Source organism: Aythya fuligula, chromosome 2 (genome assembly GCF_009819795.1).
Source record: "Aythya fuligula isolate bAytFul2 chromosome 2, bAytFul2.pri, whole genome shotgun sequence".
Classification (NCBI taxonomy): domain Eukaryota; kingdom Metazoa; phylum Chordata; class Aves; order Anseriformes; family Anatidae; genus Aythya; species Aythya fuligula.
In genome coordinates, this window is record NC_045560.1 from 47,596,192 (window position 1) to 47,739,462 (window position 143,271).

At 38.7% G+C, this 143,271-nt stretch overlaps 8 protein-coding genes across 11 annotated transcripts in view; 2 read left to right on the forward strand and 6 right to left on the reverse strand.

Moving 5' to 3' along the window:
* The first annotated feature begins 336 nt into the window (after positions 1-336).
* On the forward strand, positions 337-56,407 carry RECK (reversion inducing cysteine rich protein with kazal motifs). 2 transcript variants are annotated; one of them, XM_032181595.1, is made up of 22 exons: positions 337-429; positions 3,202-3,260; positions 9,151-9,225; positions 12,118-12,154; positions 18,371-18,456; positions 23,037-23,084; positions 24,101-24,142; positions 31,375-31,408; positions 32,292-32,489; positions 34,753-35,020; positions 35,568-35,747; positions 36,738-36,950; positions 37,784-37,920; positions 39,540-39,680; positions 40,560-40,748; positions 42,291-42,413; positions 42,923-43,094; positions 45,934-46,126; positions 48,244-48,454; positions 49,827-49,900; positions 52,777-52,932; positions 55,183-56,407. In XM_032181595.1, the coding sequence occupies exons 1-22, from the start codon at positions 342-344 to the stop codon at positions 55,396-55,398; spliced, it is 2,940 nt and encodes a 979-aa protein (XP_032037486.1). In that variant the 5' UTR covers positions 337-341; the 3' UTR covers positions 55,399-56,407. The 2 variants fall into 2 exon arrangements, with proteins under 2 accessions (XP_032037486.1, XP_032037485.1); XM_032181594.1 differs by lacking the exon at positions 24,101-24,142.
* Positions 56,408-62,866: 6,459 nt separating this feature from the next.
* ADNP2 (ADNP homeobox 2) lies at positions 62,867-79,011 on the reverse strand. Its single transcript, XM_032182307.1, has 5 exons — positions 78,958-79,011; positions 72,807-72,958; positions 71,658-71,777; positions 67,745-67,834; positions 62,867-66,285 (listed from the first exon to the last, which is right to left on the reverse strand). Exons 3-5 carry the CDS (start codon positions 71,763-71,765, stop codon positions 63,283-63,285), a joined length of 3,201 nt encoding a protein of 1,066 aa, XP_032038198.1. The 5' UTR covers positions 71,766-71,777; positions 72,807-72,958; positions 78,958-79,011; the 3' UTR covers positions 62,867-63,282.
* Positions 79,012-96,009: 16,998 nt separating this feature from the next.
* RBFA (ribosome binding factor A) lies at positions 96,010-107,131 on the reverse strand. Its single transcript, XM_032183214.1, has 7 exons — positions 107,007-107,131; positions 106,683-106,725; positions 105,295-105,471; positions 103,022-103,134; positions 101,738-101,822; positions 98,510-98,580; positions 96,010-96,744 (listed from the first exon to the last, which is right to left on the reverse strand). Exons 1-7 carry the CDS (start codon positions 107,126-107,128, stop codon positions 96,354-96,356), a joined length of 1,002 nt encoding a protein of 333 aa, XP_032039105.1. The 5' UTR covers positions 107,129-107,131; the 3' UTR covers positions 96,010-96,353.
* A 1,223-nt stretch (positions 107,132-108,354) lies between these two features.
* On the reverse strand, positions 108,355-113,253 carry LOC116486310 (probable 2-ketogluconate reductase). Of its 2 annotated transcripts, none has more exons than XM_032182435.1 (6): positions 113,232-113,253; positions 111,964-112,348; positions 110,840-111,011; positions 109,593-109,771; positions 108,924-109,020; positions 108,355-108,592 (listed from the first exon to the last, which is right to left on the reverse strand). In XM_032182435.1, exons 2-6 carry the CDS (start codon positions 112,343-112,345, stop codon positions 108,439-108,441), a joined length of 984 nt encoding a protein of 327 aa, XP_032038326.1. In that variant the 5' UTR covers positions 112,346-112,348; positions 113,232-113,253; the 3' UTR covers positions 108,355-108,438. The 2 variants fall into 2 exon arrangements, with proteins under 2 accessions (XP_032038326.1, XP_032038325.1); XM_032182434.1 differs by lacking the exon at positions 113,232-113,253 and adding an exon at positions 112,436-112,492.
* Positions 113,254-115,534: 2,281 nt separating this feature from the next.
* Positions 115,535-120,690, reverse strand: LOC116486567 (putative 2-hydroxyacid dehydrogenase SH0752). The gene is given in 5 exon segments (XM_032182899.1): positions 115,535-115,712; positions 117,733-117,755; positions 117,757-117,885; positions 118,949-118,962; positions 119,529-120,690. Coding segments are annotated over 5 exon segments (774 nt in total). The 5' UTR covers positions 119,959-120,690.
* Positions 120,691-122,015: 1,325 nt separating this feature from the next.
* On the reverse strand, positions 122,016-128,714 carry LOC116486566 (probable 2-ketogluconate reductase). Of its 2 annotated transcripts, none has more exons than XM_032182897.1 (6): positions 128,575-128,714; positions 125,889-126,273; positions 124,644-124,815; positions 123,654-123,832; positions 122,768-122,864; positions 122,016-122,370 (listed from the first exon to the last, which is right to left on the reverse strand). In XM_032182897.1, the coding sequence occupies exons 2-6, from the start codon at positions 126,268-126,270 to the stop codon at positions 122,214-122,216; spliced, it is 987 nt and encodes a 328-aa protein (XP_032038788.1). In that variant the 5' UTR covers positions 126,271-126,273; positions 128,575-128,714; the 3' UTR covers positions 122,016-122,213. The 2 variants fall into 2 exon arrangements, with proteins under 2 accessions (XP_032038788.1, XP_032038789.1); XM_032182898.1 differs by lacking the exon at positions 128,575-128,714 and adding an exon at positions 127,853-127,864.
* A 3,397-nt stretch (positions 128,715-132,111) lies between these two features.
* TXNL4A (thioredoxin like 4A) lies at positions 132,112-140,999 on the forward strand. The gene is made up of 4 exons (XM_032182718.1): positions 132,112-132,179; positions 132,331-132,504; positions 139,104-139,207; positions 140,164-140,999. Exons 2-4 carry the CDS (start codon positions 132,352-132,354, stop codon positions 140,333-140,335), a joined length of 429 nt encoding a protein of 142 aa, XP_032038609.1. The 5' UTR covers positions 132,112-132,179; positions 132,331-132,351; the 3' UTR covers positions 140,336-140,999.
* Positions 141,000-141,966: 967 nt separating this feature from the next.
* HSBP1L1 (heat shock factor binding protein 1 like 1) overlaps positions 141,967-143,271 on the reverse strand; it is a 2,899-nt gene continuing 1,594 nt past the window's right edge. The window contains exons 3-4 of the mRNA XM_032182719.1: positions 143,207-143,271; positions 141,967-142,278 (exon numbers count right to left, since the gene is read on the reverse strand). The exon at positions 143,207-143,271 is cut by the window's right edge and continues 30 nt beyond it. Coding sequence (XP_032038610.1) covers positions 142,273-142,278; positions 143,207-143,271 — 71 coding nt within the window. The 3' untranslated portion in view covers positions 141,967-142,272. The remainder of the gene's footprint in view (positions 142,279-143,206) is intronic.

Here is a 143,271-nt window from a genome sequence, read left to right on the forward strand (position 1 = left end):
TGGCGCTACACGGCAGGCTTACAACCACCGATTTTAAAATAACGGCTAGAAACGCAATCAATAACTCGAATATTAATAAACGCATTGATAACTCGGATATTAATAAACGCATTGATGACTCCACGGGGCACCAGGGAGCCGTGGCGTGAGGCGCCCTCAGCCGCCGCCCGCCGGAATGTCCGCGGCGGCCGGGCGGAGCGGGGCGGGGTGGGCCGGGCTGGGGGAGCCGCAGCCAATGGAGGCCGGCAGCGGCTGCGGGGGGAAGGGGGAGCCGGCGGCGTCAGAGCCGGGCGGGGGCTCGGTGGGGCTGCGGCGCTGCGGGGCGCGTTGGCGGCCGGGCCATGGAGGCGGCGGCCGCTGCTGCTGCCCCGTGGCCCTGGGCCCTGCTGTGCCTGGCGGCGGCACCGCTGCTCGCCCCCGGGGCGGCCGGTGAGTGGCGAGGCGCGGGGGGCGGGCGGGGAGGCGGCGCCGCGGGGACCCCGCTCGACAACATGGCGCAGGGGCGAGGCTGGCGGCGGGGCGGGCGCCGCGGGGTCGCCCCCGGGGTTGGGAGCACACGCATGTATAGTGGTGTATAAATCTATTTTAGTACATAGGTCGCGCTGGCCGTGCTGTCACGCGAGTGGAAAGTGTGAAAAATGTAATAGCGGAATGCTGAAAACCGCAATTGTCGAGGTGTTTGTGGGTGTATCCTATCGCTGCGCCATGGGTTTGATCGCCGCTTGTAGGGGAAAGGAAAGCTCTTCCTTGGTGGACCTGCTCGCATGGCTGAGGTAGCAGAGTTTATCAGAGAAGGAAGGGTATTCATGTGCACGGTAGTTGTACATTAATAAAATTTTGAATTTAAACCTGGAGATTTTTTAGTAAAAGTGGGGAAACTTGGAATGAGACAGAAAACGGCTGACTGAGAGAGAGAAGTTTTAAGATACTTCAGAAGAGATTAACTAGAGGCAGAAGGGCAGAGCTCAGGAATTGTGTTTGGAATGAATATGGCTCGTACCTTGAATTTCTGGCTTAAGGACGTTGCTTTTAGCCAGTTAAATTTGCTACTTATTTAAGATATCGTTGCTTGATTAGACAGCCAGCATGGCTTCACCGAGGGCGAATCATGCCGGGCCACTCTGGTGGCCTTCTGTGATGGAGTGACTGCATCAGTTGACAAGGGAACACCAACCAATGTCACCTGTCTGGACTTCTGTACGGCCTTTGACACAGTCCAACACGACATCCTGGTCTCCAGATTGGAGGGATATGGATTTGATGGGTAGACCGTTCAGTGGATAAGAAATGGGCTTGAAAGTTGCAGAGAGTGGTGCTCAATGGCTCTACGTCCAGATGGAGGCTGTCCTGGGACCTGTACAGCTTAGTATCTTTATCAACAACATAGACAGTGAGATGGAGGGCACTCCCTTCAGATTTGCAGATGACACCAAGCTGAGTGGTGCGGTTGATACAACAGAAGGAAGAGATGGCATCCAAAGGAACCTGGACAAGCTAGAAAAGTGGGCCCTTGTGAACCTAATGAGGTTGATCAGGTCTAAGCGCAAGGTGCTGCATCTGGGTTGGGGCAATGCCGAACAGGAGTACAGACTGGGTGAAGAGCTCATTGAGAGCAGCCCTGCAGAGAAGGACTTGGGGGTTCTGGAGGATCAAAAGCTCGACACGAGCCAGCAGTGCGTGCTTGCAGCCCTGAAGGCCAACTGCATCCTGGGCTGCATCAACGCAGGGGTGGCCAGCAGGGGAGGGAGGTGATTGTCCCCCTCTGCTCTGCCCTTGTGAGGCCCCACCTGGAGCACTGCGTCCAGGTCTGGGGGCCCCAGCACAAGAAGGATGTGGATCTGTTAGAGAGGGTCCAGGGGAGGGCCACAAAGATGACCAGAGGGCTGATGTACCTCCTCCATGAAGAAAGGCTGAGAAAGCTGGGGATGTTCAGCCTGAGGAAGACAAGACTGTGGACATTGCAGCTTTTCAATACTTAAAGGGGGATTATAAAAGAGGTGGAGAACATCTTTTTGCTCAGTCAGATAATGACAGGAAAAGGGGGAATGGCTTTAAACTAAGGGGGGAGATTTAGGTTAGAGGTTAGGAGGAAGTTCTTCACTCAGAGGGTAGTGAGGCACTGGCACAGGTTGCCTAGAGAAATTGTGGGTGCCCCATCCCTGGAAGTGTTCAAGACTGGGTTGGATGAGGCCCCAGGCAGCTTGGTCTGGTGGGAGGTGTCCCTGCCCATGGCAGGGGGGTTGGAACTGGATGATCTTTAAGGTCCCTTCCAACCCGTTCTATGTATACATGATTAGGGTTTGTATAAAAGGAATTAAATGATCATAAGGTTTAGTATACTAATATTTCATTGTGATGCTCTGTGGTGTAATTGATAAGACTTGAAACTCAGCAGTGGAAATGATCCAGAAGGACTAGCCTTAATGTCTGTTAATTCATAATGGGAGGGTTACCAGCCACTACAAGCTAATGGACAAAAGGTCAGAAAATACTAAATAATTGAATGTTGTCCAGGATACTCATGAACTCAAATTATAATGGCACGTACAGTTGAATATATTCATTGGCACCTAAGCCAATGTGAATTCTCTTCATAGATTTGAAACTGAATTCTTAGTTCTTTAATGTAGCATTTACTCTCAAGATGAATTTACGTGATGAAAATTTTTTGAGATGTATAGTGAAACAAGTCAACACGAACTGGATTGAGCAACCATTATTTCAGTTTTTAAGTACAGCTTTCATTAAAGTACATCTGGTTAGGTGTTCTGTGTTTTTTTTTTTAAATCAATTTGCTGGATATTTTTTTAATTATGAGCCTAACATATTTTCTCCATCACTTTCTTAATGTGCTTGCAATCCAGTTGTTGTATGTTTCTAACACCGAGACTTTGTAACAGGAACATGAAAGTGTAAATCAAAGCTTTTCACTTCAGTGAAACAGTAAGTGAAGTTTAAACATGGTAGAACCTGCTCATAAATGTCAACTTGGTAACAAAAATTTCTCATGGTTGTTTTTTTGTTTGTTTGCTTGGTTTGTTTTTGTTGGTTTGTTTGTTTTTTGAAAGAGAATTCCTCATATTATCTGTGGATCAGATACAGTGACCCGATAGGCCATCAGCTGGGTAATTCTGTTCAGAAGTGATTGTTAAGTGTTTCAAATCTTTTAAACGTCTTATTCCCTTCCCTACTTTTCCATAGGCTTGTCTTGCTGTTACCATGCAAAGGATAACCTAATGTGCCGTGATGTTTGTGAACAGGTAAGCTCATTTTAAAATTTATCTGAGTTAAAATCATGCTTTTAGACAATTACGTAGCAAGATTAGTATTTTAAGTAAATGATCATCTATGTGTGAATCATGAAATGTAACATTATTGTTATTTAAATGAGAACATTAATGTTTAATACTGTAGTCCTCTTCCTTTTTGTCATGTGTTCTTCAGCAGGTTCTGTTGAAGTTGAGGAGACAGATACAAATTTGAGGTCAGGTTTTTGTCAAGAATGGATAAGCATGTTATGAAATGAGGGGGGTGTAGGTACGAAATTTCTGGATCATGTGGGTTTCCAAGTTTTGGAGAACTGAAAATGAAGAACAAAATGTTGATACTGTTCTTTCTTTTTCCTTGTTTTTCAGCTAACTATCTAAGATATTCATTATGATATATGGCTTTGTGAATCCACAAAAATCTATTCGTACTCAGTTCGTATGGTAATAACAAAGCCATTTATGTTAAATCCAAGCTTGGGAAATATTTTTCCTCAACTTAATATCCAAAAGTATAAATATATGTTGTACAGCTTTGTGTGCATATGTGTATATATTTACATACACAGACATTTTATATAAATAAAGCATACATATACATAGGTTTTATATTAAAATTGTGCCCTTGCATTATAGCTGCCCCTCTTTCTCGATTGCATGTTTTGAGGCTATTCAAGCCCTGAACCTAATTATGGTTAAGATGCTATTTATTTGTGATTATGTTAACAAAACTTCTAGGTTACATTGCTCTTCTTCCTTCCTGATATATTTATAGAGTAAAACCATCTAGGCCAAACAAGGGGGTCTTGTGTCTCTTTGCATAAAATATACTCTCAAGTCCTGTAATTATTCTTGCAGCCCTTCCGGAATAAATTTATTTCCTTGAATACTGGTAAACAAAACTGTAGATTGTATCATAAGCAAAAGCCTATCACATGTTTAACACTCTTCTTACAGCTGTTTCCATTTGGCAGATTTAGCAGCTGCACTGAGAAAGCATTTGGAATAATCTGTCCAATTCTTTCTTTTGTTCCACTGACTTGAAGTTCCCAGTTTATCACATGAATTCCTGTTAGCTCTTCAAAGAAAGGCCTTGAGCTTTTCACTGTCAAATTTCATCCTAATTATGCTATAACACTTCTAATTAGTATGTAGGGTTTTCTTTGTGGTTGTTTGTTTGTTTGTTTTATTGTTTTCTGAGTTATTCTGATCTTGGCTTATCCGGATGATATCTGTCTATGCAGATGATCACCATGTTCAGAGTCTTTGTAGTGAGACGCTTATAACAAGTCTAAGGCAGGATCATCCCCTCGTTCCATAAAGAGGTGTCTTAGATCAGGTTGGTGGTATACTTACTGTGAACGACCTTTTGATATAGGCTAACAAACTAGCTGAAGGGGCGGTCTGCTATTTTCCTAATGTTTTTTGTGTTCTTTTAACTATTTTGTCTTTGTTGAATCCATCTTGGAATGTGTTATTTGGAACAGGTTGCCCAGAGAAGTTGCGGATGCCCCATCCCTGGAAGTGTTTAGGGACAGGTTGGATGGGACTTTGAGCAACCTGTTCTAGTGGGACGTGTCCCTGCCCACGTCTGGGACGTTGGAACTAGATGATCTTTAAGGTCCCTTCCAACCCAAACCATTCTGTGGTTTGATACTTACTTCCTTGTCTTAAACATAAAATTTGTGGGATGAAGGTTTATGTACATGGGGTGGTAACTCTGAAGGTAAAGAGTCGGCTGAGTGATTTGCCTTACTTCCATCCATCCAAAGCCCTTTTCTAAAATATTTTTATGGAGTTGTTGCATTTTGTGTGCCACTGCATGTACCGCCATGACATGATAATGTATTTAAAAAAAAAAAAAAAGCTTTCCTCTTGGACATGCTAGTTTGAGCCATAAAATACTGAAGTTGCTTGCCAGACAGGGTAGGGCAGGCCTGTATTCAGTATTTTTATTTTTAACTAATGCTTAGGAAATGCCAACAACTATAGGTGCAGTGACAGGAGTCTGGGAGTTAATACATTTCTTGCAGAGAGGTCCAGCTGGAGGTTCGGTTATAATGCTTGAGACTGCGTATTGGTTACGTCCAGCAGTGCAATCTCTGGTACTGCGTGGACCAAATACTCAGGACATGTTGGAGGCCTTGACACAGGTGGAACTCTTGAGGAGGAATGTGGCCATGCAAGCCTTGGACTACAGGGAAAGTCCGGTGGCTTGCTTTGAGTCTACAGCACATAAAACTGTCGAAGTCATGCTCTGGTCCGCTTCCTGAACTGTCAGGTGAAGGAGCTGAGGATAAAAGCATTGCCTCGAAGTGGACAAATGTGAGTGCAACAAGCTCTTCATAGAGACCCTGCAAGAGCAATAGCCTGAATCATGCATTGCATGGAAAGAAAGATGGCCAGAAAGTATGCTTATTGGATACTGAAAGTTCATGACTACTGATAGGAAGAAGTCGCAGGAGGTTTGTTTTAAGGGAAAAAACTTCCACACTTGTTTGGTCACTGGATGTTTGTTTGCATGGACACCAGTGATATTATTGAGAGAGGCCTCACATGGATAAAGGGCAACTACAGACACTTTCCTGCCTGCTAAGAAAAAAAGACTTGGGTAGGACTAAGGAATCCTGCTAAGTACTACTAGTTCAACTGCTCTGAGTGTCACAGCCTAAAAGGTTACCTTGCCTGTGGGCATGTAAGAGGTAATAGTGAGGTCACAGGATTCCATAATACACAAGGACATGGAGACTGCTTTATTTCCTAAATTTCATTACTTCGTTAGAGATTACTACAAATCACCAATAGCAAGTATCCTTATGATTAATAAAGCAAGTATATATCAAGTTATTACAAACTTGTTGCCAGAAAGCATGTGTTTTATATTCAGTAGTAGCAGTAATTGTTAGTAGTAGCAAATACATCTTAATATTAAAAGCTACTACAAACTTATCACTAGTAAAGTAGCAAATACACATATAAGTATGTATATATATGGTATATGCTGTTATGTATACTATTTTGTATTTTGTTACATGTACCAAGCATTTGTCAGATAAATCCCAAAAGTGGAGTCAATTGAAAATGGACATTCGGAAATGATCTGTGTCACTGAGTTTGGAGTCAGCCAGGTGTCTGCAGCAAATTTTTTTTATTAAAAATTCTTTAAAAATATAATTAAAAACTTAGTTTTAGTATCCCTTTGTTTGGTAATTATTTGATTCAGTCTGTTGGATGCTGTGTCAAGGAATGAGTGGGCCTGTCTTTATTTAATTAACTTTTTTTTTCCTAAGCTTATTTCTGGGAAGTTTCGTGATGATACAGTCCCTGGCAGCATTCATCTATGTACCAGTCCAGAGGTTTTATCTTCTTTCAGGCATGAAAGCAGTCCATCTCAGTCCTCAGGAAAACAAATAAATGTTTCAGGAGGCTGGCTTGGCTAAACAGTGAAGTCAAGACAGAGGTGCAATACAGAAAGGTAGTATACAAAATGTAGAAGTAATGTGGAAGCAGGGAAAGGTTATAAAGGAAGAACTGAGAAACTTTGCCGAGGCACGTAAGGGCTATATTAGGAAAGATAAAGCTCAGTTGGAATTGAGATTTGCAAAAGATACCAAGTGATAGAAAAAGTCCTACCTCCTATGGCAGTAGTTAAAGGCTGAACAAAGTAAAATGTGACTTATTGAATGCAGTTTATTTAGGGCAATTTAGTGTCAGCAAACACAGGTAAGGCAGAAGTACTGAATGTCGTCTTTTCTGAGTTTGTCAATAAGATCTCAGAGGCCCCTATGCATACAGAGGGGATTCAAGGTGGAGAACTGCCAGGATTGAGTAAGGGTTGAATCAGGAATTGCTTGAGGGAAAATTTGGCCCATACAAGTCCGTGGGACAATCTGGATTACATCTGAGAGTGTCATGAGAGTTGGCTGGTGTCACAGCAAGGTTGTATACGCTATATCATATTTGAAAGGTTGCAGAACAGGAGATGACCCTGGTGACTGGAGAAAGGCAAACAATGTGCCCATCTTCTCCACTGCCCTCACTCCAGAAGGAAAAAAAAAAATATGGAAGGAAAAAAAAGGAAAAAGAAAAAGCCAAAGGACTGTTTGCAATTCAGGAAACTAGTAATCATGAGATCATAATCATAAGATCATAGACAGAGTTCTCCTGAAACACATTTTTGGGCATGTGAAGGGTAAGTCATGCCTGTAAAACTTGCTTGCTATTGATAATAGCTGGATTTCTGGATGAGAGGAAAGAAGTGGATGTCATTTACAATGACTCAGGCTTTCAACACTTTCTCCCTCAGTATATTTCCATCCATTTTAGGATATGATGGCTTTGATGATGAAAAGATAGTTGAGTTAAAAAATTGTTTAGATGATTGGGCTTAGATGATAGAAGTTGAAATGGGTCATATTTTACCTGCAGGCCAATAAGAAGGCCAGTAAGACCAAAGGGGGTCTATGCTAGGACTTGTCCTATTTAACATCTTTATTAATGACCTGGAGGAAGCAACAGATTCACTCTTGTTGAGTTTTCAGGTGATACCAAACTGGGAAGAAGAACTAATAATCTCAAAGGCAGTACTACCTAATATCCAGAGTGACCTGGACTGATGGAAGGAATTGACCAGCAGGAACTATATGAAACTCAGCAAGGAAAAATGCTTGTGTTTCTTATCAACCAATCTCAGTAGCAGCTCCACCCTCCAGTGGAGTGGACAGTTCCCAGTTTAGGACTATCTGTGTACTTGCTGAGGATTCTTTCTGACACTGGGAAAGCTATTAAACAGTATTGGTGTAAATCCTGTTTTATTACCACATGAAAGTGGTATAAAGAGTTCACTTAGGTGTTGAACAGCAGACCGCCAATCTTTGAGACCTACTGTGCAAATAGTTTGCCACCCACCTTATAGTTCACCTGTCTCATCCATGTTTCACTCATTTGGCTCCAAAAATACTATGGGAGACCACGCAAAAGTCTTGTTAATGTCAGAATAAACAACATACATTGTTCTCCACTTTTTTTTTTTTTTTCCCCACTGAATCAATCTTTTTGTTATAGGAAGCTCTCAGGCTAAATTTGCACTTGGTGTGCCTGTGCTGACTATTCTCAGACACCTTCTTGTTCTTCAGGTGCTCCGACATGGCTTTCAGGAGAATTTGTTCCATAGTCGTCTTGAGAGGTGGGGATAGGCTGAGCAGTCTGTAATTCCCTGGATTGTCCTTGCTTTTCTAATGGATACACCGTTTGCCTTTTTTCAATAATTGTGAGCCTTGTCCAATCAACACGATTGTTCAAAAATGATAGCAGGCTGCTTTGCAACTATAGTGGCCAGCCTTTCAGTATCTTCAGTTGCACGCCATCCAGTTCCATGAACTTCTAGATGATCTATTTGCTTAAGTGATGCTTAACTTGATCTTGCTTAACTATTCATTCCTTCTGTTAATTTTACTTTTCATATTCTGTAACGATTTATTTTTTTTCCTGGAAGGAGTTTAATTGTCTGAGATCATATAATATTTAGCAGAAGATTAAGTAAATATATCATGTTTTGATACATGGGACATAAATTCTGTTTTTCACACTGCCTATTCAATAGAAACTTCTGGATTGAAGAGTTTGAGGACAAAATTCTCATTCACTTCCAAAAAATAAGTGTCATTCTTAAAATAAAAAATAAAAAAAAAAAAGTTCATTCATAAAAAGTGCAACATATTTGGAAGACTACAAATATATAAAAAAATCTTAACTTCGTTGTTTACATGTTAACTGTTAGCAGAAGTTGTCAACAAGTAGACTGTAGTGAAACTAAAAAGGAAGAAGTCAGTTGAATAAAGTGTTCAATATGTGGTTACATCTTTCTATGTCTTGTTTCTAACAGATATTATCTTCTAAGAGTGATTCCCGTTTGAAGCATTTACTGCAGCGAGCACCTGAGTATTGTCCAGAATCAATGGTAAGGCTTGGTAGTTTTAAATTAAAAACTAACAAAAGATTAATTTTATATTAACAAATTTTTGATTACACAAGCTAAATTTCAAATTAACTTGTAGAGTTATTTTCATTACTTTCCGAGTTTTGAGCTGGTATAGCCTGTATGTGTGTCTTCAGATGTTTTCTTCCTTGTTTTAAGGGCTAGAAATTTTCTTAAACTGCAGTTAGATCCTCAAGGTAGGATTTCTTTATAAAGTTTTCATATATTACACTACTTGGTGTTCATGTAAGCTGTGAAATCCAGTGAAAATCTGATTTATAGTGTGAAAATTTGAGCTGGGTGACTGTCACTTGGAAATTGATAGCAGTGGCTTAAATTGGATCATGTGTTCCAGCTCGTGTAGGAGACAAAGCTGGCAGGTGGACTAACTCATGGAATACCCTTATAGCTGCGCTGAATGGTTTATGGGTGTTTCTGACAAGCTGAAGTAATGCTTTTGTTGAATAAGGAAGATTACAGTTTCCTAGAAGTTCTCTAATATATTCCAAAAAAAGAAATAAAAAAGAAAGTAATTTGTTTCCTATATTGGTGATTTGAGGATTAGACGAATGCTGTCATTTATATTCTTAATACTGGAATTGTTTATTCTTAATTCTTCCCACTTAGTAATTTAAAATATTTCAAAATGTTTGTTTTTGTTTGGAAGTAACAAAAATTACAAGAAAGAAATAAGACCTTTCTAAAAAAGAATAGATGGATAGATTATTGACTCTGAGAAAAATCCATCTAGCATATACCCAACCCAAATGGGCAATGTGTAGTAGTAAATCTGCGCGTAGCATTTTGCAGGCTACTTTGCAAGAACGTTTGCTTATAGATCCTTTCCTCCCGTGTGTCAAAAGTATTTTTTTAAAGGCTTGTTTTCTGTGGATCATCAGCTGTAAGGTCTTGGTAAGTTATAGGCAGACAATGGTATGAGTAAAATCTGTGGCAGGAAGGCATAACGAAGTAGTGTATAGAATTTGTTTTGGTACTGTTTCTCTTTGTAGTTTATCCCCTGATAGGAAGAGTAGGATTTATCTATTCAACCGATTTTTTGGAGACAGCACTGGAGAGTATCTGAAAGGAGGAAAATAATTGATACAATTTTTTTGAACTCACAATAATCATCTCTATAACTGGCGAGTTTGCTGTTAAGTGTGTTATCTTAATATTGCTGCACTGATATTTTTTAACATTTTAAAAAACATCCAGATGTAAAATAGTTAACTATTGCATTAAGTTAACAGTTTGCTGTTTTTAGATTCCACCCCACTCTTTTAAAAGGTGTTGTAGTGACAATCCACAGAAGAGTGGATAGGTTATGAATTTAATCGGCCTATTTTATAGAGCATTGACGTTGTTCTTTCAGTTAATACGATAGAAGGGGTTTTGCCTGGTATGAAGTAGTGCACTGATTGCCAGAACAAGAGAAGACCATCTTCTCATGAAATAAAGGAAATCAATTGAACCAACAGAGTGTAACTAGTAGAAGTGGCAGATCTTTACCTTTTTCTTTTGAGGTGACTTTGACTCTACTCTTAGGTGGGAAGCTCCCACAAATACAGAAGAGGACAGTTCTAGATGATTAGGTACAGATTAATTTTAACTTTAGAAAGTCAGTAATTCCTGTGGTGACAGTCATTGCATGACAACAGAGACAACTTGCTGTTTGTGTGGTTGAGTTGAATTTTTCCTTTTGTCTTGAAAGACATGTTTAATGTTATTTCATTTAAAGCCCCTTAAGACCTGTCACTTGCCTTCTTAGACCAAATAATTTTCCTCTAATTCCATCTAATTAAGGTTCTCCAAGTGCTTGCTCAAATAAGTTGAATTCAGTTAGATTGTACTGAAATACATGTAATCCTTGAAGAGTTGCTTGTACTCATGTCTTTTTTAACTGCGATATTAACAATCATGTTGTAAGACTCCAGTTATAGGACACTTACCATCTAACATAGCTTTTAGTTCTTTCAGCTTTCTAACACAGCACACCCACTGTAACATGTAGTTGTTTCCGACATCGGAACTAAAATTCTTACCTTAGATTGAATCCTTCCTCTGCTGCCTAAACCTCCATCTTCCAGGACATCTGTAAATTTATTGGAGAGATAACAGAACTACCTGTGGCAGACCAGCATCTGACCTGAGAGTTCTTTATACTAACCCCACTGTAAAAAAAAAAAAATAATAATAATAATTCCCCATAGTCATTATTTTGGCTGAGTAGTCTTTTGGTAATACCAGTAATGAGGGAGATGGCACAAGAACTCTTCACCATCTGTTTTTTTCTGCCTTCTCCCCACCCCACCAAAAAAAAAAAAAAAAAATATATATATATATATATATATGTATATTTACATAATTCTTATGCTTGATACCATCAGCCACTTAGGTCATTTAGCAGGACAAGAAATGTTTTGGGATGAGGAGAAACCTAGCAGATCCAACTTTCCCTGAAGCTGCCTATCTCTGGGGAACCTTAGAACTTCTTTGTTTTATTTTGCGTACGGCTTGATTTTGTTTTTTAAAATAAATGGTGGAAAAGAGTGATAGGGTAACAAGCTTCTCAACATGTCTTGGTCCAAGATAAATCTTTCCCTTTGTCTAAACAGTTGCTTCTTGGTTCTATAAATACTGGAATACTGGTGGAAAAAGTTGACTACCTAGCATAGGTGAGGTAAGCACAGTATGGTCTACACCTACAAAGATGCTCCTATTGATTAGATGTTCTGAACATGGCAGTCTTCTTGTCAAAGTAAATGATATATAGGCTGGAAGAACTCTTGAAACTGAAAATACTATTTTTTTTGTCTGTTAGAAACTCTTCTATTTTGTAGACTTACTTTTGCTTATTTGCATTTCACTTTTCAGGGAGAAGTGTGGGGTTGTATAAATTCTTCATTGCCAGGTAAGAAATACAAGTTTACCACTGGATTGTGTTGTTTTTTAACCAAATGTGTGTTTCAGTGTCTACCACCTGCACCCATAGATGTTATGACAATTTAACTTTCATTATGTTTCCATTATAAACTGTATTTTGGTTCTAGTTTCTTTAATCTACGCTGGATTACCTCTGTATCTTTTTCTTCTAACACTTCTTTTCTTTTCCTAGTTAGAAAACATTGAATATGTTTTGTATGATTAAATGTGTGTGTTTCTGTGATGCATCCAAGAAATATCAGAATTCCTTTCCTTTAAAGGCTTTCTATTATTTTTAGTTTCAATATACCTTAACCTGACTTACAATATCATGGATTGTTACAACTTTTTTTCTACATGATACTGCAGCTAGAATGAGTAATAGGGAGAAAAATTGAGAACTAGATAAACATAATTTAAGAAATGTGGAGGCAAAGAACAAGAACCAGAATGCTTGGTGCAGACAGATTTATAAGGTTAAAGCATAAGTTTTGAGACAGGACTGTTATGTTAAAAGGAGAGACCAAAACCAGATGAACTTGGTCTTAACTAGTATTCTTGTATCATGTGTGATCTCTAGAAGACTGAGTGAGATCAGCATGCTATGGGTTGAAGTGGCAGTGAGTAAAGAGGAGAATGTAACAATTTTACATCTACTCAGTTTTCTGCCAGCTGGAAGTTGGGTCCCTTCCAGCTCAGGATATTCTCTGATTCTGTGCTTCTATAAAACCTATTCTTCCCTGAAGCTTAATAGCCACATACAAATGAGTAGTAATGGATTTACTGTAACTGAGCAATGCACATTTTGATTTGAAATTTATGTTTGTGTAAGCAAGCAAAAAAACATTGGGAGTCTTTGTTAATGATCCACTCCCAAATTGACTTTCTGGGCTTTCTGAGTTAGTGTGAGGCCTCTCAGTGTCTTTGTGGTGGGATTTTATTATCTTCTGATTTATGAAAGAAAGCTACTTCAATGGTGATGTAAATCTTTTTATAACATCTTCATAGGCAAACTGTTGAGGCATGTACTAGGTAAGTGGACAGTGGAGGTAGATTGAAAACTGGCTGAACTGCTGGGCTCAAAGATTTGTGATCAGTGGCACAAAGTCCAGTTGGAGGCCAGTACCCTTGGGGTCAGTGTTGGTTCTAGTCCTGTTATTAACGTTACTGCTAATGGTGGGACAGAATGCACCCTCCATGTGTTTACAGATGATACAAAACTGGGAGGAGTGGTTGATGAGCCAGATATTTGTGCTGCCATTCAGGGCGATGTTGACAAACCAGAGAAAGCTGGCAAACAGGAACATCATGGGGAAAAAAAATGTGAAGTCCTGCAGCTGGGGAAGACCCCCATGCTCCACAGCATGCTGGGAGCTGAGCAGCTAGAAAGCAGCTTTGTAGAAAAGTGCCTGGGGATCGTGGTGGACAACAAGTAGAACATGCACCAGTGATCTGTTCTTGTAGCAAAGAAGACCAACAGCACCTGGGTTGCATTAGGAAGAGTGTTGCAAGCAGATCAAAGAAGGTGATTTCTTGTCCCCTTTTCAGTATTGATGAGACCACATTGGGAGCTCTGTGTCCACTTCTGGGCATCTTCATACAAGAAAGACAGGAATATACTGGAATAAGTCAATTAAAAAGCTCCTTCAAGGTGTCTGTATAAGATGATTAAAGGACTGGAACATTACTGGGATTGGAACATGGTATGAGGACAGGCTGAGAGCTGGGATTGTTTATCCTTGTTGAGAAGAGTAAGTTGAGGGCAGATCCTATCAATATGTAAAATTACTTGATCTAGGGTGTAAAGAAGATGGAAATCTACTCATCTCGCTGTTATCAGGATTCTCAGTGACAGGACAAGGGTCAGTGAACATAGATTGAACAATGGTAACTTCCATCTAAACATAAAAAAAAAAACTTTGTAAGGAAGATGGAACAGTGGAAGAGGATGCCCAGAGAGATTGTGGAGTCTCCAGCTGTGGAGGTATTCAAAACCTTATTGGACATGGTCGTGGCCAGTCTGCTCTTACTGAGCTTGATATATTAGCATTGTAGTTGGACTAAGCAATCTTCAGAGATCCCTTCTGTCCTGGTTTCAGTTAGAACAGAATTAATTTTCTTCCTAGTAGCTGGTGGAATGCTGTGTTTTGGCTTAGGATGAGAAGAGTGCTGATAACACCCCGATGTTTTAATTGTTGCAGAGCAGTGCTTATACCAAGCCAAGGACACCTCAGACTTTTGCTCTGTCCTGCCAACAGGCAGGCTGGGGGTACAGTAAGAGCTGGGAGGGGACAGACCCAGGACAGGTGACCCGAACTAGCCAAAGGGGTATTCCATACCATCTGACGTCATGCTAAACAATATATAGGGGTGGCTAGCCGGGGGGAGGGGGCCGGACTGCTCGGGGTTAGGCTGGGCATCGGTCAGCGGGTGGTGAGCAATTGCATTGTGCATCACTTGTTTGTACATATTATTAGTAGTAGTACTATTATCATCATTGTATTATTATTATTATTATTATTATTATTATTATTATTTTCCTGTCTTATTAAACTGTCTTTATCTCAACTCACGAGCTTCACTTTCCATTTCTCTCCCCCGTCCCAGAGAGGGAGGGGGGAGGGTGAGCGAACGGCTGCGTGGTGTTTAGCTGCCAGCCGGGTTAAACCACGACACCTTCCAACCTCAATAATTCTGTGGCTTTCTCTCTCCTTTTTCTCCTGTTTGACTACTCTCAATACAGAAAATATTTCATGATAGAGCTTCTAGCACAGCCACAAACTGAGTTTTGACTGGATCATCATCTCTGATTATTTCATAATACAGAATCCACAATATGTTTTTACATACAGATGCATGCACATGCACGCTGATGATACAGCTATTTCAATGTTGCTGTTATCACACACAGTTGTGAAAAATTGACCAGATAAACAGATGAATTCAATAGTTATTTTCTTTCTGTATGAAGTGCTTCGCTATTTAGCTAACAATGTAGATGAAAGCATGTTTTACATGTGGGTTTAAATGGCATCCTGTCATACCATGCTATATAGAGAGTTTGGGATTTTGCCTTATAATTTGCTGCTTGAGATACCTGTAGTGTATTCTCATAGATTGTCTTTTCTCCTCTTCCCTTTCTTCCCCGCTTGATATTACTGATTTCTGTTAACACTTTGAAGTAGTTTTATTTACCAGAAACTTCATCATGATAGTTACCCTAAAATGTTTATATTCTTACAGCTACCGCTTGAGCTACCATTCCTTTTCACAATTTTTTTTTCTGCATCCTTAAACTGATTGTGATAGTGGTTTATAAACTTTCTTGTATGGCTCATCCTTGCAAAACAGTACTGTTTAATTGTCCTCACCAATACTGTGCAATGAGCTTCAAAATACTTAAGATTAGATGTTAAGGAATTTAAATATTCTGTGAAACAAAAAGAAGGCGAATACTAATCAGTGATTTAATGGAGAGTTTCTTTTTAAAAACCACAAGTCTGTCAATGTTTTCTTATTAAAACTAGTAGGCCTACAGTATGTGAATTATTTTGGGGAACTTGTCTAGGTAATGAAAGGTTCTTTGCCACCATGCACACACTATATTACTGAAGAAGCTACTTACAAAGGGTGATTGAGAGGCTCCAGTTGAGAAGCTGGGGGGAGACCAGCAACCTATAATTCTAGGTGGTAACAATGTTCTGGTTTTAAGTTTTATCACTTTCTTTAAGCAGACTGTAGAAGACTTCATCAGAGAAATCAAAATTCTGACTTGGGCTTTCTTGTACACTTCTTTACACATGCAAATAAGCATACTTGTTCCTCAGTTTCTTCTTTTTCCAGCTCTTCTTTTCTGTTTCTTGGGGACCACTGTGGTCCTGTTTCTCATGTTTTTGGAGTGTAGCTTGATTATTTCATCACAAAATGTGTATCAGAGATTGCATTCCAATTTGTCACTTTTGTGCAGCTTTCTTCCACTGTTTCTGACTTCAATACCCTTGTGGAGGCTACAATAAAACTGTACAGATGGATTTATCGTGTTTCACCTGGATATAGCTGGTTATTGGAACAGGTTTCTGGAAATCTTGTTCTCATTTTGATTGCACATATTTAACGTTTCTTAGTTTTCTTTTACCTTAAAAGAAACTTCAAAAAATAAACTTAAAAAGTCAATATTACTAATAAATATGCTATTGACTATTACAGTTTTCACCAAAAGGAGTTTATGTGTAGCTCCACTTACAAAAGTTGTGCAAAAACAAGTGCAACTTTTAGGCCTAAGATAGAACATAGTTAAGTACCTGTTTTGGCAATTACCTGTAGATGTGTAGTTAAATATATTTGTGTGACTTGGAATTAGTTTAAAACAGTTCATCAACTCAGAATTTTTTAGCTTTGTTTACAAGCTGTTGATGTATCTACAACAACAGTTTTTAAACACTTTCAGAATGATGCTCGATCTCTGAAAAACAAATTCCTTACCCTGCTTGTGGAAGTGGAAGGTGAGCTGAATTTGCGATTGTTGATGGCCTTCGCTGCTGCTTTCAACTAGGTTGAATTGGAAAGGTGAGCCAAGACTCTGAGCAGAGGTAAAGAGGATTTGGACAATCTTCAAAAAGATCATTCTGTCATTGGTCTACAGTGCTTCCAGAAGGTCTGGCCTATTCAGATGATACAGCACTACTTCAGGCTGACTGCAGGCACGCTGCACTTCAAACAGGCTTCATCCAAAAGTTGTTCTTCACCTCTGCCTCTCTGCACCTTCCACCTACTATATCAAGCATTAATGTTTTAATTTGCATTTTTAAAAAGTGATTGATATTTCAATTTGCTGGAAAATATGTTCATTTAGCTAAAGATTTTGCTGCTTCTTTATAAATTTTAATATTAATGTATTTTCTTGATTTATTGGAATGTTATGAGACTGATACTGGTAAGGCAAAAGACAAATCCATTTCTATGCCAGCTGTGTTTGCAGAGCCAGCCAAGTGTTTTTTGTTCAAAGCAATTTTGTTCACAATACTTACGGTGATTGTTTTCCATTGCTTGCAATGATTTCTGATGACTTTTTCCCAATACTTTCTTAGCATTTAAATTTAAGCTCAATGGTTTATTACACCCAGCTCTTTCTTTTCTTTTAAAGCTGGGCATCCCATTTTACTTTTCTAAGAAGGCATTTCTACTGGGCTTAAGAGCTCTTTTTTTTTTTTTTTTTTTTTTTAATTAAGCAACTGATTCTTTTACCTCCTACTTCTTACCTCCTACTTCCTATTTCTATCTAAAGGATACAATGTGTGTCATGTTATGTTTATTAATAAAATGATGAGTGATTTGTTTGAGCTAAATTATTTTTTAGTTGTTAAAGAAGTGTGACATTTGCCACAGGTTCCAGGTTGTTGCATAGCTTAAACCTTCAGTGTGATTATTTTTGTCATAAATGTTATGTGAGGAAATCAGTACAGAAATATGCTCTTTTTTATTATTATTATTATTTTTAATATATTTATTATTATTATTATTTACGATATCTTTAACACATTTGTGAATATAGATTAGGGGGATGAAACAACTTACTGCAGAAGATCACTTTCCCATGTAACTTTGAGATAAGAAATGGGGAAAATGGAAGTAGCAAAATAAAATAGAAAAAGAGAGAAAGGAAGATGAGAAACATTTATTTAAGATAATTCTGGATATGGAAGTGTGTTATTGGGGTAGAGAAACTACAGAGGAAGCTGGAAGAAAAATCAAGAAAGATATTCTATGTTACGGAGCTTGATAGGAAACCATAGTGCTATTGAAGCCAGTAAAAAAATGTGTCTGAGACAATGTTGTTTTTAACATTTTTTTTCCTATTGGTTTCTGTTGGCTTATACTTCATATTACATAAGTAAAATTACCGAACTGTGATATTTTCAGTGAGCATATAAAATGATTTGGACAAAACACCTTTAAATTCAGAGTATAGAAGGTACTTAATTGTCAAGTTCTACATTTATTAAGGCATGGATTTATTTTTCTTTTCTTGCTTGAAGTTGGTTTGTAATGACAATAAATTCGAATAAAATGTAATATGTAACTTGGCTTTTTAAACAAGAACATGAGTATCATATTTGAAAAATAACATACTCGTGGGTAGGGAAGGGAAAATGATGACACAGGATCTTTTACTACTGTAATATGTACTGTAATTTTATTTTTAAAGGAGTTCTGAAGAAGTCTGATGGTTGGGTTGGTTTAGGTTGCTGTGAGCTAGCTATTGCTGTGGAATGTCGGCAAGCATGTAAACAGGTAAGGCTTTCTAATTGTTTTTTCCATTGTTAATGTCAAATAACTCTGAATTCACCCTGATTGTGATCTTCAGGCATTTTTAATATCAAAATTAGATTATCACACAAACTTTTTTTAAAACTGCAAAATACAAGAAACTTCCCAGGAAGTACTACTGATGATAAATGTCAGCCACAGAGTTTCAAGAACAAAAAGAGAATTTACATGGTTAGAGTCAGTTTGCAATAAAAAAGTAAAAACTGAAGTCTACTGTAGCTCCACAAGGCTTTGGCCATCCTGAATATTCTGAAAAACTTGTACTGGATGGGCAAACCAGGGTACAAAGAAAAGCCCGAACAAAGCAATAAAAGTAGGGTGAAAAGCTTAATGTAATTAAATGTGATTCCTGTTCCATAAGAGGACTGAAGTCAAATAGAGTCTGCCTGGTTTTTACAGATACGTGAGAAGCACGTGAGATTCTTGGGTGTCTTTCTACTCCAGTGGGATTTCATCAGGATTAGCAGATCTGACTGGCTCTCTATTAGTATAAAATACTAAACATTAGAACCTTGTAAACGTTACCAACTGTGATGCTGCTGTGTGGTGGTAAAATTAACATCTAAGATTTGGGAGGTATGGCTAGGAAGTTTATCCTAACTAAAGGAACATTCCTTTTGACTAAAAGCACAGTCTGTGTTTGTTTTGAACCACCGCTTCTGAGCTTGAATAATACTGTATGTGCTGTTCCTAGACTCCACCACTAGCCATCTTTCTAGTGCCAAACATGTCACTTAACAAGCTAATGAAGGAGTCAGTCTGTCTCTTGCCAGCATGGGTACTTGACTTTGTTGACATTCAAATGGTTGTCTGGAGTCCAACCATCCAATAGTACTTGACCTTATAAACATAAGATTCAGGCTGGGTATCAGGAAAAAGTTCTTCACTCAGAAGATGGTCAGGCACAGGGGCAGGCACCCCAGGGCAGGGGTCTCAGCACCGAGCTTGCCTGAGTTCAGGATGCATTTGGATGATGCTCTCAGACACCTGATCTGGCAGATTTTTTTTGATTTATTTTTTTTTTGGTGGACCCAGGGCACTTGACGATCCTTGTGGGACCCTTCCAGCTCAGATATTCTATGAAAACATAAATGATTGTTTGGGTAGACACCTGACTTTGTTAACATTAGAGTGTTTATTCCTTACCTCTTAGTCAGTGCTCTGCAATGGCTTGCCAGAGAGCAAGGGAACAGACGGGAAGATGCTGCCCAAACACTCTCTCACTATTAGGATACTTAATGAAGCTTCTGTCTGACCTGTCTTGTGTTAGTATTTTACTGTAACAGTCAGTCAAAGAAACTCTCTAAGACTCAATTTGGAGTTTTAGAAAGCAGGCGTTCTTTAATTGCAGCACCGGACGCACAGGGGAACACTTCACCTAGTGTGTGCACTGAATTATTCAAGCTACAGGGGTTACATACCATCAAAACATACATATTTATTATACATATTTATTAGATACCTGCTAAATGATCAATATATTCATACTATTTCCTGGAACTCATTAAAGTATGTAAAGGTCCCTGATGTGTGTGTGTTTGTTTCTACTGGTCTTTCAGGGGTTTCTGGTGGTTGTTGGTATCCTTCCTTGCTGTTTGCTGGTTGAACTCAGTTCCTGCACATGCTCAAGCCATCTGGTTCTTTCTTATCTTATTATTTCAGCTTAGACATGGATACTAAGAAAAGTCATTTACATGTCCAAGGACATGGGCATACCATGAGTTCCTCACCTGTTCTTTTCAGAAACATCCTCCAAGCCCGGGTTATTTTACCCCTCTTCCCTGTACAGGGATACAATTCTGGTCTTACAGATAAGGCTAACTAATTAGTGAGTAAGGTAGCATCAGAGATACGAAGTTTCTAAACTTCCATCTGTGTAACTAAACATAATAAAGGCTTGGCCTATCTGTTCATAAAACATTTCGCATTTGGTTCTATTATTCTACCAGGGGGAGACCCCTATGTCCTTCTGACTCGGTGCCAATTATGTACTTGAGTCATAGAATCATAGAATATCCCAAGTTGGAAGGGACCCATAAGGATCATCAAGTCCAACTCCTGCCACCACACAGGTCTACCCATAATTTTAGACCATGTGACTAAGTGCACAGTCCAAACACTTCTTAAATTCTGACAGGCTTGGAGCCATGAGTACTTCCCTGGGGAGCCTGTTCCAGTATGCGACAACCCTCTCAGTGAAGAACCTCCGCCTGATGCCTAGCCTAAATCTCCCCTCCTGCAACTTGACTCCATCCCCTCAGGTCCTATCACTGGTCACTAAAGGGAATAGATTGGTGCGTGCCCCTTTACTCCTTCTCGTGAGGAAGTTGTAGGACGCAATGAGGTTCCCCCTCAGCCTCCTCATCTCCAGGCTGAACAGGCCCAGTGCCCTCAGCCACTCCTCGTACGTCTTCCCCTTTAGGCCCTTCACCATCTTCGTAGCCCTTCTCTGGACACTCTCCAACAGTTTCACATCCTCGTTGTACTGTGGTGCCCAGAACTGCACACAGTACTCGAGGTGAGGCCGGACCAGCTCAGAGTAGAGCGGGACAATCATCTCCCTCGACTGACTAGCGATGCTGTGCTTGATGCACCTCAGGGTACGGTTGGCCCTCCTGGCTGCCAGGGCCCTCCATGGAGGCTGCCATTTCTTCAAATGTGTTCTGAACTTTGGGTGTAACACTGTTCTAGCCACGTCCTAACATGTCACTTGGCAAATGGAGCCAATCCACTCTAGTTCTGGTTTGTAAACATCTGGTGTGTGATTGCTGCTGCTATGCTCTATTTTGTTGCTTTGTAGTAGTAATTTATTAACTACATCTACAGAGGTTCCAAAGCTACCTTTGCTTTGGTTATGATAAATGTAATTTCTTGATATATATATACACACATATATTTACAATCTGCATGAAAGTTCTTATTCTAAAATGATGCTAGTGGAAGGCAACATGTAACTTTTTCTAAGTTCTTTTTTTTTTTGCAGTACTATATTTAGTGATGCAACATTGGAGTCACAGCCCCAAATAGATTTTTGTGCTTCTTCAAAGAGGTTTTCATTTATCAGATGGAATAAAGTATGTTTATTCAGTCTTTGGTGTTACCATACCACTGTTTTGGTCGGGTGACACTTCTAAGCATAACACATAAATTCGGAATTACCTTTTAAACAAAAATCTGGGAATCATTTTCTGATTTTATATTTTTCAGCATATGACATGACTATATATGACTATAAATACATTTTCAGAAACAAAAAGTGTGCAGCTATTTGTTGTCATTCTTATAACTCAGTTCTGGAGCACAGATGTACTAAGATGCATTCACTATAGTGTCTTGCACATTACCTGTGTAATCTTAGTCTTGAACCAGCAGCCTACTGCAAGTTGTCATCAAAATACAAAAAAAAAAGGCTACCTCCACCAAAGAGTGTCTAGTTAGTTTAACCTATTTGACAAGAGATGAGCAGCAAGTACACAAACAGTAGTGTGAAAAGGAGGCGAGGAGTAAATAAATGGAAAAATAGGGACAGAAATATAAATGTAGTTCAAAAAATATTTTCTTTCTTCTGGAAAGAATATGCATATATCACTTCAAATGTGTTTGTTAGTAAATTTTTAAATTTATTCTAACATTTTAATCTTTTCCAGATCTGATATAAAAAAAAAAAAAAAAACAAAAAAAACAACTTCCATTTATCATGTCCTATGAAATTCTATTAATTTAATCTTATGATTGGTGTATCATTTCTCCTTATTCTCAAAAACAAATGCTGTATTGTTGATTGTAGACTATGCTGTCTCAGAATCTTGGCTGTATTTTGTACTTGAGTGGACTCTGGTTGATACGTTTCACATGGTTTTGATTAAAACTAAAAAAAAAATACATACTTTGGCAAAACAGTAAAGATAATAGAGAAATGCTTGAATGCTAATTTTGATTCTTGAAACTTGAGGGAGTTTTACAGGCATTTTGAAGAAGGTGCTATTATAGGTCCGAGGTCAGATTTTTACCCTGGTATTTTGGAGGGGGAGATACCTCCAAAAAAAAAAAAAAAAAAGGAGCAGGAGTTACTCTACTGAAGAAACTGATGTGCACTTTGAAAGGAGAATTTCTGGAAATTGGTTTTACAACAAGAACTGTAGGACTGCATGTAGGACTGAGGGAGAAGGGAACAAGACAGATAAATGTTATTGAGCATGGAAAATAGTGAAACTTTGTGCTCAAGCTCTTCCATTTCCTAAATGTTTCCAATATTCCACCTTATCCTGTAAACTTTTGATGAAAACTAACTTGCTTTGTGTGTGCATCCAGTACCAACAAACTTGGTGCAGAAATAAGAAATTTGGGTCTTTAATTATATGTAGTATTTACAAAGTTGTGGTTTCTTAAAACTTTAAATGGATTCTTTAGGTTCTTAGAAAGGAACATTTAAATAGATCATGGATCCATGATTACCATAGTTAACATAAGGGTAGAACAATAATTATTTTGCAACATGTTTTTATTATTTTCTGCCTGAAACGGGGAAATTTTCTGTTTTTCAGGCTTCTTCAAAGAATGATGTTTTGAAAGTCTGCAGAAAGGAATATGAGGTATGTATGTGTGTGTGTGCGCATATATCTTAATAAGTCATCTGTTTTATAAATTTCTGTGACAAGTATCCTGAGAAGAGGGAATTTCTAGTCTTCTCATGTAGTAACATATCTGTATATACTCACTTTCATTCAAATGTAAATTGCATCTCTGCATTTTTTGTAAAAGTACAATCACTTTCTGTGAAAAGGGGCTTGCCTTTTTTTTAGACTTTCATATATCTTAATTTGATTGATAAAGATGCAGCTTTCAAAAGGGAGACCTAGATTCTAAAATAGTTTGTTAAAGAAGAGTTCTGATGAAAGTAGGCATTCATTGTCAGGGACATTTTGAGTTCTATAATGGGAGATTTGGCTTTAAAATGACCTTAAAGAAATAAACTCAGGATCCTTTAAGTAGTCTATCCCAATATATATAATTCAAAATGAATAATTTTTGTTAACATCAGTGAAACTACGAATACTAGCAGTTATTTCTAACAATTAATTTTAAGAGTAAAACAATAGGATATTTTCCGAATTCTGCCTTCATCTGTATTCTTTTTAACACATTTTGTAGAAAAGTTATTTTGCTAGGACGTTTTCACTTCCAATTGTTTCTTAATTAAAAGCCAGATTCCTCCTCCTCCTGCACATTCATCCATCTCCTTTCCTCCTGCCTACTGCCCTGAATTAGTTAGTCCTATGTAAATTCAGCTCTTAATAAACAGTCCAGGTTATCAAACAATTCTCTGTTTTCTTGATTTGGGCAGAAATATAGCAGGTTTCCTGTTTTCCAAGAAACAATAAATTCCCTGTTGTTTTTTTTCCCTCTCATATTTCATCTAAATCTACAGAGTATTTTCCTAGATTCTTCACTGTTGAAGTTAGCATAGTTTGTTCTCTTTAAAATGGATTTAAAGTAGTTCTGTCTTCTCTCATGCTGTGATATGCTATACTGTCAACATCTGTAAACTTCTCCTCTATTATGCTGGTCTGTTTCCTTCTTTTTTTTCTGGATTTCTGCATTGCTGTAGGAGGTTGGCCAATATGTGTTGAAGGAGAACGGGAAAGGAAAGGTAAGAGATTAAAGAACACCTACAAAATGGTGATAGTCATCTTATTTACTTTCCTAAGCCTTTTTCCAGTTTTTTATCTGGAATTTTGGAAAGTGGGATCTTGCTGTTATTGCACAGAAGACCTTAGCTCTTTCTACCTGTGCAACACTAAAAGAAGGAAAGGCAGAAAAAATTATGGAAGTACATATCAGTTTTATGATTGGTGAAGAAGTGAAGAGAACTTTTTAAATGAGCACTAGGAGCAGTAGGTACGAATACTGTGTTAAGGAGAGAAATGAAGTATGTGCAGTGGTAGATCTTCAGTTATTACATATTTTGTACAAAAATAGAACTTCCTATGTATCTAGGCTTATAGGTACACATGAAAAATAGTACTTGCTATGCTCTGAAGATACCTATTGCAAGTATAAAATTCAGGGAAGTTTCACCGAAGGTATGAGATCTGAAAAGCTGCTTCTGGAAGGAACCTGCACTTTTTTTTTTTTTTTTTGCATCCTAGCCATTTTTCATTTTTCCTCCTTTTTTTCTTTTTTTTTTTTTTTTTTAGTTGATGTCTTGGTGAGTGTGGCCTGCTCCTTGTGTAGTCTTACGAGTAGCTTCTATATCTGTGACTAGTACCATACTTTGTATTCGGTTGGGTTGGTTGGGGAAAAAAATTAAGAACTGGGAAGGGATTGCCGAGTTAAAACACTACATGACAAATAAGATCAGAAACAGCTTGTGAATCATATAAATGCAATGTTATACATGTTGTGTTGCCTTTTGCTTAAGAATCCATGTTTGAGTCACTTAACATGAGCATCCAGTTTGAGAATTAGTTTATTAATAATTAATTATTGAGTTATTGAATATAATACAGATATAACTTGTAAGTAAAAGCTAGCTGAATTAAGAAATATAAAGGTGTAAATCTCTTTTTGCAAACACTGTCATAGCTTGCTAACTTATACACTCACTTAAGCATTTCACAGAGAATTTACAAAATCTTCCTGCAGTAATTGACTGAACTGTCCATAGTACTTCTCCGTGGTCTTTAGAGATTAGGGAAGCAACTTTATGAATTACGCTTCAGCTTCCCACTAAGTTAGTGAGAACAAAGAATGTGGTAAGTCTTCAAGGGTAAGGCACAGTGTTCAGAGTAGTGGAGGGAAAAAAAACACAAACCTCCAGATAGTTGTTGTTACAAAGTTAGAAGTTGCTAAACAGTGTCTCAGACTGTGCAATAACAGAATCACTTGAACGCCGATGTGCCAGCTTTTCACAAGATTAATTAAATACACTTTTTCTGCTAATCGTATTTTTCCGGATTAATTTTACTGTAAATGTTAATGTAGCTTGTGATTCTTGTTATTTGGAGATTTTACACATTTTAGAAATGGATCATGGTGTAATAATATGTTCATTTTCATCAGTGCATTGAGAATTTTAAGCAAGCCCTATTAAATGTCTTTTAATTTCAAGTAGCAGTACATACAGAATTTTTTTAAAAATAACACAACGTCCTTGAATATTTTTTGGATGTTATTAGACATTATTTAGCTTCCTTTGAAAGATGTTATCCTGTTATTCTTTTTCCCATCTTCTGCTTCTTGGATACTCATTTTTGTCATGTTCCTTTTCTCTCTAGTTCTGTGCATCTCATCACCTTTATCTTTCACTACTTCTTCCAGCTTTCTACTATCTTGCTCTAAAAAGAAGGTAGGTAATAGTCAAAGAGAGAAGAAAGAAGTGGAGGCTGTATGGATTGTATGTAGGATTTTCTGATTTTTCACTTTTTAAAAATTTTGTGTAAAGTTAAGGTTCATTTTTGAATACAATAAACAGTACACACTTGGAGGAGTAACAAAATAATTCATAATGCTTGAAATAAACTGTGATAAGTTTATTACTGAATTTAAAATCACATTTATTTCTATTGTGCATCGAAACAGGAGAGCTAAAATTTTTATTAGATTACAACTATGGGGTCTTTACACTGCATACTGAGTTCCCCTCTCTGCTTTAAGCACTTCAGTTCTTACTTTTCGTCTTAAATAAGGCATTACTCAAATGTTCTATGTTATTTCACTTATGTTCTTCAAGCCTTTTTTTTTTTTTTTTTTTTTTTTTTTTTTTTTTGGACACAGTGGTGAACACTTTTGATGTCCCTGGACTGTAAAAAGGTATTTTTGCTCTCACAGATTTGAGCAGTGTTTAGTTTAATTTGGCTTGTGGTTGTTCCAACAATTTATAAATAAAGAAACTTCAAGTGCACAGCCTGCAGCTTCAGTTGCTGCAGTAAGTATTCAGAAATGTATTAATTGTGCTACACTACTGGCAGGTTTAATCCTTCAGGATCATATGATCCTGCTTTATGCTGAAGTTTTAGTGAATTTTGGCTACTGATTAGCCCTTTTTAAAATACGCTGCGAGGTTTTTAACCCTTATATAATTGTAGGGATTACTCACAGACAATAGATTATAACTCAAGGTTCTGTTTAGAACATAGTTTGGTGAAAGGTTCCAAAATTGTTTTAATGAACCCCTAAAGCACACAGCTTGTTTGTGGCTTCTGGAAGTACTGCTTAGGAATTCTGGGCAGACTTTGACTCTGTATATCACACATTATATATAATAATATTGTGATCTTCTATTGCATTTTGTTTCTGTTCTGTACAGTTCAAAGGAAGTTGATTTTAAAAAAAATGATCTTGCCAAAAATGAAGTTCCAGTGATTAAGTTCTACCTTACTGTGCTAGTGTTTTCATTTTTTTTACTGTTTAACATAACTGAGAAAAATCTTAGCCTTAATTGTTAATTTTTTCAGGTTTAAAAAAAAAAATCTAAACAGATGTCCAACATCATCTGAAACTTCAGCTGCGTCCACTAAACCTTAGTATGTTAGCTTCTGACTTTAACTTGTATTGATAACTTCTAAGTTTCAATGAAGTTGAGAAAAGACTAACAGAATTTAAAGTGCTTTGCTCTGTGAGAGTAGCAATGAGTTTCCTGCTATATTTGTAACTGAAAGTAATATTTATAAATTAAGATGTCCTTATTTGAATACAATCTGTATTCAGATACTTAATGTGGTTAGTTTGCCCAAAACAACAGTACTAAATGTATATTTCCACTGGAGTTAATAGAATACAGATACCATTATAATTTTCAGGAAGAAAAATGATATTTGTTGGGGGGCGGACTGTTGCGGGAATTCTCTATATTTTCTTGTGCAAAAGAACAGCTTCACTGTTATTTTTCATTCGAGAGGCAGCCATTTGGAAAAAATGTACATGTGATATGAAAGCATGCCTTATGATGCAAAAGACTTCTCTCTTTTTAGCAAAATGTTTTGCTCTATTTGTATTTGTGTGTTTTGGTTTTTGAGCCGTTACCTGCAGCTGATGAGCTCCAAAAAGAGCGAAACCAGTTAGGTCCTGCAGTACTGGCTATGGTGAGGAAGACTGGAAAGAGTTCTCTGCTAGATAAACTAAAATTGCCTTTTTCAATTTCCATAATGTGACTGTTTTCTTAAGGCATACACACTTGTGTTGGCTGAGTCTGCCTGTTAACTTTCCATTCCTTCTGCTTGTAGTCTCATTTGTTTTGATGACCGATTTCAGCAGTTGTGTGGTGTGTTTTTTTTTTGTTTTTTTTAACAACCAACTGAAGTATCTTTAAGACTTCTCAGATGAAATCATTTTAAAAGTAGAATAAATAATTCTGCATTCGTTCTTTAAATTTCAATATTACCATCTTTGTTTGCTTGATATTTTATTCATGAATTGAAAATGGAGTTTTGGGTGTAGGGGGACTATACTGTTGGCTTTTTATCCTCATTTTCACAGATCTTGGTGACGTAGTTTTCCCTTTAAGACAAATATCCTTTTCTGCTCTTTTTGTTTCTTTCTTGTTTGTTTGTTTGACTTTACATATGTATTTGTTTTATCTTTTGTTCTTGATTTTCTGTGTCTGTCTTTTCTCACAGTTCACTGTTTCAAGAGATTTTGGTAGGCAATTCAAAAGGAAGCTTGAATGGGATGCTGATATCTTAAGTATGATTGCTATTCTATAAAAGAGATGGGGACTAACCCTGTATTCTGTAATGAAGTTATGGTTAGTAACTCAAGACAGACTGTGATGGTCTAAAGCTGTTATTAGCTTTATTTACAAACAGAGGACTATACATTAATTTTTCTAAGATTTTCTCATGTCTGTATATCTATGCTTCTTGCACATGTACCTGTATTTTTTGGGAAACTGAACAGTTGTCCAGAGCTACAAGAAGAGCAAATTCAGCATCTTAATTATCACTGTAACCTGTGGTGGCTACAGGTTACAGTTTCGTGATACAGTGAGTTGCTTCAACAAGCTGAAGTTCTTCTAGTCACACAAATACAGTTTTGTGTACCTTATTCTGGATCTGGCATCTTGCAGGTCCTTCTAAAAGATTATTTAAATTGCTAGCACAAGAGAAAAATGCTTTCTACAGGGTTACTGAGAAAAATGAGGCCATGAAACGAAGAGTATAGTCAGAGCTGGTGTGAAGGCTTACACAAATTATACAACCAGAAGCATGGAGAGAGGAGTTGAAAACAAAACGGAAAAGGGAAGTAAGACAACCTCCTTCTAATTGCAGTATTAGTATTATTACAGTGATTCAGCAGTCAGTGGAATGGCAGTTTCCAAGTACAGAAGGAGGATTGATTACCTGGTATGGGGATCGTGTCTGTCTTACAGAAACAGAAAGGTTTTTAAAATAGGTAGAAGAGGATAATTTTGTCTCAACTTGAGCCCTTTTTCATAAGAGAAATGTTGGTACTCCATAATCTCAACATTTTTCTCTATTTTTGTCTGTGGTTATAAGCTGAGCAAAAAAGGGTCAGTGATCCTGTTATTCCAAACAGCTTTTTAATGACTTATTTAATAACATTCTACTTTTAATAATGTGACAAATCCTACCTGAGTTTATAGCAACTTTACATCATCATCCTACAGATTGTTAGTGCTAAATGACAGTATGTTCAGTACTTAGGCTGAAGTCCATCTGTCATGGTTATACCTTTCAGCAGCCTCTACCGTCCCTGTGCATTAATTCATACACAATTAGTGTTGCTTTCTGCCAGGCTGTTTTGTTCACCATGTTCCAGTGCTTGGTACAGGAAGGGTGCAGAATCTAATTTCAGAAGCTTCTGAGGACAGTCAGTCGTGGATCAGACTGATGTGGTGTGTGGCAGCAGTTCCTATCTTGACAGTTTTTTTCTTCTTTAATACACCAAAGGTCCCAAAGAAGAAAGTACGGTGCTATAAAAATGACATGACCCTGCAGGCAGTATTATAAATCAGTTCTTTACAAAAGTAGGGTGATGATTTTGTGTACAAATAACCATAGAATGGTTTGAATTGGAATGCAACCATAAAGATAACCTAGTTCTAACCCCCCTGTGAAAGGAAACATGTTGTGTTTACGTGAGTTCCCAGCTCAGTGTAACCAAATACGAGCAAGCTGCTTCAAAGGAAGAACTCAGCATTCAGATGTTGCAATTACTGGTTATGGTTAACTCATAAAAATGAGTTAGCCATGGGGAGATTTAGTTACTTTGATATTGACTTTGCTTTGCTCTGTAATCCTGCCTAGTAATCCTGCCTAGATTAAACTTCAGGGGAGAAAATAAGGATGCTGCCAAATCAGATTGACCCAAATGATCTGCAAAAACAATGCAAATAAAGAATTTGAACTGGGGGGGGAGGGGAAAAAAAAAAAAAAAAAAAAGTCCTGCACTCTAAACTATCTCCAAGACAAAAAGAAAAATAGAAAATACGATTCTCAGTACATCTTCACTTTAAAAAATTTAATGTTTCCATCTGTTTGGAGCAATACAGATTTTCACAAAAATATCACAAAGATTATTGGGGATAACCCACTTCACAGCAATGTACTAAATATTAGTAACTAACAGAGATGAAAATTCTTGAGAATTTTCATGCCAGTTTCTCATAATAAAAATACTGTTCACTTTTCCTTTCTCATTTTAGACCTAGACTTTTTTCAGTATTAATCTGATGAACTCTTTGAATATTATGTTATACTTAAGTGTCTAACTTGTTTCAAAGTGAAGCAAAATATTTGCTACTTCTATAAGATGAAGTTCTACAAGCTGTTCAGTTTGAGACAACCATTTTGTTTTCAGACTTGAGCAAAGTTGTGTGTTTTTGCTAGCTGATGAGCTACCAAGCTGATGTTAGGTCTGCATTTTAGGTCTTTTCTTTAAAGGTTGTAGCACATCTTGGTTTAGTACAGCAAAACATCAGATTTTAATCCCACACTGTGTGAGGATCAATATTACAGTGTTTGTTTTATTGTCTAGATGATGTGTAAAATGCAAATGTATATAATATTGGTGATAGGGGAAACGAAGGTGATTGGGAACTTTATGAAGATACGGATTGCTTTTTGCCACTGTGTTAATGGGTTTGATCACTTGATAATCTTATTTCATGTTTGTACAAGTGTGGAGAGTGTTTCAAATTTCTTTTTATAATCATGTTATTTTAAAATATTTCATAACTGGTAGTTGAAATTTTAGAATTCCAGCCTCATGGCTTCATCTTTCCACTGAGTTCCAGAAAGTGTATAAGTGCTACCTGTTTTCTCGGGAAGAGTTCTGTTTTCAATGTGGGGAAGATGATGGTTGTTCTGGGCAGGAGTTCGATATGTAGTTTTTCAGTTTATTGTCCTGTGCATTATAGTCCTCTGAAACCAAGCGATTGGGTATATGTCTTCCCCTTTCTGTATTTTAACATTTTGTATAACTCCCAAGTGTACCATTTGGGTGCTGTAGTTTGTGTTTGGGTGTAGTTTGCGTGTTGATAGCATGCATTAGATTTTAATTGCTGTGTAGTTTTTTGAGATTTTCTGTTTGCATGTGTGCATGTGCAGAGCTCTTTTTTTCCACATAGATCCTTTAAAATTATCATACAAAAACATTTTGGTACATCTAGCATGTTTTCTCTAAGGTGATCTAGCAGAATCTTCCTATTGCTTGAATATATTTCAGTAAGAGTGTACACAGAACTTAGGTGACACCTGATCTTTTCATTCATTTAGTGTTTCTGTATAGTGTTATTTGTTTCAATTAAATTCTATTAGATGAACAAAAAATAAATGTTAGTTTTTGATAAGAAATGACTGGGCACCTAAATGTTTATTTGAAGTTTTCAGGCTTGTAATGCTATTTTTGTTTTGATTTCAGAATGCTCTCTTTAGTTGTATTAACAGAAATGAAAGTAAGTATGTAATGAATAGTTTCTTTTTTCTTTAAAATATTTAAAACTTCTGGAGGTGTACATATAACAATCACGTGGATTCAGTTCCATAGAACGGCTAGCCACATACATAATTATTTTTGCTCAAGTGATAAGAGGATTGGATTGTTTATATAATTGCTGTAAATTTTTGATTTATGTATCTGTATTTGTTTTTTCTGTTGTATTTTGAAGATTGCTTAGAAGATCGTTTCTCCTTCTGCTTTATTCACTTGATGACTGTTAAGTAACAAAATCAAGTTAGATATAGGTGAAATCTTGCACCATACAAGTGTCCTGTTGCCTGTCTATAGAAAATGAAATATCAGGGCATAAAGAATTCAGTGTCTCAGAATTAATTTCAGTAGTAGTATTTCTCAAGAACACTGTATTTAATAACACGGCAAAAATGTATGAATCACAGTGATTTAATCTTTTTTTTTTTTTTCTTGAAATGGATTTTGGGATACTGCTTTCATATTTATTTGTTTACCATTGGTATTTGTCTACTAATTCAATTATAAGACAAAACTAGTTACTTTAAATAAGAAGAAAACATCTGAAGATAAAATTCAGCTGGCTTGTTTGTGACTTGAACTTGAATCTGAGATGTATTTAGGGGCTTTTTTCTCTAGCTAAACCAGAAAAAGATGCTTTGGCTAGTTACAGATATTTCCACTCATTCTGTAAACAGATTATTTTAATGGAGTTTAGGAGAAATTGGTCTTTTATGTTTTTGTTTTGTTTTGTTGTTTTCTCCTCCAGTAATATCTTGAGCATCGTTGTGTGGGTTACAGACATGCTCACTAATTTATTCATCTGTGTAGGAAACCATAGATTTTTGTTTGTTTGTTTGTTTCCCCAGTGGGGTCAGTCTGTTGCAGTTATGCAGGTCATCATACAAACTGTCGGGAGTATTGTCAAGCAATTTTTCGGACAGACTCATCTCCTGGTCCTTCACAAATAAAAGCAGTTGAAAATTATTGTGCAACTATTAGCCCTCAGCTAATACACTGTGTGAACAACTATACCCAGTCATATCCAATGAGAAATCCTACAGATAGTAAGTATAAAAATGTTTTATTTTCTGAAAATTTTCTTTAAAAGTTTGAGGATTGTATATTTTTAATATAAATTGTTATATATTATATGTTTATTATATAAACTGTATTGATACATTTCTATGTAATGTAAATATATGAATTTATGCAATAACTTTTGTTTGTAGGTACATTACTAATTTTTCAATTTCTTTTTTTTTTTTTTTTTAATTCTACGTGTCGGTTCCATTCAGAGTTGATTCTGTTTGCATTTCAAAGAAGTGATGTTATTTGAAATAGAATAGAATATAAAATAGTTTCAGTTCAAAGGCACCTACAGAGATCATCAGACTACTGTGGGGCTGACCCAAAATTGAAGACTATCATTATTAGCATTCTCTAAATGCCTCTTCAACACGGACAGGCACAGGTCATCAAACATTTCTGTAGGAATCCTGTTCCAGTGTCAGTGTCTGGCTACTGTAAATAAGTTTTTCCTATTGTGTAGTCTGAACCTCTCAAGCTGCAGATTTGAGCCATTACCACAGATTTTGTCACTTGATACCAGGGAGAAAACATGAACACTTCCCTTTCTATTTCCCCTCCTCAGGAAGGTGTAGAGGGCAATCAGGTCATCCTTCAACCTACTTTTCTCCAAGCTTAAACCCAGTGTCCTCAGACGCTCTTCGTAGGACTTCTTTCAGCTCTTTTACCAGCTTTTTGCCCTTCTCTGGCCACTTTAATGTATCTTGATATCCTTTTATATTGTGGAGCTCAGAACTGCACACAGTATACAGGGTGAAGCTACACCAATGCTAAATACAGATCACCTGTTTTGACCAGCTGGCTGTTGGCAAGTTTTCAACAGCACCTCCCATTTTAGCATCACCAGCAAAAATTCAACTCCTGCATCTATATGACTGATAGAAAGCGCTGAACAAAACTGGACCCAAGACTGAGCCTTGGGGAACACCAGTAGTGACTGGCTGCCAACCAGATATAGCCCCATTCAATCTGAGCTCTACCAGTTCATCACCCCATGTAGCATGAGCCCCTTGATCTTACAGTTGGACAATTCCTCCAGAAGGACACTGTGAGGGACAGTACCAAAAGCCCTACTAAAACTATTATCTACCATCTTACTTTTGTCTACTGTGTGAATGATCTTATCCTGGAAGAATATCAAGTTAGTGAGGCAGAACTTTCTGTTCGTGAACCCATGTTGACTGGGCCTGCTGATTCCATTATCCTTTAAGTACTTTTCAGTGACACGCAGCATAATCTTCTCCATAACTTTTCCAGGTACTGAAGTTAAACAGGTCTATAATTTCCAGGATCTTTTCTCAAGCCCTTCTTGTAAACTGGGGTGATGTTGGCTAGTTTCCAGACAGTGGAGACTTCCTCAGAATCCCAAGATCTTTGGTAAATTGTTGACAGGGATCCAGCCATAACATTGGCTAACTTCCTTAGTACTACAGGATGAAACCCATTAGGCCCAGTGGACCTAAAAATATTCAACTGGTACAACTGGTTCCTTACAGTTTTGGTGTCCACAAATGGAAAGTTTATGCTCCTTCAGTTACAGTCCTCCAACTCAGAGGACTGGGCAACCCAAGGGCCTATCATTGATATTAAAGACTGAAGCAAAGAAGGCATTAAATGCCTTTGCTTTTTCATCATCCATATTTGTCAAGTGAGTATCTTCATCGAGTAATGGTTCAATGTTTTCCATAAACCTCCTCTTGCTATTAGCATACTTAAACAACCTTTTTTGTTATCTGAAATAACACTGGCCAATTTTAACTCTAGTTGAGCTTTGGTTGTTCGTGTTTTCTTCCTGCAAGTGTGAACTGCAGCTTTGTAACCTTCCTGTGTTGCCTGGCCTTGCTTAGAAAGATCATATTCTTTTTCTGCTCAAGTTCTGTGAGTTCCCTGTTCAGCTTGTCTAATGCCCCGCTTGCTTCACTTGCAATGCACTGGAATTGCCTGCTCCTGCCTTTTTAGATGGTGGTTCTTAAAAAGCGACCAGCTCTCATGGACCCCTAAGCCTTCAAAAGCAGGTTCCCAGGGGACCCTGCTAACTGACTCTGTGAGTGGCTTGAAGTTTGCTCTCTTAAAATCCAGGCTAACAACTCTGCTGACCGTTTTTTCTCATTTCACCAAAAACTTTATTATTAAAAAAAAAAAAATTCTCTGTAAATGTAACATTTTTTCTCTGAAGTTTATTATGTAGTGTATCCTGGTGGTTATATGCTTGAGAAATAACAGTTTTTAATTCTTCAACAGGTTTGTATTGCTGTGATAGAGCAGAAGACTATGCTTGTCAGACTGCTTGTAAAAGAATTCTAATGTCAATGAAAACAGAGCTTGAAATTGTTGATGGACTTATAGAAGGCTGCAAAACAATGCCTCTTCCTCAGGATCCACTTTGGCAATGTTTTCTTGAGAGTTCAAGATCTGTTCACCCAGGAGTCACTGTGCACCCTCCACCTTCAACAGGTCTTGATGGAGCTAAGCTCCATTGTTGTTCTAAAGCAAACTCTTCCACATGTAGGTCAGTATCTTTCTACCTTTCTTTCCAATTGTGAAAATGTTTCTGAAGTTGTTTCATGTCAGTCCTTTGCCCAAATCCTACTGTGTGAGTATGTGTGAAATGGGTTCTGTGAGTTCTTAGAAAGGAAACAGATTTAGGTAATTTGGTGGGTGTATCTGTAGTGGGAGTAGGTGTGATCTAAGTTGAAGGGTGAGATTAGTTGTTCATTGTTGTGTCAACATGATTTATTACATGTCATTAGTTCAGGATTTCTTTAAATTCTGGCAGCATATTTATGTTGGATATTACAGTTTTATATTCAGAAGTTTTTCAGTCTTACTAGTTTAAAGATTTGCTAGCATTCTTAAGCAAAACTGGAAAATTTAGAAAACAGTGGAAAGTAGCTGTTTACTTTGAGCACAGCATTTGGAAACTCCTGCAGACTTTGTGGGCACTAATACATTTCCACAGTGAGTGTAGACTGTTGAGATCTGAAAGAGACTCTGCTATAGCTGAGCAACAGCTACTTTTTTCATTTGATTTTTTTTTTCTTACATATTTTTTTCAGAGAGCTCTGCACTAAACTTTATAGCACAAGCTGGGGCAATTCACAGAGTTGGCAAGAATTTGATCGCTTTTGTGAGTATAATGCAGTTGAAGTTTCCATGCTCACCTGTTTAGCAGATGTACGTGAACCTTGCCAGCTGGGATGTAGAAATCTTACCTACTGCACCAATTTTAATAACAGGTAAGAGAGAGACACTGAGTGTTTTATAAAAGGAATTTCTGTGCTTTGATTAAATTTTTTTTTTTCAGTCTTGTTTTGAAATTGTATATAGCTGTCTTTCTGATATTTTTTCAGATAATTTAAAAAAGAAATCATTTTCCTATAGAATAAACTTTTGGAATTATAGTTAACAACCAACATTACAGAACTTATTAAAATAAAAGCTAACTCATGAACGTGTAAAATGTCATCATATGTTGCTAGTATATTCCTCTGTCTTCACATATTAATAAGTCATAATTGCTGCAATGTTATATATTATAAATAAGGTAAAAATACTTGTTGAATTTACATGTTACTTGCTAACATTTTCCTGAGAGGGTTCATATGTCTTCCTTTTTTTTTTTTTTGTTTTAGAGATGTTTCTGTTTTTCTTATACTCTGTGGAGGAAAATGCGTAATTTAGAAGTGTTGTCTGAATTTGTAATTGCAAGGTTACGAGCTAAACAGTGTTTGAGTTTCAAATGTACATTTAATATTTTATCAGCTAGCTTTTAGGGATCTCTGGATTTCTTTGAAATACCTAACAGACATGCCACTGTATTCTCAATAGTAAAGTATATATGTGATAGATGCTGCCTGGGCAAAAATAAATGATAAATCAACTTGCATTCGTGATTCACCAAGAAACATTCATACAGATTTTCAGAATGTTCAAAATATTTGCTTTTAAGTCAACTTTCTTCAGGTATGAAAAGCTTAAATGATATTTGATCTAAGAGAGAGTTGAAAATGGTATTTCAGCCTTGAGCCTTAAAGAACTTACTTTCCTTAAAGATAAAATTGAAACTGATTTTGGTCATGCTTAACTGTGTAAGGGATTCATGTCTTTTTTGACAGAAAAGGGAAGCGATATCAAGGTTGTAGAATTCATATGGTGAAAGCTAAAATATGTGGAGTTTGTTTGTTTTCCTCTTAAATACATGCTATATTTTAACTTCTTCTTTTAAGACCAACAGAACTTTTTAGGAGCTGTAATACACAGTCAGACCAGGGAGCCATGAATGACATGAAGCTTTGGGAAAAAGGGAGTATTAAGATGCCATTTATAAATATTCCTGTTCTTGATATTAAAAAATGCCAACCAGAAATGTGGAAGGCGATTGCCTGCTCACTTCAAATTAAACCTTGCCACAGCAAATCTAGAGGAAGTATTATCTGCAAGTAAGTACCATGGAAAAAAGCAGTCGAGAGGTTCTGCTAAGGATTTTAATGAGAACTGAAAAGCTGCTGTTGGACTGTGTATGACTTATATTAGGCAGACATGGCAAAGCAAGCTGGGAAAGAACGTGAGCTTGCATAGTTGCTGTTGCTTGAATTTCCATCACTGTAAAGGAAAGATGCTTGCCTGCTAATGACATGGATATATGCGCTTCCATTGTGAAGTTGATTTTTTTTTTTTTTGACTCTGTGTTGGCTATAAAACTCTCTTCTTTTTCGGCTTTTGGACCCATTGTTGCTTTTAACTGACAGAAGGCTCTGAAAATCATAAAGTTTGCTTTAAAGAAAAAATAAATTTTGAAATAAATGATCGGGTAGAAAACAGACCAATTAATTAGGTATGGGTAGAGAGATACACGTTTAATCTGTATTAAATGTTAAATCAAGGAAATGCTTGAAAGATACATGCATAAGAAGCCATAGAAACAAAAATCACCAAACCCAAAGTAAGTAAAGTTTAGTGTAAAAAATAGTTCCTGTCTTTGTATTGCAATTTTGTTCCTACCTCTGCTACTCTTTACATGCAGGGATATATATGCATATATATATATATATATGCACGTATATGTATGTATTTAAAAATCACACACATATCCAACCAGATATGTGTGTGATATATATATATATATATATATATAAAATATATATATATAATATCCATCTCTTTTGAGGCAGTAGAGGAAAGGTGTGGATTTGAGAAAGGGAAGAATATTAATATAAGACCTTTTTTTTTTCAAGTGATGTTCATGAAGTTCTGTTTGTTTATTTATCTGAAGATCAGATTGCGTGGAAATACTGAAGAAATGTGGAGATCATAATAAGTTCCCTGAAGGCCACTCAGCTGAAAGTATTTGTGAGCTCTTATCTCCAACAGATGACTTGGAGAACTGTATCCCTTTGGATACATACCTGAGTAAGTATCAACATATGTAGGCGACAAAACTAGACCAAGATACATTGAACACTTACTGTTAGTTTTAATATTTTTGTTACTATTTTCAAATAAAACTGTATTAAATATGAAACATTATTTATTTAGTATATTAGAGAAAATTGTGTTGTTCAAATTGCCGTAGCTTATTGCATTTATTACTTCTTGTACTTCATACTTCATGTGGCAAGGTTTTTAGTAGCAGTGGAGGCTGCAGGGGCTACATGGGAGGAACTTACCGACTGCTCTGTGCCAGCCACAGCTGGCACAAAACAAAGTTTAAACTAAAAGAGGGGAGATTTAGGTTAGATGTTAGGAGGAAATTTTTCACTCAGAGGTTTTCTCTGGGCACAGGTTGGCCAGAGAAGCTGTGGTTGCTCCTTCTGGAGGTGTTCAAGACCAGGTTGGATGGGGCCATGGGCAACCCGGTCTAGTGGGTGGCAACTTTGCCTATGGCGAGGGAGTTGGAACTGGATGATCTTTAAGGTCCTGTCCAACCCAAGCCATTCTATGATCTCACTTGACAAAAAGGTACTGAGCAATAATAAAACCACCAGCACCATTTATTTACAGAAGAAAAGGTGGACAATGCTTGGGAGGACTGATATCAAATAAATATCACTTAAACCATAGCATAATTTTGAACATAAATTGTGGATGTACAATGTTATGCTTTTTTTTCTGATATATAAACTGTGTTAATGTTCTTTAACTGTGCAATTAGAATAAACAAAAAATACATTAGCTAATGGGGTAACAGAACATGAGCTTAGTAGGCATGTTAGTCCTCAACATGGCATACAAATGTATTAGTAAAATTTTATCTTAGTTCTAGATTTTATTAAATGCATCTTTTACATTCTTTTCCAAATCTGCTCTTCCCTTTTACTGATTCATATTACATACTTATATCTGTAGGACTTAAACTTTTTTATTGTTACAGGATCTATAAATTTTAGACCTTCCAGATTGAATTTTGTTATTTCCTGCTTAGAATCCCATGAACTTTGAAAATAATGAAATTTTGTTTAAAGCTTCAACTGAAAGTGTGCCTCAGCGTATGCATATTGTTCCCAGAGAGGCAACATATTAAAGCTTTGGGTGGTTCTTTCCATCTAGCTGCTTCATTTCCATGTTGTCTTTCCTTTCTTTAATCTTGTAACAGGAGAATATTGCTACTGAGTTAAAGGGAAAACAGAACAAAACTCCATCAATGATACCAAAGTTGGTTAAACATCAAGTCTACTCCAGACCTACAGTTTCTTGATTATTGACTGTAACACTTTTCTTGATTAGACTACTGGTCATTGTCATATTGTATTTTTGTCATGTATAAGAAACTCTTGGGAAAACAAGATGGGGAAATAAATTTTGTTTATGAAAAAACACTTTGGTCAGTGTTTCCAGGACTGAGTACTAAACTTTTTAAGGAAGTTTACAAACTAACTTGTCATGTCAAGGTTTTAAAAGTATAATTAAAAATAAAAAATATTTCACTGAGTTTTCAAAAATAGGATTTTACAGAACATAAGAAATGCCTTGCTTTCCTGAGAAATAAACCTCATTTAAATCATTATATATATTGCATGTTCTGTTTTCAGGCCCAAGTTCCTTAGGAAACGTTGTAGAAGATGTTACGCATCCATGTAATCCAAATCCATGTGCAGCTAATCAGTTATGTGAAGTAAATAGAAAAGGATGTCAGTCTGGAGAATTGTGTCTTCCGTATCTGTGTGTACCAGGTAAGGGATTTGAATTTCTGTTTGCCTGAATATTGGTAATAAAAATGTTACTGAAATTTTGATGAAAGCTTTAGAATAAATTGCTGATATTCCCCAAAAACTATTATCAACATTATCTTGTCTTTTCAAAACCTGTAGCCTGCCTTGTAGCTCTTTTCGTTTATTCGTATGTTCTTATTTTTATTGTTGACTGAAACGTGCTGTATTATTAGAAGGTATATTACTTATTTTACTTCAGAAGAAATAAATGTCCAGACGTGGTCTCTAAGAGTCCTGCCTGCTATTTAAAATTACAACCATGAAGTACTGAAAACACAGTGCAGCTTGCTGCGCCTGAGGGCACAATGGCATGTATTGCCCTGTATTTCCACATCTTATTAGCCATATCTGCATAATTTTCCTTATTGGTGAAACAAACGGACACAATGTTCTTGAATTGCCTGCCTTGAAATTAATGAAAATTAGGATGTCAGTCTTGGGAGGACGTTCTGAGAGCTCTGAGAGTGTGATCAAATGCAAGGAGATCAAGGATGCACGTTTGCATTGGCAGCACTTCTGGAATTGTATTAATGTTCAAGATACAGTTTCTTAGGTGTAGTTGTTCCAAATCCCTCTTCATAGGCCAGAACAACTTCTCAAACTCTGTCTGGTAGCTCACAAGTAACCAGTTCAGTAACTAAGTAAATTAACACCCGAACTGTCTATTATGAGCTCTTCACTGTTACTACAACCTCTTACTTCACTGGATTCGGAATGCCGAGGCTCAGGGCTTGAGAAGCAAGTGACATGGCATATAACTTTTATCTGCCTCTCCTTTTTTCAAGTGGCACTTGACGAAGTATTTACTAAATATGAACTTAAAGTTCTCTTTGTACCTAGGCTGCAAACTGGGAGAAGCCTCGGATTTTATTGTCCGTCAAGGTACGCTTATTCAGGTTCCATCGTCAGCTGGTGATGCTGGTTGTTACAAGATTTGTACCTGTGGACACAGTGGATTGCTAGAAAACTGCATGGAAATGCATTGTGTTGACCTCCAAAAATCATGCATTGTTGGAGGACAAAGAAAAAGTAAGTTTCAGAACAATTATTATATCTTTATACAGCTCCTGTTCTTTAAGCAATGAAATCTGGGGTGCATATGATGATCCAGAGAACATGAATGCAGAGTTTGTCAGAAAATACAAGTTAATGTCTGTATCCCTATAATACTTGCTTAATTCTTTTATATGCTGGACGGATGGATTATTTAAATCAATACCTAACAACATCTGTCTAAACTAATGAAAGTCCTATGTAAAGCTTGTTCTTAGTATGCCATTTTTCAGCAAAAAGGTCGCTGACTTGGCTCACATGCTCTGTGTTTTATGGTATTTGATAATACCTAGCTTCTTTTCTGAGAGCAGAAGTTAACTTTGGAGAGCTCTGGGGACTGAGGAAGGCTCGAGGCGAGGCAGTAGGCAGCAGGGATGAAGCAAGAAAAGTGAAACAACAGTATTTGTTCTAAACATGCTGTATTTCTGAGATTTAAGCATAGTGTAAGTCACTCAGTTGCAAAATCAGTGATATTTTATGTGTAAATCAACTGAAAAATATCTTGGAAACTTTTTTTTGCAAACTGCTGACAAATTCCTTCTTTCTTGGCTGTTTCTGTGGTTTAAACAGCTTTTTGTGCTACAGAGGCTTTCCTCTTCCATCCCCATTTGGTCAGCTGCCATTTGTCTAGGAGTACCTCTTCCAGATTGCTCAATGCTGAGGATTTTACTTGTGCCCCTCTAGTATTTTACAAAAATTCTAATAATTCAACTGAACCTTCAGAATAGAGATTATAACAAAATGTCGTATTTTGTAGGGCACAGTTACTTCTATGCTTTCCTGAAGAGCTATGTGTTTGCTAGTAGTCTTTAATAAGTGACCTCGTTATGGATAAACTGGCAGTCATTAATATGAGTGATTTTGTATAAGACATACAAGGCAGTGAAGGGCAGTCATACGAACAGTTCACAAAACCAAACTGGAATTTCTAAATTCAAGAAAAAATCCCTAAGTTTAGTGTTTGTTTCTTAGATTAAGGTGTTAGAAAGTTAGTGATTTAAAAGCTGCAGAAATCAGGCAGAGTGCTCTATCCTTAAAAAGCAGCTCTGGTGGTGTTAGTAGTTGCATTGTTAAAGGCTCCTTTCTGAAAGCCAGTGGGTCAGCACACACCGCTGTATTTGTGTATTCCTGTACTTAATGCTTCTACTGGGTTTCTGTTTGGCTTTGCTAGAACCTTTTTTGTTCCCTGCTTTGGACAAAGCTTAAACTTTAACTGTTTGCTGAGTCTGAAATTAAGGCTGTAATGGATTTTTGCAAAACAACAAAGACATAATGAATGACAAAAACAATGAAGCATTAGCACTTTCAACTTCTTGACAGAAAGTACACACCAAGGATAGAGGTATACACAAAAGATAGAAGTTGCAGTTGTAAAAGAAACTGAATAAGGGAAATTAAGGGAAAAATAATGAAAATAGTAGTATTTGTATAATACATCTGAGTATGTATTATGCAGAAGACCGCATAGTCTTCTGATATATTTGTATTAATTGTACACATTTACTTATTTATTTTAAGGTCATGGAACATCCTTTAATATAGATTGTAATGTCTGTTCATGTTTTGCTGGAAACTTGATATGTTCTACTCGTCAGTGCCTAACTGAACATAGTTCAGAAGACGAACGTAGGAAGTTTACAGGTAACTTTCCAAACTACAGAAACTGTAAGGTTATTATTCTTAGAATGAAGTTTAGCTTCTAAATTCTTTCTACAGTATTCATGGAGATAATTTGTTATGAATATGTTCTTTTCTAATGTTCATCCTGCACTTAAGAAAAAATGCATGCCTTTGAAAAAAAAAATCAGTACTGGAAAATTAAACCTCAGGTAGTCTGTGGAAATAAGTAGAGACAAGGTAATGCCACTGGGAATGAGAGACAAGGAGTTTGGGGGGAAGGGGAGGAAACACAGAAAACTGAGTAGAATCAGCAAGGAGGCAGGGCACAGACTTCCCTTCCTACTACCTATAAATGTGTATGTGCTACAGTATCTACAGTATTGCTTATTTACAGGAGGGAGGTACCAGTTTCAAGATCTGGTATATCTTCACATTTGCTGCGTGACTAAGATGGCTTAGTGACCTCTTGTTTATCTTGTCAGAGAAAATAAGTGTGCACCAAACTCCTCTTTTATGTGTTACTTTTTCAGGTTTACCATGTAACTGTGTAGATCAGTTCGTACCGGTATGCGGTCAAAATGGGCGCACCTATCCAAGTGCATGTATAGCTCGATGCGTTGGTCTCCAAGACAATCAATTTGAATTTGGATCATGTATTTCCAAGGATCCTTGTAACCCTAATCCTTGTAATAAAAATCAAAGGTAAAAGCAGAATGTTTTTAAGCTTTTCTTTGACATCTACTCATAAAGCAAATATACTTTTTTCCTTGGTGAATGAATTGTATAGTTCATTGTACTTTAGAATACTCCAATAAGAAGAACTATTTGAAGTAGCTACTTTTTATTTATCATAGTAATGGACTGTAATAACTGCCAATTTTGGGTTCTGTTTAGTTAGCACTGTATCATTAAAGTTCATTATGCAGATCTCAGTTCTAGCAAGAAAACAGAACTGATGTATAGTTTCAAAAATGGGAGAATCAAATTTTGTTGAAAAAGCAATAAATAATTGGACATTTTACTAATTTGTTTCATGCTTTTCTTCCAGAATTTACCAAAAAACAAAATCACTTGAATTGAATATTTGGATTCAGGCTTACTTATTCCATCAGTAATCTGTGCTTTTTATTTCTGAAATGGGAAAATATTTAGCACTCTGGAAGACTTAAGTTACTCTTACGTAATCATATTGGTATCTTGTTAAAGCCATGTCTGTGCAGTGAAACATTAAAACAAAACTTTGGTCTATACTACTAACACAAGAAAGTCAGACCTTTCTTACGGAAATCAATGTCTGCGGCTTTTAATGTTGGTCTCTGTTTTCAGTTTTCTTAGTGTTGTGTAATACTTCAGTCTCTTTGAATTTGTACATGTTCTGTTTGGAAAGAAAGCCACCATAAGAAGTTGTGTAATACTGTGCTTTCATGAAAACTAATTACAGGTTTTTTTTTCCTGCCCATTTAAATGCCTTGATGCAGAAAACTTCAGAGAAAACAAAATAGTTTTGCAGCTGTAATTGTAGCTGAAGCATTGAAAACTATCAATCTTTAAGCTGCATTGTTGGTATATATTCTTTGACTTCTATATTTTTAATTTTGCAGGTATTGAAAGACTTTCCAGATTTACAGAATAATCGTTATGCTTAGAACCTCAACTTGTTGTTTCATTAAAGACTGTACATGATAGATTATTCTGGGTCAGTTTGACATTGTAGCATAAACTAAATGTGTAAAAGCTCATTTTAAAACTGAAGTGCTTAGAATATGTTTAAAATCTTACATTCCACTTCTATTTTTAAAGCATTTAAATCTCAGAATTTGAGTCTTTCCTCATATACATGTAAAATGAAAATGTGTAATGCATAATACAGCAACACTCAGATTAAGGACATATTTTACGTGATTATTGTAATTTGTAGGAAAAAGGAGATAGTCAGAAAGTCATTTGACCTTTCATCAGTCTATTCTTCAAATTCTGTTGGCTGTCATCTCTTTAGTAGAGGGATGTCTTGCAGGACGTACGGCAAATGCTTTGGAGATAAGACCGTGGGAGGTACACGTTTAATATAAAAAGAAAAGTACTTCTGATGGTTTTTGATCTTCAGTTCTATGAATGCTTGAGAAGGGTGACAGGCCAAAAAGGAAACTATGTTAGTACTGGATTTTTCTGTTTCTTTTAAGTCATTCCCAAGATCAGATGTGATATAATGCACTGAACCTACAAAGCTAAAATACAATTAGATATTTGTAATTGAATCCTAATAATCTTTTAAGTCGTGTTTTCATTACTCTCTCAAGAGAGGGTTGGGCTCTACCTCTATAATGTAATCATTTTCATTTGCAATTCATTGCAAGTTTTGGTGTTTTACCTAGTTTTCCTTAAATACATGTTTTAAAAGTGAAGCTTGAGAGTAGGTAAGAAGTTTATTCAAGACTTTTTCAGAAATCCATACTCAGTATGGATTTAACTGCATGAAGTTCAACAAGGCCAAGTGCCAGGTCCTGCACCTGGGGCGCAATAACCCCAAGCAGAGCTACAGGCTGGAAGATGAGTGGTTGGAGAGCTGCCAGGCAGAGAAGGACCTGGGAGTGATGGTGGATAGTCAGCTGAATATGAGCCAGCAGTGTGCTCAGGTGGCCAAGAAGGCCAACGGCATCCTGGCTTGTATCAGGAACAGTGTGACCAGCAGGGCTAGGGAGGTGATTGTCCCCCTGTACTCAGCTCTGGTGAGGCCGCACCTCGAGTACTGTGTTCAGTTTTGGGCCCCTCGCTACAAGAAGGACATGGAGGTGCTTGAGCGGGTACAGAGAAGGGCGACGAAGCTGGTGAGGGGCCTGGAGAACAAGTCCTACGAGGAGCGGCTGAGGGAGCTGGGCTTGTTCAGCCTGGAGAAGAGGAGGCTCAGGGGTGACCTTATCGCTCTTTTTAGGTACCTCAAGGGAGGCTGTAGCGAGGTGGGGGTTGGCCTGTTCTCCCACCTGCCTGGTGACAGCACGAGGGGGAATGGGCTTAAGTTGAGCCAGGGGAGTTTTAGGTTAGATGTTAGGAAGAACTTCTTCACTGAAAGGGTTGTGAGGCACTGGAACAGGCTGCCCAGGGAAGTGGTGGAGTCACCATCCCTGGAAGTCTTCAAAAGACGTTTAGATGTAGAGCTTAGGGATATGGTTTAGTGGGGACTGTTAGCGTTAGGTCAGAGGTTGGACTCGATGATCTTGAGGTCTCTTCCAACCTAGAAATTCTGTGATTCTGTAAAATACTTGGTAAAAGATTAATTTTTATGGAACCTAAAGCTGTGTGCACATACATTGACTAAATGTGGTGTGAACAAGTTCCAGGTTTGTAATGAACTTGTAGTTGTCTAAATTGTCTAATCAGAATGTTTTGTCACATGCATTTCCTTCAGTTCTGCTGAACCAGTGCTCTATAAAGCACTGGAAAAGATTTCACTGTTGTTTTTTTCTGACTATTTTGAGAGGTTTTTTTGGTTGGTTGGTTGTTTTTTTTTTTTACAATGACATGAAATTATTATGACTTTATGCAGGTGCATACCAAAGAAACAAGTTTGCTTGACAAGTTTTGGAAAGTTCAAATGTAGCCAGCATGAATGTGTGCCAAGGCAATTAAATTGTGACCAGACACGGGATCCTGTTTGCGACACAGACAATGTGGAATACAGTAACTTGTGTACTTTGTACCAAAAAGGAAAAACTTTAGCATATCGAGGACCGTGCCAGGTAGGAAGTGGTTCTAGCAATATTAAATCTTCTTTGTTTTTTAATGTTCCACTTTGCAATATTCTGTTTTTGTAGTTTACCAAACATATTCGTAGACTGTAGTCCTTTAGAACTGTAATTTCAACTAGAATAAAAAATACTCTGCACAAAATGGTATTCAGGATTTTGTCAACTGTTTCTTTGCTTTAGTTAACAAATGTCTCAAAACCAAACAAAACCTTTGCTTCTGCTTTCCTGGGGGAAATACTCTGATATTTGTATTAAGTCTTCCTATATTTTTCACTACTACTGCAAGCATACCTCAATGCAAGCTTTAATTAAAGCAGTTCCTTGGCTAGTAACACCAATTTTCACCAATTTGAACTTTCTGTAAATGAAAATTAATGCTTGTTTATTTCTCCATTACAGTAAATTGAATTTCTTCAGAAAATGTCAGGACAATTTGACTTGCATGTTAAATTCCCCTTTTATCTGCTTAAATAGTGGAGTTAGAGGCTCGGAGTTGCTGCTATCTTGTCAGCAGTAGGCTTTCTCTAGCAAGTCTTTAGCATTTTGTTTGATTGCATTCTTCCTTTAGCAATTTCATTGTTCACAACACTCTTAAAATTTTTTGAGACTAAGCAGACTATAGTATTTTCTTTAGATAGTCTGGATTGTATTGGCCTTCATATTAATCCCTCAGAAGGACTAGGATTAGGTTAGTTCTTCCATCCCACCATTCCCTACAGCATTGGTAGACAGGCTGTTTCTATCACTCTACAGACAAGCTAGGAGCTACTGTTTTCAAAGTCACTGGCTTTACCATTGATGGGCTGGTCATTTCCGGATTTTTCTCAAATAATGAGGACGAATTTGAGACATTCTCTTGGTCTCAACTGATGAATGTTCGTAGAAGTACAGAACCCTTGTTCGGGGTTTTTCTGGGTAATAAATACACTTTTTGTCCACTTCAAGTTTCTGCCTTTGTCTTTCTGTCATCTTTTTTTTTCCCTTTTTCAGCAGCCTCACTAAGTACAGATAATTGTTCTCATAGCATATCAGATACCTCATGAGATACTGCTCTTGAACAGTAAGAATTGAAGGATATCACACAGCTGTTTTTTCCTACAGCACTTCTAGCTGCATCCATGTTCAGGAAGTCTTTAACAGTGGTAGCTTTAAGTTTTTGCTTTTACAATTTTTCTTTTATGGGGAAGAAGACTGCAAGACATGAAACTGCTTGTGGTGCTCACATTTACTTGTCTTCTATTATTCCTGTTATTAAATTCAGTATGTAAAAGAAACTAATTGTCTTGCTACTTGAGAGGATGCACAGTGATGATAGAGGTATGGTGACTTGCTTGAAATATTAGTTTAATAAAATATTTAGAGATTAGCAAATTATGGAATGAACTGTGTAATTTCACAAGAATTGAACAAAAATATATTCATACCTTGTCTGTGAAGAATCATCAATTCCATTTGCTTCTTATGTTCAGAAGCGTAAGTTTGTTGGCATTTGACTTCTTGAATGTGTTGGACAAATATATCTGCATAGGCAAGATAGGAAGAAAATTACATTTTTCTATGATTTTTATGTGTATTTGAATCAAATGACACATTAGATATGGTTTTGGGAAAGAAAGTGGATACAATAAATAAATGTATTTTTTATAGTTAGAAAGGTGTCAACAATAAATACTTTTGCCAGAGGTATCTGGTAATAGATCCTGTTTTTCTGAAATAAATGTAGACATGTAGCTTCTCAAATAATGTGTAAGAAATGCACACGCACACAGTAAATTCCAAAAACACATTGAGATGAATAAATAATTTAATAAGTTAAATGAAATTAGTTGTATTATTTAAGCATTAGAACAGACCCTACAATTTATCTTCCCCAAAACATGTCTTACTATACATTTCTCAGATACAGCTTAGATTATTCTTTAAGTATTTATTCTCTACATTTAATACCTGTACATAAACTGGCAGTTAATTTACTCTAGATTTACTAACAGTATTATCAGCAAGTGAACTTTGCCATGAACGTTGTTCTTCCTGGTGTTATAAAATGCTCTTTATTTTTGTTTGTAGCACAAACAAACTAATCTTTAAAACATTTCTATGTATTTCAGCCATTTTGCAAATCAGTAGAACCTGTATGTGGACATAATGGGGAAACCTACAGCAGTGTCTGCGCTGCCTATTCTGACCGTGTGGCTGTTGACTACCATGGACATTGTCAGGCTGTAGGTGTGCTCTCAGACTATAGCTTTCATACGGAGTGTGCCTTTGTTAAGTGTCCCCAGCTTTCCGCTACTGCCTGCAAACCAGTCATTGCACCAGGTATGTTGATTCATTGTTGAAGTTTACTGCAGATAGGAGAGAGTCTCCAGGCTACATGTATTAATACGTGTATATTTGGAGCTAAACTTATGCTGTAAAGTACTGTATTCCATGCTGACTCTGAGACCTCTAAGAGAAAGGATGAAGTGGAGGTCTTTAGTTAAGGCTAGAACAAGACAGTGTCAGGACTCAGCAGAGTAATTCCAAAGTGGAAAGGCTTTTGGTTTTATGAATCACTCTCCTTCAGTCCTTAGAAACGTGTGCAGCTTTCCTCATAGGACCTGTTTTGGAGAAATGAATGAGGTCTGTGGTGTCTAGGGTAGAGTGTCAGTGGGAATTGGATGAGTAATTTTTCGGAATTGGCAGTGCAAATACCACATTGGAATGCCAAATTGTCTTCAAAGTCAAGTTCCCAGAATAACAAAACTTTTATTTAATTAGAAGACAGAGTAAGATATATTTACAGTAATGTGAAAAAGGAAGACAGTGGGAATAGTTTTTGCAGTTCTGCTATTTTGAAATGTTTTTTCATTGTCTTTATGAATACTTCTCAACAAAATGGTCAGTAACTAATCACACAGCAAGGAAAGGTCAGTTTTCAAAAAGTTTCATGTGTTTTTTTCTCAATCACTTGTTTGAAAAAGGGCCCATGTGCTTTTAGTATTATGTCTAATATTGTGAAAGTCATTCTAGGAATGTGAATTATGTAGCCGAGGGTATGAATTAAACATAAAACTATGGGTAGGCAGAAAGCTGAAGTATTAGCCCTTTTGTTTCCAAGATTGTGAGGGAAGGTAGTAAGGGAAATATGACATGCTTGCATGTTAAACACAGATCTGATAGAAAAGCTGGGTTTTCTTCCCCCCTTCTTATATAAAGATTCCAAGTTCTAATATAGTACAGCCACATAAATTGATGTTTGCAATGTGCAGTTTTGCTTCTGTTATATCCTAGCTATTTCCGCTTTTGAAATTCATCACTACTATGGTCGCATATGCATGCATGTATCCATACAGAACCTTGGCTTGCAATATTTAATGTACCAGTGTTTTTAGCTTACAATAACATATCATATTTAAACAAATAAAAGTTAATCGTGCTGCTTCACTTTAGTAGTAGTAAGTGTCTGTGTTGAAAAGTGGCTGGTTTTGCATTGCAAATGTTTTCAACATTAAAAAAAAAAAAAAGTGTGCAATTTTGCTATCAAGCTGAAAGACTTGCTTTGCTTTGGTAGTTTTGATATTTTTGTCAGTATTCAATTTTTGAGCTCTACCCACTGTAAAGTGAAAAGACAGTTTGCTTTTATTTCTGGAATTTTATGGTGTGGGGGGTTTGTTTTGTTTTGTGGTTTATTTGTTTTTTTATCACACAGGAGCCTGCTGTCCACTGTGTGCTGGAATGCTGAGGATATTATATGACAAAGACAAGCTGGACAATTTTGCAAGGGTAAAGTTCAATCATTCCTTACATTAAATGGTACATGGAAAAGTAAAGTTACTTTATACTTTTCTGTATAATGCATTATACAAGCAATTACCTTTCAGTAGATAGTATATGATTTGTTGTTTCCTTTACACTGTTTATACTTCCTTTTATTTCTTAACATTCAGATATAGAAATTGAATGACAATGCAAAGCAAAATAAAATCGGTGTAGACACAAACAAGCCTTTTAACCTTGCAGTATAAGTGACTTGTTACAGTAAAGACATGCTAAGGGAGCTGCATTTATTTCATGGTAGCAATACAGTGTATATTTGTTATTTATGGCCTTTTCGTTAAGATTATTCTGCTGGCTCACTATTTACTAATATTAGTAAATATTAGTAAATATTTAGTTCTGACATTGTCTGATGTTTATATTGGATTGTTTTTACACTTTTCAGGATCATCTGGATAGTTATCACTGATTTTGCTGTTCTTCAGCTACAGTGTTGGTTTTTAATTTAACATTTCTGCAAGTTAGATACTCACATTCTTCATTGTTGCTATTTGAAAACCTCCAGTTTAGTCTGAATCTTATGATGTTGATTGTCCATCACTAAACAAAACATTCTAGGACCAACGCCACTGTTGGGTGTATAAAAGCATTACACTTCTCTGTTGGTCCTTGCTTTCATGCTTCAGTAAATGGAACAGAGCACAACACTTGATTCTCAGCACTACATTGCAACAAAATAGAGTTTGTGACAACTGTGCATCTTGAAGGTATATATTAGTTGCTTTTTTCTTTTTTAGGAGTTTCCTAAAGCACCTCGATGATAAGTTCGTGGTGGAGGTGCTAAGGGAGCCAACAAGGAAAGATGCCCTCCTAGATCTGTTGCTAGAGAAAAGAGAGGGTCTTGTGGGCGACGTGGCAATTGTGGTCATAGTGACCATGAAGCGGTTGAGTATAAAATTTTTGGTGAGAGGAGGAAAACTGCCACCAAAACTTCAGCCCTGGATATGGGGACAGCAGACTTCAGGCTGCTCAGGGAAGTAGTTAGCAAGGTCCCCTGGGAAGCTGCTTTTGAAGGAATTTGTATCCATCAGTGCTGGTCAGTCTTTAAGCACTGCCTCTTAAAAGCACAGGCAATTCCAAAATACCGGAAGTCAGGCAGACGGAGCAGGGCTGACCAGGGGTCTTCTTGTGGAGCTTAGGCATAAAAACGAAGTGTATGGCTGCTGGAAGCAGAGTCAGGCAATATGGAAGGACTACAGGTATGCCGTTCACTTTTTGTAGGGTGAAAATTTGTGCGGCCAAAGCCCAATTAGAAGGGTTGTGGTAAATGGAGTTACATCAGGCTGATGGTCAATCACCAGTGGGGTCCCCCAAGGTTCCATTTTAGGGCCAGTTCTCTTCAATGTTTTAATAAATGATGTGGATGTAGGACTGGAAGGTGTTTTGAGCAAATTTGCTGATGACACCAAACTGGGAGGAGTTGTTGACTCTGTTGAGGGTGGAAAGGCCTTGTAGAGAGATCTGGACAGACTGGAGAGCTGGGTGATAACCAACTGCGTGAAGTTTAACAAAGGCAAGTGCCAGGTCCTGCACCTGGGATGGGGCAACCCTGTCTTTACGTACAGACTGGGCAATAAGATGCTGGAGAGCAGCCCTGCAAAGAGGGATCTGGGGGTTGTGGTTGACAGCAAGCTGAATGTGAGCCAGCAATGTGCCCTGGCAGCCAGGAGGGCCAACTGTACCCTGGGGTGCATCAAGCACAGCATCGCTAGTCGGTCGAGGGAAGGGATTGTCGTGCTCTGCTCTGTCTGCGCTGGTGCGGCCTCACCTCAAGTACTGTGTGCAGTTCTGGGCATCACAGTACAAGGACATGAAACTGTTGAAGAGTGTCCAGAGGAGGGCGACAAAGATGGTGAAGGGCCTAGAGGGGAAGACGTATGAGGAGTGGCTGAGGGCACTGGGCCTGTTCAGCCTGGAGAAGAGGAGGCTGAGGGGAGACCTCATCATGGCCTACAGCTTCCTCACCAGGGGGCAGGCGCCGATCTGTTCTCTTTAGTGACCAGAGATAGGAGCCACAGGAATGGAGTCAAGCTGCGACAGGAGAGGTTCAGGCTGGATATCAAGAAGAGGTTCTTCACCGAGAGGGTGGTCACACACTGGAACAGGCTCCCCAGGATGTAGTCACTGCACCAAGCCTGTCAGACTTTAAGAAGCAATTGGACTGTGCACTTATTCACATGGTCTAAACTTTTGGGTATACCTATGTAGTGCCAGGAGTTGGACTCGATGATCCTTATGGGTCCCTTCCAACTCGGGATATTCTGATTCTATTCATCCTTGCCAGTCCCACTCAACCTTTCTGAAGCAAAGTCAGTTTTTATTTCCAGATGATTGCAAATACAGCTTGGACAAACAGATCACATCCCTCTTGCGACACCTTGGTATTGGTCTGTTTAGATCTCCCAAAGCAATCTATTCCATCTTGCAGAAAAATTCCCATCATCATTCTCCTCATTCCTGGTGGCTCTTGGAACACCTAGATTCTGTGATGGGTAAAGGAGTGCCAGTTGGTAGGTCTTCTCTGCCTGTTGTTTTGAGTACAAGCAACTGTGACAGATGACTGTTTATGTTATTTCGAGGGATGTGATACACAGACATACCAGCTATGAAGGTAGAGGACAACATATATCAAAAACATGGTTAATTTAAGAAGTCATTTATTCCTAACCCCCTATCTTACCCGTTTCTTTTTGTTATAGATTAGTTGAGCAGTTTAATGGCTAAAAGATTTTCTAGCATGATACTATGTTTTTTTAAACTGGAGTAGAAATGTAATTTTGCATAATATCACGTAATCCAGAAAGTTCTTTATTTTCTTCCAGGTAACAAATAAAAAGCCTATAACTGTACTTGACATACTTGAAAAAATCCGCCTGCATGTCTCTGTGCCACAGTGTGATGTGTTTGGATACTTAAGCATAGAATCTGAAATTGTGATTCTCATCATTCCTGTGGATCAGAACCCCAAACCATTGCAGGTAGGCTATATTCTTTTGTTTACCCAGTATGGATTTTCTTTTTTTTTTTTTTTTTTTTTTTAATGTATACACTTTATTACTTTCAATATAGCAGTTTTAAAGTTGTTCATTTTCTTGTGTGCTGAATGCATGGGGATTTTTCTAATTACTTGAATCCGAATAGTATTATTAATGGTAAAATGTGTCTTGAGAATCCTGCTGTCTTGGTAAGAGGTTTTTGAGTATGGGTAGTCAAAGGGGCAAGGTGAATGATGGAGTTACATATTTTTTTTGTTTTAAAATGAATATGTGCAGAACCTCCAATATTTTATGGCTAAAATAACGGAAAATATAAACTGATGAAAATATATTTATTACTGAATACCTTAAATTATATTAATTGTAAAATAAATGGATACTTGTGTATGAAATGGTGCTCTTCTGTCTCTAGTATTAGGCTTAAAAGTAGGTTGAAGTACATGGGATATTAGACTGAAGCACATACATATTGCTGCATTGTGCTTGTCTTGATGTTAAGCAGCAGTTCATGCCAAAGGGAATCTGCTGATACTATATTCTAAGACAAACCTGGTTTTGATGATCCTTTCCAACTCAAGGTAAAAAGCGTAGGGAGATCCCAAAATCCTGTTATGATCTTAAAAGGGAAATGCAAGTCCAGTAAGTTCTCCCGCATGCCATGTCATAGCTAATTCCTGCTAGCAAATAAGCACCAAAAGCTCACAGTACTAAACTATAAATGTAAACCAACAAATGCAGGCCAATGTTCTTACGGTATTTTCTTAGGAACGCTTTAGAACAGTAGAAGTAGGACTTTGGCTGTGTATTGCATTTGTATTATCTTGGAGCTCTCACTTCATTTTTACTTTCTGATCATTAAACTGTGCAAGACCAGCGAGGATATCTTCTTCCTATTAAAAACAACATTTTAATGCCAATTTTAATGCCTTGCCATTTTACAGTTGTTTCCCATAGTCTTGCTTGGCCCTGTTGACAGCACGTTATAATGAAGTCCTTTTGGGGTGCTCTGACTGGTTCATTCATCTTACATATTGATGTGCACTACTTTAAAATGGAAGATTTAGTTTTGAGAACAAAAAAAAGAGGAGAAAACAATCTTATCTTTTACAGTTTAGGCAGGTTCACTTCTTTGCTGTTTGTTTTATATCAATGACTGCTTCCATTTCCTTTTTATTTCTACAGTCTAATTTTGTATTTTCAGTATTGCTTCTGGCATGGGCTAAAGTTCAGGTATAGTGTGAGTGGGCAGATTTGCTGCCAAAAATTCTGCAAGCTGCAGTATCAAATAGGGCAGTTTTGACTTTGCTACTGGAGAAAACCTGTTATGTCCAAGTCTGCTCAACTTTTAACAGAAATATTATTCCTTGAACAGGAATAGCTCAGAATTTTACCAGAACTTAGGAAACAAGGTCTTGAGCCTTAACCAATCTGATTAGCTTTCACCCAGTCTGCAGCAGATGCTGTCAGACCCTGGGGGAGAGGAGGATGGTCTGAAAACAGGGAATAGCTGCTCAGCTCACTGCTGACACCTGTTACTGAGCTAGGAGATCCTCAACTTTCAAAGCTTTGGAACCTCAGATGTTTAGTTTGTCAAGTTAAAACTTTATCAGCAACAGCTTCCGAAGCTGCTAAAGAAGCTTAATACTAAATTTATTCCTGGGATATATTAGAAGCAAAGGTGGAAAAAATTGATTTTATAAATAAATTTATGTTTATCATTATGTCAGTGGGAGAATGAAAAGTGAACAATGTTATCTTGATTTTCTCAGGTTTTTCTATTATTTCCATTCTTCTATTCCTTTCCCATGAAAGTAATCAGATTTCCCTGATTGGGAAGAAAAAGCCCTGTAACTAGAAAATCCCAGTTTTCCACTGTTGCAGACTTCAAGGCACTGTATCTTGGTCAATCAGAAAGGAACTCCTCAATTTAGAGGTATTAACTAATAATTTATGGTGAGCTTTTTGGAGTCCACATTCAGAAACATCATCCATTCTATCAAGCTTCCTTTATTTCTCTGTTGCTGCTACTCAGGGCTTCTGCAGAAGTTTTCCTAGTGCCAAAGTCTATGAGCTCCAATATGTTGTTTAATGACTACTCCAAATCATCTATGTAAATTTTACATGTCGATTGGAATAATTCAGATTTTCCTTTCTAAATTTTGCAATCTAGAAATAGTTTTGCATTGGCATTTTACATGACAAGAAGAGAAATAATAATATTTTTCTTCCTAGATTGAAGCCTGCAATAAAGAAGCAGAAAAGATAGAGTCACTGATAAATTCAGACAGTCCAACATTAGCATCACATGTGCCACTGTCAGCTCTAATTGCATCCCAAGTACAAGTTTCGTTTAGCATTTCTTCTACTTCTGTTAAAGTGTTGTCTGTTCTGCACTCCCTGTTCGTAAGCCTTTTATTTACTTTGTTAACATTAATGTGTTATATATAGCTGCTTAGAAAATATGCATGAGTATTGAGGGTGTTTTGTATTGTGAAGGACATTGAGAATTGTTGATCACTGAACCAGAAAACAAAAATTCCAGAACACTTGGTGTACTAATATTTTTCACTGAAGAATGAAGAATATTTGGAATAATGTGAAACGTGATTCTTTTATTCATTACTAGTCAGATGTTTTTTTCAGCACAATTAGATCATTTTCCACTGATCTTGCAATCATAAAAGTGCTCTGGAAGGTTCTGACATTATAGATTTATGATTTTTGAAAGAAGGGATCTTACAGTTGTGTTTTTTTTCAGAAATGAACAAATAGTGTTTTGAGTTTATTGAAAAATTTTAATTTTATATTATTGAGATGAATATCAGTGACAACAAAAAGTATGCACCTATTCTAAACATCATTTTTGGAAGAAAAAAAATGCTGCTACTTAATTACCTTACCAAAAATATGAGAGTTTATTCTCATGTAAATACACTTTCATATTTTATTATGAAGAAAACTAGCCCTGGGCCTATTTCAGCAGACATCTTTACTTGGACTAGTGAAGATTTGCAGGACATTGGGCTCAATGCTTGTGAAATGACAATCAAGCTCTATACTAGTACCTGACTTCAATGAAGAAATATGTTCTTTTTATAATTTTGTACATTTCAGAATCTCATATTGGATGCAAAATTATAAAGAATCTCAGTATCTATATTTAAGTGCCATTTAAAATATTGCAGTATTTGCATGTTATCTAATGAAATTTATACTTTAAATATGTTTAAATGATTATACAAACAGTATGTTTTATTACTTATTTTATTTTATGCACATGACCTTAGTCTACATGAAGTATTTTATATCAGTATTATGATAACCAACTTTTGAAGTATATACAGAAAAACTTATTTTTGCCAAAATGCTGAACGTTGAAAGAAAGCACTGAAAACTTTTCAAACATGTATGTTACTGTAGCATGTCTGTAGCAATTATTTTCTGCTAAATCTTTTAAACACAAAAGTATTAAAGCTTTTTTATTTTAATAAAACTGTTGTGTGTCCTTATATATGAACATATGTAATTTTATAGAAGTCTGCATTACAGTGCTTTTCTTCTTTCTCAAATCAACGCTTAGAACTGCAATTGCATACCTATATAGTCTGTAGTTATGTACATACTTTTATAATATTATGTAGTCTTATATAGCTTAATCTTTCCAAAGAAAGTAAATTTCAAGTCTTCATTTCTTACCAAATTTCTTTGTAATGTCACACACATGCAAATCAATGCAATGAGTGTCAGACTTGTTTGACAGATGTATCAATATGTTTATGAGATCTTCTTTGTACAGTTATTGTCATCCACAGTTTTGATTTGGAAGACACTTTCCTCACCCTGTGCAGCTGGAAATCTGCACAAATGTTAAGGACATAACTAATACCTTATTTGTACCTAAACTTTAAGGCTCAACCTCCTCCAAAGCAAACTAGTCTGGTGACTAGATGAAAATTCTTGCAAGTCCACAGAGAGAATTTATTTGAAACCTCCACCAGCTACTTTTCTGTGTATTATCTGTTGTTGTGGTGGTCTATGAGTAAGTGGAGAGTAGTTTTATATTTGTTGTGCTCTCTATATGGTTCCTGAATTCTTACAGTAGGTTAGTACAAATGCAGCTATTCTTGAGAACTGTTCTCACAAAGTATCTCCAGGAAGACCAATGCACATAATCACCAGTCTTGACAGAAAGAACTTGCTGAGTATCTTCACCTGCTTCTAAGATTCTTTTGTGTATAAAAAAATTGGACACAAGTGTAATGAACGCATTTGAACAGATTTATTTTTTTGCTAACTGGAGTGACTGAGATGATCTCACCAGAAACTGCAAGTATTTCAGATTTATTGAATTCCTTTTTTTTTTCCAAATCATGAGTCAGTACCTCTTTAACATCTATCTTACAGCCTTGCTCAGTGCTTAGCTGAAGCAATCTGATGTCTACTGAAATTAAATATATGCCACACTGGAAGAAAGAAAGATCTTAAAAGCCTATCTTCAGTAGAACTGCGTAAGCATATATTGTGACTTTTTTTTGTACATCTGTAAAGATTTTAGTTGATGAAAGATAATATAAAAATAGTTGTCTCAATTTGTACAATGAATTAAGAATCTGGAAAAAGAGGAATTTAAATCCAGGGATTTTTGCAGTCACATGTGAATGTCTAGTACTTTGTGGAAAACAGCGAAGCTCTTGAATGGTTATGTTAAATACAGGCAGAACTAATGAAATTTAGTGTAATCCTGAATACAAATCCAGCATCCAAGCCCTACAAGGCTTAGGTTCTTTTTGCTGAATTAACAAAATTAGTTGAATATTTTCTAGGTATTCTCAGGATTTCTGGCTCCCTCAAAGGAATGAAGAAACTGATTTACTTACGGGTTTTGAATTCAAAAGAAGCAGAAGAGACAGAGTAAAAAAGTAAAAGTTATGAAAGTTGTGAAATTTGAGCTTACTGGGGAGACATTTGATAGAGGTGTCAGGTGATTTTTCATTTAACTTTAATGAAGTTCTGTCAATCTCTGAATGGAAATCTGGGTTTTCTTAAGAAGGGATGGAGAGAAATTCAAAGCACCGTAAGACTGGTTGTTGTTTTTCTACAGGGTATGGCTGTAACATATACAAAACATTTTCTCATCTACTGAAAACCGGAGTTAACATCAATAACTGGTTCTAGAGAGATGCTTCATCCCTGTTTCTGTTTGTTTAGTTTGACTCTTTTCAACAGAGTGGTAGTACAGCTGATATGCCAGCAGTGCACGTTCATACACCAGGAACAGTTCATACACCATACACCTGGTCCCCAGGAGTGGACCAGCCAAGGGAACAAGTATCAGAGTAAGGGATTTCTGGGTTACAGTTTCTATTGAGTTTTGAGCCCAGCAGGAGCCAGGATCTCTGAATTTTCAGCAAGGTAATAGTTCAGTTCCATGAGAAGCAGTTATCTGGGGAGCTGGAGATCATGAAATTTGCACTTAGAGCCACAATGTTATTTCATAGCCCTGCTCTTCATTTGTGCTCTAGCACCAAAAAAAAATACTAGGAAAGGAGGAAACAAAGATATAGCTGGAGCTGCCAGTGGAGAAGACAAGAAAGAACAAGAGAAGTTGAACCTTCTACAATGTATTTGGCAACACCTCAAGTTGCTGGACCATTTATCTATCATTCAAAAAGGATATCATGTCTTACTTTAAAATCTGAACCTCTAATTTTAAAATCTGAATAATAGACTCTCAGCACCAGCACCATTTTCTTCTTTGATGTTAGTACTGGGAAGACTGGTGTAGGGTCAAGAATGCAATTTGGTGCATGCAATCCAGTTCCAATTCACAAAGCGAACATCCCATCCTTGCTGATGGTCATCAGGGCAGACTGCCTGTTGCCTAAATAATTCAAAATTATCTTTTTCACTTCCAAATGGGTTGTAAGCTAGAATAACACAGACTCTGATAATGCAATTAATCAGATCTTTCTCCAAAAACGTCCATGCCCGATGGCTTTCAGTCATTCACTTGTACTGTCAGTTGTTCAACATTCTGCTTTCCTGGTGAAGATCAATGCATAGAATACCTACCTGTATCATAGTCTTTAAGACTTTATACTATTGATGGCAAGAACCGCTATTTCTTGACAAACAGACAAAACAAAGTAAGAACAGTACTTTCAAAGACACCCAAAGCCTGAATTGATTTCATTATGAAGTGCATTTTAACGTACCACTAACAAGTAACACCTTATGCAGAGTGAGAAGACAGGCATCCAGTCCATAGTAATGTTTCAGGTATCTGCAGAACCACGTTCTTCTCAAATGCACAGGGCAGTACTGTAAGCACACGCTGCATATGCCCTGTATAACTCAGAATGTTAAACTAAAATTCAAAAGAAAACAGATAGACTATGCCATTAATGTCTGGGGATGCTGTTCGTAAGTAAAAAAATAAATACGTATGGTCACAGTTGCAACTTGCCCCTCGTCAGAGCAGCAGAAACAGTGATGGCACTAAAGTATGCTGTTAGGTCAGACTTTACATGCAGCACCACCAAGTTCTGCTTCATTCGTTAACACCCTCGATTTGTCATTTTCAAATACATTGTGCAATGGAAGGAGTGAAAATTCATATGAACTTTAAGATAAGCCATGCAGATTTTTGGAACCTTTTTTTTTTTTTTTTTTTTGATTTTTCCCCTTGTTATTTATTAGACTCCTTTTTTCTTTCCATGTATCTGTACTTTGCTACTTGACTTCAAGCATCTTTCCCCCCGCAAGTGCCCACAGTTAAGTTCGACAATTTTATGTTTGAAAACTGCATGGCCAGGTGCAGCAGGACTACATTTATAGAGGCATCTGTTAGGAATTACAGACCTGAAACTATAAAGGAGCTACTTCAATAAGCCCCTAACTTTTGCTGAACAATTTAAAGCAGTGAAGGACAAAAAGCATCTTATCCTGTGGCCAACTACTGTAATTTGAAAACTAATCATACTGGTGCTTTGGTTTTTGTCCATCGAGAAAAAGTCAGTTTAGCAAACACTAAGAACTTAACCCCTAGAATGCATGCAGAACCCAGAACCGGTGCAACCAAATCCCATTAGAGTAACAATCCTCCCTATTACACATTCAAATAATAAGCCATCGCAGTATTTCACAAACATGATTTTTCCTGCTCAAAAACTTGAGACCACAACAAAGTATTTCTCAAACACAAATGCTTCTACGAAACCAACAGATTCCAGAAAAATAAACACAGTTTTATTTCCATGAAGAACAAATGCTTGCCACAATCTGCCTGTGAACCAACTAGGCATTCCTTCCAAATGAATTTCTTTTACAGCGGATCAGAGCTTTACCTTCATGCTTTAAGGATTTACATTTGGATAGCCTACTGTAGACAGAACAGCTCATTTGGTTAGCTCTGTCTTTCCCAACAGCAGACACCAGGAGCGTGAAGCTCTTTCCTTACAAAGAGAGATGCGCACTTACCAGACTACCCACCATGTACTCCTAGACAGGTGCAGCAGCATCTTCCCAGAGAAACAATTTCTCACCAAGTGACTTCACACTTGAGAAGCCTATAGCAAGGCTTAATTTAGGTTTAACTTTTTTTTTTTTTTTTTTTTTTAAAACCAGGGTCCTCAGCTTTTCTGATCACCACAACTATATTGTAACCTGTGCTTTGACATTTCAGATACCCGTTTCACATTTCAAGATGTTGTTCATTTCTGGAGTGCTAATTTAATGAAGGAAGGATAATTTAGCAATAGTAAGTATTAAGACTTCAGTTTCCTGGAAAATAAGCAGCTGTCAGTATCTAATGCACTGTATTACTACAAGGCACTATTTCATTTTATTATCTACCTAAAGCATCTGGAACTAGGTCCTACTTTACTGTTGTGTCTTTCTCAACACCAAGTTCCCTGAATATTTTATTTCATAAATAAATAAATGGGGGGGCACCACCCACAATTATTTGCACACACATCTAAGAGAAGGTTAGAAAGCTGGTTTATTTAAAACTATGAAATCCAAATATATAAAATGCTTAACATCACCACTAGATGCTGTGTAGGAAAACTCTGGTAAGACTGGACTGTTTCCTTGATGCCCCAAGCATAGATGAACTCTGATTTGACTTCCCAGCTACCCACTCCAAGCAGCACTCTCATCTCAAAGGTGAATCTTCAACCATTTATCACAAGCCTTCCCCAAATGCACACTGGCAAATTCCTTCCTGCTGGTGTCTCACCGGTATCAGCAGAACTATCCCACAGATGACACAGCTCAAAGTATCAACACTTGAGACTGAAAATGAGTGCCCACGATTTCAGGAGTTTTGCAGCATTCCTCTTTCTCACTTAGAGTCTTTCAAACTGCTTTATAAACCGTGCTAGGCCTAAATCTCAGTTTTGACCATTTATTCACTGACTTTTTAATGAGCTAATATTAAGCTCTAAGAATGCACTACTACTTGTTGTAGCAGGGTGGCAGGTGTGGGCAAACCCACAGAAGGTGATTAAGTTTGTCCAACTAAGTCTTTTTAGTATTACACAAATAGATTTTTGTAAATAGACTGTTTAAGTAACTGCATGTTACATATATCTTAAAATTCTTTGGAGGGGTCGATATGAAAATACCAAGATTGTATCAAAAATAGAATTTTTAATTGCTTATAGAACCTCAGGCAGGCTGCTACAAAACTAATGTCACATCCTTTTAGAAACAGCACAAAAACAATCCTGCATATGCTTTTAAAAATATTGCATAGGATAAACATATGCTTACTAATTAAAAAATAGAAAATAGCTCGGGGATATTACCTTTTCCTTATAACACTGGCACAAATTAACCAATAGAACGGTTTCCTTTTTTTTTTTTTTCTCTAGGAAAGACGAGGGGGAGGAAGGGAAGTAATAATTATAGGTTATTACATGACTGGCTGTTAATGAATTTTGGAAGCAGTGTCCTACAAGCCAGCTGAAACCAAGCATATCCAGAAAAAAAGGAACAAAACTGAAGACCTCAATGTAACCACCAATAATTCAATATACAATTTGTTATAACTAACTTTTCTGTAGTAGGGATACTAAATCATACTGAACAAGATAATCTATTAGTTTTATACCATTCTTATGCTCTCTGTAATAAAAATAATCACCATATATAGATAGCTCTTTTTCAGGAAATGAGCAATTTAGAGTCTTAATGCCACCTATTCAACCAGTTTGTGTTGGTATTATTTCTCACTTCAAGCACTTAAAGATGTACCTAATTTGTTGGGGAAGAAGCACTGCTCGGTCACTACCTCATGCAACACCCATTTACAATGAAAGTAAAAAAAAATCTGATTTTTCACCAAATTCCAGTGATACTTGGATAGGGCTTCTAGAGATCAGTTATGTGCATGGAAGTCATATATCCCACACTATCAGAGCAACGTGACACAATCCAAAGCAGTTTTTGGGTTTTTTTTTTTTTTTGAAAAAGAAAAGAAACTAAATGCTGGTACCAAGCTTTGAACAGCATTTAAACAACCAGGTTTCAACACCAACAAGAAAAGAGTAAACACTTCTGGTTAGCAAGTTCTATTTAACAGATAATAAACACAACCATTTCAAGTCAGTTAACTGTAACTCTTCAGCAGGCACCCCCAGCCCCTCAAATCCCCACCACGTTAATACTGGTTAGGTATGATGAGTCACCAGACTTCACTGGCACTGGTATTATTAAGGAAAGAGAATGCCAGGAACTTTATTGCTACCAGCACATTCAGAACTTGAAGGGACCAATGGATGTAAAGGCTACAAGCAGATCTCCAGCAGATTAAAAAAAGAAAAAAAAAAAAAAAAAAGGTTAAAAAATTACAAGGACTGAAAAATACAAATAATCAAATAGCTGTATTTCATCTAGTTTACCTCAGTATTTTAAACATTATACATTTTATTGTTTAGAAAAGATGATGACATTGCAGAAAAATAAAATAAAATTTGTATTTAACAGCACAAAAGTTTTACATGGTGGTATAAAAAGTCTAATGGGAGCCTGGAGGAGGAAAAAGGGAAACAGAACAATAAACAACAACAACAAAAAAACATATTCCAAAAAAAGTAAAAAGCTAAAACAAATTCCAGAAGTGTAAATCTGAAGGTTTTAGCTGTTTCAAATACACAACTACGTGTGCCTTTCACAATAACAGTCACAACTGAATGAGACTTTCTGTACTACTGCAACCCTTCAACAGGCCAGTCTGCAAGTTAAAACAAACATTTCAATATAATAAATTGCAAAATTGGTAAGTATGCAATTATGGATTGCTTTTAGTTGTTATAAAAAGCTTGTTTACATATCTAACGCTTCGTCTTTTATATTCAAACTGTGCTTAATGTTTTTTAGTTCAGACATACTGAAACCCAGCAGCACAGATGGTTTGTGATTATTTATTGCCTTTAAGCACGTACTCCTCCTTTTCCCAAAGAATGACGCAACATCAATTTTCCAAGCATACAGCAGCGAGGATAGCAATTCCAATTCTTTTTTTGAAGGATAGGGCCTCTCGTGAAAGTAGTCTGTCAAAAACTGTTTCTGAGCATCATACGAATTGTGATCATATTGTTTAGGATCTACTGCTAGAATATGCAGATCCTCACTGGAAGGAATTTTCTTTATCTCAGTCCTATTAACCTTCTGTCGTTTGAAAGGCACTAGCCCTGAATACAATTCTTCTTCTGGAGATAGAGCTATGCCAGTACATAAGCTCAGAGGCTGCTGTTCCTTATTCCTTTGGTCTTCTGCAACGAAACAGGAATCAGATAGCTTCCTTTTCAGTATCACGGAATCATGCTTTTCACCATTCACAAACAGTAACTCTTTCTTCTCAGTACGTTCAAGCTGCATCTTCATGCTTGAGTTGCTGTCTTTGGGAGCACTTCTACAACGGAGCAAATGCACAGCAATAGCTGTTAGAGTCATATTTCCAGTGTACACGCCACAACAGTGGATGCACTTGAAAGCAGGAGACTTTAAAATTGTATGTACAGTTGGCATAATATGATGCCTTTCTTTCAAATGCATTTCATAGGTTCTTTGACTAATAAATGTTCCAAAACAAAAGGGACAGGTTAACACTTTCTTGCTGTACCTGTTGTTCACTTCTGCTGCTGCCTGAGGTTTCACTTTGATGTAAACGGGGACTAGCGTCCTCGAATTTACTCCAGCAAGCACTGCCAAATGTACTTCTTTTTCACCAATGTCTTCTTTTGGTAACACTGTACTGAAATCGAAGTGAGGAAATACAAGGTCACCCTGAGCCTCATTCCCTAACTGAAATCCTCTGTTGCTATAGTCTGCATGTAACTGCTTTTTCCCATTATGAGTAGTTTTATTGTGCTCCACAAGGCTTTTTAAGTCATGGAAAGTAACTGTGCAAAACAAGCAAGCTAAGCCGTGCATCAAGAGATGTTTCATGAGCTCTTCCTCACAGAGAAAACACTTACAAGAAAAACACCGGACAGTCTTCTCTGTCATCCACCTTAGAAAGGGTGCACAAGCTGCAAGTTTGTCAGGTTGCTGTGTATCCTTCATTTTTACTTCACCATGTTTGTGGGCCACTTCCATGTGTACCTCATACACGTTTGACGGGAAGAGCTCATTGCAAACAGGGCAAGTCTTCCATTGCTTAGCCTGTCTGACAGCCTGACTTGTTTCAGGACGAGGTGGGGGAGCTTGTAATGATAGATTCTGAGACGTCAAAAGCACAGGCGGAGAGGGTGCACTAGCTGGTGACTGAGATAACTGAGTTACTGCTCCAGACTGCATTAGTTGGATAGGCATTTGTGGTGGAGTAACTGTTGCTACTCCACCACCAGGAGGTACAGGCAAAGTAACTGAAACTGGGGCAAGCGTGTACGTAGGTATCCCATTAACCTGCTTCCCAGTCGGGATCAACTGCCGAAGTATAGAACCTGCAGTCAAAAAAGCTGCGTTTTGGGAAACTGCGGGTCTAACTGGCTGATTTACAGGGATAACTGCTGGGGCGACAGGTTGATTAAGCTGAAGAAACCCAGGTCCGACAGGAACAACTCCAGGTGCGACAGGCTGATTAAGCTGGAGAACCCCTGGGGCAACTGTCTGAGCCACGGGAAGGACTCCGGGACCAGTGGGCCTGTTCACACTCCCAACCGAGTGGTTGACAGAGAGAACTCCCGGTGCGACTGGCTGATTCACAGGGAGCACTCCTGGTGCCACCAGCTGATTCACAGGGCTGACAGGCTGAGTTACAGGTAATGTCGCAGCTGCAACTGGACTATTTATAGTACCAAGAGGCTGATTAATAGGAAAGAGTCCGGGCCCGACAGGTTGATTAAGAGGAATAACTGCAGGGGCCACGGGTCTGCTAAGGGTCCCAACAGAATGATGAAGAGGAACAGCCGTCGTCCTGACAGGCTGATTAAGAGGAAGCCTGTGAGAAACAATTATAGGCTGAGAAGGTGATGGCTGAATATTAACACTATTCTGACCTACAGGAAGATGACTGGATACAAGAGTAACGTGTGATGGGGTAACAATGGGAGCAGAAGTTGTTTGTGGAACACTACCAGAGGCACTTGGAACAGTCAGAGATCTGACTGTGTTCTGAACTGGTTTTGACTGCACCACAGTCTGGTTTTGATTGTTCTGTGGAAGTGCAAGTTGGATGCAAGCTGGAGCTGTGATGGAACCTGCTGGGGCTGCAGGAGGCCCTGAAGATGGAGCAGGCGCAGCCGCACTTTGGGGAGGCTTTGGAGCAATATGCATTTGTTTCACAAGTCCAGGTTTCTTAATGTGTTCTGAAATCACAGACCGAAGCTTGTTCTCCAGGTCTCTGTGTGTTTCAGCTGTCAAGACATGATACATTAAAGAATCCTGGCTGTTTGCAGAAGCATTACATTTTTTACAGTAGTGCTCAACAGAATTCTCTTCACTTTCATCAGGTCTCTGGCCAAAATATATACTTATTAAGTTTTCAAAGTGGTTCATCAGAACATGTTTCTTCATATTATAGTACAATGTGTCTGTAAAGTTACATTTTAGACACGTGAAGTTTATGATATCACTCCTGAATTGTTTCATGCCATCCAAAATGCTGACTGTATAGTTCTGTATTCTCTTATTAGATGAATGAAACATCCGGATATGTTTTCCCACTATTTTTGGCTCAGAAGCAAATGCACATTTTGGGCAAGGAACCACAAGCTCTTGGTCCATTTCATCTTCATGGCAACGGTGCAAGTGATTCTTGAATGAAGTAAGCAATTTTGATGAGAACTTGCATAAACTACAGCAGTACGGCTTGGTTCTGTACCTCTGCAAACAAACAAAAAAAACAAACAAAAAATCCACTTAGAAACCACCATTTCCTAAATCCCTGTTATCTGTTTTAAAGTAAGTCTGCTCTATCACCTGTCAAAAATGCCTTCACTGTATGCATAGTGTGTATCTACTTGGTTTCATAGAGGTCTGTTTTTGTTGAAAAGCAGACTTAAAAGATGACATGCTTGAAGGGAGAAACATTTGTGCCCACCTTCTTCCCCTGTAATTTATTAAGCCTTCAGGGGGTTCATTTCTACTTCAAGTCATACAAACTAATTATGAAGCCATTTAAGACCAGATTTGACAGCTTTTTCTCCCTTATTGCAGCAACTTTGGAATAGGACACCCTGAAGGACCATCTTCTTTTCTCCCAAATCTAGGCAGCATGAAACCAAGTGAATGACATAGATCAAAGAACCAAGGTTGTCTGAAGAGAAAGACAAGCTTAGCATTCAAAAGACATAGCTTGGCAAATCGGATCAACATCTGGTCCTAAACCTGTGAATCCAAGTTCAGAAAAGGAGAACTAAGAAGAAATAGAAGACAAAGCAGATAAAGGTCATGGGAGAGGGAGAAATCACTTCTTACTACCTTTACCTTGGCAAAGTCTGATTGATTTGGTCAACCTGGATGTTAAAGGCTTTAACAATAAAGGCAACTACTGTACTTGATAGCCTTAGTTCTCTTTTAAACACAGTAAGTACAAATAACAAACCCCGGCAAACCACCACCATACAATTCTAAACCATTACCTTTTTAGTAGGATGAAAAGAGGAGACCTACTGCTGTTTACAAGTTGTAAAGGCCTTCCTCGTGGAAAAGGGTCTCAAGACTCTTCAGCATGACTCAGAAAAGACTACCTTTTCTCTGAATATGCTCCTACGCTTTATATAGGATTTCTATAATTTTATACTCCGATGGGTTTTTAAGATACTTCATTTTGTCCATCTCAACCCTGCCTTTCTTGGAGATTCTAGCTTCACACAAGGTTCTATACAAAGAAAGTAAAAGCTGTTTCACATACACAAATCTAACTGGAATGTGTTTTCCACTGCAACCCTACCCCAAGCTGCAAATGAGAATTTCAGCTTAATCCACTTCTACCTATGCAATCCCGTTTTCATCCTTCCAATGAAAAAAGAAGCATATTGTGTATAAAACCATGTTAAGACTACATATCAGATGAGGCTAAAAAGGCAGAATGTTAGCATGATACATGAAATATTAATGTTCAGGGTTGTGTCCTTCAAGACTCCAAACAGAACAGCCTTTACAATCTGATGAATTACAAAAAAGAACATAGACAATGAAAGACTATTACCCAACAGTATTTAGAAAACAAAGCTATATTTACCCATAAAAATGGGTTTTAGCTTTAGCTTACTTCTGAAATTGGTAAGATACAGCAATTCCACATGTACATCTATTCAGAATTTCTAATACAAAAACTTACCTTCCTTTTGCCCACAGACTCCCAAGGAGAGACATCACTCCATGAAGTGTTGCAGAAGTATTTTTCACCTGGGTCAAAACTTTTAAGATTCTAAAGAAAAAAAATATGAAATAATCTGCTTCTGTAGGTCTGTTCTCAACACAAAAACAGTCTCAACACAAAGCAAGTAAACAGGATGAATGCAAAGTTCATTCAGGTTTCAAAACTCAGTTCAAAGTTACTTCTCTAACTCAACTTCGATTTATTTTACCTCAGTTACTAGCTCAAATGACTGCCTCCTGTGATAGTGGGAATTCTGGGAACTTCATAGTTACTGAACATAATATAGCAAAAATATTTATACTTTAATTCCCTTGCTTCTAGCCAAGTTCACAGTGAACAATGAAAGACCTTTTCTCCCTCTACCTTCTCTTTCTAAAACTGTAGTATTTCAGCATTTACTTCCATTTATTAACTTATCATTATGGTTTACTTTGCAACAGGAGTCAGTATTAAGTTTCCATAGCATTACTATGCTTTTAACTTGGAAAGACAAAGGCATTCCCAGAACCTTTTCCCAAGGAGTAGCAGTATTTTTCCTAAATCTGTAGGAGTGGCATTATTATATCAGGAACAGCCATATCAGAGTAAACAACTTTCCTTACAGCATTCTTCTAATCAATTATATTAGAACAATTTAAGTTCCCCAACCTTAAGTCAGCCACTACTATAAAGTTCCTCTCCAATTTTCTGAGGCCCACCATACCTCCAAGTACAAACTTCAGGAAAAAAATAAAAATAAAAAACAGATTCCTGTTTACTAGGCATTTCTAAAGATCCTTGGCCAACTCCAACAATACCCTAGAGTGCCTTAGGTGAAACACAGGCTATAAAACCAGGCTTAACCCACAGAACATAATATAGTTTCTCCCCTCACATTCCCCTTCCCTTCCACAAACCATTTTTCACTTGAAATTTCTGCAAGATGCTTAAAGAGGGTACAATGTTTTCATTTGTGCACCAAAACCCACTGGAGCAGCAGAAGCAGGTAATTAAGACTAGCTAAGATTAGCTCGCTGTCAAGAGAAGTAGAATTTATGTATCCCCATAGTTTGTGGTCAAAACCATGATGCAATACTTACAAGCAATGCAGGATATAAATAGCAACAAAAAAAAAGATTTTTTTAATCTTGTAGCAGTCAATGCTACTTAATGCAGACTTTGTTTGCACTATCTTCCTGCCTGCACGGTGCTAACGTGAGCATCGCTATTCATGCAACAGAAAGGCATGCTAGTGATAATTTTATTTAAACGAACTTTTTTCCAGGATTTAGAGAAGTGTAATCAAGTCTGCAATAAGCTGCTTTCTAGCTTTTTCAACCTGCAAGTTGCCCCAGAGAAAATCCTGAAAATCTCAAAACAATGAACCAACTTTTTCCATTCTAATTAAGGTATTGGTACTACCTAAGTTTACTTCTTAAGCCAAACACTCCTGAAAGCTCATGAACTTATAGAGAACCCTTACCCTGAGAAAGACAAGTTAAGTTCCACACCCTTATAGCATACAGTGATTCTATTTTAAGTCTTGATAGAGAAAAAGACTCAAGATTTACAAGTGTTTAGTTGAACACACCAGAATAAGCTTCCTGAAGCTTACAGCCTACCTGAAACATTTTGCTTCTCGTTTGAGTACCCTCCACAAAGAGAGGCTCCTAGACTTGAACACCAGACTCCTACAACCCAAACGTGTGCGCTATTAAGTCTAGAACATTTTGCAGAAATGTCTATTTTGTACAGAGAAACATTCACTGATAAAGAATCCTTCTTATCACTGCAACTGGTAAGTGCTGCAAATGGCTTATTCTGAATTCTTGCTTGATGTCCAGAAACATGTTATGCTCTTTCCAGATCTTATTTCAAGAGGAGGAAGAAAACAGGAGGAAAACTACAGAAGTGAAAGGTAACAATGGGAGAATAAAACCCTCTGAGAAACTGAAAAACTCTGACATTACAGCATAATCATACTTACTAGTGTTACTTTCAGAAACAAACGTAATTTAGCACAAAAGATTTTCTTCCTAGCAGAGAAGAACTTTGAGCCCAACAACTGATCCTGCTGGTCTGAGCTACAAGGAGATACTGAGCTGTATATGAAGTTCCTTCACTTTCCTCAAGCTACTATGCACTGCCACGCGTTATTAGAATGTTTTAAAACATTTAACCATTTAAAATGGTTATTAGAATGGTTTAAAGCCATTCTATTAAGAATCCAATCTTAAGTCCAGATAAGAAGTCAAGTCTGCATCAGATCACATCATACCGTTTCCTTAATTGTCCTGCCTCCTCAAAAGCACGATGTCCAGAAATCCACCTTAATATTTGAAGACAAAAACAAAAAACCTTAAGCTACTTCTCACCTACTAAAATATCAGGCATCCTCTTCTACTAAAAAGACAGTCTGTCATCATACAAGGCAAGTACAAATCAATTCTAAAAACAGTTCTCGTTGCTGGTTAAGTCATAAACAGCCCCAGATTGTCTAGGAAATAAAAGTTAAGTTATATTTTGTAAATAATTCTCTCTCAGCCAAGCTTATACTAAAATGCTATTTTAGAGGCCTGCATTTCACATCAGTTCCAGAATCAAAATGCTCACTGGGTTCCCTGCCACCATTTTTTTTTTTATTTTTTTTTTTAAGATAAAACAGAAAAACATATTCCTTAATCACCATTAAACCTCAAAGAACCTTCAAAAACTTAAGATTGTAATCAATTCCATCACAAAAAAGTAACATAATCAAAATATGTTTACTTCAAAGGGTCAAAATAGAACAGCTTCTGAATGTTAATTTCAAAACAATACATAACACAATGAAAACATTGCACAATTACTAGACAAATACACTTTCTGAGCTTTTACATTTACTTAGAGCTAAATTCGTGAGTTCAACCACGATAACCAAGAATGTTCCAGAATTAGATATGCATGTAGATCTTATGTAAGTGATTTGAAAAAATGCTTATGCATTTTCAAAAAAAAGAAAAAAAAACACACACCACAGAAGACACAACAGCACCCCTACACAGAGTTAAATTGTTTTAGTCCCATCACAGAGAATTAATCCAAACTCTCGCCTACAGTCAATGTGAAGTTATGAACATATCAAACAGCCAAAAAAAAGCCCACTTAACAGCTGTTCGAAATACAGTACTGTTTAGTAACCTAGTTGCATTACCAACACTTGTACTTTTTCTGGTAGTAGGTTTGCCAATCTGATGGCATAAATTCCTCGTGCTTGTTGCACAGTACCTTCCCCTGTAAGCGGTGACAATGGCACTAAATTCACTTTGATCACCTCAGTACACTTACATATGCTTTTGGAGATACAGAACTGAACTACAAATCAATAAGCCAAGTTTGGTATTTCTCCCTGGAAAGAAGCCTTAGAGTTAGAGACCTGCAGCAAGATTACTTGGATCCAACTACTTGTTGGTTTTAAAAATTCCTGTAATTTGTATATCCTTCAGAGGTTTGACTCAAGTCTTCATGTGCTTGTGATTTTAGAAGAACCGTAAAAAAATTCTGTGTAATACACAAGTGACATTTCATTACTCTGTTGTGTTTTTCTTCAAGTTGTAGTTTCCTTTTGTTCAACTATTACTAGCAGAGAATACGCAGCACCATGTATAACTTATCTTGTTGAGAAGTGGAGCTTCTTTCAACCTGATGTACTACAAAATTAAGTTCCACACCTAGCAAGTAAGTACTCATACTTAAGTAATCCTTTAATCCTTCAAGTCAATACACAATTTTCTTTTCTTCACCCCATCATAAAGACCTAAGGCAGAGGAACATGATATATACACTAAACACTGAAATATTTTTCAAGTTTGTTTTTTTCCAAGATTGTTTTACATTATTTCAAATGCTTTACCTTCAACAACTCCCTGCAGCTGTCAAGTCCAAGATCCACAAGAATGCCCTTCACCTTTTTTCGAGCCTTCCTGATGTTATCAAGATTTTGAACAGGAATTTGAAACATTTTGCACTTTTCCTGAAAAAGAAATATATAAAAAGTGATGTCATATTTGAACACAGGCACTTGCATTTAACAATATTACGTTTTAACAATAAAAGTATTAACATTTAACAATTAAAACATTAAAATCTCAAATATATTCCTCAAAATGTAATAGCAAAAGCTTTAAAAGAAAGAAATAGCCTCATTAATACTAGCCAGTAGATCAATTCCTTCTCCAGGGTAGGAAGCGAGGGGGTAGGAAGAAGGAATCCCTTGGTTTCTTCACTGCTATCTAAACAAAATTTCAAGTTTCTTCTTTCTTGATCTCTTCACATCTACATGCAAGCTACAATGCATTTTGTCTTTTTTTGTTGGTGGTGGTTTTTTTTGCTGGAGAACGTGAACATAAGAATTTTACTAAGTTGTCTTCAAAAAAAATTGCCATCAGTTCTTTTAGGAAAGAATATCAACACTTTCACCTTGAATGTTACAGTGCCTAGATGAGACACTTTGATAATCTGTTATGTTGACATGTCTTAAATACGACTGCTAGCAGAACCTCGAACTTCCCTTTTTCTCCTCTCCCTAAAGAAATCTGCTGCTGTATGGGTTCTGACATAAAACAGGCTACTGCAAGATTAATGTAGCAGAAAAAAAAAAGTCATTACAAGCTACAGCTGTATGGCATTGATAGCAAATATGCTAAAGCAGGGCAAATTTTTTAAATGCATGCATGCTTTCAGTGTCCTCCTTTGAAGTGTACACAGCTCTACTGCCTTGCCCTTCTCCAGAATTTGGATTTACACCCTATCCCAATCCCTCCAGAAAGGTGGGATAACTGGAGGTCAACATATAGAGGAGGAAGATAATTTAATCTCCTGCTGGTCACCTATTTGAAGGGTTGTTGCCAAATGTGTTTGCCCATCTGTCTAAAACATACCACCAGCAATGGTCTAGTACTTCCCCAACAGCTGGGTAGGGGGACATCATTTGTACGAAAATCGTAATTTGTGGACAAGATGTTTAATTTTTAATCTGGAAAAAAAAAAAAAAAGAACTCACATGCTATTCTCCTCTTCTTCTCCCCCCAAAGGAAAGGTGTGTAGAGAGAAATGGAGAGGGAGCCCCATTTGACAGATGCTATTCTTGTTTTCTAATCTTCATTGGCAAGAAGTCTGGAAGACATTTTGATACCACCATGGGTGTGGGTGAACCTATATGGAATGGAATAAATCACAGTGACTAGTCTGACATTCTATCAAAATCCAAGCAGTAAAATGAAGATTTGACTTCAGTTTAAAAAGAGGATTTCAACTGGGTATTTGTATTCTCTGGTTGAAGCCTTATTATCAGTCACTCTATGACAGCAGGTTATGTGCACCAACCCCATGGTCCGCTGCAGATAATGACAGAGCTGACAGGATGGCACCACGCTCAGATCAGCAAGAGGGAGATGTGGTTCAATACATTAGACTCCACTGGAAACAGTTCCTTCATCTCAGTCCTTGAACTTATACACTGATGCTACTGAAGAAGTAGACATCTCTTGAGCCAGGTCTACCTCACAAAACAGAAATATTAGTATATAAAGGTTATATAGTACATCACATCCACGCTTCTCAGTTTTCTTAACCAGCAGACTTTCTGAAAAGTGACTTCTAGTCATTAATCCAGGAGAAAGACAAGTAAAAACAACAGCAAAAGAGAATCCTGAATACAGGGGAATAATTTTCCAGTTTTCAAGTAGCTGGTCTTCAATCCAAACAGATGTGTTTCTGTACCACATACAAGGTTACTCAGCTGGTCCTTGAACAAACTGCTTGGGAGTAAGATTTTAAATTATTCACCTAGCGTACTCATATCCACCAGATACAGCACTGTCCTACCATAAAGGTCACAAAATTTCAACTTGAAGTTATCCCTTCAAGCTCTCAGTTAATACCTAGATTACCATACAGTTTATTACCCATACTCATTTCCTATGGATTTATTTCTCTTATTTTGGACATTCTTCAAGCCTTAGCTTGTACACTGTTTCCATGAGTAACTTCACCTTTTGTCAGTATGTATCCCATTCTTAACCAGCAAATTGAACATAAAAGCACCACAGTAAAATCAAACCTGAGCTACTCTAGCGAAGGAGTCTTGATCTGTTTCCTATGTTGTTGAAGGTAAATTTACTTTAAATAGTATCCAACCGTTATTACCAAAAACTACTAATCCACTGAGTTTTCAAAGACAGCACATTTTACAAAGGAAACAAGAGCACAATTAAAGAATCATTATAGCAGCTTATGTCCCAATCCAAACACAGTTAATGTGAACAGTTCTGAACAGGTCATTCAACCATTTCCTGAGCATCTTACCATTGATCTATTCTGCATTTAGTGTTCGAGTAAATAATACAACCATAACGATAGACTTCACTAAAGGTTCCCTTCCCTTTCTATAACATCTACAACATTTTGGGCCCCTCACTACAAGAAGGACATTGAGGTGCTCAAGTGTGTCCAGAGAAGGTCAACGAAGCTGTTGAGGGGTCTGGAGAACAAGTCTTATGAGGAGCGGCTGAGGGAGCTGGGCTTGTTCAGCCTGGAGAAGAGGAGGCTCAGGGGTGACCTTATCGCTCTTTATACGTACCTTAAAGGAGGCTGTAGCGAGGTGGCGGTTGGTCTGTTCTCCCACGTGCCTGGTGACAGGACGAGGGGGAATGGGCTTAAGTTGCGCCAGGGGAGGATTAGGTGGGATATTAGGAAGAACTTCTTTACCAAAAGGGTTGTTAGACACTGGAATGTGCTGCCCATGGAAGTGGTGGAGTCACCATCCCTGGAGGTCTTTAAAAGACGTTTAGATGTAGAGCTTAGGGATATGGTGAATGAGAGCTTAGTCGTGGTGAATGGAGCCAAGTCCAGTTGGAGGCCAGTCACTAGTGGCGTCCCCCAGGGCTCGGTGCTGGGGCCGGTCCTCTTTAATATCTTCATCGATGATCTGGACGAGGGCATCGAGTGCACCCTCAGTAAGTTCGCAGATGACACCAAGTTAGGTGCGTGTGTCGATCTGCTTGAGGGTAGGAAAGCTCTGCAGGAGGATCTGGATAGGCTGCACCAATGGGCTGAGGTCAACTGCATGAAGTTTAACAAGGCCAAGTGCCAGGTCCTGCACCTGGGGCGCAATAACCCCAAGCAGAGCTACAGGCTGGGAGAGGAATGGTTGGAGAGCTGCCAGGCAGAGAAGGACCTGGGAGTGATGGTGGATAGTCAGCTGAATATGAGCCAGCAGTGTGCTCAGGTGGCCAAGAAGGCCAACGGCATCCTGGCTTGTATCAGAAACAGTGTGACCAGCAGGGCTAGGGAGGTGATTGTCCCCCTGTACTCAGCTCTGGTGAGGCCGCACCTCGAGTACTGTGTTCAGTTTTGGGCCCCTCGCTACAAGAAGGACATCGAGGTGCTTGAGCGGGTGCAGAGAAGGGCAACGAAGCTGGTGAGGGGCCTGGAGAACAAGTCCTACGAGGAGCGGCTGAGGGAGCTGGGCTTGTTCAGCCTGGAGAAGAGGAGGCTCAGGGGTGACCTTATCGCTCTCTATAGGTACCTCAAGGGAGGCTGTAGCGAGGTGGGGGTTGGCCTGTTCTCCCACATGCCTGGTGACAGGACGAGGGGGAATGGGCTTAAGTTGAGCCAGGGGAGTTTTAGGTTAGATGTTAGGAAGAACTTCTTCACTGAAAGGGTTGTGAGGCATTAGAACAGGCTGCCCAGGGAAGTGGTGGAGTCACCATCCCTGGAAGTCTTCAAAAGACGTTTAGATGTAGAGCTTAGGGATATGGTTTAGTGGGGACTGCTAGCGTTAGGTCAGAGGTTGGACTTGATGATCTTGAGGTCTCTTCCAACCTAGAAATTCTGTGATTCTGTGATATGGTTTAGTGGAGGACTTGTTAGTGTTAGGTCAGAGGTTGGACTAGGTGATCTTGGAGGTCTCTTCCAACCTAGATGATTCTGTGATCACGTTTTATAACATACAATTACATTCAGCTTTTTGACAAAGACAACTACTGCAGCTCTACCCCTTTCAGTAATAACAAGTATTTTAACACAAAACAACGTAACAGACAGGACAGTGTCATCCTAGCCAAAGGCAAATACTACTTGTTCAACAAGTAACTATGTTTGAGTACAACTTCTCTGCATTAAAAAAAAAGTAAAAATATTAACATTTTATCTCTTGAAAGTGAGAAGTCACAACATGAAAGTTCCTGTTTGCCTTCCTTTTAGACATATTTTTTAGAACAATTCTCATTCACCCAGGAGGTGACCCAGCCCGGCCTGCTATACAAAGCAGGCACAACAACGAATCGCAACCATGGTACTCAGCGTCTTGTCCATTCAGGTCCTGAAAACCTCCACTGAGGAATTTCACAGACACTCTGTGAAACCTGTTCCACTGATGGACTGTCCTCACAATGAAGTATTTTTCCCTTATATCCATCAGCACCCTTTTCATTTGTGTCCCTACAGAAACCAGGCATCTGCAACCCAATTAAACATGAAGCTGGTATGGAGCTGGACCAAAGACATACAAGCAGGCCTTCCTCACGCATGCAAGAGGTTTCCAGAAAATTAATGCAAATGGACAGCTAGATAGAAACCCTATTAGAAAAACCCAGAGAAAAGGCCGCAGCGTGGCCCTTCTTAGACATCAGATAATCCACACAGAAGCTAGACCTGAGGACATGTTCTTAGGAAGCCAACGTTCACTAGCCCACTGCTCACAGAACTGTTTATAATAGCAAAATTATGAAATGTTTACAGAATTTCATCCTTTTGTATTATCTGCTTTGGAAATCCAATCATTTTTAGTTTTTATACCTTCTCAACTAAGAAACTGCTTAATGAGCAACTCTGGATGGAGAGTTGTGAAGATTGGTTTTATGAAGACAGCTTTGAGGTATTTCAGTCAGAAACACTTTAAAAGGTTTCTTTGTCAGGTTACATTTCAGTGATACCCAGAGTTGACAAACACTACTAGAATGAGAATCAAGAACTCTTTAAATGCATTTGAAGTTGATAAGTCAGTTTTAGTTGCGAAAACAATAAAACCAATTTCATTCCTGAAAATGGAAATGAGAGCAAGCAATCTACTAACTCTCAAATTCTAAACAAAAAAAAACTCTGAATGACAAAGACAGCAGATAGGAGGGTATGCACACTGAGAAACTGCCTCATAGAATCCAAGAATCAGCTTGGTCATGCCAGATTGTACTTTCATCAATTCTGTTTCCATCAAGGACCATTCTGAAAGGCATACTAGCCCTCAAAGAAGCCATACCTAGATATCTGCTCAACCGTGTGTTGCACGGATGGCTCCATTCCCTGAACTCTTATCTCTGCTTCTGAAATAGCCCTAACCAGATTTAACAGTACATTGGTACCAAAGCTTATCCAGCCTTTGGAGGGAGAGAATACATTTAGCTTTCTATCAACACCTGTAGGTGTCTCAACAGCTTTGAAAGACTTGATTCCTGAAAATAGAAAAACAGTCAACTGATTAGAATGGGTGTTTTTTTCTTTACTATTTCACTTGTTGCAGATTAATATTAAATTGACTACAGGGAAAAAAGAAAAAAAAAAAAAAAGATTAATAAAACTTACTAAGAGTAATTCTCAAACAAGATGATGCACTTTATCTTCTCAAATTTCAATTTTTATCCAAGCACAACTTGATAAAAATCTCAGGTCAAACTTTTTTTTCCCCTGCAATTAAATCAGAAACTTCTAGGGGTCTGGAAGCACACACCTCTTTTAGTGACAGTAATGTTGCTCTTTTCTTGGCTGTAAGTCACATACCACTTAAAATAGTCATCTAATCCAACAAAAAAGATGACCATCATTTCAGTATTTGCCAACAAAGTAAAAAGCACTGAGATACGTGATTATATAGACAACAGTATCAGCCTGCATCTTATCTGCAAAGTCAAGTCAAAACAAATTTGGATCACTAACTTTAGCTACTTCGGCTTAAATAAATGCTGCAATTACTATGAGAAAGGGACTAAGTCCCTCAAGAGCAAGAAGCCTTCCTAGAGCGCTGTAATATCACACAGAGCTTGACTCCCTTCAAAAGTCAGCATTAGCCAGAGACCAAAACCAGCAGGACACAAACTTCTTCTGGAGGCCTGGAGCATCTATTTCTAGATTACTCAACTCCAGCAGCGCTCATTAGCCCCATGCATGTGAGGCGAAGAGTCACACACAAAGCCCAGCTACTCCAGGAAGAAGCACAACTGTGTTTGGACTTCATTCATGTATGTCATTGAACGTATGTCATACATTCATTGGTACGGCATGACTTAAAGACATTTCACACAGATGCATATACAGATTCCATGGCATCAATAACCCGCACCCTGAGTAATTCAGCAAGGGGACAGAACTGAAAATTATTTAAAACTGTGCTACAGGTTTCCTCTGAAGGATTAAATCACTCAAACACAAGCCAGTTCTACCGGTGTTCAGCAAGACTAACCCCAATCAAGGGGTTTCCAATGCTAAAACACAAAACATTAGAACTGTTTTTATATTCTTTTTCATTGTTTCTGAATATTTGCTATAGTCTTTATCCCATTAACATCCCTTAGCACTTCATTCATAATTTTGCATGGATGGTAGCGATGTGGACATCACCACTTTCTGGAAAGAAAGCTATTTCAGATATCCATTTTGTCTAGAAGTAACCATCCACAGACTTTGAGACATGTACAAACAATTCCTTAGGCACTCCATCACTCAGTGTAGACAGAAACTGGGAAAAAAATGGTTATATGAAGCGGTTTAGGAAACACTAATCATATGGCATTAAAACTCTATGCTAAAAAGCCTCATTACACAAATTTCTAGTTCTGATCACAGGCAAACCCAGAAATCCCTCCTTTGGTCATATGCCATGCAAACATGGGAAAGGGAGATTATTCTGATACAAGCCCCAGAAGGCCGCCTGCACGAAGAAACAGGTGGACATCACTAGTTCAGTAACCAAGGCTGCAGTCTCCTCCAGCAGCCTCAGCATGAAGCCAAGCACCTTGGGCTCATCGCTTTGAAACCCTCCACCTGGAGGCCTGGGTGTGCTCCGGGGTGCTGGCAGCCCACCCCGGCACCCGGCCCGCCCCCACCGCACCGCCCCCAGCCCCCCGCGCCCCCCTCGGGGCACCTCCACCTGCACCTACCCGGCCGGCCTGCAGGGGGCGCCCGCCGCCGCTCCTCCTGCGCCGCCTCACCGCCGCCTGCCGGGCCGGGCCGGGCCGAGGCCCCGCTCCGCAGCCTCCGCCTCCCGCCCGGCGCAGCGCCGGCCCCGCCGCCCCGCCCCGCGGCTCCTCCTCCTGCTGCTGGTCCTGCTGCTGCTCCTGGTCCTGGTCCCGCTCCGCCGCGCTCGCCCCACGGGGCCGCCCCCGCTCGGCCCCCGCCCGGCCCCGCGCACAGCCCGGGCCCCGCGCACAGCCCCCGGCCTCCGCCCGCTCCTCCTCGGCCGCCAGAAAGAGAAAATGGCGCTCGATTTGCCGCAGGAAGTGACGTCGCGCCTCATTTGCATGCCAGGCAGGCGGCCAATGGGGAGAGGGCTCGGCCGAGGCTCCCATTGGCTCCCCCGAGGAGGTGGGCGGGGCTTGAGGTGGGAGGGTGGGCGCGCCGCGGGGGGGGTGGGGGGGGCGCCCACCTGAGCCCCTCGCACCTGCCCCTGCTGGCGGCTCTCGCGAGATCTGGCGCCGTGACGTCACCCGGGGGGGCGGGGCCTGGCAGCATGGATGGAGCTGACCTCCATGGGTGGGCGGCCCAAGGGGCACCTCCATGGGGCGCCCTGGGGTCTGCCCATGGGGTGTGAAGGCCACAGCAGTAGACTGGGTGGGATCATCCCAAAAACCAACACTAATAAAATTTTCACCTTGACAGACAGTCATCCTGCCTATTGTCTTTTTGGTTTTTATTACACTAATGACCACAAAAAACATACATCTTTGTGTTCGACGTCCCAATAATTATATTGAAACGTTACTTGTCGAATGTTTTTGTATGATACATTTCCAATATTAAAAATCGATAAAATATAATTTCATTAGTTAAGTGTTTTCAGCACAATTGTATAGTCAATAATGGTGTAGGCAAGTCAAGACTCAGAAAATTTAATGCCCAGAAAAATGGCAGCCATTTATGAAAGATAAATTACTCATAGTAGATACACCGCCACAACATTACAAAAAGTTACTAGTGCCAAGAGTTACAATTTGACACGGTAAATTAAAGCATAGCATGTTTTAATAAACTTGTTGGCTTCTTTTTAATATGTTGTTATCTCATAATTCATAAATAACGAAATATGGCACTGCCAACATGGAAATACCCAGTGGCTCCCATATAATCACCAACATTAAATTTCTCTTGCAACAAAGCATCACCAAACAATTACAGAGTGTTTTAAACAATGGATGCGTTTAAAAGATTAACTCAAATAGCGAACAAGGTTGTGAAAGGGGCCTTCCACCGCTGCATTGCAAAACTGGAACCTCTTAACTTTTGCAGAATCACTAAATGGTTGAGGTTGGAAGGGACCTCTGGAGGTTGTCTGGTCCAACCCCACTGCTCAAGAAGCGCTGTCTAGATTTGGTTGCCAAGGACCATCTCCAGGCAACTTTGGAAATCAGCCCGTTTTCTAGCACTGTAGTAAAAAGGGGAGGTACCTTATAAAATGCATAAATTAATCTATCTATGTGGTAATTTCAGTTGTAAATCTGTTATGTACTTATCTCCAGCTGTCAAATCCTACAGTGTGCTCCATAAACTCAGCTCCTGTTTGAATTAATTTGAGTTATTGCTCATTTACTTGGAACGGGAGGTTACATTTTCACATTGCAGGACCAGCACTTAATTATACACATTGAAAATAGGTCTAATAGCATGTGCTTAAGACTTTCTAAAGTGAAACTGGTGGGTAGACTTCAAATTCCTCCAGTTACAGAAGACAAACAGGATAGCAACATGCAGAATTAAAATATGAGGATGACACAGAAGAATACAAATGGATTGGGATAAAATGGAGACGCCATGTATTTTTCCTATAAATCAACAGCAGTGTCAAAATATAAAAAATATTTATATAATTAATAAAAATAAGTGGTTCTGAGGACCACAGTAGAATTAAAAGAGAAGTCAAAACCACACAATGTAGAGAAGAAGAAAAAGTAAAAAAGATCAGTTATTGTCTCTTACATAAAAGTGATAGCTTTGAGCAACTAAATACACTGGGATTAGACACTGAAATGTATTTCAAGACAAGTAGTTCTCCAAGGCACTTTCTATGGACATAAGAAATTGGTGGATTGTATTTTATTTACAAGTAACTTTGCTCTCATAGCAGATGTAAGTATTTGTTCAGCTAATTGCACCTTTTTAGTAGGATTTTAATTAGCATTTAACATTTAACATGTCAAGTAACATTTTTGCTTATCCTATGTGCCAGTTCAGCTCTAGAGGAAGGGACAACAGCAAGCAAGGGCTTTGGCAGTTCTCAGTGACTTCTGAGCACTTTAGTCCTGTCTTCTTCTTGAAGGCAAGATTCACAACTTCAGCTCTTTCACATTAGTTCTACTCAAACGGAGCAACGGGAGCAAAGAGTACCTACCTGCAGGTGTACAGCTAACAGTGGTTTTGGCAGAAGGGAATCATCAGTACCTATAGTAAAGACAGAAGAATTAAGTTCTATAGCTGCCTTCTAAGTCCTGGAACATGGTCCCAAAATGGAACTGACCTAGATGCCTCATGAAGAGTTTCCAAAGGGTCCATGCACCGTTCTCCCACTGTCACCCCCGCATTGCTCCCTGCATTCTCTAGTCCATACTTCCTAAGCAACAATACCCTACAGTCACAACTCCTGGATTCTTCAATTCAAACGCAATATGTACATAATATGTCTTAACACTATGTATTAAGGTCTGAAGTGCAGTTTTTCACTTAAATCCAGTGAAAATAACAGAATATCTACTGTGCTCAGGGTTTGGTGATGCTGATAGAGCCTGTTCCCTTAAACTGACCCAAGATTCCACTGAGTTCTAGAAAGACTATTACTGAATGCAGTAGACAATGAAGCAAGTTCTTACTAAGAATGAAAGAGCGATAACTCTGGGAAAATAAAATGAAGCCAAGAAGCAAAACACAAAAAAAAAAAAAAAAAAAAAAAAAAAAAAAAAAAAAAGCAAAATGGAACACAAACAAGTTATGCAAAAAGTAACCATATTCAAAAAATCTGGTTGCTTTCACAGCGTAATACACACTACCAAGTGAGTGCTGGAGAAGTGAAAAGGATGACAGAGCATTATATAAACAAACAAACAACAACAGAAATGGTAGAGAAGCTCCTTCCCAGGAAGCTATTGTGTTATTAATTGTAACAAATCCCAACTCTTTGAGTTTCCGCTCTTTGCTGCAAGCAGCTGTCATAGCTAGAGGGCATGTGACTTTTCTGAGAATTCATTAAAATTCAAACTCTAATTTGGAAAGTGCACAATGGATTTTCATTTCTGTGCTGAAGTTAGATGCATTAATAACAAAAGGAGAGGCATGTGCCAATCTCTAACCTCAGTCCTCATTAGGTAATTTTAACAAAACATCTTAGGCATATGTCAAAATACAGTATCTAGGTAAGATTAACTTGTGCTTGATGTTTATTCCTAAAAGAATTGTATTAGTTTGGATACCTAATGAAATTACCTCTCCTCAGATTCTATACAAATATTTTTCTATATGAGCATACTGTAAAGGTTTCCAAAATAATATATATATATATATTGCAATATTAATTATCAGCTGAAGTAAAATCATTATTTATTAAAGTAAACAATAATTATCAATGTGTTTTTATCTACAAATATAGATTTAAAATTACTCCTAGTAATTTTAATTTGTGTGTTAGCACACACAATTCTGATATTTTATTCTTCATATATTCACTATTATTCAAAGAGGAAATAGAATTAAAAAATAAAATCAGTTATAGCAATGTATTACATCTTTCCAGTCACTGCCTTTTCAACCAGCTATCCCATTTCCTTCAGGTTTGGTCCAAATTTCCCGATGTAATCCTGAAAGTACATGGTATTGTTTCTACCAACATCAAAGTGATCAACACTGAATAACACTTTCTTTAGGAGAACATATTCAGTTCATAATGTGTGATACTTATAAGGCTAATAAAACTTACTAGAATTTTAACATTTCTACTCTCCTTTGAACTTACTAAACTGGAGAATATAATATAAAGAATGCACCAGTATTATTTCTCCTTGTTTAAGTTTTATCAGCAAATAAATTTCCTACAGTGCTTAATGCTATCCCACATGCACGTCACATGTAATTTGTGTGATAAATAAGTGTTTATATACGCAGATTCTTACTAACCTACTCAGCTTTTCTGCTGTTCCACTAAAGACAGTGTTTCCATCAAACAGTTATTAGAGAGACAGCTATAAGCCAGTATATACAAGCTTCTATTTAAAGCATATACACATTCCCTATGCAGAGATTTTAAGTATTTTTCTTTGTTCAGAAATAATATTTAGTAAATTCTTAGTACAGATTATATTTGTATTTGCATGTACATACATGTATATAGGCACAATAGTGACTGGATCTGGATGGGGTATACTCTTTAAGGAAAAGCAACATTTCGGGATGCATACCCCATCTCAGCTTAGCATGGTGTGCTGGGCATTTCATGGGAGATAAGACAAAACAAAGCATAGAATTGCTGATATTAATCAAAACTGTAGAGTAACTTATGAGAGAGTAGTCAGAGCCAAACTCTGTGGCTCAGTATCACCAGATTTAACAGTAAGTAGAGTTTTTGAAATTAACTGACTGAACAGATACTATATCTAGTCCTTGACAAGGTATAAAATCAATGTCTTTCAGCTAATTCCATGTAGCTAAGCTGATTTTGGCCAGTCCAGATAAAATGTTTGCAAAGTGATTTGAAATAAATTACAGCTTAATTTTTCCACAGAGCGTGCTACATATGAACTTGAAATCATTGAATGAATATTTAAATATTTGATCCTATGTTATTCACATGTTAAGGAATTTTCCCATTGATTTGAAAGGCAATATCTTCATGTCCAAAAAATTAGCAATTTTATTAAATATGGAGACTACGAGTCTGCATAGTCAATCACAAAAAGTTAAAAGTTTCTTCACTTTAAAAATATAGCATCTGAATATTTCTAGTGCTGAAGCTTCTTTGCCATCTACACAAGAGAAAAGACATAAATTTGCAATTATAACGATATGGCTATATAACACCCCAATCTATGCCTAGTCTTGCATGGATTCAGAGGCTTAATGAAATATTGATGGGAAAAAAATAAATAATAATAATAATAATAAATGGAATGAAAGGTCACTTTGGAATTGTAGCAGTCTGTCTAGACAGTTTAGCCAGTGTCCCGCACTGATGACTTGCAATCTGTTCCTGGAAAAGAGATGTTTCAGCTGTATAAATGAAAAAATTGTTGTTATGTTGCTTCCTCTCCCAGCATAGACAAATAAATCCAAGTAACAATATTTAAAAAGGTTAAGAGAGAATTCCATGGTGCAAGATTCAGAGATGCCTGGTTTTTACATATTCCTAAAGCAAACAGAAAGGTTTGCCTTCTGTTTTGTGAGAGATTAAATTTATGTTGAGTGAGAGAGGTACACAGGTCAGCTGACAGTACAGCAAGAAGATAAGTTGGCTGTTTTTGATGGCTAGTCTGGACCAGAAATACCTGAGTTGGAAAAAGTATGGATTGGTTCTGCCAGTGTAGCAAAGCGAATTCTGAATAAGTTAGGTGCATACAATCTCTTTTCTTCAGATTCTAGGTATTGCTTGAATAGAAGACAAATTATGAAGCTGACTTATACAACATTCTGAAACCACGTTATCAAAGCTAGGGTCTTCAATCTTATGCTGATAGTATTCTACTGTGGTGGTTTTCCTTGGGTGGGCATCTGAGCTCCTCCACAGCCACTCTCTCACTCCCCTTCCTCAAAGGTAAAGGGAGAGAAAATAAGATGCAAGGGGCTCAAGGGTTCTATGAAGAAAGCATTTCCCTGGTTCATCACTACCATGCATAGGACAGTGGAAAAAATTGCCCACTTGGCAATTTCTCTTACTGTAAAAGAAAAGAAACTGTGACTACTACCTGTGAATCATAACAAGGCATCCACCACAGTTTTCACAATTTGAAAGTTACTGAACATAAATTATTTTTTTCCAAATATAAAATGGGGAAAGAATTAACACCTCCTGTGTACCTAAGATTAATCATCAACCTGTAGGAAGTCTGGACATTTCCACTAACAACGAATGATACATACCAGTTTAGCTGACACATACACACACATGCACCAATAAACAAACAAACAAACAAACAAATAAATAAATCTCCGCTGGGGGGAAAGCGGAGAAAAAGAACAACAAAAAAAAAAAAAAGAAGAAGAAGAAAAAAAAAAAAAGGAAAAAAAAAAAAAAGTTAACTGCTTTTTTTCTTTGTCAGGTGGTTTATAAGCCATCATGAGTAACAACATTGAAAACAGCCCTCATCCCTTCTACCTCTCTGGAACCTACAGAGTACTAAATATGCCAAAATGAGCAACAGATCAGACACTGAAGCTATTCTGGCCTCTTTGCACTGTAGTCTTCATCAAGGGAAAAATGCTTAACAGGAAGACATGCTACTTGCGACTGTTCCTTAGAGGCTGTGCACCACTGACTCAGGTGGAAGAGTTCCTGTCCACAATGCTACACCATGAGCCAACTCACCATTAAAGTGCTACTTCAGTTACAGACATTCAGGTGGTTAAAATGACTTTCTTTTTTTTTCCTCTTTTCTTTTCTTTTCTTTTCTTTTCTTTTCTTTTCTTTTCTTTTCTTTTCTTTTCTTTTCTTTTCTTTTCTTTTCTTTTCTTTTCTTTTCTTTTCTTTTCTTTTCTTTTTTTTTTCAACACCGTTTCTGAAATGCAATTGTGCATTTCCTATTGTGAGTTCCTTTTTGTAAATCACATATATGCATATACATATACATAGATTGCTATGTCCAGAGCAATGTAAAAGTAACTGTGACTTAGATGACACTCATTATTTTAGTTATATACACGCTCATTATACACACTCATCTTAAGACCTGTTGGGTTTAATATTTTAAACTATTTAATATGGACCAAACTAACCTAACAGCAGAACAGTGCCAAGTGGATCTGCAGTGGCAGAGTGTCCTCCTCATAAAACAGGGAAAGGTCTATAGAATTTAAAATGATTTGTGTTTTATTTGTAAATAAAAGACTTGAGAATGATTGCAGGAGTGGCCATTTCAGAACAGAATAATTCAATCAACGTTGTAAGCCTTTCTGAATAAACGACTGACACAAACCCAGTTGTCATTAACATGCCTGAGAATAAACATCTGATGGAACCTCTTTACCAGATTATCACCTATCTACCAAAACAAACAAACAAAACAAAGCAAAAAAAAAAAAAAACACCACCAACAAAAACAAAACAGGTAGAACAGGTAGGAGGGAAGAGGTCAAGTCTCCTGAGCTCAAGTTACTTGCCTTCACAATGCTCCAAGTCAGCAAGCATGCTAGTTCAGCATATCTCACTTACACAGTTACTGCTCTGCTTTAAAGCTACTGAACTGAGGCCAAGACAAAGCATTAGTGGTGTTATCTGGAGCTCATCAGACAGAACTGACGCTACCAGAAAAAAAAAAAAAAAAAAAAAGTAATCATAGAATCATTAAGGTTGGAAAAGACCTCCAAGATCATCTCATCCTACCATTCCCCTACCACCAATATCACGCACTAAACCACGTCCGTAAGCACCACATCCAACCTTTCCTTGAACACCCCCAGGGACGGTGACTCCACCACCTCCCTGGGCAACCCGTTCCAATGCCTGACTGCTCTTTCTGAGAAGAAATGTCTCCTAATTACCAAACTAAGCCTCCCCTTGTGCAACTTGAGGCCATTCCCTCTAGTCCTGTGGCTGGTTATCTGTGAGAAGAGGCCGACCCCCAGCTCCCCACACCTTCCTCCTTTCAGGTGGTTGTAGAGAGCAATAAGGTCTCCCCTGAGCCTCCTCTTCTCCAGACTAAACAACCCCAGTTCCCTCAGCCACTCCTCACAGGACTTGTGCTCCAGGCCCTTCACCAGCTTTGTAGCCCTTCTCTGGACATGTTCCAGGGCCTTGATGTCCTTCTTGTAGTGAGGGGCCCAAAACTGAACACAGCACTCATGGTGCGGCCTCACCAGAGCAGAGTTCAAGGGGATGATCACCTCCTTGATCCTGCTAGCCACACTGTTTCTGATACAAGCCAGGATGCCGTTGGCCTTCTTGGCCACCTGGGCACACTGCTGGCTCATGTCCAGGCGAGTATCTACCAACACCCTCAGATCCCTTCCCTCTGCACAGCTTTCCAGCCACTCTCCCCCAAGCCTGTAGCACTGCATGGGGTTGTTGTGGCCAAACTGCAGGACTTGGCACTCAGCCATGTTGAACCTCATCCCATTGGCCTCTGCCCATTGATCCAACCTGTCCAACTCCTTCTGCAGTGGCTTTCTACCCTCCGGAAGATCAACACTTCCCCCCTACTTGGTATCATCTGCAAACTTACTGAGGGTGTAATCAAGTCCCTCATCCAAATCATCAATAAAGATATTAAAGAGGATGGGGCCCCAACACCAACCCCTGGGGAACACCACTCATGACCATTCACCAGCTGCATTTCACTGCATTCACAACTACTCTCTGGACCCAGCCATCAAGCCAGTTTTTAACCCAGCAAAGAGTGTACATGTCCAAGCTATGGGCTGCCAGCTTCTCCAGGAGAATACTGTGGGAGACTGTATCAAAAGATTTGCTGAAGTCTAGGCAGACTACATCAACAGCCTTTCCCTCATCCACCAGGAGGGTCACCCGGTCATAGAAGGAGATGAGGTTGGTTGGGCAGGACTTGCCTTTCATGAACCCATGCTGACTGGGCCTGATTCCCTGGTTGTCCCGCATATGCTGCGAGACTGCATTCAAGATGACCTGTTCCATCAGCTTTCCTGGCACCGAGGTCAGGCTGACAGGCCTGTAGCTCCCGAGGTCCTCCTTATAACCCTTCTTATAGATGGGCTTCATATTAGCAAGTCTTCAGGCATCCAGGACCTCTCCAGATGACCATGACCACTGATAGATGACAGAAAGCAGCCCAGCAATCCCATCCACCAACTCCCTCAGCACCCTTTGGTACATCCCATTGGGGCCCATAGATTTGTGGGTATCTAGCTTGCCTAAATAACCTCTAACCCAATCCTCTTCAACCCGGGGAAAGTCTTCCTCTCTCCATGTTTTCTCCCTGGTTTCCAGGCTCAGTAGTGCATGGGGGCTAGCCTTAGCAGTACAAACTGAAGCAAAGAAGACATTCAGTAACTCCTCCTTCTCTGTATCCACCGTCACCAAGGCACCCACCTCATTTAGCAGTGCACCCACGTTTTCCTTAGTCTCCCTTTTGCTGCTGATGTATTTGAAGAAGTCCTTCTTGTTGTCCCTGATGTATCTTGCAATGTTTAATTCCAACTGGTCCTTGGCCTTACTCATTGCATCCCTGCATTCTCTGACAATGTTCCTATTTTCCCCCCAAGTGGTCTGTCTCTTCTTCCATGTCATGTATGCTTTCTTCTTCTGTTTAAGTTTTCCTAAGAGCTCCTTGCCTGTCCACACAGGTCTTCTGCCTCACTCATTTGACTTCTTTCTCTGAGGGATGCACCAATCCTGAGGTTGGAGGAAGCAGTGCTTGAATATAAGCCAACTCTCTTGGACCCTTTCCCTCTAGATCCCTGGCTCTGGGGATTCCTTCAATTATGTCCCTGAAGCTCTCTTGAAATCCAGGGTTGCAGTCCTACTTTTTGCCCTGCTTCCTCGTCGCAGGATCTTGAACTCCAACATCTCGTGATCACTGCATTTGAGACTGCCCTCAACCTTCACATTTCCAAATAGACCACCTCTGTTTGTTAGTACCAGGTCAGCAGGGCCCCTCTCCTTGTTTGCTCACCTACCACCTGCATCAAGAAGTTATCCTCAACATTCTGCAGTAACTTCCTGGACTGTTTGTTCTGAGCTATGTTGTCTTCTCAGCAAATATCAGTGTGGTTGAAGTCCCCCATAAGAACAGATGCCTGTGATCGTAAGGCAACTTGCAGATGCCTGTAGAAGGCCTCATCCACTTCTTCTTCCTGATCTGGTGGTCTGTACTAAACACCCACCACAATGTCACCTCTGTTGTCTTGCCCTTTAATCCTCACCTATAGGCTCTCGGCTCACACTTTCAGCTGACTCACTTTCAGCTGACCAGAAACCATAGTCAGACTATAATTATCTAGAGCAGGCTAGTGAGCTTGAAAAATTACACTGTCTTCAATTCTTTGGAATGGGAGTCTCTGCTTTGAAGACAAAATATCAATATACTTTTCCATAAGATAAGCACATACATTAAAGTATTTATTTCCATTAACGTGAGGTGTATTCTTTTTTCATTCCTCTTTTATATAGCAGTTTATCATCAACTCTTTTATAAGTGTCTAGTTTCCCTTGAAACTGCCAACCTGTCTGAAGAGAGGAAACTGAAGAATACTGTTAAAAACAGTAATCTGTTAAGATAAGGTAAGGCAAGGTAAGGGTAGGAAGGTAGTCTTGAAAAGGAAAGTAAAAAGTCACATGAAATAATATGAAAAAAAAATGTTCTTTGGGTACTATCATATAAAACTTTGTTACAGCTAACAATTACACAGGAGATGGCTCACAGTCAGATATCAAAAATGCTAGGACCTGGAGACCAGAAAGGACCACAACCACAAAAGGCAGTGCTATTTGATAGGCCTGTTCTGTTCTGCCTCAGTTCGTCTCATCTCACTTTACTGGAAACTTACTGGAAATGTTCCCAGAAAAATCAAAAACACAAAGTAAATGCATAGGGTATAAAACTGAACGGCAAACCTATTGGGAAAAATAGGGAAAATAGGGAAAAAAATAGGGAAAAGTAGAAGCAAGCCTAACCTTTTGGGCTTGCAAATTGGGGTATTTCTTTACTATGACAAACTTCTCATGAATCTGCCAGCAAACAGTATGTCAGCATAAATAAAAAGCATGAACTTGATATGCAATGCAATCAGAATAATGACTTTTAAAGATTTTCATCCTACAGATACTAACACAAAAGGGACACAATTATGAAGAATCATATACCAAAAGGCAAACATCAATCTGAGGATCTGATGCTTACTAAGTGATACATATTCATTTTGTATTCTAATACAAGTGTTGACTCCCACCATCTACTGCTGCTGTGACAGAAATATAAAAGCACAAAATTTCTTTGACAAAGAAGTCAGAAGTACCAATGAGGAAGTCAAAGTTCAGGTATCCAAATCAGAGTGGCACACAGAGAGTACTTAGCTGTGTCCTGTTATCATTCAAACACTGATGTCATGATGTGCAGAGCTTGTTCCAGCTTGCTCCCTCATAATTTTTAATGCCATTCTACGTTACAATATTAAAATAAATAAATAAATAAATATTGCCTGATTTCCATTGGAAGTTTTGCAAACAGGTGAGTTTGGAAGAGGAAAGAGTGGAAGATAGTTCCCTTTTCCTTGCAATGCATCTCAGCAGTGAGAAGAAGAAAAATAATGGAACTGACTTTCCGTTGAGCAAACAATGCACGATTTTATTGCTTATGATCTGTTGAATAAATGTCCTTCAACACAGATTCTTTGAATGAACTAAGCTGCCAAATTTTGATTTCAGTTTTGCACCAAGACCTGCCGCAGCCCTGTCACAGCTTCATGCTGCTTCCTCAGATCCTATTGCTGATCACCAGAAAGAAGAGATCAGTGCCTGCCTCTCTACTCTCCACATGAGGAGGATGTCGGCCACAATGAGGTCTCTCCTCATCCTTCTCTAAGCTGAACAAACCAAGTGACTTTCCACCACGTTTGAGGTGTCTGATGGCAGAGACCATGCTACATTAATGACTAGCAGTGATGAACAATTTGGCTCTTACGTCTCTTAATGAGGAGATGGAGTCTAAGCAAAACACTGCTTAGCTCTGCTTTTGAATATTTGTTTATGCCAAAGTTGTTCAAGATTTCTTCAAGGAGATGCACACTCTGTAAGCTGCAATAACCCTGTGGAGTCTACCAAGGAAAACTAGCATTGCTAGAAAGACGTACCAGTCTGTATGTTACCTCTTTAAGCATGTTGTGCTGCCTAGGGAAAAAAAAATTACATAAACACTCATACAAGTAGAGGCTGAGAGAGCTCAGCATTAATATGGCTCCAGAGATGATCTTTTCAGTGTTTACAATAAATATCTGACAGGAAGTATAGAGAAGACCGAGCCAGACTCTTTTCAGTAGTGTCTGTTGACAGGAGAAGAGGCAACAGACAGAAGCTGAAATGTGAGAAATTTCTGAAGAAAATACTTTTTTTTTTTTTTTTTTTTTTAATTATTGGAGTGTTTGAATATTGGAACAAGTTGATGAGAAAGGCTTTAGAGTCTTCATCTTTGGAAATATTTGAAGCCCAACTGGATATAGCCTTTGGCAACCAGCTTGTAGCTGACCTTGTTTTGAGCAGGGGTTTGGACTCAACAGACTCCAGAAGTCCCTTCCCACCTCAAATGCTCTGTGATTTTGTCGTTGCCATCGTGACCTCATCTGGTCAACATAAGAAGAATTCAAGCTCTGTTGTACTGTTTTTTTGTTTTTGTTTTTGTTTTCATCAGGAGCCATCCCATATTCCTAAGAGACTCTTATTATTCTGATTGCAGCTGAAGAACATGTCTTAGGAGGGAAGGCCAGTAGGCTGCCTAGAGTTCAGCAGTAGCAGCTCCTTCTTTCTCATTGTTTTAAGCCTCTCTTCAGAATCAGATGATAATTTTCAGTTACAAGTTATCAATATGAATAAACTTAGTAAGGTCTTGTGAACCACATCTTGTGAACTTGCATTACTTCTGCAAAATCCTGGATGAAAGTTTTCACTGAAAGGGGGTAAGCAGTAGAAACAACAAAGCCTCCCTCCCCAGAGGCACACACCAGTGGAGACAGACACTTACAGGCTTCCCTGTCTAGCACCAAAGCAAGCACCTACCAACCCTCATGTCAAATGGGATAAATACTGTCTTCTGGCTTAGTGGGAGAGATGGGAACAGGCATTTATGCATTGCTTTCTTTGGAAAGCCACTAACACACTGAAGATAACAAAAAGTTTATAAATCTTACTATTGCAGATAATTCAGCAAAAGGCTACAGTTATTGTCTAAACCTGCAGAATAGAGTAATCTTCACTTGAAATTATACCAGGTTGTCCCAGGTAACTTGCTTAAAACCATGACAGCTCATAAATCTGTCACAGAACTTGTCTTCTTTGCAAGAGACCACAGAGCTCAACACTCCTGCCATCACATTGCCTTTTTACTACACCTCATTCCCTAGGCTTTGCTCTCTTTTTCCTTACATGTTCTTTAGAGCCAGAGAGAAATTTATCAAAATTAAATAGAAGCATTCTCAATTGGATTTTATTTTCCAGTGAGTTTGAGCAAAGCTCACAAGGTAAGGTAGACTAACTGAAGGACATAATACAGCCAGAAGAAAGTATGCCCCAAGTCATTACCACAATAGACAAACATTACTGTTGTTTTACTCCAATAGTTTGAAGTGTTATGCTTGAAGTGTAATGGTTAGGTGTTAATGAGAAGTTCTTGAAACATAATAGCTTTTGAAGTATAAATGAGTACAGCAAAGTGCTATCAGTAGTGGTTGAATGCAATAAAAACACACATGTAGTTCATTATTCCTTGTTAATGAAGATTTTCTCCTGGTTTGATAGGGACTATTCTATAGAATTTTAAAATCCTTTAAACTTCTGTCTTTGCTTATCCTGCTGCGGTTAGACAAAATGATAAAGGACAAAATGACAAAGCATTGAGCAATATGCTCCTTTCTCTCTGTTGAGCTTTTATGCTATTTACCTTGGCTTTACATATTCAAGAAACAACTAAGTGTAAACTGGTTTTCATAACATTTAATTCCTTGGATAGAAAAGTTTGGTGAGATGTGCATCTTTGTTATCTAATTTCCCTGGCATGATGTTATTTTTTGTCAGTGTTTTTTCTGAGTCACATGAGTAAGGGGACATACCTCTCTTTGAGTGGGACACATCTGGAGAGTGTTAATAAAACTCTCATCGTCAGACTCTTCAGCACAGTGGTTCTGCTGGAGACACACTTCAGTTCAGAAAAATGACTTACTAAAGCAAAGTAGAAGAACAATATGACCTCATATACTCATTCAAAATCAACACCAGACAGTAGTGGGTCTTCAGAAAAATAACCAGGTTGGAACCATGGTTATAGACATCCAAACTAATTAAGAAGCAGATTGACTCTGTTCTCTTTGTTTCTTCAAAAGCCTAATACTTAGATTGTTAATTTTACTTTATTAGGCAAACAGGACAGTCCCACATTTTGTACAGCAGAAGCTAAAGATAGGGACATGAGTAGTCTGTGGATTCATTTAACAAGTACCAAACATTAATTCAAAATGTTAAGAGCTTTGTTGACAAGTTGCAACAAATTCATGCCTAGCATTGATAGACAGTAATACTGCACATTAACTCTTTCTGATTTGATAAATACCATCACTCACTGGAAAACAAATTATGGCATCACCTTCAAAGCTTGTCGCTCCTGTGGAATTCAGGAAGAACTCCTGGAAAGTAAGAACTAGGTACAACAAAATCAGTGGGACATGCTTCAAGTTAGGCAAGTATGGACATGAATTGCAGCTTTAATGTGTATCCTAATAAAAGTGATGCATATATTTGTAAGGTCCTCACCTGTATTCAAAACAAGCTTTAAATACTTTATATGAATAACATCTGGACACTGATAGCCCGTACCCTCTCCTTGTTATTACAGGTAAAGAAAACATCAAAATAAACTAAAGTGGGATTATTAAAAGAGAATTGAATGTTTTTTAATTGTTGTAGAACTCATTTTTAGTACTGAATTAGTTGTAACATATATTAAAGTTTAAACACTTCTGTTTTTATACAAACGTGCAATTAAATTGCAATTGCTTTATAAGAAAACCCTAAACCTAACCAAACTCTAAACCTAACTCTAACCCCTACCCTTCCCTAAACTTAACCCTACACCTAACTGAAAACTAACACTAACCCTAAACAATAACCCTAATGCTAACGATAATTCAACACTAACCCTAATCCTAAAACTAACCCTAAAAATAATCCAACCCTAATCCTAACATTAAACATAACGCTAATCTCAATGCTAATCCAAACCTAAACCTAAACCTACCCGAAGGACTAAACCTAACCATAAACCTTAATCTAGCCCAAACCCTAAAACTAACCTTAACCCTAAAGCTAATCCACCCAAAAACCTAGCCCTAACCCTAAACATAACAATGCTCCTAAGCCTAACCAGAACCATACCACTTACCAAAACTCAAACTCTAACCCTAACAGTACCCCAACCAAAACCCTAAACTCTATTCCTAATCCAACCCTAAACCTAATCCAAACCTAGCCATAAACATAACCATAAACCTAACTGTAACCATAACAAAAAAAAACAATAAACATAACCCTAACTGCAACTCTAATCCAATCCTAGCCCTAACTCTAGAGCTAACCCGAACCTAAACCCTGATCCTACTACTAACATTAATTCTAAACCCAACCCTAACCGTGATTTTAATCAACCAAGAACCATAACCCTAACACAAATCCTAACTCTAACCATAACCCTAATCACAACTCTAATCCAATCCTATCCTTAACCCAGACCTAACTCTAAAACTAACGCTAACCCAAACCATAACACGAAACCTAATGCTAACTCTAATCCAACCCTAGATGTAACCCTAACCCTTACCCTAACACAAACCCTAACCCTAATCCCAACTCTAATCTAATCCTAGCCCCAACCCAAGACCCAGCCCTAACCCTGACCCTAACCATAACCCTAAAGCTAAACCTAAACCTAACTCTAAAGATTAACGCTAACTCTAATCCAACCCTAACCCCAAATCCAATCTAAGACCTAACTGTAACCCTAAACCTAACCCTAACCCCAAACATATCCTAACACTAACCCTAAGTGAAACTCTAATCCATTCCTAGAGCTAACACTAACCCTGACCGTCAACCTAACCCTAACCGTAACCCTAACTCGAACCCTAACTTGAACCCTTACCCAAACTCTAACTGTACTTCTCACCCTAACTCTAATTGCAATTACAATCCAATCCTAGCCCTAATCCAAACACTAAACGTAATGTGAAACCTAAACCTAACCCTAACTCTAACCCTAACCCTAAATCTAAATGCAACTCTAACCCTAACCCTAATCCAACCTTTACACTAACCCAAACCCTAACCAAAACTCTAATCCAACCCTAGACCTAACCCTAATCCAAATGCTAATCTAACCCTAACCTGAACCCTTACACTAACCCTAACCCTAATCTAACCCTACCCATAACCACTAACCCTAACCTAACCTTAAACTAGACTTAACCCTAACCATAAATCCTAACCTGACCCTAACCCAAATCCCTAACCCTATCTATAACCTTAACCCTAACACTAACTCAACCCTAACTCTATCCTAACCTTAATAAAAGGTCAATATATCCAAGGAGGGTCATTTCTCAATTTTATATGATTCCTTATTCACTTCTAAATCTTAAACAGTTACTGAGGCACTCTTCCTTGCTCCTTTTTTTCCACCTTTGAATTTTCAGTACATTTTTTCAGTCACAGTCAGTGCTTTGCCCAATTTTTCTCAATGTCAGCAGTTCTCTATTCTTTTCTGATTACAATTCTCTTTGCACAATCATCATTTTCTAAATATTAACATAAATAACTTGATTTTTCTTTCAGGGTTGTAACTTTACTGGCCATAGCCTCAATGGGCTTTACCTTCTTGTGGAATGAGTGCCCCCATTAGACTAGGATCCCTAGAGAACATCCTCTTTGGGTCTTCCTGTGCTGAAGGCTGCTCTTTGAACTCCACTATCAGTATTTCATTTCCCTCTTCCTTCCTGACCTGATCTTGAAATAGCAGGTACCATCACTTAGTGATTATTCTTATCCAGATTACTGAAAAAAATCAATAAATAAAATGAAATTTCTTCACAAAAGCAATAATTTTATTGGAAATAACACAGTTGCAAGAAGTTTTAGCATACAGTGTTGCACTATGTATGTTTTGTAATTAAAAACTGCTGTCTAGCTGGAATCACTACAACTGTCTCTGCTTTAAAACTGCTTAACAGAACGTCACAGACACCATTTTAACTTTTCTTACACACCATCTTGTGCTAGGAAACCTCCATGTTTGGCAAACTTATTTTTTGAAAGAGAAAGTGGTAAACAGGCTATACAAAAGTAATCTTTCGGTGTTTTAGTTAATTAATTAATTATGTTTACCATTGTCAACCTCCATTTTAAACAGTGTCTTTTTCCACTTCATTTCAGTTTAACAGGAGGCTGACTTTGAGTTTCGCCATCACCTGCCTCCAATTCATTTACCCCTTCCTGTAATTCATCTTCTATCTCATAGTCTGAGATTGAATCATTGTTATCATCCAAATAATCAGCTTCGGATCTGTCCATTAAGTATTTCTGTGGTGTGATGTCATCATCAGGAGGATTCCTCATTTTTTTCTTTTTCATTTTCTTTTGAATCTTTGACAGCTGCTGCTCCTGTTTTTGTGTCCGGCAAATGCCTTCTGTACCTCTTGACACTTTCAGTCTTTTGTAGTCCATTATCTGCTTATTCAGCAGTTCATGATCAATACCAAAAAGATTAGATCGCATGGGTGAATCAGAAGATTGAGTTGCTGAAGAGAATGGTTCACTGTGAAAAGGAAAAAAAAATGTATTTTCCCCCCTGCATATAATTAAAGGAACAATACAAACTGGGACAACTTGAGGAATCTATAAATAAACTGGAGTTTTCAGTTTGACTTTATTAATGTCCTGTATTCAGCATTGTGCTCCTTATGTTAAGAAGGAAGCAGTACCACTGCACTATGTGTAGACCGGCTGCGTATAATCTTGTCAGCCTTTCAACAGATTCAGGGGTGGGTGGGGGCAAACAACTACATCATTCCAGATTAAAATTTAATTCCAGAGTGAGCACTGGATCTGGGAGCCCCAAGGAAGTTAGACCACTCCTAGCTTTTTCAAGAAGTGAAAAACAGCTGCCTGTGCCTAGTACACATCAGACACACATACCAATGACCATGTAGCACCTTAAGCTAGACAGAACTATTCCCACAAGATACAAACAGAACAAGCTGTTAGGTGCCCTGTGGGGAAGTCTGTCACAAGCAATTTCCACCAAGAAGCAAGTTCTGATTTGCGACTGATAGTCTGAAAAGTCATTTTTACCAACAGACTACAGCACACAAGTGCAAGGCTCTTGGTTTTGAGAGCCTCCAGTTCACGTAATCATTATGCTAGGAGATCATCATCATTGTCCCTCAAGAGCCAAAAATCCCTTGTAGAAGAATGCTAAATTAAGTAACTTTTTGTTGATTTAGAGAGACTGATCACTAAAATGTATGCAGGTATATCTAATGGAAGGTGTCCCTGCCCATGGCGTGGAATTAGATGATCTTTAAGTTCCATTCCAATCCAAAGCATTCTACGATTCTGTGATTCTATGTACAAGTGCAACAATCCAAACTTCTGCCAGTATAAAAGTGGACAAATGGAAGGCGAGCAATCTATTTATATTGGTAAATACAAGGCTTATATTCTCATAAGACTAATAGCAAGAAACAAATATTACTGCCGTGAAGCTTTTTTTTTTTATGTTTAATGATTGCAGACACAGTGAATATCGAATTCTAAGAAGTTCCAAAAATATTTCACTCATAAAAGTTAAGATACTAATACTGGAATAAGTATTAGGTCTGCAAGTAAAAAGGACTTATGACTGTGTTGCCTCAAGTTTAGATGTTAAACACAGCTGAATTTTAGAATTATGTTCTGATATCGCCTTATGTGTTAGTTGCCTCCAAAAGCATATAAAGTATAGTGTTACAAAGGATAATTCAGTCATTTTTCAAGCTTAACAGAGGTCCACTTTTATAAAAAACCCTTTCTATATTTGCAAACCTGCAGCAAGGTACCTATACAGAAGAACCAAAGACAAAATAACCTATAAAAATGTGTCTGTACTAAAATAGGAAAGTAAACTAGAGCATATACAGTAAGAAATATTTTCTCTCAATTTTAATAAATGGGTGTGATATTAGCAAAGCTTAAATGACAAATTAAAACTCCATATTCTACATTGAATTTCTGGGATGATTACTTTTTTATCCTATTTTTTGTTTGTTTGTTTGTTTGTTTTTGTTTTTCTGTTAATAAAAGACCCCTAATTGGCAAGGACTTACATAAAGTCTCTTTTCTACCTTTTATTTCCTTGCATCACGTTGCTGAACTCTGAGATAACAAAAATATATGTATCTAATTAAAATATACTTTGTGTCATGCCAAGCAATACCCTATACAAATAATAAATAATACACAATACAAATAATAAATAAAATTTAAGCTGGTCAACAGTGATGAAAATGGACATCTGCAGCATTTTGATTCAAAAAACTCACCTGGAATCATTTTGAGATAGTACTTTTTCTTCTTCAGGTCCAAAATCAGCAATTGATAATAATTCCTCAACCTGTAAATACACAAAGAAAATAAATATTAAAGGCACTGTACTAAATTTACTTTGTTCATACCTCTACAAAAAACAAACACAAAACATTTTTTTCTACACGTTAGAATACTTAGCAAAACCATTTCAAAATACCCTTTTCCTTCGTTTACTACTGCAAAATATACGTTAGGGTATAATTCTTCACTGGCTGTAAGATGAAATTATATCACATCAGATCTTATGAACTTTTTAGTTTCCAACAGTTCCAGGAAACACTATCCTTCTTGCCTAGGAAGTTTGTGTCAAATAGTATAACTGAGCCATGGGTTACTATTCTTAAAAGTTTTTTTTTGCCTTATGTATATTCTGAACAGCTCGTTAGGGATTGTGTGATAGATGTAATTTTTTTTTTCAGCCTTTCAAATCATTTTTCATAACATCCTTACACCGGGATTTCAGAGACACAGAATGGTTTGGGCTGGAAGGAACCTTAAAGATCATCTAATCACAGCCCCTCTGCCATGGGCAGGGAAACCTTCCGCTAGACCAGGCTGCTCAAAGCCACATCCAACCTGGTCCTAAACACTTTCTGGGAGGGGGCATCCACAACTTCTCTGGGCAACCTGCTCCAGTGCCTCAACACCCTCTAAGTGAATAATTTCTTCCTTATATATAAATATAACATAAATCTCCCCTCTTTTAGTTTAAAGCCATTACTCTTTGTCCTATTGCTACACTCCCTGGCAGAGTCCCTCTCCAGTTTTCTTGTCACCCCGCTTTAGGTACTTGAAGGCCACTATAAGGTGTCCCAAGAGCCTTCTCTTCTCCAGGCTGAACTACACCATCTCCCCTCAGCCTGTTTCTTTTCCATTTCTGTAAGTTTTTGTCCCTAATATAGGGAAGTTTCAAGTTCCCTTTTAACATCTAACCAGTAAATGCTAAAAATCTATTATATTCAGTAATGACAAAATTTTCACAATTAGGTACAGTTTATCTCATTCAAAATTTTTATTCCTACTTTACATTCCTTCCCTTCTAACTCAGGGTTTAATCCTTTTAATTAAAATTGAATAGGATGCTCCTTCTCTCCTGCAATGCCTAAAAATCAGTTTCAGCTACATTATTTCTAGTTATCGAATCTGTAGATTACATACATCTGACGGTCTTCAAAGTATGAAAATATGATCCAAGTGCTTTCTAGTGCCATTCACTGATAGGAGCTACATATGGAGGGTTTTTGCACATCTTGAGTGGTTAACTTTTTGGGTGCCTGTGCTTCAAACAATTTCAAGGTAAGGTGGTGCAAGGGTTTTTCATCTTCAGAAAGAGTAAGTGGTTGTTTAAAGAAGTTTGAGATACAGCGATTAGCAAAACAGGTTCCATAATAACCACCCTGAAAAGTACAGCCTGCAGGAATAGCTATTTGTAGCTCCATCTAGATATGTTAATAACACAGTGATTGTAAAGACAAAGCACTTCCATAATCACAGGTAGGTTGTGTAGAAATTCTTGTGATTAGATGGAGAATATGAATAAACATAAACAGCTTTCAGAAGTGTTCAGTTCATTTTTATTCTTGTGCCAATATAGGTTAAAAAGATCTGCACTGTGGATCAGTACACTGGCATCAGTGTCAGAATTTTTCACCAAAACAAGTTCTAGCCATTTTACTGCATTTCTAGAGAGTATGAAATCTTATTATTTTTTCCAGCTCTGCTAATATGCACCACATGAGCCCATAAGTAACTAAGAGAATTTACATATGATGGTCTCAATAGTAACACATCTAAGAATAAGGCACTTCAGGGCACAGAAATGTGAAAAACATACTCTTTTCAACTAATGTCCTTTAAATTCACATCAACAGCTTGAGGAGCCAATTTTGCACGTAATTTCACTCAATAGTGTCACTCCTCTCTTCTAAAATTCTCACTTCACAGTCCTAGTAACAGTGAATTTCCAAATAACATTATTCTGAAACTATTTCCACACCATGATAGAAAATCAGTATTTGGAGAAACAAGCCGCTGGTATGTAAGGAATTCAGGTAGCTATTGTTTCACATTAGTAGAGTAAATTTAGTGAAGCCTTAGACCACAGCATGAGCTCTGCATCAGCTGAACCTGGTATGCAGTGGTGACTGAGCAACTGTGAATGGCATTGTGTGGGTACTGGGTGGTGCCAATAGGGAAAGGGGGGATGTGTTGGCCAACGGCTGCACCACATCAGAGCCTGCTGAGATAACAGAAGCCACCCTGCTGTGCAGTAACAGAAGCCATCCTGCCCTGCAACAAAGAACCACTATTCTGAAGAAACATAATGTGTATGTGTTGAGAACTGATTGGACTATAGAGGACAAAAACAAAGATTGCACAGGTACAAGAACCCATGGAAAATTTTGAGCAGGGTCCTTCCCTTAAAGGCACCCAGTTTAAGCTGATATCTAAGTACCATTAAATTCTTGCTGTTTTAAGAGTCGACTCTCTGAATGAATCTCAGGTGCCTGGTGAGATCCATTCTACTAGGAGAAACAACAGGATCCCCCAACAAATAATAAAGGCAAGTTAAAAAGAAGGGAGAAAAATGAGTATGAGTGAGCTTAAATCCTCTTATGCAAAGATATGCCTTTCCCCAGAAACGTTATAACAATTCACAAATGGAAAAGGGTTGGGGTAAAAAAAATAAAACTAAAAATCACTGATTAGATTCACTGACATTTTAAAAACACGTAATATTTAAAATATGGAAGACAGCTCCTCAGACCTCATTTTATACATAATCACATATGCCATACCATATATTGGCTAGCATGTATTATTCCTTAAAAATGTAATGTCATTTTTTAGGATTTATTTTTTAGCTTAATTAATTATCTGTCACAAGCTTCTCACTTCAGAAGTTTTAATAGTAGCCTCAAAAAAAGTTAATGAGGCAATGGCTACAAAGGTTCTTTTACATTGTATATAATCATCAATCTTACTAAAGATTCTGTGCTAAAATGCTTTGCTAAAATGCTTTGGAACATGAAGTACAACAAGTATAGATGAAGACCGATCTTTAATGTAACAATTAATATATAGCTCTTGAGCAATCAACTTTCTCAGTATTCCCAAACATTGTGATATCTAGGTCCTACATTTGCATGATATTTGTATGTTGAGTCAAGGATTACAATTACCTTTTTTACAGCCGCAGCTTCTTTGTCTTTTACAAATACTATCGGGGGTACATTTCCTAAAATTTGCTGACTCATCAGGAGATACCTGCAAAAATACAACATTCGCCAGTATGAACAGCACAGCACTTCAAGGAAAGGTAAAACACATTCAGTTAATTCCAACAGTACTACATGTTTAAGGATCCAGATAGCAAAACTTAACAGTCTGTCCAGTATCCATTGTGGTTAGTGCTAAGGCACTAAGTAACATCACTGCAAAATCCCAACTCTGAATGTGTAACATACAAAAACTATTAGCTGCAGATCCCTAAGTAGTGATGGTATTAGATTTGTCTCCTATATGCACAGGCTGGTTCAAGTCTTTCCAATCTTGTTTTGGCTTCCTCATCCCCACTGTAACAGTGAGAACAGTGGTGGGATAGAGCCTTCACAGCATGGCAAGACAATAGCACTACATGGTATCTGCAAGAGGGACTGACTGAGCTTCCTTTGTCTTCTTCCCAGCCAGCAACATTCCTTCTCAAAGTGCAGAAGCTATTGAGAGTAAAGGAGGCCATTGTGATGGAGCAGGAATTACAGGCCTAGGGAAACGGAGGAAAAAGAAATAGACCTACAATTTTGCTTCACTGACACTTTCCCCATGAGGTGAAATCCTGACCCTCCAACAGACTGGTTGGATAGCAGAGGGTTTAGCCATGCACAGAGGGAGACAGAAGTCTCCATGGTGTCCTGCAAACTCATTGGACCGTCCACCAGAAATGAGTGCACGTACCATAATGCGTGGTAACATTTTTTTGTTGCTTGTTTGTTTTGAGTATTGTGAAGGATTTCTGTAAAATCAGTCATCCCTTCTAGAGGTCCAATGTGTCTCTAGTGATCAGAATTGCACAATGAGCCTGTAAGGAGGTAACTGTTGTAATTGCCAATCCTCTTGTGCAGCACCACATTCTGACCTACTGTTAAGTACAGCATATTCAGGCCACCATCACTAGTACAATGAAGTGCTACTTTATCCAAACTCCTCTTTCTGCTCAGTTCAGTCCAACCCTATGAAAGCAGAGAAACCAAGCAAACCAGCTGCACTCCACTAGGAGAATTCACAGCTGCTCTGACACGGCCATCCATCCCTGTGAGGCTCATCACAAGAGATGCTCTGACTCCAAATGTATGAAATAAAAAAGCATTCCTCACAGGTCAGATTTAGACAGTCAGAAATACTCATTTGTTACTATAACACAGCTAGGAATTTATGAAGCAGTCTAACTGTTCATCGCACAGCAGTACCGTATACGTGGAGCACTCTTCTGCAGTAAACTTTCAACATAACTTTCGTTCTCTGTAATAGCAGCAGGATTCCAATACACACGACATGCTGAAAAGTTTGATGCCAGGGACACCTGCAAAAAGACAAACGTGACTTTAAAACTTTGTATCTATATACGCACATATACACTTCATATACAACAAAGCCTCTGGTTCATGAATAAACATGCAGTGACTCAAACTAGGTATCTAAATTCTGAAGAGAAACTGTTCTTGCATCCCTGCTTCTAAGAACCAAAATTACATGGTGCCTTTACAGAGCTATGGTTTACGTTCAGTACCTGAAGATGTTTTTTTTTTTTTTTTTTTAATTTATGCAATTCACTGCCCAGTCTCCATTTTAACTGAAATTAAATGCAGAAGTCTGTCAATACCTCCATGTTACTGACAGTGCTATATTTAGTCAATATGCGGGTACTACCATCTCAAAGGCTGTGGATGGGGTCTATCTAGACTTCAGAAAGGTTTTTGACAGTTTCCCACAGCATTCTCCTCAAGAAACTGGCTGCTCGTGGCTTGGACTGGCGCACGCTTCGTTGGGTTAGAAACTGGCTGGATAGCTGGGACCAAAGAGCCGTGGTGAATGGAGTCAAGTCCAGTTGGAGGCCAGTCACTAGTGCTGTCTCCCAGGGCTCAGTACTGGGGCCCGTTCTCTTCAATATATCGATCTAGATGAGAGGAGCGCACCCTCAGTAAGTTTACAGACACCAAGTTGGGCACGAGTGTTATCTCTTCAAGGGTAGGAAGGCTCTGCAGAGGGATAGGCTGGACCAACAGCCTGAGGCCAGCTGCATGAGGTTCAACAAGGCTAAGTGCTGGGTCCTGCACCTGGGGCAAACAACCCCATGCAATGCTGCAGGCTGGGGAAAGAGTGGCTGGAAGGCTGCTCAACAGAAGGGGACCTTAGGGTATTAGTTAATTGCTTGGTGATCATGAGCCAGCAGTGTGCTCAGGTGGCCAAGAAGGCTAAAGTCATCCTGGCTTGTACCAGAAATAGTGTGGCCAGCAGGACTAGGGAAGTGATTGTCCCTCTGCCCTCGGCTCTGGTAAAGCCAGCCTTGAACACTGTGTTCAGCTTTGGGTCCCTCACTATGAGAAGGGCATTGAGGTGATGGTGTGTGTCCAGAAAACAGCAAAAAAGCTAGCAAGGCATCTAGAAAACAGGTCTTATGAGGAGCATCTGAGGGAACTGGGGTTGTTTAGCCTGTGGAAAAGGAGGCTCAGGGGAGACCTTACCACACTGTACAATTATCTTAAAAGAGGCTATAGCAAGGTGGGGATTGGGCTCTTCTCCCAAGCACCAAGTGACAAGAAGAGGGAAAATGTGCCATAAGCAATCCCTAAAGACCTACAGAGAAATATGGTATGTAGGACAATGCACATACTGATACAAAAAACAAAAACTTTTTAACTTCACCCATGTAATTTTAATCATTTGTTTGAAGACAGAATGAAATCAGCCAACAAAAAGATCCATTTCAATTGTAAATGACAAACATTCTGTCACAGATGCAGCTATGACATATTATTTTTTTTCCACACTTGTAACCGAATAAGCTAAGTCTGTCAAGCTTTTGAGCTTGACATTTGTATCATTTAATTTGAAAAGAACAGCAGACAGTGCAGAAAAAACTACTGACAGTAAACAAGAATGTGGAGAGTGACTTAGTTCCTGAATCACAGTTGTAACATCCTTTTTAAACCTGTGAATTATAACAAAATGAGATACAGTTAGCTCCAAATTCCAATTCTTTTTGAAATCTTGCTTGCCAATGCCATTGTCTTAGTCTTGACTTTTTTTGCTCTAAGCTTATGCCCCATTTAGGTCATAATTAAGCTGGTAAGGTACTCAAGGATGAATCAGCTCTCACACAGCTGCATGAAGACTCCTGGAAAGATACATTTATGTTGGTAAAAATCAGGGCTCTCCTTCTGAAAGGACAATATAAATGGTACATGTACAAATAACAGGAATAAAATCATGACAGCAACACCATTTTTTAGTTGGCCTAAAACGCATTAGCATTATACTGACAGAGGTCTACTAAATGAGGTGCAATAGTGGCAAAACTCTCCTCCCATGAAAGGTGAACTGAGGCTCATTTTGCTGTGCAGCAGCAATGCTGCAAAACTCTTCGTGCACGCATCACTGTACCTGGGGGCTCCAGCACACCACACCAGCCTCAAGTTGTAGTCACAGCAGCTCAACAGGAACTCTAGCTTTTTTCACTTGCCTTGCAGATTTCCAGCTTGAGGTCATAAAGCTCTTGATTAATTTCACCGGTATTCATCATCTCTGACACAGCTTTATGAATAAGATTATTCAAGACTCTACAGCGTATGGTATCTTCTTTCCTAGTTTTTGTATGGTCACCTTTCACAACAGAGGTCAACTTGGTTGGCTCATACATCTTAAATCAAAGAAACAAACAAACAAACAGCTGTTACAAACTTACATTAGGAAATTTTATATAGTTTTGTACCACTAAGTATAGTCTTAGAATGGCATTGTTGCAGCTGTCATGGCTTTGTATAGGTCTTATATATCAGATGTTTTGGTAAAGGGTATTTCTACTCACAAAATCTTTGACCTTCATGTACTACAGTCAAAATTTCTTACTTTACTGTTTTGTAGCTCAATAAATCAGTTTTCTAAAATATAGCTGGTGTTAACTGAAAAACACTGATCGCTTGAAAAGCAAACATAATTTGTTTTCCAGGTAAGTTTCATGCACTCACTTTTTGCAACATGGTTTGCCTGCACAGAGAACTATGAGCACAATTTTAACTAGAAGTTAAAGAACTCCCAGCATATCTAGTAATTAAAGGCATTGAAGGCAGTGGCCTGTCATTCTGTGACTGGTACCACTATCTCCAGACTGCTGATCTGAATTTGCCTCCCACCAATAAGAATTGATAGCAATCCTAATCACTGATACCCCTGGCATGCACACTGTCATTTTCAGTATAGGAAAACTGGAGAAGATTTCCTGGATCCTCAGACCTCGTTCCTTGAAATCATAGGCAACCATATAACAGACACTTCCAAAAGGATCCACAGAACATCTATTCCACATACTCCTACACTTCTTACAGGAGCAGACCACAATGCTGTACTTGACCAAAAAGCAACTTTTTTCCACTTGGCCACTGTTTCATGGTTCTTTTTGCTGCCACAAAGTAGCAATACCACTTACATAATTGTTAGCTTTCTCTCGTAGTGTATCCTCTTATTTATGCTAAGCACAGGTTATATGCATCCAAGACTTGCTGAGAACCTTACTGGGAAATGATCTGGATTAAAACTAAGTGTGTATACGTAAGTATTAACCTGGACCAGTTTTTTGATACAGGCTCAAAACCACGAAGGGAAGTGCTGGGGCTTGTACAGACTTAAAAAATGGCACAAAGGAAGAAATGGTCAAGGGAAGAGCTTGACAAACAGCTTCTCTCACAGCAATCCTAGCATATCACAGTAAAACTGGAGTGCTGGTGTTCACTCATTAAATTCTGCTCTTTCTCCACCAGAAAATGCTTTTCCCAATGTTATAGGCAATGGAGGAATTATAAGCATGTTCTCCCTGGAAGAGGTGCACACAGCGTTTTAAAAGCTTGTACTCACCATTTTAGACCCCAGGGCTGGGCTGTCATACCAAAACTTCTTTCTTTTGGAAAAAGGAAAAGCACACAGCTTTATCAACTCAGAGGAATAACGGGTAGGTACCCTGTTTGAGTTTCCCACATAATATTTATATATTAGGGTGACGTGCAGCGATGCTTCCCGTCCACAGCAGAAGCTACACCAGGAGAGGCAAGGCAGAGCCAAGCGCTAACATCCCCGCACCGTGGGACAACCACAACCGGCCTCACCCTCCCCGGTGCTCCCGCAAGCCCGGGCCGCGGCTCCCCGTCCCCCCGGCCGGCAGCAGCGCAGCCCCGCACCTACTTCTTCTTGTGCAGCATTTTCTTCAGCAGGTTCCTGGAGCCGCAGGCAGGGGCCGAGCTGCGCAGCGGCCTGCAGCAGGGCAGCCCCACCGCGGCCACCGCCGCCCGCCCGCTCCGCCACATGGCCGCCACAGCCGGCCCCGGCCTCTGAGCGCCTGCCCCCGGGGAGGCGAGGCGCCACACGGCCCCGCCTCGCTGAGGAGAACACGGCCTGCTGCTGGGCCGCGCTGTTTGGGCTGGGGGAGGGTTAGTTTTCGTCACAGGAGGCTGGGTTTGGGGTTTTTTGTGGTGGTGGCAGCGAGGGGGCTGCGGGTGCGCCAGGGTCTGGGAGGGGACGCAGACAAAACAGACTGACCGCAGGGATCTTCCGTGCCACATCGCCTCATGCTCAGCAATAAAAGAAAGGAATTTGGGGCGCATTCAGAGTGATGGCATCTCTCTTCCCCAAAAAACTGTAGTACATGGTGAGCTGTGCTTTGCTGAAGTGGCTGAAGACCTGCCTGCTGATGGGAAGAAGTAAATAAACTCCTTGGTTTGCTTTGCTTCCATGCACGGCTTTTGCTTTTACCTACTAAATTGTCTTGATCTCAACCCATGAGTCCTCTCACTTCTACCTTTATGATCCTCTTCCCCATCCTACCTAGGAAAAGTGAGTGAGCGGCTGTGTGGTGCTGAGCTGCCTGCCTGACAGGGGTAAACCACAACAGCAACAAAGGGGTGACACAAGAAAAAATGAACCCAGGGGACAGTTTTGATAGCACTGAAACGTCACTTGGGAATGTGTCTGTGTGACATGGAAAATTCATGGAAAAAAACGGGGAAAATTCAGACTCCTACCCCATAGCCAACCGCAAGCCCTGTGCAGACAATTCATGCACAGGCTCCATTATTTGCATAACTTAGTTATCTTAGAAGTGAAAACAAATGTGGTTGCTACATTGCTATAAGAAGGCTGTACCAGCAAAGGCCTTGCAAATTATTCTCCAAAGAAAGAATAGTTCCATTGCTGCTGGACTTTCAGGAGCAGCTGTTCTAAAATGCTGTCTGCAGTTTGCCGCAGTTTGCTGTAGGTCTTGAGTGGCACCAAAATACGGGGCTACGTAATGACTAAAATGTCCTTTGGTTTAGTGTTATGTTGATCTGCCATTCTAAGAGGATGCAAACAGCATGAATCGTACCAATTTAAGACTAGACTCTTGAGTTTCTCACTGAAATTCATGACAAAATATGGAAGTTTTTCACACAGAATCACTTGTTGTTATTTCAATAAATTAAAACCACTAAACCTATAAATTAAAACCATCTAATTAAAATCATACTTCTACATTTATTCTGTACAACATATATAGGCTAATTACATGAAACATTATCAACTTACTGTTTCCTCACACTAGGATAAACACCATTGATGTTAACATTAAATGCAAGCCACTTTACAGTAATACTTCATAAGGGATAGGATGATTTGTAAGAGCTGCTTGTATGCTTTCAGTCATGTTTTCCATCATAAGGAGGCGTGTCTTTTTGGTGGCACTTCCAATGTGAGGAGTTATTAAAACATTCTCCATTTTTAACAAAGGGTGATCCCTGGGAAAAGAAAAGAAATGCTGAGGTATTCAATCAGAGAGCGTGCTTCTTCAGCACCTGCTGAAGATGCTTAAAATAGTAATTAAAAACTAATTGTATGACTTTAGTGTACTAAGAGTTCAAACTGATACCTGGCTTGCAGCTTTTTATTTAATAAATCTTCCAAATGAGTCAGCATGGATTTTGTTTGGCTGCTACAGAAGGACTGGGGACATCATTTCAGCAGGACTAGTGCACATGCATTATGTACAGGATTATTAACAAGATTATGTAATTTCTCACATGCCCATAAACTTGTATGCAGACACATTAACTTAATTACATGCCCTACCTTGGCAAAGGTTCAGGATATGTCACATCCAGAGCAGCTGCCTTAATAACTTTGTTTTGAAGGGCTTCCACCAAATCATCCTGATCTACAACCAGACCTAGGTTACAGTAAGAAAGATACTCTCATTTTTGTATTCCACACAGTTCTTTCACCATCTTTTTTGGCATGATGGTTAAGCAAATTGTAGAGCTAGTGATGTTCACAAAGCAGAAATAGCAGCAGAGGGTGCTCAACCAGGAGGAGGAAGCTTGGGTACACACATCAGAGTTGGACAATTGGGAATTTTAAAAGGCAGGATGTAGCAGCATAAAGTAAAGTACAGCACCAGGCTTCAGAGTGAGCTTTGTCACCTAGATCTATGTTAGGAAGCACACTGCATTAAGTAGAGAAGAAAATAAAATGCTTAAGTCAGACATTGTATAAATACACACAGGCTTCTGACACTCCAAACTCAGTAACATTTTAGAGACGTACTTACTCATTATGGAAATGCTTAAATATTTTGCTGAGATATGACCATGGGCTAAATAATCTAGTAATCAGAAATTTAATTGAAAATTTCAGAGTAACAGACTCTTTATTGGAGTTGGATTTTCCCAGGTCTTTCGATACAAAAACTTAATAAAACTACATTATGATTCACTGGCAGTTATCTATACTGTACCCTACCTCTGCTGATGTTAATGAGAGTAGCTGTGGGTTTCATTAGCTGTAGTTCCCTCTTCCCAATCAGTTTGTGTGTCTGAGGTGTCAGGTTCACAGCTAGCATCACAAAATCTGACTGCTGGAGCAAATCATCTATCTTCTTACAGTAGATGGCTCCAACAGCATTTTCTTCTTCCTTGTTTCTGGGAGGGGAGGGAAGGGAGGAGGAGAAAATTAAAGTCTAATCGTAAGCAACAAGTTGTAGGAAAAGTTCAAATCAGCATTAGAGGAAATGCTTCTTCATTTTTTCATTAAGAAGCAGCTAGCTAATTACCTGACTGAAATTCAATAAGGAAAAATTTTAAGCTCTGTTTCCCACAATATCAAGTGCACTATACAAACACGTGCAGTACTATACCCATGGGAGGAAAGTAAGAAATGCACATAAATGCAATGAATAAATAATAAAATAAATGCATTTATACCACAGCTTCCGGATGTAGGAATTGGTTCTTTTCCAACCCAAATGCAAAACCGATGTCTGACATGAATTCCCTTCCCTGTGAAAAGTAACTCATCTGAAAATTGCTGAGGAAACAGATGAGGCAGGGCAGGGCAATTTTCAGAAATCTGTGTCACCAGCACTCTGCTTCCTATGAGTATCAGCGCTGTCTCACTGAAACTACCTACTGTAGGATCAGACAGCGTTTTGATCCGTATCAGGATAAATCAGGGTGTGCATTGCCTGGCTCCCGCCAGGTTCCCACAGAAGTAAATGAGGCACGGTATGTGGGAGCAGGCCTTGACAAACAGGTACACAGAAAGGCATGTGTGTTTCATACAGAAGACAGCCAAAGGGCTGGCAAGTCCAGTTCTCGTGGCCAGCTGATTCTAAAAGGATGACTGAGGTATTTCTACCTGCATCCCTGCTACATGTATGTCACAGCAGCTCCCTGGTTTGGTCTCAGCCCAGCCCACTCACCATGAACCTGCCTGATGGCTTGGACTTTTGGATGAACCTGGCCATGGTCTCTGTGCTGGACACCTGGGCCCTGGCCAGAGAGGCCTCTGCCCTGCTGGCCATGTTATCACTTAGGGAGCAGCTCCCCTCGCTGCTTCCTAACATCTACAATATTCAACAGCAATGCAGAGAACACATCATCCTATCCTAACAAGTGGGGCATATGAGATTAATTTGTCAGTGAAAGCTATGAATAATGTTCAAAAGCAGTGACAAAGTAGGCTTTCCATGGAGCTGTAACTGTTTTTACCTCTGTTTCCTGTTGTGGTACAAAATTTTCATTTCAAAGGCTTTGGCTCTCTCAGCCACTTTGTAGCCAATGGTGCCCATTCCAATGATCCCTAGAGTAGCTCCAGAAACCTCAGCCCCCAGCCAGTTGGCAGGGAAATATTCAGTGTCAGGGGAAACCGCCATTTGATAGCCTTAGGGGAAAGAAAAAAAAAAAAAAAAGGAAAATGTCATGTAAAGAATTGTACAGCTCCTGGCATCTGGTTACTTTTTATCATAACACAATGCAGAAACAGAGGAACGATAACATAATGCTATTGTGTTTCTGGACAAGACTCAAAAAATGCTGCACTGGCAACACAATTTCTTACATTGATTCCTTGCTTGGGATATAAGTGTATCCAGACTCTTTTTGGAAGACAGGGAAAGGAAGGCCAAAGCAGCAACCTCACTTTGATGTACAACACCAAACCTACTCATAATCTTTCTTTGTCTGCAGTACAAATTATTGTTCAATTAAAATGCATCTCAGCAATACAGCTTCCTACTCATGGTAGTTTCACCAGCACTAATGTAACTGACAGTGCCACAGATATCACCTATGCTGTAGGCACTGAATAGTGTAATTGATGAAATACATATTGTAGTACCATCAAAAGACTTTCAGCGAAGCCAAAATATGTTTCCCAGCCATCTTACAGAAACACAATAGCTCACAGAGAAAAGAAATACAGTGCACGGTGGACAAATTTCTGGACAGTTTGTTCATCATGACTCAAATTCTTATCAGCTTGGCAAAGACAGGTTTCAGGGTTCCTTGCAAATAACTTTGTTTATTAGAGCTTGAAAAGCAAGACTGCAGTGAACATGTAGAATGAGTAAGTGGCTATGGACTGAAGGAGAAGAAGCCTGAACTTAGGGCCATCTGGAAAATGGAATGTATCTACCTTGATAATATATCTGTTCAGAAATTGAATACACCATGTGCAAGTTCTCATCATCAGCATGACAGATTAACATCTCCGTCTTCGTATTTTTCTGTATTGCTACTATTAAGCTTACCTTCACAGCAGCACACACTTTCTAATTCCATGTTTTGAACAGCCAGCTTTTCTTTAAAAAGGCCGAAAGCATTTCAGTTATTACCTTCCACAAGCCTCCTGGAGGATGCCAGCATCAAAGCCATCCCCAAGTCTGCAGTGTCAGTGGAAACAATAAATGGAGTGTTAGACACTTTCACACCATAGCGGGAGAGGAGGTTCAGGTCCAAATGGTCTATTCCCACTCCAGAGCTTGCAACTATCTTCAAGTTAGGTAGGCTCTGGAGCAATTCTTCATTAATAACTGGTTTGTGATACCACATATAAATAGCTCTGATCTTTTTGCCGAGAATTGTCTTGTTTTCGTTATATTCTTTCATGGTGATGAGACAAAAATGTTCCTTCAGTAATTCAGCATGATCTTCATATACTCCATGCTTCTCTCCTATACAGTCAATTAGCACACAAGGCAGCTTCTGATCCTCCATGCCCTACAAAAACGAGAAACCAAGAGGACATCTCCTTAAGTGAGTCATTATACCTTTTTTAAAAATAGGAATCAACACGCCTTTTCTTACTTGATGATAGAGTTGGCTAAGGACAGTCACTTCCACACGCAGAACTTCTGTGTTCAATTTTTACACAGCCTTGGTAATAAGACAAGAACACATTATTGTTTCTAGCATACCAGCCAGGCTAACACTTGACCAAAAGAGCTACTATATGTTACACCTGCTCAATGTTCAGTCCATTCAGAGGCCAGCATGTTGATAATTTACGAATGTGGCCATAAGAGTTCAAAACTATCTTTTAGCCCCCAAGCTCTGCTTTCAATTTCCATTTATGCAGTCACGTCGATTAAAAAGCATGAATGAGATTATGTCAGGAAAAGCCTTGTTGAATAAAACCACTACAATTTGTTAACTACGGACTCTGGAGTTAGCAATTTACTTTCTCAATGTAAGATTGCCCTTTTCTTCCCCCTCAAATCTCCTTCAGTATCCTGACACCTCTGCTCGGAGGGATGAGCACCCTCCTTCTCCCCCCAGCCCTGCAGCACGCATTTCACGGCTGTTTCAGCAAGCAGGGTGGGCTGAGCCCTGCATGAAGCCCCCTCTGCGGACTCTCGCCGCCTTCCCGAGGAGCCTGCAGGTGGAGCTGAAGACGAGAGCATTCCCGAAGGGCAGCCCGGCGCCTGGCAGGACTCGCCCTAGCCCTGGCCCTGCGGGACGCCCCCAGCCAGGCCGGCTCCCCTCTCACCGGGGGCCGCTCGGCCCCGCTGAGGGAGCGCCGGGCTCGGGGCCGCCCTTCGGGCGCCTGAGGCGGGGCGGCCGCCGCCGGGCCCCGGCGGGCCGGAGCCCCCACAGCGCTCACCTCCGCCTCTCGCCGCCGCCGCTGCCGGGGAGAATCGGGGCTGAGGGGGAAGGAGGAGGAGCAGGAGGAGGTGCTGTCCCCTGGGAGAGGTGTCTGGGAGGAGGTCAGGCTGCCCGTGGCCCCGGCTGCTGCCTTCAGACCGTGTACATATATGTATTTGGTTTTTCAGAAGCGTGCTGCTTTTGTGCTGTTGATACTTTCAGAATAAAGAAGATTTTGCGTTAATGTCATGTTTGCTTTCCTTTCATCCATACCCTCTTTGAGTAGGAGGCATGGTCCTGTTCCTCTGGTGGGTCATAAAGCTATGTGCGCTTGAGTTACCGCTGCGTGAGGAGTCTCTGACCGGCAGACGCCAGTGACAGATCTCATTGCAAGCATGGAGAATACTCCCAGTGCTCCTCTGAGATCTAAGGAGCCAGGATAGGCCAAGAGTGGTCGTTCATGGCAGCTGTCACCCCTGTTACAGGCAGTCCTGTGTCTATCACAGATGAGAAATGCATAAACATTTTCCTGTCATGGTGACTTGCACCATAAATCAGAGGTAATGGAGGCTGCTGAGTACTGCTTCAGTATTTTGTTCACTAAATACATGCTGGAGTGATTCCCCCTAATATAAAGGTGACGAGCAGCCACTCAAGGATGGACCTGACCTGTGTGGTGAGAGCAGCTGAGGAGCCAGAAATCCCTCCTTCTGCCTGGGGCCAGGGGATCTCTTTTCTTTCCAAGCTGAGAAATAACTCACTCGCAAACTTCTGGGCTTACTTGAGCACTGCAACACTCTGAGATGGTCTAATCATATACAATTGTATCTCCTCCAATTCTACCAAACACATTTGGATATGCTGAACAGAGAAGCAATCAAGTTCAACACAAGATCCTCTGTAAAATAACCAAGAAGAGATAAAGGATAATAAAAAAATGTAATAATTATACAAAATTATACAAAGCCATAAACTGTTATCCTGTTGATGACTTTGGAGTACATTTGTTCACATGGATTTCAAGTTTGCACAGTTAGACTTTAAACTAAAAATTCATTAACTAGCAAGACGGAGTTAAAGCGTATTAACTGGATTCCTAGTATAAGCAGGGTTTTTTGATCTTTCAAAAGACAACAACAACAAAAAAGCAATAAACACTTAATGCTTACACATTCCGTGTTCCACATCAACCTCTTACAAGTCTGCTGATGAGGCATAATAGGTGATCTTTTAACTTAGTGCTTATGCAAGGATGCCTGAGATCAAAGGACCATTGTAAAGCAGAAGACACAAGTTTGCTCTAGCTATAAGTCTAGGAAGAAAGTCTACCAAATTTTAGTACTGAAAGTAAAAAAAAAAAAGGGGGGGGGGGGAACATTTCAAAGTGCACTACAATAGTTACCCTTTTATATACCAAATCCACAAATTTGGATCAACAAAATGAAAACACACTTAGCCAAAGAATAACCAAACAATAATAGTCAAAGCGATGTTACTGTTTTTTAAGCAAAAATCCAGGATTTATGCGTCAAATGTTGAGAAAGTGCCTCCATGAGGCACCATGCTGGTAGACATGCCCATAGCCTCTGGGCCCAAGATATGTGTAGTACTTTGGCTTTGTATTGGGGAAACAAGCCTGTGGGGAGCGAAAATTTTGGACAATACAGCAGGTCTAAGAAGGAGTGATGATTCAAGCCACTTCCACACATTCATGGTATGTTACATCTTCAGATAAAAGAATTGAGAGAAACACCGATGTAGTTTTAAAAAGTGATTTTGTGGAGTGGTTTACTGCTCCCCTGGCACACAAGTTCCTTCCTGTTGTTTCCTGCCGCCTACACTTCCCTTTGGCCTGTTATCAGTCCCAGCATCTGGGCTGCCTCCCATTCTTATTCAAAGCACTTTCACAGAAAAGCCAGGAGTGTAGGGGCTGTCTCTGCCAGACCCCTGCCTCCGGGCATCTGGCGGGGCTCACTCAGTGTTTAAGAGAAATAAGCACAGATGACAACGTGGGCAGTGAATCCGGGCAGGTGATGTCCAAAGCTGCAGCCCCAAAAAAACAGTCTGCAGAACTACCACCTGCACCTCTTGGTCAACTATGGCACTTAATTTGTAATAACAGTCTCTCTGATTGCTATTTTCAGGTAATAATCTGAGACAGAAAACAGAGCAGAAAGGTAGAGGAAGAAATTTTCACCATGTCTGATCTGCCTGCAGTACATGCACCAGCTGTGTGGTTCATGCAGCATGGTGCTGCACGCACCACAGCAGAAGCTGGCTCATGTTTTGTACTCAGGCCAGTGAACTGTTCTTAATATTACCTCAGCTGATGTTAATGAGAGTAACTGTGGGTTTCATCAGGTCAATCTCTCCTTTCCCAATCAGCTTGTGTGTCTGAGGTGTCAGACTCACCACCACCATTGCAAAATTTGCCTGTTGGATCAAATCAACTATCTTTTTACAGTAAATGGCACCAACATCCTGCTGTTCCTGCTCTTTCCTGATGGGGAAATAAGAGATCACACTGCAACACCTACAGCCTGATTATCTCATCCATGAAACAAACCGGTGGCAGATTAAAGTGTGTTTAGTGTCAGCTGGCTGTTTAGGCCCTTATTCTGCAAGGTAGCAAGTCCTACTGCAGGGGATGGATTGCACGCTTGCCTCTCAGCCACTGTGGTGCAGGGTCCATTGGCTTATTTTAGTGCCTGTAAGTGGGCTAAGCACTGTGAAGGATGTCAGCACATGGTCTGTTCTCCAGGATCCTCTGTGGGAAAGGCGTACCTCACAGGATGCAGTAATCACTCAAAATAGAGTTGTCAGGTTCACGAGAATTCATCCATGGGACCTCTGAGTGTGCTGCTGGTCCTCATCCTGTTGCCATCATCCAGCAAGCCTGTCATTCGGTGATGAGAGGAATCAGCAAGAAAATGCTTTGGCAATTTATGATGGGCCCTGGCTGCTCCAGGACTTTCATGAAATAAAGCATTCAATGCAAAACATTACCAAAGTAGACAGAGATTTTTAATTTGAACTTTTCACAGTAAAAAATGGTACTTGCCATTTCTGCTGTTCATTGTAAACTTAGCTGCCTGGATTTTGGGAACTAAGGAAGCAATGATAGGAGACTACATGTACAGGATTTTGCTCCTGATTGCAAGAGAATGACTTTGAATTATCTCACCCCTAATCTAGAAATAAAGAAAGAAGTAACATGAAGAAAATAACTTCAGTGTCACTTAGGACCATGTGTCTCCTAACATATCCATTTTGTTGTTTTCTTTTAGTGTCTGAGTCAATAAACAGTGAATAAGCGGGAAAAGAACAGACTGGAATTACCCCAGTTTTGTAGCACTCAGAATGCATCTTGCTTCAGCACACAACATGGAAATGTACTTTAAAATAGGTAGTTTTCTTTTGTTGCACTGTGCACTGATAATTCGTCATTACACTCTTAGATGAATATCAAGGAGCAAAACATATTAAACAGAGGAAGGTATTGAAGACTAGCAGGAAAAAAATAATAATTTGTGCTTTATTTTCTCTTTATGGTTTATAAATTCTGAAAGATCACTTTATAAATTCTCAAGAACTGAAGGAGGGAGTTTTCTAGTATTTTTTTTTCCTATGTGGGTTTGCTCAGTTGTTATAATTTCTGAAGTAACAGTAATTTCAAATATGGCTAGAGATTTCCAGATTTATGGCTAGAGATTTCCATCCTTGTGGTTTGGCTAGAGCTAGCTAGAGCAGCAACACTTCTGCTGCAGTCTATGTACGGCGAAAATCACTCAAAGACAGTGGTACTAGTACTGCAGATTCTCCCTTCAACCAGGGAGGAGTAAAGCTGTCTCAGGGTAAGTCACGATCTATAGCAGTAAATATTTACTCTTCTTCTTGGCTTCACCCAGTCTGGTTGCAGATGTCTTAAGTTGTACATGGGAACCTTTTTCACCTTTATATCAGAGCCCCCTGCCAAATCTCTAACTAAGCTCAGATTCCCAGATGTGCAATTTAAAAGGAGCAAGTAATAAAGAGTGAAATCCAGTTAAATATTTGGCAAAGTTCTTACGGACTTGAAGAGAAACAAGGTTTTCTCAAGATCAGATCAGCAATCATTTAATCAGATTTTCCTAAGTATTCCCTTTCTAATTCTTCAGTCACTCAGAATTTCAGCAAGATCAATCCTGAACTTTGACATATGGGAAAAAAAATAAACAAACAGCAGAGTTATATGTCACTATGGTAAAACATAAGAATAAAAAAGGTATAAGCTTGATTTTCCTTTTTCTGCTCACTTCTCCAGAAAACCATAGAAATTCTAACATTAAAGCTAAATTAACTTCTCAAGTGTTGTTTAATCACTAAATGATGCAAACACAAGACTGTTTTGATGCAACCATTCTTTTCTTTTCTCTTAATCCTGGCCCTATTCTTCCATTCCTTGCTGTGCTGACATAATTCCTTGAAATGGAAGTACAGGCTATCTAAAAGGCAATTTCTGCTGTAATTAGGGTCTTCACCTCTGTGTCCTGTTGTGGCACAAAAATCTTCATTTCAAATGCTTTGGATCTCTGTGCAATCTTACACCCAATGCTGCCTGTGCCAATGATTCCCAGAGTAGCTCCAGTAACTCGAACTCCTAGAAAATAAGCTTCACAGTGAACTTCAGTAAACTTCAAGTACACAAAAACCATTCCAATATGAAAACTGAATGGGGTCCAACACAGAGGAACATGAAAAAATAGTCTATGCTTGAGGTGCTACTACAACACATATGTTTAACATTCACAAACACAGTTTTAAATAGCAATGCTTTTTGTAATCTCCTAGGTTATTCCCTAATATATCATCTTTCCCTGCCATGTGTGTGATGTTCCCCACTTGTTCTCACCATACAACTAAATGCCTTTTGATGTAATCTCCCCTAAAAATCCCTTTAGTGCTTTAGACTCAGAAGAGTATTGACCTGTTCTGCATCAGTACTCAAAACAATTATTGCCAATAACGCTGCAGAGGTTGGAAATGTTACGAGGAGAATAACACCAGATATTGGTCATGCTATTTAGAATAAGAGCAGGTTTCCTGTTCATCTCTGCCACTCTTCTTTGACAGGGAAATGTGACTTCTTTAAAAATCACTTCTCAGTAATTTCCACAGATTATCTGTTAAACCTGCAAAATTGTGTATGGTTACACAAACAGAAAATAAACTTACATGCACAAAGAAACAGAGTTTATTAGCCTGCTACTAAGGTGAAAGGCTTCTGATGTTTCAGTCTTACAATGTTGCCAGCTCTTCTAAAACGTAAGCAAAATATTATGAAAGTGAAAATAATAATAATAATAAAAATATTTCTCTACATATTATATATATATACACATATGCCATATATATGGCATATATATATATATATATGCCACAGGATAAAAACTCAGTCATGCCAGAACAGAGAAATGCTGCCAGGGATAGTTTATGGAGGTGGAAACAAGTCATTAATCTCCCCTTTAATATGTCTCCTTCTTCTGAGGTAGAAAAAGATCTGGGGGAGACACGTATCACTCCTTTGAGTTTCTATGAATCCTGTGGTAGAGGAGGCAAATCAAAGGCAGGTAAATTTAATAGGATAAATCTGAAGGATCCATTCCTGAAGCAGAAGACATTCTAACCAAGCCAAGGATAGGTCTATCAGGGAAAACAGCAATAAAAAAAATGAATAAATAAATAAATAAATGAAACTGGAAAGGATGCTACTAGCAGAAACTGGAGCAGCCTGCCTTGTCAGTCCCTGATGCCTCTTAAATTACTCAATTCCAGCCTCTAAGATCAAGCCCTGTCCACAAATGACAAAGTCATATTTGAGTACACCATGATAAGATTCTGCTCAAGTATTTTCAACCCAGGCTGGTGACCTGTGAAAAATTAACCTCTTTGATTTTATTTATACGTGGTTGAAATATGTGTTTGTGTATAAAGTAACAATTTTGATATATTTATGATATATAAAATATAGGAAGTGCTGGAGTTGCCATCCTTGGAAGTATTTAGTGCATGTGACACTTAGGCATGTGGTTTAGTGGTGGACTTGGTAGTGTGAGGTGATGGTTGGACTTGATCTCATGGGTGTTTTCCAATCTAAATGATTCTGTGATATCAAAATACAAATTATTCTGTTTGCTAACCCAACATGCTTATTTTTTATGTTTGATTGCACTATGAATATCTCCAGATAAACAACTCCATTAAAGTCAAATTAATGGTATGTAAATCTTGTATGATTTCTAGAAGCTACAAAAGAACTGAAATGTTACCTTCTAGCAGTTATGTCTTCTAGCAGATGTCATCAACAAAGCCATCCATGTATCTGCTGTGCTGCTAGAAACAGCACATGGAGCATTAGCTATTTTCACATCAAAACTACCTACAAGTTTCAGATCCAGGTGATCCATTCCTACTCTAAAATTTGCAATCACTTTCAAGTTTGGCAGGCTTTGGTAGAAGTCTTGGTCAATGACTGGTTTGTGCCACCACAATTAGGTTGTGTGGACCTTTTTACTCAAATGCTTTCTGTCTTCAAGAAATTTCTTCACAGTGATGAGGTAGAATTGTGTTTTTTTTTCAGAAACTCCATGTGGCCATGCAAGTATCCCAGGTATTCCACCAATTTCATTTACCAAAAGTCCAGAGAGCACTCCTCCTTCCATAATCTGCACAAAAAAGAAAGACATAGTATCAGAAGAATTGCACATAATTATTTCCAGACATTTTAAAGAATCATCATTTTCTTGTCCTGTTTCATGACAACTGTGACAAGAAATCTTATAAACCACATATTTGAACAGAGAGGTAAATGAGCCAAGAAAAGAAATCACCCCTTTTAGTATACCATCAATTATATGCAACTGAGACAGGGAACAAGATAAAGGATATTGATTCCGTAGGTCTTAGCTAGCACAATTGTATGTTGTATAATTGTATGTAAAAGACTGTATGCATAGATAATAGAACCAGCAAGAACTGGCTTGACTGCTGAAGTCTGTCAAAGAAAGGAAAGGTCAGGAGTTTAGCAGCAAGGAAGACTTCTGGCCTTCATCAAAAGACCACCGGAGTACACTGGAGGACCACCCAAGGACTCCAGTATGCATGCGAATAGAAGCGGGAACCTATGTTAATGAATCTTCGGAGTTGAATATGCAAGAGCCTTACAGGAAATGAGTTGAATATGTATTTGTCCCACTAATATAAGCACACTGCCAGTAACCCTTGGTGTGTGTGTGTTAGGTGGAGCGATGCCTCCCACACCCGGTGCCCTAATGAAGAATACCTGCTTCATAACTAGTTATTGAGTTTTCACTGTGTTACAACAAAGAAGCAAAATGAACAAACCAAAACAAAATAAAAAACAACACCCCAGTATCACATAGTGAAGTCTGAACAAGTTCTGTCCCTTAGGGGCTGTAAAGTTTTATATCACTGTCACCAGGGTCAAAACATGCAATTATTTCTGATTAATTACTGAATTTCAGACCGTAAGTATTCTGGTGTACAAATCTCCTTTCCTACCCTGAGATCATAAATTACTCTGTCTAAATATCTTACGTTGAACCAAATCTTAAAATTCCTGAAAATAAATTCATTTCCTGAAAATAAATTGCATAGATTTGTCATGAACTTTGTGCTACAGGTTAATTTTTAAATGTTTTATTGCAGAGACTTTTGCAGCTTCATGTCCTGAAGAGACACCAGTGACTTCTTAACTGCAGCGCTTTCTCTTGAGGCGATCAGAAATTAACAATATAATAGTTGCTTAAGCAAGCATTTTCAAACAAGGATTTAAGCACTTGAATTATTTTTTTTCCCCCTTCAGGAATCAGAGACCATCTGTTTAAGGGTTAAAGGCAGTCTGGGAATAGACAGCTGTTTAAAAAAAAATAGACCTTTTACAGTCACCATGAATTTTCCATAGCAATTCAGTAAAGAGCTGGCAGTGGGGAGAGGGCAGGGCAGTGTTCAAGGTCTGAAAATCTTGGAATCCCCTATAGCAATGCCGACTGCTGCCTTGTTAGCAGTATTTCACTATTTGCATGTGAATGTCTTGCTCTTAGCTTGTCTAAAGTTACTGTGCTAAATCTTCATTTTACCATCACATCAAGAAGGCTGACCGTATTCCAGAATAATGAAGAGTCTTCATGGTTGTATGGAGGTTACAAATATTTTACTGCATTTTCTAATTGTATTGCTTGCTGATAGGAAGGCAAATGCAAGAAAAAAAAGCCTTTGGCTGGAAGTTAGCCCTGATCACAAATTTTGCTTTAGGCTGTGCCCTCATCCAGTTGATTTCACTGCTAGAACTACCACTGTTTCATGCTCAACAAAGAAAAAAAAACAAACAAACACATAATTGCTGTCTGCAGAGAGGAACTAAATTTACTGTGAGGATCCTGTCAGGTAAATCAAAGATATTTTTTCAGTGGTTGGCTTCACTTTGATTTGACATGTAGATGAGGCAGAGTTCTTCTTACAGTAGAAAACCTTAGGACTAAAATAATTTCAAAGGAGTTTGCTTTGTTGAGAGTTTTGACATCCAAATAGAATATTGAAATATTGGCTAAAAAGAGTTTCGGGATATGGTAATGTTTCTGTAGGGTATTAATGCTCAATTCACCTTAAATATATTTGAGAGTTTCATGCTAACTGCTCAATGCACTTGCTTATCATTATTGTTCGTGCAAGTACGAGGAACAGCACACGGATACTGATTGAAATAACGAAGATATCGAAGCACATAACTGCTCAGTTTAAAACCTTCAAAAAAATTATCAATTTTTTATTTTTCAGAATTGCAAATGACAATACGGGGTAAGTCGAGTGAGATGACAGCTTTGCAGTATCATGACATCATCAGTGCAGAAACAGTTACTTTTTTTAAAAAAATTAAAAGTGGTACTGTAGGAAATAGTGCCTTCTTATAGATAAGAGATTTAGCAGTGTCATCTGGCCCACATCATTTGGGAAACACTTCACTCGGAATGGGTTGACCATTGAGAACAGCCAGCATATTTGCTATTGCTTCTTCTGCCATCATCTGGACGGCTTGGACTGTTGCAGTTCCAATGTGAGGGGTTATAATGATGTTATTTAATTTTAACAAAGGATGATCTCTGCAAGAAACAGAACAAACAGAATGCATTACACATGGAATTTACTCTGTTGCTGTTACATGCTAGTTGTTAAGGACCAAACCTCAGGAAACAGCAATGGCATGTGAAGGTAAAGGTGCCACACACACAGGACGGGCAGAAAACTGTGGGAAGCTCGCTTCCCATTTGTTCTTCCTCTGTATTGGTGTTGTTGTCTAGCTTGTCAGTCAGGTTGGCAAAGAACTTCTAGATTTGGGGAGGGGGCACAGTTTGTCATTTACTTGTGATTGTGCAAGATAAACTGAGGTTCTGCTCTTAAACAGTGAGAGACTCCCCATAGAGATCAAGATTATGAGCACACTTTTGCTCACAGTTTAAAACATTTCAGATTAACAGAATGGAAAACAGGTTTCTCTACCTTGGCAGAGGCTCAGGGTATGTCACGTCCAGAGCAGCAGCCCTGATTACGTTATTCTGGAGAGCTTCTACCAATGCGTCTTGATCAATAAGTGCACCTGTATTGAAATAATATCTTTCTATCATGACAAGTTAATGAACGCGTTTTTACCTGGCAGCGGGAAAAGGTCTCAAGACTCCAGTGAGAAAAATTAAAGGATCTTTGTTTTGTTAGAAACTAGAATGTCTGTCTAATAACCATTAACCAAAGGAAACATAATGAGATTTTATTTATTAACCTTTAATTTGAGGTGTATTTTGGTCTAACATATACGTTTTTTCCTGGGATGTCAGAGATCTTAGTATTTTTCTCGTTTTGATGCCTATTTCCTGTATTATTCTATAGTAATGCTTCCTATGTTATTATATGTAGAAAATAACTTAATTCCCTTGAGATTTTCGCTCTTTTATCTGTTTTGTTTACTGATTTATAGTCTCTCCAGGTCTGCTCTTACATATACTTGTTCAGTAACAACAGATCTGTAATCCCATGTCAGGTTTCTTTTCCACATAGCTGCTTCAGTTGAAGCTTATGTTTTCCTTTGTACCCCATTCATCATTCAACCTTTCATGAGGAATAATGTTATTTCCGCTATGAAAAAAGATGTCTTCAAGTTAAGGCTACAGAGATGCAGAACAACTGCTGAATATTTCCATACTCCATAGAACCTTTGAACACATGGTATCTGAATTACGGTAAGTCATTAATTTGTAGATTTCCAGCTCTTTTGTGACTCAAACAACACAGGGATATCACAGACTGACGCTGGAGTGTGGAATGCCAACGTAATCAGGTAAAACACAACCTTAACTATGGAACAATAACCAGTTCTGGTAGATATTCCTACCTCGGCCAATGTTTATAAGAGTGGCTGTGGGTTTCATCAGCCCCAGCTCCTTTTTCCCAATCATTTTGTGAGTCTCAGGAGTCAGGTTCACAACCAGCATAACAAAGTCAGATTGCTGCAGCAAGTCTTCCATCTTCTCACAGTAGTGGGCACCAACTGCCTGTTCCTCCTCCTTTCTTCTGAAGGAAAAATGCATACCCAATTTGACACAAATACTTTGAATCGGCTTTAACAATCAACCAACCCTAACAAAGAACTTGAGCAGCCTAAATATTAAGAGGCCAGAATAAAGGAAAAGACATTGATAAGAACAGATGGCAGAAGGGAGGGAAGGATGTGGCCTAGAAAGACCAACAGGACTGAGGAGTGGTAGGACACTGGTGGAGTTACATAAATATGAAATCAAAGCACATTGGTGATATTAGGTATAGGGGGCTGGATATGCAGAAGGCCCCTGTTTCTTTCTCTCCTGCTTCTGTGCCTATACAGTTCCTGTAGACTCTCTCTTTGCTTGACATGTCAGGTCTTGTGGTGGAAAAGGGATAAAGAGGAAGAAAAGAAAGAAACTATAAAATGATGTGAAGTTAAGATCCTTGGCATTAGTGTGGTGACTGAACTGTCTGGGCTGAGGAAAGGGGTGACAGCTTGAGGGACAGCCTGGGCTGGGCCAGGGATGTTGCCAGAAGCCTGAGAGAAAATTTTGGCAGGACAGGGTCTGGTTTGCCTCAGCTTCACCTTAAAAAAGGTTAGCACAACCCTTTCTCCAAAAGTACAAATAGCTAACTAGAGAGGAGTGAGCACAAAGGTGAGGAGGAGGTGTTTCCCAGCAGGAGCAGCAGGGAAGCAAAGTGAGGATGTGGAGGCATGGTGATATTTCCTCATGTGGCTTACAACTGTCACAAATGACTACGAACAACAGGGACACAGACCAGAGCTTCCAACACTGCCCCCAGACTAATTTAACTACACACAGGAAATAAACATTTTTACCTCTGCTTCCTGTTGTGGTACAGGATCTTCATGTCAAAGGCTCTGGCTCTCTGAGCCACTTTATACCCAATTCTGCCCATCCCGATGATCCCAAGAGTCGCCCTGGAAACTTCAACTCCCAGCCAGTCAACAGCAAAATACTTTGTGTGTGGAGAAATTGCTATCTGGGAGCCTGAATGTAAAAACACGCTGAGTGGGTACAAACCAATCATAAATTCAGGTTGGGAATCAGAGGAAAAAAAATATCTCACTGTTACAGCAGGGTTCAGAAATACTGTTTAAAAAATGTCCTAACTAATTTAAAGATGAATTTTGACCAGTTTATGGACAGGCCTGGATGGTGCCATTCCCTGCAACAGCCAAGACCGGATCCAGTGACACAGAAGGGCTTCCAGAAGGTGGTATCCTCCTGGGAGGAACTGCCTCCTCAGGAAATTAACCTTTAGTGACTGGAATATTTTTTCTGAAGATCAAAACTAGCTTCTGGGTCATTTACCACCCCACAAGCATTGACTTCACATTTTTTTAGCAGGGACAAATCTCATAATCTATCTGCTGGACCATAAACCAAAACAGCTGTACTGCTTGAGTGGGGTTGAAAGTACACCGCAGATTCCAGCTCTGCCAGGGATCTCTGTGAGGCTTTATACATCAGACTCGAGGTTCAGCAAGAGGCAACAGTGGCAAACATCAAGGGAAAAGAGGAGTAACTTCATACTCAGGTATGCAGCAGTGATAACAGAAATTCTGAGTCTCAAGACAGAGGCAATCTCGTCTCTGTTGTCTCTCTTTCTTGTCTCTACTGACACCTTCCTCCCTCAAAGGGCATTACACAGCAAGGGCATGGGGAGAAAGGATCTACATTTAGGCACATAACTTAAGGTTGGTGGTGCAGTTTGGAATAACATTATCAAAAGGATTATCAGCTATTTCACTAATAATGCTGGTACTACTCTCAGAATAAAACCCATTGGTTTAGACAAACTCTTCACAGAAACAGGAAAAAATGAAGTGCTATACTCATTCCTGCTCTAGAGATGCAACTGTAACAGTCTTACTCTTGTCACTATTGCCTTAAAGAGAAGTGGGACATGAGAAAAGAAGAGGCCTCTGAAAACAGAGTCCTCAGAAAGTTTTTTTCTTGTAAAGGCATCCCCAATATCGATTCTGACAGATCATCTGTAACATAGGAATGTGAGATATGCCAAAGAAATACATAAGATCCAGGAAGATTTAAAATATTACCTTCAACTAGTCTTCTGGCAGAGGCCAGCATCAAGGCCATTCCTATATCTGCTGTAGAGTCAGCAACGGCATGTGGGGTATTGGTGACTTTCACACCAAAGTTAGAAATCATTTTCAAGTTTAAATGATCCACTCCAACCCCAGAGTTTCCAATTACCTTTAAATTAGGCAAACTTTCTAGAAGTTCCTGGTCAACAGTTGGCCTGCACTCAGACACAAAAACGGACTGGATTTTTTTGCTCATTTCTTTTTTGTTTTCAAGAAACTCCTTCATGGTGATAAGGCAAAAGTGTTTTTTCAAAAGTGCTACAATATTTTCTTGCACACCATAAGTTCCTCCAATATCCAGAATCAAAAGACCCGGCAACTCCTGTTCTGACATGGCCTACAATAGAGGAATAGGAGAAATACGCTGTTGTTTAGTAGAACATCCTTAAAACAGTGACGATGTATCAATCATTTAAATTCACATCTGTAAAATAGGAAGGTAATGGAACCTAATACTCCTTTTAATAATACAGAATAAATCCACTATCACGTGATACTAGCATGCTCTTACATTAGAAATGTTCCAGTATCTTCATTAAGTGCTGAATTAGGCTGTAACACCAAGGAATATCCACCCCATTGGATCTAAGTCCAGTTTAATTCTTACAAGGTGCTCTTATAGTTTCATTTTAGTCCTAAATTCATACTGATTTCATACAAATCTGGTAGCTTCTCAGTCTTATTCACAAATTTATTATATGAACAGTGGTATGAAACTTCTGCTAGAAAATTGCTGAAAGCTTCCTGTCTATTGATCACAGCTGGTGAAGCTGTAGGTAGTGTAGCGAGGCACTGGGGCTCAGACAGGTCTGACAAACATCTGTCTTGAATGGTTCGGGTCTAAAAAATTTGTGCAATGAAGGATCACCCTTGGACAACTGCTACACTGCTTGCCTTCAGTAAGTTCACCTGAACTTACCTCCTGCAAAATTTAGCAGTAAAAGTCAATGTTTTGCACACCCGTGTCTACATGCTGAACCACTGGGGAAGAGCACTAAAGGTGACAGTGTTAAGTCCTACTGATAACAGTCCTTCATATTAGAATTTTTCCCTTGCCCAGGAATTTTTGAGACCAGTCTTGCCTGCAACAGACCATGCAAATATATTGTATCCTGCAACCATACAGCAAAAAAATATTGAGTTCTTAAATATATCTCATCTATTTCTTGCCAACTGAAGTCTTTTGAAATCAGCCAGCCCAACATGGTTGTGAAAATTGTCCAAATTTCCCCAGCTGTAGTCTGTGTATTTCTTAGAGTATCACACAACATGGCCTTAGAAGGAGAAATTAGATTTAATTCTCCAGAAATGACCCATAAAATAAAAGACAAGATTTAATGTCATATTGTGACAGTGTTATCCAGCTTTGTGATGCTACTGAAGAAGCTTAATCAGACTGGGTGGCAACTAAATCTTCTGCAGTTACATCATGGAAAACTGAAAACTGTTTAGGTACTAGACATGCTCACTTGGCTGGCAGATGCCAGTAGAGCAGGATTGTGTTAAGCCATTTGCTTTCATCACCATTTCCTTCTCTGGTAAAATACACCACTCATGATGGTCATAGTCAAACCCACGTTTATTTTAGAAGCACTTTCTAGACTTTGGAAAAGTTTATAGACTCATAGGGAAGCCACAGTACAACACATCAAGAGCTGATTTAACTTTAAACAAACCATCTTGTTCACACAAAACAGGCTAAGTCACATATAATTATTCTGCTCATTACTGTGGATACACTGAGTAAGCCACGGTTTCAGCCATGTTTGATGTGGACAGGAACAGACTGCAGCCTTGGTTCAAGAACTGGGCTTCTGCAAGTACCAAGTACAATATTAAAAAATTATATTGATAGCAGTACTGTAAATACATTTAAGGAAATCTTGAAGAGGGAAAGGGGCTCTCCAGATACTAACCTTGGTCTGAGGAGCACTACCTGCACCTGTCTTGTACCTCTGTCTGTATGCCACACTTCTGTGAGGGCGATGTCCATGTGAAGCAATAACTGGATGAATACCTTTATAAGCCAAATTTGGCTGGGCAGCCATCAAGTGAATAGATTTTAACAGATTGAATGCTTTGCTCCTGAGCATAATTATTCAGATATAGGATGTCTTGTCCAGTGTGCTAAATGTAACACCTGTTAAGCATATGACAATTTTGGTTTTGGACTAGTATCATCTGCAGTAGTGCCGACTTTTTTTTTTTTTTTTTAAGCTGTCTCTCCACTCACTTTCTATTTACATAAAATTATCTGCTTTCATGTATCTATACATCCATAACCAGATATAACATATTGTTATAATGTATGTGCACTGATATCAAGTTCAGGTCCTTGCACTGCAGAAAAAAAAACTCTGAATATGTGACTAATTGAGACAAATAGGCAAATAAACAGGACTACTTGTAGTTATTAACTTCAGTGTCACTGTTTTCTTACGCTAGCCTTATTTCTTATTTGGAGCTTGATTTGCTACTTACTTTCAGACTGTCACTGCTCTATGACTTTATTTAGCCGAATCGTAGCAAAACAAACCTCCACATTTTTTCCTCTCTCTGCTTTCAATTGAAATTAACAGTGCATTTTACCCAGAATAAATTCCTCCCACTTACTTAACTACAGAAGAAAACTAATTACCTTGATAACCACCAAAGAATTAATCTGGACCGGTTCCTTTCTGACGATGTTTTCTTTACAGCTAAACCTCGCGGCTCCCGGAGGAAGCAAACCCGAGCAATTTCCTGGTTACTTGCAACACGCAGCCCCTAGCCCCCTCTGCCACCTCCGTGCCAGGGCCAATAGCTGCTTGCAGTTCCATTCCGCCAGCAGGGGCACGTCCTCCCACGGAAATTTCAGCCCCTGGCTGCTACATGCGCTTGCTTAACTCTTGCTCTGCCTGGTTTTGTCTGGAGGGTATATATATCTGGAAAAGTCTCTGAACACTTCCAGAGAAAACCACGACATGCGGCAGAAAACTGACACAGCCTGGCTCCCGGGTGGGAGATCACCACTTGCTTCTGTGAGGCCATATGAAACAAGAGTGCCCTTATCTGAAATGAACCTAACTTCTCCTCTCAGTTTTGAAACTTAATTTTCTAGAAAGGACATCCTTTCTGATACTGTAGAACAAGCACCTTTTGGTACTTTTTTTTTTTTTTTTTTTTTTTTTTTTTTTTTGAGAGAGAGTTTTGCAATTCTGTGGAAAATAATTTGGTACAAATTCCACCTACCCTTCTAGGACTATTCTCCAAAGCACAAGTTCAGGTTTGTGTGGATTGTGTTGAAAATATGCATTTCATTTCTCCTTGCCTGCTGCAAGCTAACCTTTTGAAAGAGTTCACATATACATGTATATATGACTTTCAGATAAAGTCATATATATTGGCTTTCACATGTATATGTGAAAGCCAAAAAGATAGGCCTGAGATGCCTTCTCTCAAATATCAACTCAGTTCTTTCGAAACCTAATGCTGGTAATGCAATTGTCCTGGTTTCACTACTGATAACTTCAACCTAAATATTTACCCAGTATGTTCAGGTACCAGCCTTTTGGTCATGGGAGGCTGTGGTGGTTTTACTCAGATGGGCAGCCAAGCTCCACCACAACCGCTCTCTCATTCCTCCTCCTCAAAGGGAAAGGGGGAGAAAATATGATGAGAAGGGCTCAAAGGTTGAGATAAGGACAGGAAGATCACTCAACAAATATTGTAACGCGCAAAACAGACTCAGCATAGGGAGATTAATATAATTTATTACTGTTATAAATTAAGTCTCAACTCAATCTGAATTTAGTAATATTTATAAAAGGAATATTTATAAAAGGCAAGTAAACAGTGTTGGGTGTGCGGGGAGTCGACGCTCCACCGCACATACAAACATCAAACATTCTAAATATACAGAACATTGCTTTTACATACTAAACCCGAGCACGCCTATACATATGTACAATCAAAAAAGGTAACAAACAATCCTTTAAGTTCCATGACTTAACAGTCTCCATTTTCCATTCCTTTTCTTGATTACATACAAGTCTCCATTTTCCATTCCTTTTGAACAACATGTCTTGCTTTAAGTTGTCAAGCAACTCGGTCTTCGGGCCTTACGTATCCCGTTCTTCCCAGATCGAAGAAAAGCATATCCATCTCCTTTTCAGGGCCAATAGGGCCTGGGTCAAAAGGCACGTTCAGGTCAGCAGGGGGCGTAACAGCAAAAGCCTTCGATGGCTGTAGCAGCAGAGGGGCCGATGGCGTCGCAGTCGGATCAGTAAAGGAGCCCGCAGCTCCCTCACTGTCTGGCAGACCACACGTTTCTGACTGTGGCTCCACATGGCTCTTTAAGGCCTCAGACTGCTCGCCAGGTGCCGAGCCATCCCACTGCAACCTTGTCGTTTTTAGTTGCAGAGTCCCACACCTTGACCTCAGTTTGGTCTCATATTTCAGGGTCATAAACTGTCCAGTTGTTAATAAGGAGAATAAGCTGTAAGGTTACCAGGACAGTCTTTGTTTCTAAGGACGAACGATTCCCCATAACACACAACTGCTTAACAGCGAGGGGCAGTTGTGTGCCGGGTCCGCTTCTCTCGGCTTGAGCTTCCCAGCTCCGGTGCGCCTGTTTCCAGCAACTTTCTGTACGAGCTTCTCTGAGCAGTTTGCTGAGTTTGGCCAAACCCATCTTCATGAGGTGATCAATGTGCCTGTTCCTGTCCTGGTGTCCGTTCTGGTCGCCTGTTCCTTTTCATTCCTTCTTTCTGCCTCTTTATCGATGACATAACTTCATTATATCGTGTTGCCTTTTTTTATCTTGCGGGCAGGCTCCCCTCTTATTCCCTTCTCCCCACAGCAGTCCTTTTCAAAAAAACTTCTTATTGGTCAAACAACTTTGCATATAACAACAACGGCAAACACCCAGAAACTTCCACGCCTCAAGGGCTGGAGAACAAGCAACCAGAGATGGCATGGCGTCTCTTGAATCACCCTTCTTTTTTCCCTCTAAACTCTTTTACATTCCTGATGGCCTCATCGTTAAGAGTCTGATGTTATCATCAACTATGGGGCTTGCCCACCCCCATGGCCACACTCCCACTTCTGCCCCTTCTTTATTAATATCAACCATCTTCTCGACACGAATTACCACTCAATATATAACAATTACCTATTACTAAAAAAACTAGAGTAGTGAGAAACAAACAACAACAATACAACTAGAAAGAACTTCCACCCATCCACCCTCTTCAACGTCCTCCCCCTGAGTGGCACAGGGGAATGTGGAATGGGGGCTGCCATCAGTCTGTGACATTTTGTCTCCAGTGCTCCTTGATCAGTAGGTATCAGTACAGTGGGAGGCTGTACTGATACGTACAGTACGTGGCACTTCATGGTGAGGGTGGTGGAGCACTGGAGCTGCCCAGGGAGGTTGTGGAGTCTCCTTCTCTGGAGATATTCAAGGTCTGTCTGGACGCCTACCTGGCCCTTGAAAGATGGGGCAGCTTCTGGATTCTTCTCACAGAGGGCAACCCCTGCAGACCCCCACTACCAAAACCTTGCCACGTAAACTCAATACAAAGGAGGCAGGGCATAAGGTACTTAAATATAAGTAATAGCAGGAGCAGGGCACTGCAGCTTCCAAGGACAGGATCAGCTTGTGGTATAAAATATATGGGAAAAAAACACAGAAGATGTATATGCTGTTGTGATCCACACGGTTAAGATATATCCATATTTTCACCCAGCATTCAAGCCACAAATATCACTAGCTCAATCATTAAGGTGTTTATTTGTCACAGGTTTATTTGTTTATATGGTCACAGGTGAATGTACTGAGCAAACAATCCATAACCAGAAAATACATGCTGCTCTCCGTGTTGGAGTCCTTGATCAAATCCAATGGAGGCACAGGAAGTTTTTAAGACCCATAAAGTGGAAATTAGAAGCAGAAATTAGGAGAAGGCTGAGGTGACCTCCATTTCACTGGGCTGCGCCAGGCACCCCAGCACGGCTCCACACCCCTCGTGAGAGGGGGGAATGGCTGTGGATGTGTCTGTGTGTCAGCACAACCTGCCCAAGCGCCTGGAGCGAGCACCTCCATGCAGCAGGGACACCCCCACAGCAGCCATCCACCATTTCGGCCCGGAAGCACACGTTTATCAGCAGGGCGCCGGGCAGCGCTGGCTTTTCTCGTCATTTCCCCTGCCTGCGGGCAGCGCTTGTGCCGCCCGGTCCCGCCGAGAGAAGGACGCCCACGGGGTGAGGGAGCCGGGGGAGGGCTGGGGGGGGAGCCCCGCGGGTGCTGTGGAAGCGGCGGGCGGGACCCGCTGCCGGGGGCCGCAGCCGGAGGGCTGTGGGGGGGCTGCCCTTGGTCGGGGAGCCCCTCTCAGCTTTCGCTGTCGTCCCGCAGGCCGGTCGCCTTCCCGTCAAGATGTCGTACATGCTGCCGCACCTACACAACGGCTGGCAGGTGGACCAAGCCATCCTGTCGGAGGAGGACCGCGTGGTGGTCATCCGCTTCGGGCACGACTGGGACCCCACGTGCATGAAGATGGACGAGGTGCTCTACAGCATCGCCGAGAAGGTAAACCCGCAGCCGCACCGCGGGGGGGACGCTCCCAGCACTCGGGGTTTTAAGTGGCTTATGCAGAGTCTGAGGTGGATTGCAATTTGGTTTGTAATTTGGTTTCCGGAGAGGTATTCCTGCAGTAGGAGGTAGCAATGGAGCTGTTGGGTGCACTTCCCTGAACATCTCCTATAGCTGTTGACTACCCTGCTGTGCATAACATTTAGTGTCGTGAAAAGCGTGGCAAGTTCAGAAGTCACGGTCACTAACTGTTAATAATCCATCACTTAATTAATCAACTTTATCATTCAAACACAGGCACGGGCTTGGTAGTAGGACTGTCATGACTCTAGGTAACACAGCACTATCGCTTCACAGAGTACGTCGTAACTTCAGGCTTCCATTAAAAGTTACATTAATAGTGACGCTTAAAAATGGTAAAATCCTGGTGAATTTCCGACTAGTGTTAATTAATACATCAGTGATACTCTGTGGAAATAGATGACGCTCTCTTGAGATACATGGGCTGAAATCAACTTTAGGAGCAAGTTGCTGAAGCTGTTTTCAGACAGAAACTGAATGCCTGCTGACAGCTGGCTTCTTGCTCAAGAAAAGCATATTGAAGAAAAATTAGACTGTGTTTACATACCTTAAAAGGGAAATCAGAGCCAACTGTGTATTTAGTAAAGGTTTTGCATGGTGATACGTGTAGAAAACAGAGCTCTTCTCTAACTGAATCACACAGAAAGCAAGCAAGAAATCTGAATTGGAAGTGGTTACAATTAAACTTGGGTAAGAAAAGGATTCAGCTATTTTCATGTCAAATTATGTGTAGTCAATAACTTACACATAGATCTTCTTGTGGTATTCTCCTTTGTATTCTAATGGTGTTGTTAAATAGATGTACTTCTGTCTCTAAAATCCCTATGTTAAGTATCTATGTCTGCAGTGAAATGTTAAGACGTGATAGAATACAGTAAGGAGTTGTTTAACTTCGACTTTTTTGTGTTTAATGTGGTGGGAGTGTCTGAGAGCACTTTTAGTATTTACTTTTGGCAGGATGCTTGGCAATCTAGCAGATGTTTTGGCAGCTAGGGGTGATTGGGGGATGAAAGAACAATGTAACTTGTTATTTAAAAATCTCCCTCTGCAGAATTGGCAGATTAAAGGGGGAGATCCTTCCTCATCCTCTTGCTTACAAGCCATATTCGGATCTCTGCTGTTTTAAAGAGTGAGTAAATGTTCAATTGTACAGGTGTTTATACAGAGAATAATACAGAATGTTAAGATGCTGTAATTACATGCTACATTTGAAGAAAACACAGCCATATTTTCCTCTTTTTTTTTTTTGCTTTTGTTTTACATTTGGGGTAGCACTAATATTATCTATACTTTAAAATATGAAATCAGGTGGGCTGTTTTGCTGGGTTTTATTTTTTATTTATTTATTTTTTGAATCCTTTTGGGGAAAAGAAACCAGAACACCAGAACACCATACGAAAATTCAAAGCAGATTATTTTCCCTGAAATGTATTCCACTTATAATTAAACTATAATATATTTTTTTTCAGTGTTAAACATGAAAGAAGGCAAGGTTTCAAAGAGTTTCAAAACAAAACATTTTAAGATGTTGGATGTTTTGGTTGGAACCTAGACAAAACAAAAATCTAAGAACTTGAGTTTCACCAAATTCCTGTGGAACACCTTTTTTTTTTTTTAAGAGAAGGCTCAAAATTGCAAAAGCCCATTCCTTGCAATAATTTGCTTTGGCTGCTAAATTTCTTTCTTACCTTTTCTTTAAACTAATATACAAATCCTGCCCTGGTTTGAAACCAGGTCACTTCAATGAATACATTGTATTGGGTTAGTGCTGCATTAGGGAAGATTGTTCAAATGTCTTGCACTTACTTAACTATAATCAGAAGTGTGAACAGCTGTAGCTTTTGCTCGAACATCAGTTGTACTTCTGCCTTTCTGTTAAAGTTAGAGGAAAATGGGGAGTGGGAGGAGAAGAAAAGAAGAAGAGGAAAAAATAAAACCCAAAACATTGTCATTATAGTTACTGGTGTTTATCGTTGAGCAAAGCTGATCCATTTACTTTAGCCTATGTTTTTCAAAATTGTTAGCTCTATGCATTGCATTTAGTAGTATAATGTCTTTCTCTTCTACCATATAAAATTAACACCTAGACTTTCAGCATAGTCGGAATGAGAAAATTGTCTAATGACAATGCAGACCTTCAAGTTTCTACTTAACAGTGTTTGCAGCCTCTTTCAGTTCAGTAGTGCAAGTCTGCTAGGCTTCTTCAACTTGAATCAATTGTTTCGAAAGCTGTTCTCATTTCCTCTTCCCCCCTCCCCCCCTGTGATTTCTTTGTCCATAGGACATCTAAACATGAAAAAAAAAAGTCTAGAAACTTTTTAGGAAGATCTGAGTTCTGAGTTCTTGACTCAGATTTCTTTAGGTATTTCCTGTATGCATTTTGGGCCACAAGCGAAGAAATTTCTTCTTATTTCTTCGAGAGAGTTGAAATTATAACAAAAAATGTCTTTACCTCCACCAGAAATGCAAAGAAAACTAATGTGATCCTTGCAATTCTTCCTAGTCATTGGTCGTTCTGTGGCAATCTGATGTTGTAGGCATGCATTAAATGTATTGGAATGATATTGTTAATGAAATTTTGCAGGAGAAATGATATTTATTTTATCTGGCATATGATTTTTCCCGTTTGTGCATTTTTTTATTTACCAGCTAAGTGTGAGACAGGATCTACAGAATCTGTATATTAAGTTCAGCTATATCTGATGTTAAGTGTCCTATATATTCCTCTGCTTTATAGTCTTGAGGCACTCCATTTACAGATTAAATAGTAGTCCACTGAAACAGACACAGTTCTGCAAAGTATTAAAATACTGGCCTGTAACTATGGTGAGGGAGTAATATACTTTTGTTTCTGTGTATATTTGTTGAATAACGTAGATTAATATGTGAAACTACTTTTTCTATTGAAAATGGGTTTTTATCTTCAGGTGTTGAAAAAGTGGTACTGTTTGAAAAAAGGTAGATCCGGTATAGTTTTTTTGTTTGTTTGTTTGGTTGTTTGGTTGGTTTTTTGTTTTTTTCCCAGAAAGAAGCAAACTTACTATATTGCAGTGTGTGTTACAAGGTTAAGTACTTTCACAGTAAACTTGGGTTGACCTGTAGCTTCTAAAATGCTACAGGATTTTTGCACACTGTACAGCAAATTTTTTGTTTAAATTCGGTACCTTAGTGTGGAGTCTGAATTGTTACAACTTTAGCTGCTTTTACAGTGCGGTTTGCTTCCTCAGAGCTGTGTTTAATTCTTGCTCTGAGGTCCCGGTATCATATCTGTAGCTACAACTTAAGTCAGAAGGAACTTATAAGCAGCTGCTGCCTTGAAATGATTGCAAAGCTTGTTCTGCTTTGAAGTGATAGCAAAGGGATGTAGTTTTGAACTGACAACTCTCTGGAACAAGGATTCATGTTGTGATGGATGGGGAGAAATTAAGATATATGGAACAAGTCTCCATATATTTAATAGCTCAAGTACAGATGAACTCCTGCTTCTGTGCCAGCTTGAATCCAGAAAGACTTGAATTGCTTTTGTTTAAAATGAAGCCTAGGTTAACCAAGTCTTACAAAATAGAGCTGGCTCTATAGGAAGGTAGCTCAGATGCTCTGTGCTACTGTTTTTGTTCCAATACAGTGGCTGAGATAGTAAGCACTCCTTCAGGCTGTAAAGCTGGTCAGTACTGTGTAATGAGACATTTGAGTAGTTCTGCAGTTCTGCTCATCTCTAAATAGTGTTGAAATAAAATGCCTCTCAGTGACAAGCCTGCTCAGTCTGGCATGCCAGTGAACAGTAGATACTATGGCCACTGTGGTGCTTTACTGCATCACCCTTTCCATGAACATTTTTAGCCTCTTACCTATCTCTTTCTCTATTTAATTCTTAGGCCTGAATGCCAACCTTCTGTTCCATATGTTGTAGGGTTCTGTGGCAAGGCCCATGTTGTGGGTAAATTTGGCAGCCAGTGCCCAAATACAGAACGAAATGCATCCTTTTTCAAGGCAGTTGGAAGCTAAGTGGCTTCAGAGGGATAAATGCTGTAAACTAGTATCTTTTCATTGTGGTGCTTGATTCTAGATCTGAAATTAATTCTTCAGATCTGAAATTAAGAAACAGCGGGGAAAAATACAATTTTTAAACCTCTGAATTAAAATTTAAGTCTTCTATCTAGCTTTGAGGTCTGCTTTAGACATCAGAAAAGGTTTTGAGCAAGCCACTGTGCGTCATCAGTTCCACTTCTTTAAAGCGAGTAGCTTTGATTCTTTTATTTACATGTAGGAGAGAAGGGAGATTCAGTTAATGTCTGAGATACTTGGATTATGTTGGTAACTTGCATATATGCTGCGCAAAGGTGATTCAGATGAAACAGTCCTCTTGAGTGATTTTTAGTTAATAATTTTAAAGTATCCGAGTTTCAGAAAACAAGATAATACATTCTTTAATTCTGGTTCTCTTTTCTAAAATCTTATGCTTCTGGGGCTCATTAATAGTGACAAGCATTTCTGGTTCTGCAACAGCTTGACTAAATCAAGTGTATATAAAATAAAACTAACTAAAAGTTTTGTTGTTCTGATGAATGCTATGTGAAGCACAAAGTTTTTGGAAGTAAAATCTTGTAGTAATACTTGGTTTAACTTAAAACCACTTTCGTCTCCAAATTAAAAACAACTGTCCAAAGATTGTTTAGCTTATAAGAATCGCCAAATTCTTGTGTTGTTGCAGAAATTTCCACGCACAGTAAAGCTGTGCTGCTGATGCTAATAATACCAGTAGGACGGAAGGAGAAATAAAAGGAGAAAATTAAAATAAGTTCTTCAGGTTACTTTTTTAAACCTGTGTTTTGCCTCCTAAAGCTAACCAGAGAGTAACTTCAGTCAATTCTCAATAAAATTGTTCATTTTGAACATTCTTGTAAGTTTCTTAGAAATATTTAATGTAAAAGTGAAATGAGAATGAATAATCAATTCAGAGAATGTTTAATCTGAGTAACTTGGGTAACTTGGATTTTTAAGGCTTTACCTTTTGACTGGTTTGGAACATTTTTTAAATGGGATGGTTTCATTAGATTATTGGTATAATCTAAGATTATAAATGGCTCCATAATAGCACAATAAAAACTATTTAAATGGTGCTTCAGCCCAGAAGAGATTTGACTTCTTTTCGCTACTTATTTTCAAAATATTTTTGAAAATAATACTTATTTTCATTTTTAATGTGTGGTTGTTTTATGTAATGCAGAAACTGTTTTGAAGTCTGATAAAATTTATTTACTATGTGCTGTTTTTTTTTTTTTGTGAATGAGCATCTCCACACTTTCTCAACTGAGTTGTTTGCTAGGATGTTTAAGTTCAGGATACACTGTGCGTAAGATTTTTTTCATGCAGTCTAATCCTGTTTTCTGGGCTAAAATAAAACACCTTTACATCAACCAGAAATTACAGTTACCATAGAACTTCCAGACGCTTGATAGCAAAGGTAGTAAGTAAAAAAGCACTTTGAAGCAGTAAGATTGTCACAAATCTTAGACCAGTTACACTTCAGGCGTTATGTAGTCAAATGGGAAGGATGAAGGTGGTGTTTGTACGTAAGGATGGAAGCAGAGTGCATCCATGGAATAGCGCATGAATATGTAATTATATACCTTAAAGGTCTGTGTAATCTAGATGCCTGCAGTCATGTATTTAATTTATGGGTATGTATTAACTTCTGATGTACCTTCCTGCGTATAAACTAAGTTTAGAAACTAAGGCCTAAGGCTTCCTTATGGTCAAACGTGCTCTGTATAGAAAACAAAAACATGACAGTTTTCATTCAGGAATTAAGACATTCACTGTGAAATTAAAGGGGAAGAATCTGGAAATTCTGGAAAATGAAAACCTATCTTAACCAGAATTGCCTAGAGAACAGCTTCTCATCAGGGTATTTTTTTCATAATCAATTAAAATCTCAGTCTCCTGTTTTCAGCTTTACAACTGTCAAAAACATTAGTTTTTATTACTAAATTATCAGTTTTATTTTCATTTAATGAGCCCTTTTTAAACTATTTAAAAATTAAATAGTTTAGAGAAAATATGCTTGGAGGTAGGCACCAAGACATTTTAGGTGATTAATTTTCTGAAGTGTGTAAGCAGCTGACAACAGAGGTAAAATGTATAAATGGGTGAAATGGGTAAAATGTGTCAGCAGGTTTTTTTAAAGTTACTTATTTAGAGCTGCGCATGTCACTGTGAGGTCACAGCTGTATACAAAGGCTTGTTTCTCTGGATGTTCATTTAGCATAGTCAATTTCCATTTGAAACTGGATGTGAAATTAACATATTGGCTGTATGTAAGGGTATTTTCTATGTGATTGGTCCTTGTGCATTTAAAAAGAATTACAAGACTGTTTACTGTGATTTCCTGACTTAGTATTTTGTAAAAATAAATGTTGCAATTGGGAAAGTCTAGGTCTTTTAATCACTAATACAATTAATCAAAGGCTTGTTAATATATATTGCTTTTGTATTTCCTGTTTTCTTTTGCTTAGGTGAAAAACTTTGCTGTTATTTATCTTGTGGATATCACTGAAGTACCAGACTTCAACAAGATGTATGAGTTGTACGATCCCTGTACAGTCATGTTTTTCTTCAGGTACATGATGGTTTTTAAAATATAAGTCAGCTATGAATGTGTTCTTAGTACAGTGTCTCAGTAGAACTATAGATCATTTCTAAATGCGTATCAGCATGCTGATGCTTATGTTTATGTTGCTCTAGAAAAGAACAAACTCTTCATCAGAGTATACTGATAGGAAAAGGGGTAATTGCTTTAAATTGAAATGTAGATTTAGATTAGACATAGGAAGAATTTGTTACTGGGAGGGTAGTGAGGGTTTGGAACTTCTTGCCCAGAAGAGTTGTGGATGCCCCATCTCTGGAGGTGTCCAAGGTCAGGTTGGATGGGGCTTTGAGCAACCTGCTCCAGTGGAAGGTGACTCTGCCTGTCACGGGGGGGTTTGAAATAGGTGATCCTTAAGGTTCTTTCCAACTCAAACCATTCTAATATTTTATGACTGAATAGGCAAATGACTTGTTTGCCAATCAGCATAGTAACAATTTTTTGATGATAAAACAAATTAGTGATAGTGAAAACTGTTTTTATTATGCTTTGGGTATAGTTGTAACTAAAAAAAATATATTATAGAATGCTGTAGTAATACAGGAGTCAACCTTGTCAAACTTGCTCTAAAGATATACCCAAAGTACTAAAATTTTTCGAGCCATGGCACCTACTTTGATAAGTGTGGGATTCTTGTGTTAGATGGTAGTGGGAAAGAAATAAAAATAATGAGGAATATACTGAAGAGTAATTGCATTGAGTAGCATTCTTGATGTGGGAGCATGTTTGCAATCTTTGTTTTAGCTTTAGGAATAGGCAATAAAATGTCACTTTGAGGGTGACAGGAGCGGATGCTTTGACACTTATTATAACCTCATTGTTATAAGGCTTCTTTTGAATCCTACAAAGCATTCTTATGAGGGATAGATAAAGTTTCTTTTTGAATTATAACTCTATTAACCTGTTTGGTTTCTTCTCTCCCTGTAAAGGAACAAGCACATCATGATTGATTTAGGTACAGGTAATAACAACAAGATCAACTGGGCAATGGAAGATAAGCAAGAGATGATTGACATTATAGAAACTGTTTATAGAGGAGCCCGAAAAGGTCGAGGCTTGGTGGTATCGCCAAAAGATTATTCCACTAAATACAGATACTGACACGTCTTTGGGGCAGCCTTTTCTTTCAGCCCTGCATCTACTGAAATTTATTATTGTGTATGTGCGTACTATATATATGTCTATTTAAAACAAAAATAAACAAAACAAAACGAAAAAAAAACAACCCCACAAATTGTTCAACTTTGAGCATATTTGAATTATTTAAAAGCTTTGAATTTTGTTTTAAAAAGGTAGAAGTCAAATCCTGGAACTGTCTGACTGCAGTAATACTGTAGCTGGTTTGTTTGTTTTTTTTTTTGACTTTTACTCTGTGTTGACCTTTTGGTATGATGCATTTTTGTACACAAAAAGCCTGTTTGTAGAAAAACATTTCAATTGTCTTTGCTTGCTTTTGTTACATAAATATCTGGGAAAATTATAGTGTAGTTTTTTTAAGAAGAATAAAACGAGGTCCACTGATTTGCCTTAATGTTCTTTAAAATTGAGAAAGAAAACAAATGTAATTGGATGCAAAATCATAATCTTGAAGATAAAGGCTTGTCACTTTTTTGTGGATTTTGTTGCATAGTGTCTTGGTCTTTTGTATCCAGTAACAAAAGGGAATATACTAAGGTGCATTTGTTAATATTTAACAAAGCTAAATAAAAACATCTTCAGTGATCCCCCACCCTTCAATCAACTTAATAAAGTTGTGATGGTGGAATTTTCGTTTTCATGGTGATTATGTATGCTAGTCATTTCAAATACATCATAGTAGATTCTGTTCCAAAGTTTAGTTGCAGTTCTGGAGCTGATTGCATAGTTGATGCTTAAAGAAAGGATGAACTGTGCTTTCTCTAGAGCTGAATTTGTCTAATGGTAGAGCGAAGTGTTTATATTTATCTACTCATGAAACTTGGATTGGATTCCACTGTGGTATGGCTTTTGAAGTTTCCATACATGCTTCTGGTAACTTCTGTTCCACAGTAAAGAAGTCACTGTTGGTTCGTTATTTGCTTTTTGTTACTGCTCTTTGTTTGTTTTTTAAACTGATACATGAATATTTAGAGAATTAATGAAAAGCAAGCCAGACTGCAAGAAATGAGGTACGTGTATTTTGAATCCAGTTTGTCACAAAATGAAGTGTTCAAAATGGAATTTATATTTCTGTTGTCCATTCTTAACAGAAAAGTAAATACTATTCAAACTACTTCAAAGGTTCTATCAAACTAGCTTAGTATACAATGTTAAAGAATGGAATTAAGTCTAGTTATTCTTAGAGTTGCTTCCATGAACCTAAATAGAAAACTTACTGTTTGTTACTGTCTAAGCACACAAAATTCATTTATGACTCAGTTGCATATTCTGTATTGCCAGTTGCTTACAGGCTTATCCATAGAGATAAGAGTTTTTATACTTTGTCTTCCCAGCGATTGCAAAGCTGATCTACAGTGTGATCTCAGTCCGTGTGATTGATTTAGCAAGATGTTGTAATATGGTTAGGCCATACCTATTTTGGTCCTCAGATGATAAACCATTTCAACAAACTACTCGAGTGGATGGCAGCTTTGTTACAGTTGGGTACATTTTCTAACGTGAAGAATTTGAGCATCAAAATGGCACGTGCAAGTGGAAAAGTATTGTCATAGAAGGAGCTTGTTATTCTGAGAACTCTTAAAAATGCAACAAAGAAACATGATGAAAATTTTAATATTAAATGAAATTCACTTTCCACATTGAAAAAGTTTGTGACTGGTAAGCTTGCTATACAGGATAATTTTCTAACCATAATATTGCTTTTGCCTCCCCTGAAATGGGTGGTTCATTACCCATTACAGGAATTACAATTTGGATGAATAAACCGAGCTTCTGTCATGGCATGGTGCAAGCGTGTTGGTTTCCACTGGTACGTTTTGTGATTGATTGCAAGCAATGACACGTTCCCTGATTCAGTGCAGTGCTGTTCTCCCTTTATCTTTCTTGATCACATCCTCATTTCAGTGCTGCAAAGAAACAGTGAATAAGTAGGTTAGTGGTTTAATTATTCATGAATGTGATTCAGCATAAAATAAGATCTCTATACAGTTAAATATACAGTTAAATACATCTTCATAAGACTTTCCATATTTGTAAAAATAATTTCACAGCTTATCACCAGGAAAAAGGCAAGATAAATAGACACTGAAATTACTTCAGCGTATTTACAGACATTTCTCTCTTTCACTGCATAAGCAATCTCAGTTGGTTTAAATCAGTAAAGCCTGCAACAACAGGAAGAAGGCAACAGCGCATTGAGAACTCTAAAACAATGCTGAGATAAATACCAAAAAACACCAGCTAAGGCATACATCTGGGGGGACTGTTTGTAACAGACAGCAATATAAAATCTGACATGCAGCCCACCTACTCGTACTACCAAGTATTTGATAACAATGTTGTTAACTTCCTCGTTAACTTCCACCTCTCATTTTTACTGCTGCAAAGAATACATTATTGCTCTGTTCTGGGCAAGGTGTTTATGAGGTGTACTCTGAGTCACACTGGGAAGCTGTAGCAGGTTTAAAAGAGGTGTACATAAATTTATGACACAGAGAATCCTCAGCCACATCTGTTAGCATACTTGAGAGACAGGAATAGTGGACAGGGGTGCTTTGAGCCACGCACATTTTCTTACAAATATACAGCCTCAGTTTACATATTTTGGATTAGTTTGCACAGCAAGCTATAGTTTGGGTTCTTCTACAAAAGTGGTAGCATCTTTTGGCTCTTGTGGAAAAACAAATCCAAGGTAATTTTAAATATTTTAAGTACATTCCCAGTATATATTAAAATCCAAGTAAATAAATAAACACTACTTTCATGCTAGGTGCTGCCCATATTTCAAAACTGAGTAGAAATACATATAATACAGGAAAAGTAAAGTTTCTTTACTCTTGACTCTTCATCGGTATTCTCTATCCCAGCCTCTGTCATTAGGTCAGCAACGTGCTTCTCGA

Coding starts and splice junctions, on each gene's coding strand:
- LOC116486310 (XM_032182435.1), bottom strand. CDS start 112,345: ATGGAGGATCAGAAGCTGCCTTGTGTGCTAATTGACTGTATAGGAGAG. Junction 111,012..111,963: donor CTCCAGGAGGCTTGTGGAAG/GTAATAACTGAA, acceptor CTTTCCCCTAAG/GCTATCAAATGGCGGTTTCC. Junction 108,593..108,923: donor TATCCTGAACCTTTGCCAAG/GTAGGGCATGTA, acceptor TTCTTTTCCCAG/GGATCACCCTTTGTTAAAAA.
- ADNP2 (XM_032182307.1), bottom strand. CDS start 71,765: ATGTTTCAAATTCCTGTTCAAAATCTTGATAACATCAGGAAGGCTCGA. Junction 67,835..71,657: donor GCTGCAGGGAGTTGTTGAAG/GTAAAGCATTTG, acceptor TTTTTTCTTTAG/AATCTTAAAAGTTTTGACCC. Junction 66,286..67,744: donor AGTCTGTGGGCAAAAGGAAG/GTAAGTTTTTGT, acceptor GTTTGTTTGCAG/AGGTACAGAACCAAGCCGTA.
- RECK (XM_032181595.1), top strand. CDS start 342: ATGGAGGCGGCGGCCGCTGCTGCTGCCCCGTGGCCCTGGGCCCTGCTG. Junction 32,490..34,752: donor AATGAGAAATCCTACAGATA/GTAAGTATAAAA, acceptor ATTCTTCAACAG/GTTTGTATTGCTGTGATAGA. Junction 40,749..42,290: donor TGTTGGAGGACAAAGAAAAA/GTAAGTTTCAGA, acceptor ATTTATTTTAAG/GTCATGGAACATCCTTTAAT.
- LOC116486566 (XM_032182897.1), bottom strand. CDS start 126,270: ATGTCAGAACAGGAGTTGCCGGGTCTTTTGATTCTGGATATTGGAGGA. Junction 123,833..124,643: donor TACCACAACAGGAAGCAGAG/GTAAAAATGTTT, acceptor TTTTTCCTTCAG/AAGAAAGGAGGAGGAACAGG. Junction 122,865..123,653: donor TCTTATAAACATTGGCCGAG/GTAGGAATATCT, acceptor ATTTCAATACAG/GTGCACTTATTGATCAAGAC.
- RBFA (XM_032183214.1), bottom strand. CDS start 107,128: ATGTGGCGGAGCGGGCGGGCGGCGGTGGCCGCGGTGGGGCTGCCCTGC. Junction 106,726..107,006: donor AAAATGCTGCACAAGAAGAA/GTAGGTGCGGGG, acceptor TTTTTCCAAAAG/AAAGAAGTTTTGGTATGACA. Junction 98,581..101,737: donor AAGCTGCGGCTGTAAAAAAG/GTAATTGTAATC, acceptor GTGTATTTACAG/GTTGAGGAATTATTATCAAT.
- TXNL4A (XM_032182718.1), top strand. CDS start 132,352: ATGTCGTACATGCTGCCGCACCTACACAACGGCTGGCAGGTGGACCAA. Junction 132,505..139,103: donor TCTACAGCATCGCCGAGAAG/GTAAACCCGCAG, acceptor TCTTTTGCTTAG/GTGAAAAACTTTGCTGTTAT. Junction 139,208..140,163: donor ACAGTCATGTTTTTCTTCAG/GTACATGATGGT, acceptor CTCCCTGTAAAG/GAACAAGCACATCATGATTG.